At 47.6% G+C, this 144,179-nt stretch overlaps 1 protein-coding gene across 1 annotated transcript; it reads left to right on the top strand.

Moving 5' to 3' along the window:
- Window positions 1–9,556: 9,556 nt before the first annotated feature.
- LOC147960455 (uncharacterized) lies at window positions 9,557–82,171 on the top strand. The gene is made up of 8 exons (XM_087533359.1): window positions 9,557–9,684; window positions 79,492–80,086; window positions 80,389–80,586; window positions 80,666–80,784; window positions 80,852–81,167; window positions 81,265–81,370; window positions 81,445–81,666; window positions 81,735–82,171. Exons 1-8 carry the CDS (start codon window positions 9,557–9,559, stop codon window positions 82,169–82,171), a joined length of 2,121 nt encoding a protein of 706 aa, XP_087389485.1.
- Window positions 82,172–144,179: the final 62,008 nt, after the last annotated feature.

Below are 144,179 nucleotides of genomic sequence, written 5' to 3' on the forward strand. Positions count from 1 at the left end.
GGCTGGTCGACTACTCCACACCCATCAGCATAGCCAACGGCAACAAGCGCGTTGCCGTGAAGTATGTCCCGCTCATGCTCCAGGGCACAGCCCGGACATGGCTGAATAGTCTGAAGCCCCGCAGCATCAACAGTTGGGTTGACTTCACAGAAGCCTTCATCCGCAACTTCACCAGCACGTACAAGCGGCCGCCTAAGCCTCGCCAGCTCTCCTTGTGCGTGCAAGGCCCCAATGAGTCGACTCACGACTACCTCACGCGCTAGGCCGAGCTCCGCAACTCTTGCGAAGGCATGCATGAGGTGCAGGCTATCGAGTACTTCACCACTGGGTGCCGGGAGGGCACCCTCCTCTAGCACTGACTCCTCTGTGACGAGCCGGCGACCCTCGACGAGCTGTTCATCATAGCAGATAAATATACCACGGCCGACTCCTCCATGAAGGCAGAAATTCAAGTTGATGCGTCTGGCAAAGTAGCACCTCAGGCTCCTCGAACCCCGGCTGGAGACACCAGCCGGCGCCAGCAACAGAGTGACAACAAGCGCAAAGCCATACAACCAGCTTCCATAAGCCGACAGGTGGCAGCAGTCGAAGACCAGCAGCCGGATGGGCAGCCTTCGTCCAAACGCCCGAAGGGCGGCAAGTCCAATTGGATGGCAGCCTTCTCATATGAGCAGACTCTTGATGCACCCTGCAAATTCCACAGTGGTGCGAAGCCGTCCAACCATACCACTCGGAAGTGCCATTGGCTCACCAGGATCACCAAGGGAGACGACCTTCCGCCTCCTCTGCCTACTGGGTAGTAGACACCCCCTCCCCCTTAGCAGCCGGCGTTCGACCATTCAGAGCCATACAAGACGAGTACCCTGAAGAGCACGTAGCTTATGTCGTGTTCACTAGTGTGGCCGACGATAAGCACAACAGACGGCAACGACAGCAAGAGGTGAATGCAGTAACATCAGAGACCCTCAAGTTCATGCATTGGTCCGAGAAGCCCATCAACTGGAGCAGAGCCGACCACCCGGATGTGATGCCCAATACCGGTTCCTACGCCCTGGTTCTGGATGCCACCTTTGCCACTGATAAGCCAGCTCCTCGGTTTTCCCGTGTTCTGATAGATGGTGGTAGGAGCATCAATATTCTGTACAAAGATACCATGGAGAAGTTAGGAATCAGACAAAGGCAGCTTCAGCTCAGCCAAACTGTATTCCATGGCATAGTTCTTGGCCTTTCCTGCTCACCAATCGGCAAGATCCAAATAGACGTCCTCTTTGGGGATAAGGATCACTTCCGTCGAGAGCCCGTCTGGTTTGAAGTGGTGGACCTCAAGAGCCCATACCATGCGCTACTTGGCCGACCTGCACTGGCCAAGTTCATGGCGGTCCCCCATTACGCTTACCTCAAGATGAAGATGCCGAGTTCTAAGGGAATTCTGACCATAACCGGGGACTACAAGAAGTCGTCCGCTTGTGCGGCTGAAAGCAGTCGGCTGGCCGAGTCTCTCGTGATCGCAGCCGAGAGGCAGCTTCTTGACCGAGTTGTGGTGATGGCAGGCAAGCAGCTGGAGATGTCACCCCACCCCAAGGAGTCGGAAGCCGAGGGCTCGTTCAAGCCGGCCAAGGAGACAAAGAAGATTCCCTTGGACTCAGAGCACCCGGAGAGGTACGCTGTCGTAGGTGCAAACCTCAACAGCAAATAGGAAGGCGAGCTCAGCGATTTCCTCCGTGAGAATCGGGACATCTTTGCATGGTCACCAAAAGACATGCCGGGTGTTCCGACGGATTTCGCCGAGCACAAGTTACATGTCCGATCTGATGCCAAGCCGGTCAGGCATCCCTTGCGCCACCTGTCAGAAGAGAAGAGAAGAGTTGTCGGAGAAGAGATAACCCGGCTGCTAGCAGCCGGCTTCATCATGGAAGTACTCTTCCCAGAGTGGTTGGCCAACCCAGTCCTTGTGCTGAAGAAAAACAAGCAATGGCGCATGTGTATTGATTACACCAGCCTCAACAAAGCCTGCCCCAAAGACCCGTTGACTTTGCCAAGAATTGACCAAGTGACAGACTCCACAGCCGGATGCGAGCTGTTGAGTTTCTTGGATGCATACTCAGGGTATCACCAGATCAAGCTGAACCCGGCCGACTGACTAAAGACCGCCTTCATCATGCCATTTGGAGCCTTCTGCTACTTAAGCATGACATTCGGCTTGAGGAATGTCGGCGCCACGTTTCAACGTTGTATGCAAAAGTGTCTCCTCAAGAAACTCGGCAGAAACGCCCACGTTTACGTGGACGATGTCGTGGTGAAGACGGAGAAGCGCAGAACGCTGCTAGAAGACCTCAAGGAGACCTTTGAGAACCTGCGCCAATTTCAGATCAAGCTCAACCCGGAGAAATGCATCTTCGGAGTGCCTGCCGGCCAGCTCCTTGGCTTCCTGGTCTCGGAACGCGGCATAGAGTGCAACCCTATGAAGATCAAGGCTATCGAGAGGATGGAAGTGCCCACCCGACTGCTCGACGTACAAAAGTTCACTGGCTGCTTGGCATCCATCAGCCGTTTCATCAGTCGGCTAGGAGAGAAGTCTCTCCCCCTGCACCAGCTCATGAAGAAGACCACTTTTTTCGAGAGGAAGGACAAGGCGAATGAAGCATTTCTCCAGCTCAAGAAGACGTTGACCACTCCACCTGTCCTGGTGGCTCCGACTCCTAAGGAGCCCATGCTCCTCTACATCGCCGCCACCGGCCGGGTGGTCAACACAGTCATAGTGGTAGAACGCAAGGAGGAAGGCAAGGCACTACCAGTCCAGAGACCGGTGTACTACTTGAGTGAAGTACTGTCAACCTCCAAGCAAAACTACCCCCACTATCAGAAGATGTGCTACGGCGTGCATTTTGCCGCCAAAAAATTGAAGCCGTACTTTCAAGAGCACCCAATCACTGTTATCTGCACTGCCCCGCTCGCCGAGATCATTGGAAGCCGAGATGCCTCTGGCCGACTGGCCAAATGGGCCATAGATTTGGCCCCCTACACCATCTACTACCAGCCTCGCACCGCCATCAAGTCATAGGCGCTGGCCGACTTCCTCATCGACTAGTCCGAGACCCAGTACCTGCCACCGGCGCCAGACTCCACCCATTGGCGGATGCACTTTGATGGTTCCAAGATGCGCACCGGTTTGGGAGCCGGCACCGTCCTCACCTCTCCCAAAGGCGACAAGCTCAGATATGTGCTACGAATCCATTTTGCTGCTTCCGACAACGTTGCTGAATACGAGGCACTCATTCACGAGCTCTGGCTTGCCAAAGAGCTCGGCATTCGCCAGATCCTGTGCTACGGTGACTCCGACTTGGTGGTCCAGCAGTCGTCAGGCGACTGGGACGCCAAGGATGCAAACATGGCGAGCTATCGTTTCCTCGTACAGCAGCTCAGTGGGTATTTCGATGGGTGCGAGTTTCTCCATGTGCCAAGAAACGACAATGAGCAAGCAGACGCCTTGGCGTGAATCGGCTCCACCCGTCAAGCAATACCAACCGGCATCACCCTACAACGCCTCCTCAAGCCGCTTGTCAAGCCATCGCCAGAGTCGGATTCCATCTTCGTGCCGGCTCCTCCCAAAGTAGTCGGATCCGGCTCAAGAGCTCCAGTAGTCGGCACGGGAATTTTGGCAGGCGGCTCGGGGACTGTGGCAATTGCACCCGGCCCAGGGATTTCGGAGCCCGGCCCGGGGACTGCAGCGGCCAGCCCGGGGACTTCAGAGCCCGGCCCGGGGTCTGCAGCAGTCGGCCTGGAGACTTTATCGACCCAGCAAGCGGCGGCGGTGGCCGACTCCAACCCGCCGCCTCCCGGCCCAACCACCCTCGTCCCAGTTGCAGTCCTAACAGTTGAAGAAATCACAGCACCTTCATGGGCCCAGCCCATCCTCAACTTTATGGTAAACAAGGAGTTGTCGACTGATGAGATCTCAGCCAGGCAAGTGCAACGACGGGCGGCAGCATACACCATAGTCAACAGAGAGCTCGTGAGACGCAGTGTCACCGGTGTCTACCAGCGCTGCGTCGAGCTGGAGCAAGGCCAAGCAATCCTCAAAGACATCCATCAAGGCGAATGTGGCCACCATGTAGCTTCAAGAGCGCTTGTCGCCATGGTTTTTTCTGGCCAACTGCCCTGGAAGACACCAAGAGCTTGGTCCAGAAATGCAAAGGGTGCCAGAAGTTTCGTTCAAAGCCTCATCAGCCGGCTTCTGCACTCAAGACTATTCCCATAGCCTGGCCCTTTGCCGTCCGGGGCCTGGATATGGTGGGACCATTCAAGACGGCAAGAGGTGGCCTAACTCATCTGCTTGTCGCGGTGGACAAGTTCACAAAGTGGATAGAAGCAAAACCAATCAAGAATTTGAATGGTCCGACTGCTGTGACTTTCATCTCTGACATCACCGTCCGGTACGGCATACCACACAGCATCATCACCGACAACGGCACGAATTTCGCGAAGGGAGCCTTGGCCCGTTTCTGCGCGACGCAGGGCATCTGACTGGACCTAGCGTCCGTTGCTCATCCGCAGTCAAACGGCCAAGTGGAGCGAGCAAACGGCCTTATTTTGTCCGGCATCAAGCCCCGGCTGGTCGAGCCTTTGGAGCGGTCGGCCGGCTACTGGCTCGATGAGCTGCCGGCCGTCCTCTGAAGTCTGCGCACAGCTCCGAACAAGTCAACTGGCTTCACCCCTTTCTTCCTCGTCTACGGTGCCGAAGCTGTCATCCCAACGGACATAGAATTCGACTCCCCTCGAGTCACCATGTACACCGAAGAGGAGGCAGAAGAAGCACGTCAAGACAACGTCGATCTGCTGGAAGAGGGCCGGCTGCTGGCACTTAGCCAGTCCAGCATCTACCAGTAGAGCCTACGACGATACTACAACCGGAAGGTCAAGCCGAGATCTTTCCAAGAAGGAGACCTTGTGCTCCGGCTGATCCAGCGAACAGCCGGCCAGCACAAGATCTCGGCGCCTTGAGAAGGCCCCTTCATCATCAGCAAGGTGTTTGGCAATGACTCCTACTACCTGATCGACACTCAGAAGCCTCGAGCACGCAAGAGGGACGACTCCGGCAAGGATACAGAGCGGCCATGGAATGCAAATCTCCTTCGAAGATTTTACAGTTGATGCAGTATGTACCATGCTACCTTTTGTATTAAAGTACGAAGACTCCAGGCCCCCCGAGAAGAGCTCGAGGACTGCCCTCTTTTATCTATATGATAAGAATTATGCCTATAAGTATGTCATTTTCTTTATACCGATTGGCGCCGGGTCCGACTAGTCGGCCCGGGGACTTGCCATCTTGTACTATGAAGTGCTTCCTGCAGCCGGACAAGTAATGTGTTGGCACTTAAGCCGCCTCCTGCCAGAAGCCACAGCTCGCAGAGCGACTGTCTGGTGGGCAGGAGCAAGGCAGGAAGGGTGTCCACATGAAAAATGACTAAGGACACAAAGCACACTCATAGTTCGAGCCGGTTTCCCGCCTCCTATGACCGACTGTTGAGCAGCCGGCCTGCCGACTTCTACTTAACTTGCTAGAATGTTCTAAAACGGTTAAGTACTTTCCTTCCCAGAAGTAGCTAATTACTTGACCCAGCCACAATCCGCAGAGCGGCTGTCGGTTGGCAAGACGGCAACCAAGGGAAGGCGGCAAAGGAAAAATCCAAAGAGCAGCAAGCAAGAAAAGATAGAACTCGGAATAATATTTACATAACAAAGGCCCTTAGCCGATCTTCAAAACACAAGTTTAAGATACACCCCACGGGTGGAATTGTGCAAAATTAACAAGTTCATCGAGACTTGTAGACAGGTAAAACAAAGATAAACTAGTGGCCTAGGAAGTGGCAGAAGGGTTCGGTGGAGTGGAGGAATCGACGGTGCCGGTTGGTGGAGCGGCCGGTTGGTCAGTCTCTGCCTGGTCGCCCCTGGCGACAGTCGGCTCGGTTGGGCGCGGCTCGTTGCTTGAAGCACGAACGGGCTGGGGCTGGCCGCCCGCTCCGACCTCTGGCGCCTCTTCTTCGCCTTCCTCCTCTGACTCTCCCTCTTCCTCGCCGCTGGAATCAATCACCTCCGCCGAGTCCTCGCCGTCTTCCGGGTTCAGCCAGAACCATTCCGGCGGCGCCTTGGTGCCATCCTCAACCCGCTCCGGGACGAAGATGCTGGTGTCGGTGTACTCGGCGATCGACGCCACGCGCTTGATGAGTTCATCTTCCATACCTGCCAACTCCTCCTGAGCCTCCAGCCGGAACGTGGCTAGCTGGGCTAGACTCAGCCCAGGATACCACGCCTTGACAAACTCCAAGGCCCGGTGCGCTCCAGCCCGGGCCAAGGAGCCCTTCCAGGCCTCAAGACGGCCGGCCGCCACCTCCAGCCAGTCGGCAGTCTGACTGGGGGTGCACGGTGCCGGAATGTCGGGCCACAGGGCGGCGATCGCCTGGGCGCCGACACGCTTTGGCAGCGATCTACGCACCGTCCGCCCTCCGTCCTTCGCGATCAGCTTCGATGGCCTGGTTAGCGGCGTCCGAGTGGCCAGGGAAGAAGTCTACCAAAATAGAAAGCAGAAAGCCAAAGTTAAAAACAAGAAGCCGGCTCAACCAACAAGCCGACAGTTCAAAGAAGGAAAGAAAGGGAAACTCACCATCGACTATGTCCTCGATCGCGTGAAAGCCAGAAGTCAGCTCCATTTCCTTGTCAGTCCAGGCGGAGCGCTCGACCGCAAACTTAGCGAGGAGTCTGGTCTCCCCGGCCTCCGCCTCCTCCTGGGCTTTCTTGAGGAGCTCCTTCTGTTCCACCAGCTGCGTGACAAGATGGTCGCGCTCTTCAGCCAGCTTGCCGCAGTCCGCCTCCTTGGCTCGAAGCGCGGCGTTAGCTTCGCCCAGTTGTCATTGAAGAACAACGTTGACTTCTGCAAAAAAGTTAAAAGAGAAAGAAACGACAACAGTCAGCAAAGAAAGATGAAGTCGCCAGGAAGATCTGGCCCGACTGCTCAGCAGTCGGCCCAAATCTCGGGGACTACAGCCCACGGGTGCGCCAGCGTGCCCCCGCAGAGGAAGAAGGAGACTTACTCCGGCTCTCCGACAAGTCGGCAGCACGTTGATCCGACTCCAGGACCTTGGAGTTGAAGGCAGCCGCACGGAGGTTATGATAATCCTGCAAGCAAAGATATTTAGTAGCCGGAGCTTGCCAATTAGAGTTCTGAGCCGCCTGCTCAGCAGCCGGCCCGAAACTCAGGGACTACACCCAGTGGGTGCGCCAGCGCGCCCCCACTAAGGAGTAAAAGAATCAAAGCAAAGAAGCAACAAGTGTACCCGGATGGCCTGTCGCAACTCCAGGAAAGTCTTGTTGCAGAGCTTAAGAGCGTCGGCCTCGGCGTGGAGTTTTGCTTGTACATCCAGAATCACCTGGTTCAGAGGGCCCGTTCCGCCTCCCCGCACCCACCCAGCGGGCGCGGCGTTGGTCACCTCGGTGTCCGAAATCGAGGAGCTTGAGGTGCCGGCCTACAGCGGGCGCGGTGCCGATGCCGCCTTCGCGAGCCGACGGCGTAGGGGTGGGCGGACCCCAGGAGTCGGGCCCGTCACCATCTCGTTCCCGGCTGGTGGTGCTGGCGGGTCGACCGGCTGCTTGTCTCGAGCCTCCGTAGAAGGAGGTGGCGGGGGCACGATGACGTCCAGCATGGCAACGTCTCCACCGTCCCTTTCCATAGTAGGGTGCTCGCCGTCGGCTTCCCCAGTCTACGCCACGAACTCCGGCGGTGGCGGCACAGAGTTCAGAGGGACAACGAACACCATCGACTGGCGATGCGCGGCTTCTTCGACACGCTTCTTCGCCGCGCCGGCGGCCTCAGCCTCCGCCAGCTTCTTCAGGGCGGCGGCCTCCGCCTTGTCAGCTTCCGCCTTCTTCAGGAGGGCGGCTTCCCACTCGTCGCGCGCCTCCCGCACGTTCTGCTCCATCGCCTCCCGGAGGTGGGCGACCGGATCGATCCGCCGGGTGGTGGTGGAGGTCCCCGCCGACCTCACGATAGAGCTGGCGACTGACTTCTCGAGAGAGAGTGGAGCCCTAAAATCAAAAACGTAAAGCAAAAGAAGTTCAGAAATAGTCAATGAGAAGGAAAACACAAAGGAAAGAAACTTACGCTGACACCATAGGGGGCACCTTGGGGAGCTTCTGTTACTTGGCCGCCTTCGCCGCGGCCTCCTTCAGTTTGGTCGCGGTGCTCGGATTCTTGGGCTTCTTCGGCGCACTGCCGAACAAGGCGGCGCCTTTCTTACGCTTGCGCGCGCCGCCTCGGGCATTCGGCTCGCCGGAGGGGCCCGCGTCCACCTTGCCAGCACCTCGCGTGGGGCGCGGCTCTTCTTCGTCTTCATTGTCATCAGGCCAGGACTCGATGCCGACTTCTTCGGAGCCACCGGCTTCGTAGACACCGCCAGTCGCGGTGTCCTCCAAGGCGGCCACCCCCAAGTCGGGATCGTCCACATCGCTTACCGCCCGGTCCGACTGGTAGTCACCACCTGCCCCTACGAGGGCGGCCGTCGTGTCTGACATATAGATCTATTTCAGACAACAGAAGGCCAGCTGATCAAGATCAAAATCAAAACTAGGGCAAGTATCAGAGAGAGAGAGAGATAGAATCAGCAAACTTACCACAGGCGGCGGGTCGACGCGAGAATATGGCCGCTTGCCGAAACTCCAAGACCCCTCCAGCTTGAGGCTGGAGATCTCGTTCACCAAGTTTGCGACTTCAGCAGCCGGCATCTCCTTGGTGCTCAGCCGGCATGGATCGTGGTGCCTGCTCATCCGGCTAATCAGGTGCGGCCGGCGTTGGAGCGGAAGAATCCGGCGCTCGACGAAGGCGACCAGCAAGTCAGACGCCCTGAGGCCTTTGATGTCGATCAGCTCTCGGAGCCATTGGATGGCGGCGGCGCCATCTGCCGACACCGGTTTCGTCTTGTAGCCCCAGCTAGCCCGAGGCTCGGCAGGCGGGTCGGCTTCCTATGCCGGCAGGTTGAGGAAGTCGGCAGCTGGGTCTATGTTCTCCATGTAGAAGTAGGATTGCTACCACATCTTCACCGACTGCGGCAGCTTGATGGTGGGGAAGATGTTTTGCGGCGATGGCCGGCGGACCCCAACAAAAGCACCACACTGGGCAGCCACCTCCCGGACGAAGGTGCCCAGTTTGGTGTAAAATAAGTCTCTCCCCAGCTTGATGGTGGGGAGAACGCCGAGGTATCCTTCGCACATCGTGACGAAGGCGGCCAGGAGCATCACGGTGTTATGCGTGATGTGATGAGGCTGAAGGTGGTAGAACTTGAGGAACGAGCGGAGGAAGTCGCTCGCCGGCAGGCCGAAGCCCCGGATAAAGTGCGAGCGGAAGACGACCCGCTCGCCCTCACCCGGTGCAGGCGAGATCTCTCCCTCCGACTGCACGCACGCCTTCACCTGATCCGCGCCGGGGAGACGCCGCGTCTCGCGGAGGAAGGTGATATGATCCTCGTTGATGTTGGATCCGTCCCAGTCCCGTCCTCGCTCGCGCGCCATGGAGAGCTCGACAGAGAGAGGCGCGGCGAGGAAGCTGAGAGTGGGGCAGAGCAAGAAAGCTCGGGCGTACGGGCTCGACGGAGACGAACTGCAGCAGCACTCCGGCGTGGCTCGGGGGGCGCTGCGGTGAAAGGAAGAAGAAGGAAGCAGGGGCGAGGAAGAGGGGCGCGCGAGCTCTGCTCCTCCCTCTCCTCCCCTACTTATAGCCCGCGGGCTATGAAGCCGAGGGGGCGGGTGTGGGATCGTGGGATCAACTGTGCCCATGACCCCACGTCCCCACCTTTTAACACGCAAAGTTACTGCGCGCAGTAACTCCACGGGCGAGCGAAACCGCCCGCCTCGGCCGCAGCGGATCCGCTCGTGAGCCGAGGCCCGGTAATGGTGGGCCCGGCCTACCGAGGCGTCCCATCGCGCGCGTGGGCCTACAGGCTAGCCCGGCCGGCTGGCACCATGTGGCGTGCCCACGACCGTTGGCTAACTGAGAAGCTTAGTCAGCACGCCATCAGTTTCCCGCCGATGCCTTCAAAATTCCAGGAAGATCCGACTGGACGTGACCAACTCCCGCCAACCAGCTTCCCGGGAGTCGGACGAGGCTTCCTTGAGAGTACTCGGAGGAGGGAACTATTGAGGCTCCTTGACTCACCAACCGCGGCGCCTCACCAGCTTCGAGGACTACTATCGGAGTAATGGGCCATGGGTAGCCTAACCCAGGTCCCAGTACCTTTCAAGACATCGGGCCGGCTGCGCCCCTCAAGACACCGAGATAAAGCACCGCCTTCTGGTAGTCGGCTGGCTGGACGACCGACTGCTGGAAGGCGGCCATGCACAGGAAGACGGCCCCAAGATAGGTCGACTCCTGGCAGGCGGCCTCCAGAGAGGCCGGCTCCCAGCAATCGGCCCACGGTGCCCTCAAAGTCCGCACCCCCATTAAAGAAGACATGACGGGGTGAGGCAACAGTGTAGCCCACCCCCCCACGAATTCAGGGGCGGGCGTGGCCACAGTGCCTCATACCGGCGGAGATCTCCGCCCGGCGTGACACTGTTGCCACTTCGCCCCTGACGTCACTCCTGACATGCCAGATCCAGCTCCCACGACCGCCTGTCGGTACGGCCCAAGGACGGCGGGCCCTACCGGTCAGCGAGAGCCCGGAGGGTAGCGGAAGCCGCACCAGTCGGACCCGAGGGAGGCCGGCTCCCAGCAGCCGGTCCGATCCTTCCTCCGGGCCCCATGCACCATTAACCAGATAAGATGCAGAGTGGCTACAGTGATCTCCCACCAGGTGGCGGGACTGTAGCCACGCCTCCCCGACAGAGCACGCATAATTAGCAACACAACTACAATAATCCACAACTGGCAGGACCCGCGAGCGGCGGGGGTGGCCTGTCGGCTCCGTACCAGACCAGCCGACGGGGCCCACCTAGCTGTGGGCCCCAGCAGTCGGCGGAGAAGCCGACGACCAGAGAGACTGACAGTCGGGCCCTACGCCCGGCTTGATTACCATTGTACCCCCGGGGGGTAGGCCTATATAAACCCCCAGGGCACCCATGCAAAGGGTTCTCACCCGGATAGGACTAGATTCATACCTAGGGGAGGAGAGAGCAAGCCTTGCCTTCTCCCACCTCTAGCATACAGCTCGAGGAGCACCATTGGACACACTTGAGCCTTAGTGATCATGCGGAGACCCCGCAGAGCAGGACTAGGGGTGTTATCCCCTAAGAGAGCCCCGAACCTGGGTAAAGTTCGCCAGCGTACGTGTCTACGCCTCATCCTGCTTCCGCGCACCAGCGATGTTCTACTCGATCCCACCATGATAAGCCATCCATTGGCATATGTCGCACCCAACCCCCGACAGGCAGACTGAACCTTCTTGACCACCGCACTCATGATAGTGCGGTGCTCTTCGTCAATGGAAGCACCGCGAAGCGCTTCCAGCAAATTGTCCGATGCGCCTGGATGGACAGAGGCCATCGGCACAGACGGCTTGTCCCCCTTAGATTTGCTGCCCCCGGCATTAGAGCCCATGGGAGTCTTGCCCCTCGCGCGCCCAGCGTCCGGAATGTCGCCTTGGGGCGCTTCCGAAACTTTCTCCCCTTGGTCCAGTACCCTTTGAGACAACACCTCGACGTCGTCCATAGGGTGGGGGGAGGAGGCGGTCGGGAGTGAATCACTGTTCATCTCTGACGGGTGCAAAGACTCATCCGAAGAGGATGCGTTGATACAGGCTTTGGATGGGCTGCATGATCATGTTCGGCATCATAAGAAGTAATAAAATAAAACATACCAAGAACTATTATGGTATCCGGATACTTACGACTTCGCCAGGGGCTTGTCCCTGGGTAACCACTCCTCGTCGCTAAAAGCGGCCGCCGTGGAGCAGTCCGGAAGGAGAGTCCTTCCCTTCTTGGACCATTCGGCTTCCCCTGACGGGACGGACTTCCTTTTCTTGTCTCCTCCGGATGGGGGGGGGGGAGAACTTTCCTCTTCTTCCTCCTCATTTTCATGGGAGGAAGGCGCCTCGGTGTTATCGGACAATGAGTTCGATATGACCTTGCGCCGGAGACCTTTCCTGGTCCCAGTGGCCTTCTTCTTGGCCTTCTTCTCCGGCGCCTCATAGGGCACCGGAACCAGCATCTCCATTAAGAGAGCCCTTGCTGGATCCTCGGGTAGTGGGGCCGGACAATCGATCCGCTCCACTGTCGCGACCCATTCCTGTTAAATGGCATGGAGGCTTAGACCCCCCACATGATTATACTTGGGAAAGAAACGTCTTATGAGATATAAGGAGCTTACCAGATTGGCAGGGCACTTTGCGCTGAGTCCGCGATCCTCGGTAAGGGGAAGAGGTACCTTGGCGGACTTGAACAACACCCTCCAGATGTCCTGGTGTGTCATGTTGAAGAGCTCTCGCAGCATCTGGTGCTTAGCCGGGTCGAACTCCCACATATTGAATGCCCGTCTTTGACACGGGAGGATTCGGTGGACGAGCATGACCTGGACCATGTTGACAAGCTTGATTTTCTTGCTTATCATGTTTTTAACACAGTTCTGGAGTTCGGTTAGCTCCACCGATGAACTATGCCCTTTGCTTTCCAGGAGGTGAGCCGCGTGGGGATGCCAGATCGAAATTCGGGGGCTGCCACCCAGTTGGTGTCACGCGGCTCAGTGATGTAGAACCACCCCGATTGTCACCCCTTCACTATCTCCACATAGGAGCCTTCGAGCCAGGTGACGTTGGGCATTTTTCCCACCATGGCGCCTCCGCACTCCGCTTGCTGGCCGACCACCACCTTCGGTTTAATGTTGAAGGTCTGCAGCCACAGGCCGAAGTGGCGCTTGATGCGGAGGAAGGCCTCGCACATGACGATAAACGCTGAGATGTTGAGGATGAAATTGGGGGCCAGATCGTGGAAGTCCAGCCCGTAGTAGAACATGAGCCCGCGAATAAATGGGTGGAGGGAAAATCCCAGCCCATGGACAAAATGGGTAAGGAATACAACTCTTTTGTGGGGTTCGGGGGTAGGGATGATCTGCCCCACGTCTGGGAGCCGGTGCGCGATATCTGCGGCCAGGTATCCGGCTTCCCGGAGCTTCGTAATGTTCTCCTCCGTAACAGAGGAGACCATCCACTTGCCTCCCGCTCCAGACATGTTTGGAGTGGTTTTGCGGAGGAAATGCGAACTTTGGCGCTGGAGCTCGAGTGCGCGAGAATGGATGGGCAGGGAAGAAGAAGGCGTGGGTGAAAAGGAGGAGTCCTTGTCCCTTTATAAGGGCGGAAGAAACTATGCGCCTCCCCACCTACCTGGTAAACTCGCTTATTCCCCAAGCGCCGTGATTGATGGCGCGGTTGGGTTACCCACACCCGTATTGATGAGAATCTCGTGATAAGGGGACACGATCTCTGCTTCGACAAGACGTGCCAAGAAAACCGCCTTGCAATATGTGCAGTAGCTGGTTGAGAAAAACGGTTCGAATAATGACCGGGCCATGGCGTGATGTCACGTTATGAAAAGATGTCAGCAAATTAGATTTGTGGAAATATTATACTCTCTACGGTGCTATGTGGAATTTGTTTTGGAAAGCCGGACACTATCCTTGTGTTCGAAATCTTCTATGGAGTATTCGAAGGAAGAGCCCGCCTTGCAATGCCGAAGACAATCTGTGCGCCGGACTCATCGTCATTGAAGCCTGGTTCAAGGGCTACTGAGGGAGTCCTGGATTAGGGGGTCCTCAGACAGCCGGACTATATCCTCACTACAAAAAAAGACACATCCGTGACATTTTGGGCCGAACGAATTTTTTTCTATCATACATATGACACTTCTATGACGATAATTGTGACAAAACCCGGTATCATCATAGATGTGTGGGCTCCTACTTCTATGATAAAAAATCATGACAGAAAATGGGCTTTTCGTCCTGGGCGGGCCAGAGACGTAGCTGCATGACATTCTTTGCGCCGTCCATGACGGAAAAAACCGTGGTAGAAGCAAGGGGGAGGAAAATTTCGGGGAGTTCCCGGTTACGGTGGGAGGTCGGGGACCGAGCGATGCGCGTTTCTCTCATACACGTACGCGCGTGTGTGCGAGGCGTTGGCTCTAACTGAACCCGAGCGAGGCGTTGGGCTCTAACTGAACCCGAGCGATTGCACTGCAGGCTACGCGTTACTGAACCCGAGCGATCGATCGATGACTGTTAACTGAACCGATCGAGTGATTCCTTCGCTACTTCTGCTAACTGAAGCCGACCGATGCTACCTCTGGATGAACAGTGAGCGTTGCGGCGGGGGGGGGGGGGTTGGATGAACAGTTCCTGGTGGGGGTGGATGAACAGGACCCCGTGGTGTTGCCTCTGGATGAACAGGACCCCGATCGATCAAGCCGGTTGGGGCTGGATGAACAGGACCCCGTGGAGGGCTGGATGAACAGGACCACCCCGTGGAGGGCAGGATGAATAGTAAATGGTGGGTTGCAGGATGAACAATAGCCCGTGGAGGGGTGGTTGAACAAGAGCCCGTGGAGAGGGCTGGTTGAACAGTAGCCAGTGGAGTAGTGTGCGGTGGGGGCTGGATGAACAGGAGCCCGTGGATGAATAGTCGCAGGTGGAGGCTGGATGAGGTCGACGGTGGATGAACAGTAGCTCGTGGAGGCTGGAGGGGGTCGACGGTGGAGATGAATAGTATCCCGTGGATTCCTGTTTTGCGGTACGCCACACCCCTCCTGATGAACAGGACCCCCGTTTCGATCGTAGTGCTCCAACACAAGTCCGTTTCGTCCGTTTTGCGGTACGCCACACCCCTCCCGATCAACATGACCCCCGTTTCGACCGTAGGAGGTTCGTTTCCTCTGTTTTGCGGTACACCAGACCCCTCCCGATCGACAGGACCCTGTTCCGAATGTAGGAGGTCCGTTTCCTCCGTTGTGCGGTACGCCAGGCCTCGTTTCCATCGCCCGTTCCATCCAAGCCCTCCCGATGAACACGACGCATTCCGTTGCCTCCCCATGAACACGACGCATTCCGTTGCCTCCCCATGAACACGAGCCCTAGCCGTACGTATGCGTGAGTAGGCGTTCGAGACCCCGCCCGTATGTACACATATCTGGCCGAATTTTCTTTCTTGCACCCTGGCCGCTGTACGTACGTGTACATGCTACGTGCGCGCCTCTACTACGGCATGTGCGCGCCTCTACATCGACCAGTATATATGTACGTACACGTTCGCGACCAGAATGACAACGCTACGTACGCTTCGACTAGGTGGGTCCCGACTGTTAGACACTTCCTTGCGTGCGAAGATGTAGCTGGTGGGTCCCAGCAGTCAGGGGCAAATGTTTTTTTCGCGAAATACGGTGGCCCGTCCGGTGGGTCCCCACTGTCAGGTGGAGGAATAATTATTTTGCACGTAATAAGGAGGCACTTCCTTCCTGCGACCGTGGACCCAGCTGTCAGCGTCTCCACGCACAGTACTCTTCCGATGGAAGTCGTTCGTTGACCACATTGACCACGCCATGCCGAGAGCACCACGGCGGTGGATGACGGCGAGGCCTAGGAAGGGGACGACGCGGAGCCGGGGAAGATGCGGCAGTGGAAGCCCGCGCGGAGAGGAGTACGAGGGTTCACTGGTTCGGCTGCGGTGTGAGGCTGCCGTCGCCGCAGGGCCTGGCCAGCGGTGGGAATAGTAGGGGGCGGTGAGGCCTCCGCGGCAGCACAGCCGGCCACGGGAGGCAGGAGCATGCGGCACGACCGGTGCTGCTTTGAGCGGCTGGAGCAAGAAGACCAGAGGTTGAAGAAGCACTACGGCCGATGGATGGACATTGTTCGGTCACTGGAGCTAGAATCGTTCATATTGACTAAGTTGACAAGGCCCTTCATCCCCATCAACTTAGTAGGCCCACAAGTCAGCCTCCCACCAAGGTGGGTCCCAGCTAGGCGGGGGAGTATTCATTTTTTGTGCGTAATAAGGAGGCACTTCCGGTGGGTCCGAGCTGACAGCGGTGGGAACATTTTTTCGCGAAATACGGTGGCCCGTCCAGTGGGTCCCAGCAGTCAGGGGAAATGATTTTTTTCGCAAAATACTGGTGACCTGTCCGGTGGGTCCCTGCTGTCAGGTGGAGGAATAATTATTTTGCGCGTAATAAGGATGCACTTCCTTGCGGCTGCCGTGGACCTAGCTGTCAGCCTCTCCACGTAAAGTACTGTTCCAATGGAAGTCGATCGTTGACCACATTGACCACGCCACGCCGAGAGCACCACGGCGGTGGACGACGGCGAGGCATAGGAAGGGGACGACGCGGAGCCGGGGAGGACACGGCAGTGGATGCACACGCGGAGAGGAGTACGAGCGTTCACCGGTTCGGCTGCGGTGTGAGGCTGCCGTCGCCACAGAATAACAGGGGGTGTGGGTTAGTAGAGGGATGGCCTGGCCAGCGGTGGGAGTAGTAGGGGGCGCTGAGGCCTGCGCGGCAGCACAGCCAGCCACGGGAGGCGGGAGTAGGCGGTCCCGCCGATGCTGCTTTGGCGGCTGGAGCAAGAAGATCAGAGATTGAAGAAACACGACGGCCATTGGATTGACATCCAATGGTTACATCTGCTAGAATGGTTTGTTGACGTATATAATAACTAAAAAAAATCTTGCATACGCGTCAACTAAACAGGCCCACAAGTCGGACCACTCCCTCTTTTTTTAATAATTTATATATAGCTCATGGCAACTTCTTATGCAATTTATTGCAGTCGTTTTCTTGGTTGGCCCGGGCCAATTTCGCATATTTTTGTGGGTTCCAAACTATTTTTAATACCGAAATGTCCAGCCAGATTTAAAGTACTTTGAAGATATATTTAAATTAGGTTAATGCCCAGTGAAATAGGAATCTGAAAATGTAATAAAATTCAGAAATTATAAAGTAATTGCCAATTTGTCATCTGTTTTTATATTTGCAACCCATTTCATATTACTTTCAAGATTTGTAGGCGTCTTAAAAGAGTTGCAGCCCATCGGGGCGTAGAAAAATAAGTAGGCCTTGATTGGGTATTCTTCAGAAAAAATAAATTGGGCTCATTTTCAGAAAGAAAAAATAGCTCGGCGGGTCACATGGTGAACATAAAATATAAGCCTGGGCTAGACGGGCCACAGCCCAGTTCAAACCCTGCTCCGTCTCAACAATACCAAACAAAAAAAATACTGCTCAAGTAGCTACGTCCTAGGTGTCAGCCGATCTTGTGCTGTTCTCTTGTCTATTGACTATATACGCTGCCAATGTCGTGGGTCCCAGATGTCAGGAAAACACTAGGAGGAAGCATTTTATTTTTCCATACGCTGACATGGTGGGCCCCTATTGTCATCCTCTCCACATACTTCTGTCGATTCCTGTTGTTTGTTGACCATGTTGACAATGTGAGAGGGCGGCGCCGCGGCGAGCGCACCAAAGCGCGCGGAGGACGTCGGCGTTAACGATTTAGGAGACGGTGGGGCGGCCATGCGAGCGCTGAGGCGCAGCCAGCCGTGGGAGGCGGAAGCAGGCGGCCCCGTGGGCGCTGGTTTGGTTTTGGCGGCTGGAGGAAGATAGGACTGAAGAAACACGGCAGACTGTAGTACTTAACAACCTTAACTGAAACCAGCAGGGGCACTTAACAACCAAAGCTGAAAGCAGTATGAGTACTTATACAGGTTCAACCGTACAAAGCACGCCTCGAACAGTGCTACTTCACCTACAGTTAACCAAGGTTGAGGCCGCCAAGCCCCAGGACAAGGCCCAGGCCCCACCCCGCGCATCCACAACCTTCTGAAAGCGGCTTCATCTCGCAACGTGGTCAATAAACAGGATATTCGCTTTAGAGCCATGGAAAAGCATGAACATAATCTTCTGTCCTATTCTCCAAGATGGATGGGCCTTCATTATTTGAGACCACCCATGAAGAAGTATCTTTTCACCTCCAAGGGGAATTGAGTAGGTTGACATAAACATCATGCTGTGACCAAGCGCAAGTCTGACCCGACCATGGTCAGGCATCTGTATAGGAACAATAGAACTCGGCAGTTCCTGTTTCAAGAAGATCACAGCTGTAAAACTGTGTATAAGCAATAGTTTATGAACAACATATATAACAGAAAATAGCTCGTACCATAAGTTTCTCGACACAGTTGGACCTGTTCAACGAGTGCAGCAGTGGCACACATACCCACGTGGCCTTCCACCATTGAAACGCCCCACAAGGACCTCAAGGTGATCAATAAAGTGTAGGAACTTGTGGATGTCGATCCAGTCAACTTCAGTGCCATTAGTAACAGCCGAGTTATTACAGAGTAACAAATGAGCAGACTGCTTTACTCTGAAAAAACCTACACGTGTCACCAATATAAGAAAATATTAGTTAGAAGTAGCATCTTCGTGAGAGATTCGTTGCTACTTCTAAAGTTAAATTGTGATTAGTTAGACAAAATAGGTGGATTAAGAAGTAATCGAGGCAACAAGCAAGAACCAGATACAAAACTAACATGGATGAACAATTGGAACGACGTCGGGGTGGAAGATCGCAGTGAAGATGAGACCAGGTTCTGCTATTTCCATCAACATTCGTGCGCCAACTTTCAGTCCGTAACACTTGAGAAAGTTTATCCAAGTTTGGCCATAAAAAAGCAGCGATCTTCTTGGTTCATGAACCCAACTCGGAACTTATATCCATGGCTTGTCTTCACTATGAACATTAAACTAGTGTATTCAGTTAAGGCAAGGCCGAGCATCTTGAGTACATGTGTTCTGGCAGAGCAAATAATACACTACAGGAAAAATAATATGAGAACACAACATGTTCAAAAACCCCCACCCTCCCGGATATAAAAGAGGATTCTAGGAACATACTGTGCGCGTTTCAAAATGCTGTGTTAGGATGAGAAGGAACAAGTGTGGCGTCTCGCCGAGGGCGCAGAAACCTATAGGGTACTCGCACTTTGGGCATTGCAAATGAAACACACTAGATTCAGTAGGAAGAAAAATGCATCAACAGCGGCGGCTGCCATCCTAGGATTACCTGCGACCAAAGGACTTGGGTTTATCGGGGATGGATGAAGAATTCGTACCTGGTTCTCCATGAGAAAACCCTATGCAATCGCCGAGAGGGGTTTTTCTCTGAACAAGCAGACGAGGGAGAAAGGGATTCAGGCCGAGTGAAATTTGCCGCTTCGTCCGTCCAGCTTACTGCTAAAGCTGGAAAGGGGGGGCTTGTGATTTGACGGCTCATTGGGCATTACTGCGGCGCTACGACCGGGGTGTGTCTACCGTGAAGTTGTGCACTCTAATTTGTGCATATGGCACGTGGACCCCGTTGCCGGTTGCCCCACATATCAGTGAAAGGAAGTAGAAAGACAGGAGTAACTAGTTACACATAAATATTTTTTTGACAGAGAGATACTCCGTCTGTAAAGAAATATACAAATCTTTTATATCACAGGCTCACCTTGCCAAGAAAAATACTCCCTCTGCAACGCACGGGCATTATGGGGGTTCAGCTGAGAATATAATACTCAGATGTTTTTTTAGGGATAAAACCTGCTATATTGAAGATTAAAAGTCATAGGTATACAAATAATTTCGGGGGTTCCTGTGAGCCAAAGATGGCGTCCACAGGGCAAAGAAGTAGTAGCTTTTGCGAGCACATGCGCTTCAACATTACACTCATGTTTTTCATGTATGATCTCCATGGTTTGGAACATATTCTTCTTCATCTTGATCTCGTCCATAATAACTTTGCTGGGCCAAAAGTATGCCTCTCCGATATGCTTGACTGTTGCTGAACAATCGGTGCTAATCTGAACTTGTTGCAGGTTTAAGTCAAGAGCCAGAGATAGCCCCTCGCAACATGCCATTGCCTCTAGGATCTCTGGATCAGTAACACTTTCGCACACCAGTGCCAATGCTCCAAGGAAGAAGCCTGTATGATCCCGGCTCACAACTGCCAGGGCTCCCCTTTCACCATTGCGAGATAATGCAGCATCAACATTCATCTTCGCCCAACCCATAGCAGGAGGAGGACGCCACTTCTGCACTGAGCTAGTGCTTCTCGAAACCAGGTTTTGGACTTTGGGCTGCAGGCCGACCCTGCATGTTTGGGGGCCCATGTGTTCTACCTCAGCGCTTTTCATATTGCAAGCAATCGGTACGACGCTGGTTTTAGATGATGTCGCAAGGCGAATACACAAAATTGAATGAAGCACGGAAGCTGTTTGAATCAAATCGAACGACAGTTCCTAACCAGCAATCGGAGTTGCAATTCTATCAACGATATACCACGTCATAAATAATACTGTCGTACTACTTATACACACAGGACACTTGTTTCACCATGCCAGATTATTACATCAAAATCTCTCGGAGGATAGATCAGTTAGGCAGTTGCGTGCTGCTACTGAAGAATTTCAAAGTTGATTTGGACCACCTCTCCTTGCCAAGAAAGTTCGATTTTGACATCATCCCCTACCGGAAGATATGATTTAGATTTGAACCTTGACCATCCTTTAGCATCAATCATCATGTGACCATCCTTTGTACTTATGATATATTGAGCAGGTTGAGTCACACCAAGGCTGCGCATGGTAAGAGAAACTTGGCCGCGGTCGCCCGGATTGTTGAACGACTCCCTCGTTGCTCTAGGAATTCTCTGTTTGCAAACAAGAAGACATACCCAAACAGTTAGATCAACACAGTGAATGATGCGAAACAACATGGAAAGAAAAAAGAACGAAGCACTTGGGCGGTCAATGCTTACCAAGAAGGTGGACATGTCGGTTTTTGTAAGGACTTTGGTATATGAAGTGCGAACTGCAGCCCAGTCTGTTGCCGGTGCAACTGCACGGGCCGGAGCAGATGCAAGTGCAAGTGTTGGTGCAGGTGCCGAAGCCGCCGCCGCTGCTGCCGGAGATGGTGCTCCTTGTAGAGCTGGTGCCGGTGTCGGAGCAGGTGCCAGTGTCGATGCCTGATCCTCCGGTAGATCAGACTGATCCGCTGACGCGGTCGGTGCCCAATCCTCAGCTGGATCAGACTGAGCTACTGCCGCTGTCAGTGCTAGAGCAACTGTTGGTGCTCGATCTGTGCGAGACAACGGCGATCATGTCTGGTCTGCTATGATCAGCTTTTTAAGTTGACTAGGATCCATGACCGTGATCCAGTCTTTTTCTTCATTTCTTTTAAACGCGAGAAGGACTATTGTGGCATTTTTGTTAAACCAAACTGCAGTTCATCATAGGTATTCAGCTTGTACTCAGACAACAGACTAATCCAATTTTTTCCAGTAATATAAGTGATGGACAGTGCCTTCGTTACTGACACGACATAAGAAGTGAAACCTGCAAAAATAGCCATCGTAGAGCAAACCAAACGGTTTATTCTATGATGAATGTCACATGGCAAAACCTGCATCATAAAATTGCAGGAAAAGAAAGAAAACATGACATTAAATCAATAAGATTTAGACAGTAAATCAATAAGATTTACTTGATGTGACACGAGTGAATACTTACCAGGAAATCACTATGTTGAAGTACTAAACAGAAGATTGATCATGCAATACGCGTGGCATGCAGGGGCCCCGCCTACTCCCACAAGCAGGACAGTCCAAAGGTCGTGACAAATCGTATGGACCGAACATCCATGGGGTTGGAAATCCTAGTGGGTGCGATAAACCCTGCAATGCATACAGATATTGGAGTGTAACCATAATTGATAGACCGTCCTCACAAAAAATATGATATGGATACTTCAAAATATACAGACTGAATTGAGTGGACAGACATTAACATAGACCGTTCTCAGGACTGACCACACACCAAAAGTGGCAGTACTAATAAACAATACAGGGTTCACAAACACAAATCAAGTACTGAACAATAGTACTTACTACAGACAAGCAAAGTTGCACTAAGTAAACTCCGCAGACTATTTTTTGCCACCGACCTACGGGATGAACCCCGCATAACTGACTAGGCCATGGACTTCGTGTGAGATGTCTACATGCACCATCACCATCTTGTCAACCTTGGAGAACCTAACATAGTGGTCTTTCCACTCATAAACATGATGATGAAGACAGGCCGCATCAGATTTGTTGGGAAGCTTTACAAGAACCACACCCTTCGTAATCGAAGGCACAACCAAGAAATTGTTGTGGTCAAGTACAACCTCGAGAGCATGCCTGACAACAATGCTACAGGAAAACACTAGTTCAGGACACATGGCAACAAGGACACATCAGCTGGATAGTTCAACAGTAGAACTCATCATCAGGTCTTCCAGTTCACACGGCATGACTTTGAGAACTTCATCTCCACCGCGGACCTGGTTCTAATTCAAACAGAAACCATACTTTATTACTACATCCGTTCATAAATATAAGATGATTTTCAATATTATACTCCATATATGACTACATATACGCACAGAAATGAGTGAACAAAGACACTAGAACATGTCTTGAAAGGCATGAGAGCAGAGGGATTACATGCAATATCCATAACACAAGTTACTGAGGCAAATATACCCTCTTAAAAGGTAGCATTGATGTTCATAAACTACTCCCTCCGTCCCAAAATTCTTGTCTTAGATTTGTCTAGATACAGATGTATCAAGTCACATTTTAGTATTAAATACATCCGTATCTAGACAAATCTAAGACAAGAAATTTGGGATAGAGGGAGTAGTTGAAAGTAATCTATAAGAAATCTGTGTCAACCTCTCGCATGTTTTGGTCAAAAGAGGAATTTAGAACCGTCATTTGGCACACAAAAATCACATGCAAGATCACCCAGAAAGTTGTACTACTAGTACTAGTACTACGTGTTAGATGAAAAAACACGATCAAGATCGAGAAAAAGATCGTCAAGAAGAGATATTACCTGGACTTGCTTAATGAGGGATCCCGGAGAGGGGGGCTTGGACAGGGCGATGGCTTTGAGCTTGTCTGCGGTAGTCTCACCGGGGTGCTTGCGCTTCTTCATACCATGCGCCTCGACGGTTTTGGCCGGAGACATAGACATCACTTCGGCCGGTGCTCCAGCGTCCATCAAGAAACTGTCAAATAGAAATAAAAGAAAAGAAACCATAATCACAAATCCAAAAGAAGAAAAGAGAGGGAGTTATAGGATCAGTCTCGGGGTTGCAAGACCGGGCCTTGGCCAGAATCAACACCATTGATGTGCTCACCTTTCCTTCTTTGGGAGAGAAGAAAAATGGCAGAAGCAGGTCGGGGTTTTCTTGAAGAAATGAGGAAAAAGATGAGGCAGAAGCGAGGGTTGGGTAGAGACGAAGCTGAGAGAGAAGAGTGAAATGATGGTTGCTTCGTCCGTCCAACTTACTGCTGGAAAGGATGGGGTTTTGTGATTTGACGGCTCATTGGGCATTACTGCGGCGCTTTGATCAGGGTAGTCTACCGTCACTCTACTACGGAGTAATTTAGTGCATGGCTGGTGGATCCCGATGCTGGCTATCCCACACGTCGGCGAAAGTGAGTAATTTAGTGCATGGCTGGAGGAGGATCCGCATGGTAGAGCGTGTCCACTGTTTTTCAGAAGAAAAAAATGATTACAGCAAGCGTTTCCACTCTTACGACGGAGGAGTGCGAAACACGGCAGCCACTTGAACATACACAATGCTCCGACTACTAGGCATGTGCAGTGGTTCATACGTCAGTACTACACAATCTTGTTGCTAGTGTAGTAAGATATGACGATAACAAACGATGTTGTGCGCATGTCAACTACTCCTATATGTAACATAGTACCGCTTTTTTGACTGTCCAGTCGAGAATGGACGGTGAGATCAATGTTAACAGAACTAGGTCCATAGCGCACGGAGAGTACGGTGCTACAGTATCCACGAAACGTGAACCACATGAAGCACGAATAGTGTTAGGCAGGGTGTATGAAGGGTGCACGGGATGGGAGCAAAAGTTCCCTTCTCGACCCACTTTTGGGTGTTTGGCAGAGTGCATGAGGGGTGCATGAGTCCACACTAGTAGGTTGACAAAAATACATGAAGACGAAACAACTATATTGAGATGAGAATGCAACCAAACACACCCACACGCTTTGTGCTACAGTGACTGATCTGCACCGTCTGAGTTTGATCGAACGGTCATGTTGCGCCGAGACATGGACATGCCCATGCAGAGGGTTTAGCCTGACGGCCGGCATCGTCGCGCTGGCACGACGGTAGGCATCGCGTAGCCGCAACACGTGCGTGGCAACTTGGTTCACCAAGTGGCTGAGGTGATCCTGGACCTCGTCACGATCGGCCCGCTCGCGCTCCAGCCGGCTCCCCTGACGGCCTATCATATCTCCCGCTTTCTGCAGCAATGCCGCCGACGCCTCGAGCATCTTTGTGGTGGACGCCTGCCACTTTTGAAGCTCCGTGAACTCCCGCACATAACGGAGGGCATGGCACTCCTCTCCTCCTTGAGCTCACGGAGCTCCACGTCCTTGGCCCTGAGCTCCGCATCCTTGGCATGGAGCTTCTGTGTCAGGAGCCTCACCTCGGACTCCGTGATCTGCTGCGCCGCCATGGCACCAGGTAGAAGAAATGGGGAGAGGAAGCAAAGGGGGAAAAACGGTTGAAAGGCAATGCAATCTACAGGAAGGTGGAGGGAGCGGGGAATATTTTGGTTTTCACCACGGTAAAACACCAGTTGACGACTTCTCACATCAGGGAGCAGTGGGTATAGGCGGAGTCATCGTGACTAATTGCTACCGCGCCTGCTCCCGTCAATCAAAAAATTAAAAATCCTGCCGCGCCTGCTCCCGTCAATCAAAAAATTAAAAATCCTGCCGCACCCAAACACCAGAGCAACGCCGCGGTGGATATTTAAATTTACCTGCCGGCAAGTAGATAAAAAAAGGGGTGAAAAAACAAATGTGGCGGCGGCCTATCTAATCGGTCAAACTAGCCCAACTAGCTAGCCACCGTGCTTCACTAATGTACTCGGCGGGAAAGGTGGTCTTTCATGATTTGACGACTCATTTACTTGCTTTGGCGCTACGACCGAGGAGAACCCAGAAAACACGCAGTAGGGCGTCCCACGTCAGGAAGAATATATGCGTGCACCACCCGGGAGGACCCCGAAACCGCGCGGTAGGGTGTGCCACGTCTCGGCACGGAGGAAAAATGTGCGTGTAAAAATATACTGCATCAGACGTAGTAGAGTACCTATGGTTCGACCTCGGGACCCAGCCAGTCGGATGAAAACACCCACTAGCCACACAGCTTCATCATGAAAACGTGGCACGGAGGATAGATGTGGTTATCTCCGTCTCGACCAGCCACAACGTCTCTTGTTCTAGGCGATTCTTCTATTTTCCAAGTTTTTTTAGTTATAATAACACCACGGCAAGCTAGCGCCGCTCTTCGTGTGTGCCCGTGCAAATGTTAGACGATGGAGAGAAAATAGATTGAGATCGCAGACCTGGGACCCACCAGTAAGTGAGATAACGGTCATGCACGTGTTGACGAGGCACTCCCTCTACTCTACTCAACGCAAGTACTGTATAAAATCAAGTTATGGGACAAAGCCAACAACCGTTCATTTTTTCAGGCTATCGACTTACGCTTTGTAGTCCAGGTTGCCAGTTCGAATCTCATCTTTCAGATTTGTTAGTTTTAGGTCCAAATTTGATTAATGACAAGTGGGACCCCCATGTGTTGTTCCGATATTTCAGTGTAGGATGGTTTTTTTTGAGCAAACACTTTGCGCGTTAGACAAGTAACGACACGAGTTACACGTTTTTTGCAAGTTTACGAACAAAAATGACAGCAGCATAGATATCACATCCACCCCGCAGCTTAGATACTATGGTGATACGAGTTTTTACACCGTTGGAAGTGAGATACAATGGCTTGGGAGTAGTCTTTGTAATTATGTGCAATTTCCTAACTCTCCAAAGGTTTGTTTTGCAAATAAAACATTCAGGCCTCGTGTGTGCCGTTGCATCTTCGATCCAATGGCTCCCCAGTGCTCATATTAGGTGCTCCCCGTAGCTTAATTACCCGCTACGGTGATTGGAGTAGTTGTGGGTCGAATGCTACGAAAATATAATCTAAACCGACCGGAATAAATGCCTACACAAATTAATCCAAGGTTGGAGTGCCCCTCGCAATGTAAATAGATCCGGCTTTGTGAGGGATGGAGAGGTAGTAGCTTCAACACGTGGAAGATACGGTGTGAGAAAGCAAGGTCAATCGAGAGACATATAGATAGAGAGACAAAGTGAGTGTGGTCCGACATTCAATGAACAAATATATATGCTCTGGAGAGATATTGTCCGATCGAGCTTTTTGGCAAGGGTGAGGGCTGTAAGATAGAGCTTGAGAGATGATCCAGTCACAGACTTGTAGATATATTTTGTGCGTGAGAGGAAGCAAGGTTAACCGATCACATAGGGTCGCCGTGCGATCGAAAGAGTGAGACGGGTTGGAGAGAGTGACCTAGATAGACGATGTGCGTGAGAGAGTATACAATGTGAATAGGTCGAATTGGGCTCAACATGGTGATATATCGTTTTTGTCCGAGAAAGAGCGAGGTTAATCAAGACATACGGAGAGAGAGAGATTGAGTGAGCGTGGCCCACCATGAGGTCGAAAGAGTGGTGGCGGCTTGGATGGACTGACCTAGATAGACAATCTGCGTGAGAGAGTATAGAGTATGTCGATCGAGGCCCGAATAGGGAGATATATCATTTGTGTGTGAATGAAAACAAGGTTAAACGAGACTCAGATAAAGAGAGCGAGATTGAGCAAGTGTGGCCCGCCGTGTGGAAGAAAGAGTGAGACAGTCTCGAGGGAGTGACCTAGATATACAACGTGCGTGTGTGCGCATGCACGAGAGGTTGGGGGGCTAGATAGGCAATGCATGTATTTAGCGCGAGAGGGTGAGAGGGAGAGGGGAGAGAGAGAGAGAGCTCGGCATGGGGTGCAATGGCGGGTGTGTGAGGTAAATAAATTTGGTAACAGAGTGGAAAAAGGGGTTGATGTGTAGTTGAGAGACTAAGAGATCGAAACATGGAGAGAAAGAATGAACGTGTGTTGGAAACCGATAGCTTCCTAAGGTGGTTAGGAGAGGAAGATTGACCAATACAGGAAGTATGTAGGGTTTGTGCGCGGGGGGGGGGGGGGGGGCTAAAAACAACATTTGAATGTACATAGTACGAGACTTAATATCGATGTTTCAATTCGGTGTACATTGTAAGATTTGAACCGAGGACCAGGCATATGGGTAATTATTTCGAATTCGTGCCATACTAAGTTTCGAAAAGTTTACATTGACTCAGTTTGTTGTGCTATTTTGTAGGTCATATGTTTGAATCCATCCAAAAGTTTTCTCACTACCATGGTGTTCATCATATACATATGAATTTGTATTAAAAAAGTAGCATGGATACAGTGAAATGCGAAATCCATGTTAGAATTGGAGATCGCTACGTGACACACACTCTAATTCAAATAACTAACTACGTGACACACACTCTAATTCAAATAACTAATTATGTGACACACACTCTAATCCACGTTAGCGTGGGTACCGTTTCGATTTTTTTCAAATAACTCCTCATTAATTAATTTATAGTACTCCCTCTATTCACTTCTATAAGACTTTGAAGACATTTCAGACAATGTGCAAAACAGTTCATTTTAAGTTGTCTGAAACGACTTACAAAAGTGAACGGATGGAGTATCTCATTTCGAATGACTAATTATTGCAAGGAAAACACGGGCATGGTAATACATACAGATTCGTTTGCAAATGAAAGAAGATTCGTTTGCATTCTCAAATGTAGGCGCACCAGGCAAACCAGGGTCGTGTCTGGGTGGACGCTGCTTCGGTGCCTTAAAGGCAACTACCTTTGGGTCACTGACATGTGGGCCAGCCACCTGTTGGGCCCATATGTCATGGACACAAAGGCAGGTGCCTTAAGTTACCGAAGCATAGTCCTGTCGGGGTGGTCGCGTCTGTCGGACGGATGTGTTGCACCCAGCCACCCACCCCCCTCCCCCCCCAAAAAAGGACGACGACAATATAAGTTCACGCTTCCACGTTTCGGATTGAAATATCTGGCGGCCCCAATTCCAGCCCTGCAAAATCTCTCTTCTCCACCGTCCCCTTCCGCGCCCATATTGCTCAAATCCCTAATTCGCCGCCAACCCTCGAACCGTCCCTCGTCTCCTCTCTTTCCCCACCGTTCCCCACCTCTGTGCCGGACGATGATGACGAAGACGATGGTCGCGCTTCACCACCGCATCGGAGCTACCTCATCTACGCCCTCGTCCACCACACCGGGTGGTCCACCAACAACATCGGCCGCCGCAACCGACGTGCCTCACAGGAGCATGTAAAATGTTTGCATCAAATCCTTCATTAGCAGTCTGTTCATTAGACACTTCAGGCTCAAGAACAACATGAGCTTGTATGTTTGCACTGGAAACTTGATTAGATACATCAGATTCAGTCAGTTCAGTATTGATTGGGGGAGTTATAAAATAAGTAGAAATTGGTTTCATTTTCTCATAGATTCCCTACATACAAGCAGTTTTACAACACCGTCAGGTTTAACTATTGCCCAGAAATTGAAGAGTTGAATTAGATATAATCAGGGATGTGATGTACCTGCTTGTTGCGCATGCTACTCTTGCAAGCTGCGACTGTCCGTTTGTGCAAGCTCGATGCCATGCCCGTGCTGCTGCCGCTGCCTCCCACGCAGGCTACACCCAGGGTTGGATCTTCATCTTCTTGTCCTTCCGTTCGCTTGAAGCCCGGCGACCGCTCTCCAACGAGGGCGCGAGGAAGTGCTGTGTCGGTCTGTCTAGCGGCGGCTAGGTTAGGAGCGAACCAGACTGGAGGTTGGAGCGAATGAATTGGGATTTTTCCTGCTGTCGATCGACATGGGAGGTGCTCGTTTGGGCCGCGAGCCTGCTATAGGGCCTGCCTTGCACTTATGTTATTGGCCCATCCAAATTGAAACATTTTTCTTCATTTTTACATTGCCTGCTCGCGCGCTGGGACGAACAAAACTAGCATGGGCCAACCTGGACGACTCAAACTAGGTGCACACTTTCCAGCCACCTGAGGAGGCCGCCCATACCAGCCCCTATGGAGGCGTCGCCCCTTTTTGCGTGTATGATTGGATAGTGAAAAATATTCCAGTGGCGCTTTTGATTTACCCACAGAATGGTTGAATTGCTTGTTTCAATGAACTGAGTTCGCCAATAATGTGAAGGATGCCAGTCTTTTCATCCTATTGTAGATTGCTTAGATCTCGATATGCCAAAAGTAATCGCATGAAATATACAGTAAAAGCCAATGTGATGTGTTTGGCTACAACTAGTCTGACTACACGTCCTCATATAACATATCAAGGACGCACCATCTTACCAGATTAACCATTCGACTTGCCCATGCACTGTGGGAAGAAAGAAGTATTGTGACTACGTATCCAAGCAATTGATGCCATGGACTCCTTCGTACAACCTTGTAAGCAAAAAGGAAGTTGCAGTGTGCCTGTACAAAGAACTAGCGTAATTTTAGTTACCTGCTTCTCGGAATTTTAGTTAGCCACTTATTGCAAAATTGTTCAATTACGTTGCTTGGCTTAATCATATTGGCACAGCCTGTTAATCATATTGTAGACTGCGACTATCTATGTGTTTGATACTTACTGTTAAGAATTACCTGTTTGCCTTAACTTAAATATCTACTTGTTTGTTTAACTGCTTTGCTGCTGCAACAGCGGGTTACAATGATGTTAATAACTACTTTTCAGCATCCAATTGAAACTCTTTAATTCCTTGTTTGTTTAACTGGTTTGCTGTTATAACTCCCAGTTGAGATGTTTTGCTAACTTCAACTTTTCTGAATCCAATCGGAACTTTAATGGCAAAACAGGTTAGCCCAAGATCAAAGAGCGAGGTCCCCATGGACATTGCATCATCCCACAACAGTGGCACCAGCCCAATCGTGCGTTATGAATTGCCAATTGATGATGCTCTAGAGGCTAAACTAGTGGAAGAAAGAGATTCTGCTTCTGCACTTAGAGATGAAGTTGACATGTTGAGGAAGCAAACATCACAATCACAAGCAGTACTCACTACAAACATTAAATATTTGGTGGATTTCAAAACGAAGCAAGCTGAGATTGACCAGATTGTTAAGGTCCTGAAGGAAAAAAGGAAATTAAATTCCTACTTGGTAAATCATAGGTGAAATGTTCTTTCCATAGTTGAATAACCTTTGTGTTGTCTGTTCATGTAATCAATCAAACCATTTGTTTTAGAGATCATGTAATAATTGTTTTTTTGTTTTTTTGTTTGTAATTTTATTTGAGCACAAGTCTGTATTAATTGATAAGACTCGGAGACATTTCATTTGGATTGCTGTGCCAGACCTACAAATATGCCAATCGGGCTGAATGTGCATTCAGCAATAGTAGTATAGATGGACCATAAGTGGCATGCATCGGAAAGGGCCAAGATGCTGGCTAAAAAAGGATGCTGTTGTAGCCAAAAAAAAGTACAGCGGCCTGGCTTATGTATGTTAGTTGATATTATTGATCCATATACTCTATAAGTGTTTATATGTCTGTTAGTTCCGTACATTCTTGGTTGATTGGCTCGGTATTTGAATCTTGATACATCGCTTGTGTACATATCTAAATGGGAGTACACATTATGCTGCATGTGACATTTGATTTGGACATGAAGTGTTCCAATTATTCGAATTCACCTTAAACTGGATTCTAGTTTCTGAATTTGAGTATCTGCATTTGTAAACCATATTCATATATGACAGTGGAATACATCTTTGTTTTCCTTTTGAAGATATATAAAAACACATAGAATGATTTATAAAGATTCATATAGGAATACAAAATGGATTCGAATTTAGTTGCCAGGGTAAACGTGGATGCTTATTGTCCCAAAATTTGAAAGAAACAGCAAAATTTCCACTCCCACATCGGCTGCCCGAAGCCAAATGTTTGGGAGATGGAAATTACTATCTACCCATTACACGGACAATCCATCGGCCCGATTTCCACTGCTCTAAATAGGGGTAGGTTAGTAACTTCAATTAGACGTGACACAACCGCCTCTGAGCCCATTCCGATACGGTGGGCGTCAAACATGGGCGGCAAAACTCATTTGATTCAAGCTCGTCTGATAGACCTCTGTTTCTCCCTCCATTCCCCATTCATACACGGTTGGCGGCAAAACACCCTCTCCTCATCCGAAATAGATGTAGGCTAATATTTTAAATAGGGGCAGATGTGTAACTTCCATCAGACGTGACACAACCGCCCTACCTGTCAGCCCCGTTCATACACCGTGGGCGCCAACCGTGGGCGGCAAAACACCCTCTCCTCGCCCGAAATAGTTACCGGCAAATATTTGGGAGATGCGAGATTACCGTCCTATCCCCAACCGACGAGATGTCCAAATTTGAAACAGGGGATAAGTTCGTAACTTTCCCATATTTCAGACAGGCGCGTCCCAAAAAAATGGTTCCCCGTACCTCTCCCTCCATTTTCCCATTCATACACCGTCCGCGCTAGAACACCCCATTCCCACACCAGCCTCCGTCCGCCACCCCATCCAGCGCCGCCGTCCTCCACCACATCCATCTCCACCGTCCTCCACCATGCCGGAGCGCCTACCAAGACTGCGTCGTCCACTGCTAGAGATGGATGTTTCTCATCCACGGCGACGGACCAATAGCCTTGCATCGCGTCCTCTCGCTTCATCGGCACCGTCGTCCTCTTTGCCGGGGCCGCTCACACGACCTTCTCTTTCACCGCAACGAGACTTATCCCCCGATGCACCCGTCTACCATCGTAGATCTGCTTCAACGCCACCGACAGCCATCGCACCCCCGATGCCTACACGATGCCGCAAGAGAGGTGGTACTTCATATCTCCTCAACTTTTTGATCTCAACCAGAAAATAGATCTTAACTTGGTTACTCTACTTTCTTTTCAGCTCGTAGAATTTAGTTCTTAGTTCGAAGCAAACAATGGATGCTAAATATCATTTCTCTAGTTTGCAGCTTCAAATCTGCCATGGCATAGCCATAATACGGTTTAATTGATCATGCTTAGGGTTTAATTGATCATGTTGGTTCCGTGGCGGTTTCTTCAATAGAAATCAGAGGGGAAACCCTCTTTTTCTAAAAAATATATGCTTAGAGTTTCCCCCTTTTATGATCACTATACGATCAGAATACATGCTTCTTGTCATAATAACACTGCTCCACCCATCAAGCTAAACAAGCTTAGTTGTTCAAATATGAATCTGATATTATTAAAACAGAGTTGTTTAATTGGTCAGCTAAATGTTCCTAAATCAGTTTTGAAAATGCATGTTCGCCGCTCGGGTGTGTATCTCTGTGTGTGGTCTGGTCAGCACGGTTGGGGAGGTGAACTTTGCATATGCAGGGGTTTATAGGGAGACACTCTTCGAGTTGAAACCGCAATGCATTCCATAGATAATCTGACTACTTTTTATGTTTTCATGAATCTCAGATTCTGAACAACATCATAATGATTTTGAGCTTGCGCGCATGAAAAGAATAAAGCAGAACAATGCCATGGCTGTCAAACTTGGCATTAAGGGACTGAAATCAAGTCTGGATGCAATGCAATGCAAACACTCTCCACCCACAGATTCATGCTCAGAATATGATCCTAACAGTGATTCTGAGCTAGAGGAAGACCTAAGTCAATGTAGCACCCTAGTGGAGGAGTCAGAGGAAGATGCCCTATCTTATTCACCCATCAAGGTACTTGCTCTAACTTTGCAAGGTTACATTGCTCGCACATATCTTGCAACTGATGCTTTGCATTGCTTCTACTTTGTTGAACTGCCATTAGCTTAGTTTACACATCGTGTATGTGAATACGCCCTGCCTATCCATTTTCAGTACATATTCCATCTGTCATCATACCAAATTTATCCATTCAAATGCTGTTCTTGTGTATCAGACGTTCAAAAGGAAGAGGGCGATTGCTGATCGTGGAGGAGCACAAGCAAAGTATTTGGAAAAGGTAGTGGCACCTGATAAATCAAATAGCCCATTAGGTGTAGTTGCAATATCACCTGACCCACAAAATACCCCAACTCTAGCAGACTCTAGCCCTACTACACTGGTCATTTCTGATGCCCCAACTCAGCAGACCCCAACTACAGCAAATAGTATGATTATGCCACTTGACATAGCACCAGCTGTATGACGCAAAACCCCCATTCCAGCAAAGTGTACACCAAATCCAGTTGCCAAATCCCTTTTTGAACCAGAGAGAGCCCCATTGCAGCAAATAGGACCCCTGTTCCATTTCTTCCCAGTTTAGAAGACGAAGCTTATGTTGTTGTCAGGAACTTTGTGCGCATCTTTCCTTCATGGAAAGATTATACCCCAGACACAGAACAATTTCCAGTATTCCTTCGCAACTTACGCGTAAGTAATGTACTAATGTTATTCATGGTCATTATTGCATATGTTTCTGCTGACAGAAGACACAAGATTTCATTCTTTTAAATAGGTGAGGCGCAAACTGGATTGTGATGACGAGCAAGGGTTAGTTGCGCTTTTCAAGCACTCATTGATGAAGTATCGTTCCTACCTGAGGCAAGCGCACTTCGATGGCAAGCCTCTGAATGAAATTTCTGTAAAGTCTCCGGTGCTACATTTATCCGACGGTGACTGGAATAATCTTGTTACACATTGGTCTCGGCTACAGTGTAAGGTATTGTCTATGATATCACATCACAATTTGAACTACATTTCTGCATTTGCCTTAATGTCTCACTTGTATGAAAACTGTTAGCAGAAGAACATTCGTTCTCAAGGGACCACATAATCTCGCAACTATACTACACACTGCATTGCTCTTGTGAGTACCTCTTGCCCTGTATGACCATACTTACTTTCATAGCTATTTGATTATGTAGCATCACTGCACATGTTAGCCTCGTAATCGTCCATTTGGTGGACATTATAAGATCCTATGGACTCTTACATAAATTTAGAATCAACCCAATGCTTTTGAAGAGGTTTAGCTCTGCAGTCCTCTTGTAAGGACTGAACGTGGTCTATCACTATACTTACATTAACAGCTACTCCCTCCATCCCATAATATAAGAACGTTTTGTACAGTACACCAGTGTTCAAAACACTCTTGTATTATGGGAAGAGGGATTGGTTCATTTTGTAGCATTCCGCATCTTATCTCCCTCGCCCACCATTTACTAAAAAAGATCACTATATTTAATCTTACCAACAAGTAGAATACACAGACAATGCCAGTGCAGAAGTGTAGCCCATTGCTCTTGTCAGTACATTTTGTCCTGTAACGCTTGTACTTCCAACGATTGGTAGTTGATTATGTAGCATCAATCTGCATCTTATCTTCATTATCCTCTATCCCTTCCAGTATTATCATATCTATAATTACTCTCTACAAAATGTAGAGTACAGGCAATGCTTATGGAGAAGATTCTGTGCTAAAATTCTTGAGTTATCCTTCCCTTGCCATGGAGAAGGGCATTATAAAGCCAGTGTTAACTGTTAATGTAATTCAGTCCTTCTAAAGCTCCTGAACTACTGTTTAATTTGCTCATACTCCCTATCGTTTACTGCTGTTTAGTTTGCTGTTTCTACCAAAATGCATGTTCGTAAGAACCGTAAGTTCTAAGTTTTACTTGTAAAACCAAATTCCTTATTCATACCATGCACATTACTTAATACTCCCTATATGTATGCTTGTTTTTGTGGATCTATAATCCAGTGTGTGGTGAAGCAGCCCACGTTTGCAACTTGTCATCTCCTGTTTTATCTTGCTGATGTGGCTGATGATATGAACAACATGCCATGCACATTATCCAAAATAGATACAATGATTTTCTTTGCCCTTCATCTATGCTTGTTATGTTGACATGGTAATCCAGTAGTGTGGTGAAGCTCCTTGCATTATGAACAATGCCAAATTATGCTATTGATATTTTGAACATAATCTTTATTTTCTAATTTGAAATTGGATAGAATTGACAGAACAGTTATGATCTTTGTTTATACACATGCAGAACCTGTCATCTCTCTGCTTTGTTTCAGGGTGATATGCCTGATGGCATGCACAAGTCTGCTGAAGGCTGTGAGACAAACCCAACATATATTGCAGCAAAGAAGGCAAAACATCTTGAAGATAGCGAGACAACCCCAAAGTCTTGTCTTGATGCAGTGTTCAAGTTACTTGATACTAACAGTCAGACAAGCTCACAGAATTCGTTGTCTGAATCAGTTCGAATTCTTCAGTCCCAAGTTCTAGCAGAAAGGCATTCTGCAACTCAACTTCGACTTGAAGTCCTATCTCTAAGAAAGATTGCGGAGAACACCAATGAGAACCTCATCGCTAAACAACTACACCTGGAAGCTATGACCGACATGCTAGGCCGGTCTCACAGCCTTGCTCAATAGCTTGTGCAGCAGTTCCCCCGCAAGGCTAACCTTTCTTGAACTTTCTTGGAAGTGGTCTCGGTTCAGTATTATTTTGTTACGCTGCAATGGTGCCCAGTTTTTGTAATCTCCTTCTTTGTTGCGCTTTATGATCACTAGTGGCAAACTTTGATGCCCAATGGATGTAATATACCTTAAATCCTTTATTGTGTAGTGTAGGTTTATTCTTAGTTACTATGTCGTAATTTCTTTATTGTATAGAGTAGGTTTGTTCTTAATTCCTACTAGTTACACAGCAACCTGAAATGAACCCCGGCCCATGATTGTGCGAATCAAATCACGGGCTTTTAACAGGCCAAAATTGTCTTGGTCCTTGTTTGGCCCAATCAGATATCGGCTGCGAGCGGGTCGGATGCAAATCGGGCCGTAGTTAGGCCCAACTATATGACAGGCTTTTAACAGGCCGAATTTAGTATAGGGCCGAAATGTTAAACGGGCCCTTAACAGGCCAAAACTAATATCAGTCCGAATTACTAAGTGGGCCTTTAGCAAGTGGGCCCAAAAGCATAGTGTCCAGTTGACGGGCCGAATCTGATATGGGCCATAATTGAGCCCAAAGCCTCTTAAAGGGCCGGACCTGATCTGGGCCGTAATTTGGCCCAGAACGTGGTAGGCTTTTAATGGGCCGGATCTCATATGGGCCACTATTAGGCCCGGAGCGTGGCAGGCCATTAATGGACCGGATCAAATATGGGCCGGCATTTGGCCCAAAACATGGAAGCCAGTTAATGGGACGACCTACTAGGGTCCTCAAAATCTTGTGAGCCTACAGCTGGGCCGGCCCATTAATGTCGGCGAAATCTCATGGGCCTTTAGCTGGGCCAGCCCATTATGACCCACAAGAATTTTATGGGCATTTACCTGGCCCGTCCCATTATGGCACAAAAAAATCTCGTGGCCTTTACCTGGGCCGGCCCATTATGGCCCGCAAAATCTTGTGGGCCTTTAGCTGGGCCAGCCCATTATGACCCACAAGAATTTTATGGGCATTTACCTGGCCCGTCCCATTATGGCACAAAAAAATCTCGTGGCCTTTACCTGGGCCGGCCCATTATGGCCCGCAAAATCTTGTGGGCCTTTAGCTGGGCCAGCCCATTATGGTCCGCAAAATTTCGTGGGCCTTTAGCTGGGCCGGCCCATTATGGTACGCAAAATCTTGTGGGCCTCTAGTTGGGCCGGCGCATTTAAACTTGTTGGGCCGTGCCACGTGTCGACGTATCATAGGCGCCTTCTGTCCAGTGTGTGGATGACATCTGTCCCGACGATGAGCCGACACGTGTTTCCTCTAGCCAATGATGATTTTACACGTGGAAAATCCCCATTGGTCGGGGCTGTTAACGGGTTATCGGATCCAAAACCCGACCCGATAGCTTAACGGCGTTCCATTATGGTGGATGCCATGTGTCGGTCACCCTTGACTAAAGCACTTCTGTGACGCGCGATTTATCATCATGGAAGTGGACACTTTCGTGATGATAATTTTGGTAATGTCATGGAACACTTCTATGACAGCACTGGTATGACTATCTTGATTCTGTCATAAATTTGTCATGGATGTACATGCATGACAAAAAAGTGACCTACTGTGACAAACACGTATCATCACAGAAGTGTATTTTTTTGTAGTGCCTTCCACCGGACTGTTGGATTATGAAGATACAAGATTGAAGACTTTGTCCCGTGTCTGGGTGGGACTCTCCTTTGCGTGGAAGGCAAGCTTGGCAATTCAGATATGTAGATCTCCTCCCTTGTAACCGACTTTGTGTAACCCTAGCCCCCTCCCGTGTCTATATAAACCGGAGGGTTTAGTCCGTAGGACAACAACAGTCATAATCATAGGCTAGCTTCTAGGGTTTAGCCTCTACGATCTCGTGGTAGATCAACTCTTGTAATACTCATATCATCAAGATCAATCAAGCAGGAAGTAGGGTATTACCTCCATCGAGAGGTCCCGAACCTTTGTAAACATTGTATCCCCCGCCTCCTGTTACCATCCGCCTTAGACGCACAGTTCGGGACCCCCTACCCGAGATCCGCCGGTTTTGACACCGACAGCAGGGACTTGGCGCGGGCTCGACGGTGTCCTTGCAGAGGCATCTCCTCAGCGCTGCAGGCTGGGCACAGAGCAGGCAAGGCGGCAATGAGGTTCAGCGAAGGGCGCAGCACAGGCGATGCTCCAGGCGACGGTCGGCGAATCTGGTCACATACGGAGATGAGGCAGCCGGGTCTTGCGGTTGGCGGTGTTGAACTTCATCGGGCGGCCATGGATGGGACCTGCGAAGCGCCATGGCTGCGGGGTGAGGGAGAGGGACGAGGGGAATTGAAAGAAAACGCGGAAGGGAGAGGAACGAGGTCACCAACGACGAGGTTTCGAGCCAAGGCTGGAGAAGGAGGGTCGGGGAGGTCCTGGTGCTCGTTGGAGATCAAATCAACAGGGACGAGCTGCTCGTGATCCCCTCGGGATCGAGCATAGGAAGTGGCCTCGGCGCCTGTGCGCACAGGGACGAGGAGGCGGGCACACGCAGGAGGAGGAGGACGGGAACATTGTCGAGCTCGGGAGGCTGGTGCTGGGTTCACCGGCGGCGACGGCGCCACGGAGGGAGGAACAAACAGGAGGAGCTCCCTCTCGATCCCAGATCGAGCGAGCAGGGAGACTCTCGGGCACGGGCACGCTGGAGCGAGGGGTGCAGGGTTGCGGTTGCTGGTTGGATCGGTGGGACAAAGGGATTGGGGGATGGATCCCGAGAGATTTTGTGTGGGTGGCGGCGGCTGATCCGAGGAGGGGGGAGGTTGTAGGTGGCGGCGGCTAGAGAGGACAAACCTCCTAGAATTTAGGGTTTGGTCTATAAATAGACAAGGAGGTCCATATATAGCAAAACAGATCATTTTAGGGCGGTTAGGTCCCTCCTATCGTAATCGCATGGTTCGAGAAAAATAGGTTAGGAGACTCCAACGAGAAAATGATGATACTTTATAGATGTTTGGGGATGATCCAGACCCAACAGTGACGACTGTCCGGGTTGGGTTCAGGGAAGCGTTGCACGCGCGAGAGTGGTCTATGTACTGCGCAAAGATGGGTTTCGGGGCCTGGCGGTTGGTAGCAGACTATGTAGAAGGTCCAGGGAGGAAAGAGAGGGAAAGCCCAGCAACAATTTTCGGAGACCGAAAACATCCGACGATTTGGCCGACTATAATGTCGCTATAGTTATCCGTTGGGGCATCAAACGGACTCCAAATGCGATGAAACTTGGCAGGCGGCCTACCTACAACATAAAAACACCGCATGCCAACTTTCAACCCATTCGGAGAACATTTTTCGGCCACTTATAAAATAATATTTCGGACGTGCCGCGGGCGCGTGCAAGTGTGTCTGGGCTCAGAACGGACAACGGAAATAACGGGGAGACCGGGACGGATGCAAGTTTTAAAAAACATGATGATGCAATGCACATGATGACATGGTAAGATGCAACATGCAAGCGAAAGACAAGGCGACAACAGCAAATAACTGGAAGACACCTGGCGCAACAGTCTCGGGGCATCACAACACTCCACCACTACAAGAGGATCTCGTCCTGAGATCTAGGATGGCACCGGAGAGAAACGAAAGAGGAAGAGAAGAGGTAAAACTAAGTTGCTTCTTTGACAAATAAGTGAAACCAAAGAACCTTGCGAGGTTGAACAAAATGTAAGACAGAATACAATGAACATGAACAAAGTTGAAAACACTCTGTTAGAAAAGAGGAACAAGGAACATCACTAGAACCTTGTAGGTTGACAGACATAAGAAAAGGGGTGCAATGGATAAGAAGTACATGCAAGCACTCCGGTAGAAACGAGATGTACAAGGAACGAGAAGGATCAATTACGACACCACTCCGGTTGGAAATGGAAGGCATAGAATATGAACTTGGCAAAATGAAAGCACTTGGATGAGAGTCTGGTTAGAAGAGGAATGATAGTCACAACACTCCGGTTAAAACAAGATAGAGAAGGAAAAAGAATGATATAATTTGGAAAACACTCCGACTGTGAATGAAAGGAATTGAACATGAATTTGACAAGATGAGAGGATACTTGATGAGATCAACAACACACTGCCTCCAGAACTATTGAAAGAATGGCACAATGGGTAAGAAAGATTTCAAACAGCACTCCGGTTGAGAAGGGAGGTAAAACTTGACAAAATGGGAAGAATTTGAAGAGAGGGCACGACACTCCAGCTGAATGGATAAGCCCGAAAAGGACATGGTCCTCACAATCCGAGATGATGAGTGAAAAGAGCAACATCACAATGCCTCTGGAAGAAATAATAGAAGATAGATCATTCGAAAGAAAGAAAGTAGAAGAAAATGATAACTTCTACCACCAATGAATTTGAAAGCATCCTTAGAAAGAAGGATTGAAATGGAGTTGTTGGAGAACTTCTCAAGATTGAGGCAAAATTCTGCCACTAATGGAAAAAATAGATTGGATTGATATCAACAAGGAGACGAGAAACTTATTTCACCAGGAGGATAAATGAAGAACTTGGGTCATTTATAAGTACCATAATTAGCAACAATCCTTAGGGAAAGCTTTAGGTGAAATATAACCCAAGATAATTCCAATGAAGAGATTGATGGGTTGCAAAGGATCTCATGAACGAATTGAAAATGATGGGTTTAAAATATATAATTCCGGACAACTTGTGGATCATGAACCATGAAGTGAAATTGTCAAGAATGACATAACACCACCTCAAAAGATAAGGTAGAAAGAATTGCACTTCGGTTGCAAATTGAAGAATGTTTAAACTTCTCAAAACAATACATGTGTTGAGCACCATGTTTACTTTAGACTATGGCTTGGCAGATCTTAAATTCGATAGAGATCTTGAAGAACAATTGAAGAATGAAAATAATCCTTGACGAACCACCATAAAGAAACTCTCGAAGAACTCCAGATAGATAAAAAAGGTCACAAGGAAAAGAAGCTTGAAAAGAATAAGATGAATCCTTGCATTGATTTGATGGAGCTTCATGATGGTATAGCCGAGAAAACATGGAACTCCGAAAAGAAGGATGAACAAATGAGATCAAGAATTTTGATGAACCTCCGGAATAAGGAATTGAATTCACTCGATGAAACAAGAATAAGAGTTACATTATGCTTATCCTTCACCAATTTAGATTGATGACAAGCAACGGATTTGGTGTAGTACTTATTCTCATAGAATGGATTAAAATAGATATGTCGCAAACTTGGGAAGGTCTTGATGGATCCCCCGGTGGGGTTTGGAAACAACGAATGAATTAATATGATAACGAAGGAAAAGTAGTCTTGTATGAACCACCGTAAGAATTCAAAATGAAAGAAGCAAAGGTAACGATTCACCAGTAAGGATTAGAAAATGAACGAAGGTACTTTAGGGAATTCAGATATGAGAGAACACAGAGATCACGAGCTGATTAGATAATACTTGAATGATGCACCAGTATGATTTGGAGAACAAGAGCTGAAAGCTGAGAATGAATAATTCTGAGATGATGGCTCCGGAGAATCAAGCTGAAAAGACTCCTGAAATGCTCCGGATGGGTGAAAAGAATTCTCACAATTCGAAAACAATTATGAGAGGATGGCATCAAGATAGAACCATGAATTCTCAAGAGAACGGATATGATTTGGAGGAAACTCGTCCTTGGTCTTCAAAATCCGAGAATGACGATGAGAAACACCACCATGAATTGTTGAGACACTCCGTAATGAATAATAGAAATGTTGAACCAACGGCGGAAATAATTTGAAAAAATATCTTGGAGAAGTCATTTGACTGATGAAAATTCATTCTTACGTCAAACTTTGCAATAAATTTGAGAATAACTCTGGAAAGAATTAGAAGAGGCAGGTAAGATCCTGGAAAAAAGACCTGTGGGTTAGGGCGCACTCAAAAGAAACACCGTTGAAATGATTTAAAAGAGAGATTGCACTGGTTGAATTAAATGGCTTGTATGAGATAACAACCTCGAAATAACTTGAACGGATTGAGAATGGAAACGTGAATCTTCTGAGATATCTTCGGCACTCCGGAACAATTGAACAACGAGAAATGGATGATTAAGAGGTGCACCGACATGAGAAAACATTTGAAACAAGGAAAAGAATATGATCAACAACGCTTGACTTGAATCGACCGGAGAAGAAAAGAATGAAGAATAATACACTTGAAGCTCCGTTAGTATCTTCCCGAGAATCACTGGATAAGAACATTGATGGAAAAGAATGGTGAGGCTTCCCATCAATAAAAGGATACCTGATTAAGAAATCTGAATCCTTGAAGAAAAAGGGTGGGTGAGCGGGAAAACAAAGACAACTTGGAGACGGATGAAACAAACACCGTTGACAAAAACTGAGATTGGATCTTGCGAATGGGAAAAATGATAGGATCATCTTGAAGAGAAACACACTGGTTGGAAATAGAATTAAGATGACAATCTCGATAAATAAGAAGAGTTAGTATTCACATAGGAATATGAGAACACCTCTTAGGAAAGGTATGGAATCAACACTTGACATTGAAGCAACTCAAATACCACAAACCAAAACAAAACAAAGGATTGGCTTGCAGAATAAGCCGAAAACAAACATATGATAGATCCCATATCATATCATGTATCTGTTGGAAAGAATTCCTACGTGATACTTGAATTCCCACTTATAAACTCCCGAAACTTTCTGGTTATGCAATCAGGTGTTGGGGATACAGGGGAAGCATAATATCTCACCCAAACTAACAATACCTACATCCAGCTGTATCCATCCTTCAACACATAACCAAGAAACCTTCAGAAATCGTGTACCTCAACCTTCGAAAAACATCTGTTATACGAGTTATGGCAATACTCCCGAACTCCCGCCCCAGTACTGGGTGGTGTTGAGGTTATCTCACCAACAACTGCATAAAAGAGATTTTTGATGTCGGTGAACTCAGGTATTCCAGAACTGCAACGATAAAATTGTGATGACAACACCTCAGAGCTCAACTCCCCGGGACACTACCACAACCCCTAAATGTCAGGAGACACCAAGAACAATGTTCTCGTCAGAAAACCATCGGAACGATTCCAAGATACCCGCGTGATCCTAAAAAAATTCATGAAATTTGAGGAGAGAAAAGTCAAAACTTCTACTTCAGGAGGCCTCACCAGTGGGATGAAGGGACTGAGGAGTAAAAATAATCCTACTCTCCGATATATATAATCCTAAGACTCAAAACATTTTGTTCTAGACTCAACAACGTCAGCGATTTGATCAAGCAGGGGCTCCTAAGTCGGGGATGGCCCTGATACCAACTTGGAACACCCATAATGCGGCTATATCTCCCACGTGCCGGGGGATGACTTAGAGGCATAGCCACATGGTAGGCTTGTCGCAAGAGGGGTAATCTTCACACATCCCATGTACTGAATAAGAAAGGGATAAAGACTTGGCTTACAATAGCCACTTCACACAATACATAAATAATCTATACAACATTCAAGTTACAATCAAAGGTCCGACTAAGGAACCAAAATAAAAGAAGACAACCCCAAATGCTAGATCCCCATCGTCCCAACTGGGCTCCACTACTGATCAACAGGAAACGAAACAACGATCAAGATCTTCATCGAGCTCCCACTTGAGGTAGGTTGCGTCACCTACATTGGTATCATCGGCACCTGCAACTGTTTGGAAGTATCTGTGAGCCACGAGGACTCAGCAATCTCACACCTGCCAGATCAAGACTATTTAAGCTTATGGGTAGGATAGGGTAATGAGGTGGAGCTGCATCAAGCACTAAGCATATATGGTGGCTAACATACGCAAATGAGAGCGAGAAGAGAAGCAACACACGGACGAGAAGCTAGAAGTGATCAAGAAGTGATCCTGAAACTACTTACGTTCAAGCATAACACAAGACCGTGTACACTTCTCGGACTCTGCCGAAAAGAGACCATCACGGCTACACACGCGGTTGATTCATTTTAATTAAGTTAAGAGTCAAGTTCTCTACAACCGGATATTAACAAATTCCCATCTACCCATAACCGCGGGCACGACTTTCGAAAGTTCAAAACCCTGCATGGGTGTCCCAACTTATCCCATCACAAGCCCTCACGGTCAACGAAGGATATTCCTTCTCCCGGGAAGACCCGATCAGTTTCGGAATCCCAGTTACAAGACATTTGGACAATGGTAAAACAAGACCAGCAAGACCACCCGGATGTGCTGACAAATTCCGATAGGAGCTGCACATATCTCGTTCTCAGGGAACACCGGATAAGCTAAGCGTACGGGTAACAACATAACCCAAGTTGCCAAGGGACGATCCCGCATGATGCTCTAGTTCGGACTAACACTTAGAGAAGCACTGGCCCGGGGGGGGGGGTTAAAATAAGATGACCCTCGGGCTCCGGAAACCCAAGGGAAAAATTCTTAGGTTGTTAGGCAAATGTAAAACCAAGGTTGGGCCTTGCTGGAGGAGTTTTATTCAAGGCGAACTGTCAAGGGGTTCCCATAACACCCAACCGTGTAAGGAACGCAAAATCAAGGAACATAACACCAGTATGACAGAAACTAGGGCGGCAAGAGTGGAACAACACACCAGGCATAAGGCCAAGCCTTCCACCCTTTACCAAGTATATAGATGCATTAAGTTAAATAAGAGATATTGCTATATCCCAACATATCCATGTTCCAACAAGGAACAAACTTCATCTTCACCTGCAACTAGCAACGCTATTAGAGGGGCTGAGCAAAAGCGGTAACATAGCCAAACAACGGTTTGCTAGGAAAGGTGGGTTAGAGGCTTGGCATGGCAATATGGGAGGCATGATATAGCATGTGGTCGGTAGTGTGACATAATGATCGAGTGAACAACTAGAAAGCAAAGATAGAAGTGATTTCGAGGGTATGGTCATCTTGCCTGAGATCCTACAAGGAAGAAGCATGATTCCAAGAAGAAGACAAACGGACGTAGACGAACGAATCCTCACAACTCCGGAACGAAACCAAAGCTAACGCGAGAAGCAACCCGGAAAGAAGCAAACAACATAGTAAACAACCATCACATAATCATGGCATGATGCACAAACAAGTATGATGCATGTCCGGTTTAAAGAGGCATGGCATGGCAAAGTGCACAAGCAAAACTACAAGTTAAGTGGAGCTCAATATGCATCGAGTTGCATATTGACGAAATACCACATGACTTATTTAGTTCTCTCTCGGTTAGGTACTCAACAATATTAAATGTTGTTAAACATGGCAAGAGGTGAGGCATAATAAAACTACCTATGTAGGCAAGTTTAAATGAGGCCGGAACAACAAGCAACAAGTCTAGAAAAATCCTCATGAGCATATATTAGTTTTGGTACTGTTCTGCCCTAAACACAATTTTAGAGTTTTTAAACATGCAAAGTAAGTACACCATGTTAAACTAGGCATTTTTCTACCCCATTTACATATAAAGTTTATTATAAATGGAGCTACGGTTATTTAGTTATGCAATAAAACATTTTAACATGGGATTATGCAAAGTAAACACAACCAACATTTTAAACATGATTGAAAGTTGGGTATTATTAATCTAGATGAAGTTCTAACCAGTTTTCATATATAAATCATTTTAAACTGATGCACCATTTGTGATTTATGTTATGCATGAACTAGGAGGACTTTTCTGTAAAACTGCAGTTTCTGGATAATTAGACAAATTCGTCCAGGGAAAAAAATATGTACTGGGCCGAAACTAGCTAGCCCAACATGAAAAAAAGGTGGGGCGCTGGGGGTGGGCTCACCCAGTGGGCCTTGGCCCAGCCGGCACAGCAGGGGAGGAGAAGGGCCGACCCAGGCACTACAAAAAAAGACACATCCGTGACATTTTGGGACGAACGAAATTTTTTTCTGTCATACATATGACACTTCTATGACGATAATTGTGACAAAACCCGGTATCATCATAGATGTGGTGGGCTCCTACTTCTATGACAAAAAATCATGACAGAAAATGGGCTTTTCGTCCTGGGCGGGTCGGAGACGTAGCTGCATGACATTCTTTGGGCCGTCCATGATGGAAAAAACCGTGGTAGAAGCGAGGGGGAGGAAAATTTCGTGGAGTTCCCGGTTACGGTGGGAGGTCAGGGGCCGAGCGATGCGCGTTTCTCTCGTACACGTACGCGCGTGTGTGCGAGGCATTGGCTCTAACTGAACCCGAGCGAGGCGTTGGGCTCTAACTGAACCCGAGCGATTGCACTGCAGGCTACGCGTCACTGGACCCGAGCGATCGATCGATGGTTGTTAACTGAACCTGATCGAGCGATTCCTTCGCTACTGCTGCTAACTAAAGCCGATCGATGCTGCCTCTGGATGAACAGTGAGCGTTGCGGGGGGGGGGGGGGGGGGGGGGTTGGATGAACAGTTCCGGTGGGGGTGGATGAACAAGACCCTGTGGTATTGCCTCTGGATGAACAGGACCCCGATCGATCGAGCCGGTTGGGGCTGGATGAACAGGACCCCCGTGGAGGGCTGGATGAACAGGACCACCCCGTGGAGGGCAGGATGAACAGTAGACGGTGGAAGGCAGGATGAACAGTAGCCCGTGGAGGGGTGGTTGACTAGGAGCCCGTGGAGAGGGCTGGTTGAATAGTAGCCGGTGGAGTAGCGCACGGTGGAGGCTGGATGAACAGGAGCCCGTGGATGAACAGTCACAGGTGGAGGCTGGAGGAGGTCGACGGTGGATGAACAGTAGCTCGTGGAGGCTGGAGGGGGTCGATGGTGGAGATGAACAGTATCCCGTGGAGTCCCATTTTGCGGTACGCCACACCCCTCCCGATGAACAGGACCCCCGTTTCGACCGTAGCGCTCCAACACAAGTCCGTTTCCTCCGTTTTGCGGTACGCCACACCCCTCCCGATGAACAGGACCCCCGTTTCGATCGTAGGAGGTCCGTTTCCTCCGTTTTGCGGTACGCCAGACCCCTCCCGATCAACAGGACCCCGTTCCGAATGTAGGAGGTCCGTTTCCTCCGTTGTGCGGTACGCCAGCCCTCATTTCCATCGCCTGTTCTGTCCAAGCCCTCCCGATGAACACGACCACGCATTCCGTTCCGACCCAGCCGGTTGGCTCCCACGCGTTCTGTTGCCTCCTGATGAACACGACGCATTCCGTTGCCTCCCCATGAACACGACGCATTCCGTTGCCTCCCCATGAACATGACGCATTTCGTTGCATCCCCATGAACACGACGACGACGCTGTTTCTCCGTTCTGACCCAGCCGTGTACACGAGCCCTCGCCGTATGTATGCGCGAGTAGGCGTTCAAGACCCCGCTCGTATGTACACATATGTGGCCTTATTTTCTTTCTTGCACCCTGGCCGCTGTACGTACGTGTACATGCTACGTGCGCGCCTCTACTACGACACATGCGCACCTCTACATCGTCCAGTATGTACGTACACGTTCGCGACCATAATGACAACGCTACGTACGCTTCGACCAGGTGGGTCCCGACTGTGAGGCACTTCCTTGCCTGCGAAGATGTAGCTGGTGGGTCCCAGCAGTCAGGGGGCGAATTGTTTTTTTTGCCCGGACGCACTTCCTTGCATGCGAAGATGTAGCTGGTGGGTCCCAGCAGTCAGGGGGAAACATTTTTTCACGAAATACAGTGGTCCGTCCGGTGGGTCCCAGCTGTCAGGTGGAGGAATCATTATTTTCCGCGTAATAAGGAGGCACTTCATTGCTGCGGCCGTGGACCCAGCTGTCAGCCTCTCCACGTACAGTCCACGTCCGATGGAAGTCGTTCCTTGACCACATTGACCACGCCGCACCGAGAGCACCAGGGCGGTGGACGACGGCGAGGCCTAGGAAGGGGACGACACGGAGGCAGGGAAGACTCGAAAGTTGTTTTCCATGCGGAGGGGAGTACGACTGTACGAGGGTTTACTGGTTTGTCTGCCGTCGCCGGAGAATAACAGTAGGTGTGGGTGAGTAGAGGAATTTCTAGGCCAGCGATGGGAGTACGGTCGGGCGGTGAGGCCTGCGCGGCAGCACAGCCGACCGCGAGGAGGGAGCAGGCAGTTCCGCCGGCGCATGTTTGAGCGGCTAGAGCAGGAAGAGCAGAGATTGAAGAAGCACGACGGCCGTTGGATGGACATCCAACAGTCAGTGCTTGTGCGTCAACCTTTTTTTAGGAAAGCATCAAATCTGTGGAAAACAGCATACAGCCCATCTGCCATTATTTCTAACAATTACAGCCCATATTGTGGCAACGGTTAAAAAATTATACGAAATTTTGCATATTTCGGTGTGGTCCGAACTGTTTTTAATCCCGAAATTTTGACTCACATTCAAACTGATTTTAAAAATAAATGTATATCAATATAAAATCCAACAAATTCTCCATGCATAAAAATTAATGTAATTTAGAATCTTGAAATGACAAAAAAGATATTTGAAACTAATTGCCGGTTTGATGTGTTTTAAAAATGTACAACCCATTTCTCATTACTGATGGGCCATTTTCTCAACCAGCCGAATGAAATCTCTCCTCGTCTTGAAAGATTTGCAGCCCAACAGGCCTGAAAAGCGACTTACTTGGCAAATCACAAAAAACCTGGGCTGTGCCCGTGGACCCAGCTGTCAGCCTCTCCATATACAGTACTCTTCCGATGGAAGTCATTCCTTGCCCATGTTGACCACACTGTGCGGAGAGCACCACGGCGGTGGACGACGACGAGGCCTAGGAAGGGGACACCGCGGCAGTGGAAACCCGCACGGAGAGGACTACGAGGGTTCACTGGTTCGGCTGCGGTGTGAGGCTGCCGTCGCCGCAGGGCCTGGCCAGCAGTGGGAATAGTAGGGGTGGTGAGGCCTCTGCGGCAGCACAGCCGGCCACGGGAGGCAGGAGCATGCGGCACGACCAGCGCTGCTTTGGGCGGCTGGAGCAAGAAGACCAGAGGTTGAAGAAGCACTACGGCCGTTGGATGGACATCGTACGGTCACTGGAGCTAGAATCATTCATATTGACTAAGTTGACAAAGCCCTTCGTCCCCGTCAACTTAGTATGCTCACAAGTCAGCCTCCCAGCAAGGTGGGTCCCAGCTAGCCGGGGGAGTATTCATTTTTTTGTGCATAATAAGGAGGCACTTCCGGTGGGTTCGAGCTGACAGCGGGGGGGGGGATCTTTTTTTTGCAAAATACGGTGGCCCGTCCGGTGGGTCCTAGCAGTCAGGGGGAAAAGAATTTTTTCGCAAAATACTGGTGGCCCGTCCGGTGGGTCCCCGCTGTCAGGTGGAGGAATAATTATTTTGCACGTAATAAGGAGGCACTTCCTTGCTGCGGCCGTGGACCCAGCTGTCAGCCTCTCCACATACAGTCCACGTCCGTTGGAAGCCGTTCCTTGACCACGTTGACCACGCCGCGCTGAGAGCACCAGGGCAGTGGACGACGGCGAGGCCTAGGAAGGGGACAACGCAGAGCCGGGGAAGACGCGTCAGTGGATGCCCAGCGTAGAGGAGTACGAGGGTTCACTGGTTCACTGCGGTGTGAGGCTGCCGTCGCCGCAGAATAACAGGGGGTGTGGGTGAGTAGAGGGATGGCCTGGCCAGCGATGGGAGTAGTAGGGGGCGGTAAGGCCTCCGCCGCATCGCAGCCGGCCATGGGAGGCAGGAGCATGAGGCACGACCAACGCTGGTTTGGGCGGCTGGAGTAAGAAGACCAGAGGTTGAAGAAGCACTACGGCCGTTGGATGGACATCGTACGGTCACTGGAGCTAGAATCGTGCATATTGACTAAGTTGACAAAGCCCTCCGTCCCCGTCAACTTAGTAGGCCCACAAGTCAGCTTGCCACTAAGGTGGGTCCCAGCTAGCAGGGGGGTATTCATTTTTTGTGCGTAATAAGGAGGCAGTTCCGGTGGGTCCGAGCTGACAGCAGGGGGAACGTTTTTTCACAAAATACGGTGGCCCGTCGGGTGGGTCCCAGCAGTCAGGGGCAAACGTTTTTTTCGTGATATACTAGTGGGCGTCCGGTGGGTCCCTGCTGTGAGGTGGAGGAATAATTATTTTCCGCGTAATAAGGAGGCACTTCCTTGCAGCTGCCGTGGACCCAGCTATCAGCCTCTCCACATACAGTATTCTTCCGATGGAATTCGGTCGTTGACCACATTGACCACGCCGCGCCGACAGCACCATGGCGGTGGACGACGACGAGGCCTAGGAAGGGGACAACGCAGAGCCGGGGAAGACTTGGCAGTGGATGCCCACGCGGAGAGGAGTACGAGGGTTCACTGGTTCGGCTGCGCTGCCGTCACCGCAGAATAACAGGGGGTGTGGGTGAGTGGAGTGGAGGGATGGCCTGGCCAGCGGTGGGAGTAGTATGGGGGCGGTGAGGCCTCCGCGGCAGCACAGCTGGCCACGGGAGGCAGGAGCAGGCGACACGACCGGCGCTGCTTTGGGCGGCTGGAGCAAGAAGACCAGAGGTTGAAGAAGCACTACGGCCGTTGGATGGAAATCGTACGGCCAGTCGAGCTAGAATCATGCATATTGACTAAGTTGACAAAGCCCTTCGTCCCCATCAACTTAGTAGGCCCACTATACTGGGTCCCAGCTGGCAGGGGGACTATTCATTTTTTTGTGCGTAATAAGGAGGCACTTCCTTGCATGCGAAGATATAGCTGGTGGGTCCGAGCTGTCAGCGGCGGTAACGTTTTTTTCGCGAAATACAGAGGCCGTTTTGGTGGGTCCCAGATGTCAGGTGGAGGAAATCATTATTTTGCGCATAATAAGGAGGCATTTCCTTGCGTGCGGCCGTGGACCCAGCTGTCAGCCTCTCCACGTAGAGTCCACTTTAGATGCATGTCGGTCATTGACCACGCTGACCACACCACACCGAGAGCACCAGGGCGGTGGATGACGGCGAGGCCTAGGAAGGGAACGACACGGAGGCAGGAAAGACTCGACCGTTGTTTTTGTTTCCCACGCGGAGGGGAGTACGGCTGTACGAGGGTTTACTGGTTCGTCTGCTGTCGCCGGAGAATAACAGCAGGTGTGGGTGAGTAGAGGGATGGCTAGGCCGGCGATGGGAGTACGGTGGGGCGGTGAGGCCTGCGCGGCAGCACAGCCGACCGCGGGGAGGAGGGAGCAGGCAGTCCTGCCGGCGCTTGTTTGAGCGGCTGGAGCAGGAAGAGCAGAGATTGAAGAAGCACGACGGCCGTTGGATGGACATCCAACAGTATACAGGCCATCTGTGGAAAGCCTCAAATCTGCGGAAAACAACATACAGCCCATATGCCATTATTTCAAATAATTTATAGCCCATTTGCTAATTCTTACGGGTTTTTTTGGAGCCCATATTCTTTATGTTAGCATTACAGCCCATATTGTGGCCACAGTTAAAAAATTATACGAAATTTTGCATATGTCAGTGCGGTCTGAACTATTTTTAATCCCGAAATTTCGAGTCACATTCAGACTGATTTTAAAAATAAATGTATATAAATATAAAATCCAATAAATTGTCCACGCATAAAAATCAATGCAATTTAAAATCTTGAAATGAAAAAAAGATATTTGAAAATAATTGCAGGTTTGATGTGTTTTAAAAATGTACAACCCATTTCTCATTACTGATAGGCCATTTTCTCGGCCAGCCGAATGAAGCTCTCCTCGTCTTGAAAGATTTGCAGCCCAGCAGGCCTGATAAAGCGACTTACTTGACAAATCACAAAAGAACTGGGCTAGGCATTTTCAGACAGAAAAAAAACTACTAGGCTGGTCTGTGGTAAACATAAAAGAAAAGGCTGTCTAGACAGGCTAGCGTGTCCCGCACAGCCCAGTTGACACCCTGCTTCCGTCTCAAAAACAAATTAGATAAATGCTACTCCAATTATGGCGATTCATAAAAATGCCACTGCAATTTCCAAACTTTGAAAAATGCCACTGCAATTTTTGCAAACTTTGAAAAACGCCACTGCAATTTGCAAACTTTGAAAAACGCCACTCCAGTCTTTGAAAAATGCCACTAGAAATGGCATGAAATGGCATTTTTCAATGTTTGGAAATTGCAGTGGCATTTCTTGGATACACCAGATTTGGAGTGGCATTTATCAAATTAACCCAAAACCAAAATAACTGGGCAAGCTGCTGGGTCCCTGGTGTCAGCCGCTCGTTGTGCAATTCTCTCATTTATTGACTACGTTGACAATGGCATGGGACCCAGATGTCAGAAATCCACTAGGAGGAGCCATTTTTTATTGGCTTGAAATAAGGAGGCACTTGCTTGCGTACTGCCATGACCTTGGCGGGTCCCTGCTGTCATCCTCTCCACGTACAGTACCAGTTAGTCGTGCTTCAAAACTGATCGGCACACCATTAAAAAAATAAAGGTCGATAACTAATGCGGCACCTCGGGCCAACGCGGCCAGATCGAATTTTGCACGAGAAATTACACACCATGTTTCATTGACATTTGGTCCTGATCCAACATATCAGTGAGACGACGGCAAGTAGTAGGAGTATTTCCGAACAGACGTGTGGGCCGGGGCGCCTCTTCGTGAACCGTGGCAAACTAGCAACCGTCCACCGACTCTTTGCCTTTCCCTCTCGATTTGGAACTGCTGTCGCACGCTCTTCCTCTCCCTCCTCCATTTTCCTTCATCCCTTCACCCTTTCTTCTGCCATTGTTCGATCGTCTTCTCCATGGAGGGAACAGGCCGGAAACGACCCCGTTATTCTTGCCCCGATCTGAAAAATGACGTGGTGGAGGAACTCATTGATCGGTGCGACGTCATCACCTCGGCTAGCATGGCAGGTTCGTTCAAGCCCATTCTCGACTCAACTAATAACATCATTACAAAGAACCCAAGAATCAAGGAGCGGTTTGATCTCCCCTATCTTCTTTGCTGCGACCCTGATGACTGGCGCCGGCACAACGGAGGCCTCGCCCTGTGCCAGTTGATGCCGCTTGATAATGATACGTATGATGTTAAGATGCCATCGCTCGAGGGCAAGGCTTGGGCGGGCGCAAATGGAGATTGGGTTGTTTACATTAGGTCCAACTGCGAGTGGGAACTTGTGAATGTGTACACTCGTCACCGGGTTCCACTTCCAAAAATCTGAGCACACTGCCCAGAGGTTGAGCACACCGGTAATGTACGCACGTTCAAATACGATCATGGTGATTGTCTTCTATGGAAGATAGCAATTTGTTGAGTTCCCAACCTCTCTTGGAATTAAAACAACTATCAAGTTGTTGCTATCTTCGACAAGCTTGTTGCCGTCCTTCGTGGTTTGACTTGATGGATATTGCTCAAAAATCAATTTCTGTACAAGGATGAGTACTGTGATGCAATTCAATACGAGGGCCTTGTGTTTGCTGCCACCACTCATGGCACTGTTTTTGCATGGCATCCTAGTAGTTTCGGTACGTTTGTCTTCCACCGTAATTATAATTGTTTCATCCACATGCATGCGGGTTAGCAAGTTTCCCTTTACTAATTAACCTTCTTCTTGTGTTTCCAAGGTCCTGTGAACATCCCACCACCTATACATGAAATTTTTTATAACCAAGGGGGAGATGACGATGGTGATGATGACGAGCATGATGACGAGCATCGCCGATATACTCTGTGGCGCCTGGCAACTAATTCCGATGGATCACCTCTTCTTGTGTGTATACAGCCCACTGATGATGTTACTGCTAAGGAAGCAGGTGTCTCCCATGGTCGCACTCTCCGGACCTATTCCAACACCCATTGCATGGTATTCGGGATGGATACTAGTGTGCTAGCGCCAACTCCTTCTCCCTGGCACAGAATTGATAGTCTTGGAGAAAACTCGCTCTTCCTTGGACAAAACTATCTGATGATGGTGAAAGGCGATCCAACTACTGTTGACACATTTATGAGAAGCAACTGTGTCTATACCTCGGACATTTGGGTGGTTCCCTACCCTCGTACTAATATAGTAGGCCGCTTCAGCCTGGATGATCGGTCCTATGATGGTCTCCAGATCGACAACAGATGGCCCGTCCCAGAGAATCACTTGTGGTTCAAAGCAAGCGTTTCCAACCCCGCGAAATGGTTGAGTTGAAGTTCATTTCATGGCTTGTTATTTGTTGTGTGGTGAAAACTTTAGTATTTATAATGTATCCTCGTTGTCGATGTGGGTTGATGACCTGTTGTATGTAATAAAATGATATGCCTGTGATAAACTTACTAAATTTATGAATGGCTTTCGGGTCGCTTCTCTAAATTTGTACTAGCTTGACATGCTTTGCACGTCGGGCGGGTGTTTTTACTGTAGCCATATGTTAATGTGTTCGTTGTACGTAACCAGCACCTCGAATCCTTGATACTAGTATACTATATACTAGTAGGAGTAAGTAGTAGGAATAGTAGGGTGGCATGGGCCAGAACAAGCATTCACGTCCAGGAGTACGGCACACGCCACCACCACGACATCCATCTGACACCATATTTTTTCTTGGAGTCCGTGCTAGAGCAATCTCTTCAACCTCGTCGTTTCTCTAACTTCGGCCATCGCGCGGTGGGTGAGGTGGGGGTTTGCCGATAGTTGGTTTCCTTAACTGCGGTCCCACTTGTAAGGCCAACTCCAACGCACGACCCCAAATGGACCTCCGTTTTGCACGAACTCTAACGATAATTTTGACTAGAAAAGCAATACCAAAGAAAACAAGAACCACAAGAATACATTTTACTACTCCTGTAAGTTGGATTAGTGCCTTCTCGATGCATTCATTGTTGATCTGCGGAGGCTCGATCTTGCGTGCTTCTTTCTTCTTCGAGTGTAAAGAAGTAGACGTTGCTTCCTCGCATCTAGTCTCATGTCTAGCCTCTATTCTAGTAGGAGTATCAACAAGTGCACTAATCTCATCCGGTAGCAGAACTGAAGATTTGGTCGGGTTCTTCCTCCTTTTGCCGACACGTGGGACATCCAGCATCCAGGTCGTGTCATGAAAGAAAATAGAGTGGTAGTTGAAGCCACGAGATGTGCATCTCGGGTTAAACTGTAAATAAAATCTTACTACTCTTGAGTAACTCCAAAAGCGGCCACCGAAGATCTTTATTGAATTTGTTTTTCCTCACCAGCACATCGAGGTGAAAGATGTGCAGGTTTAGTGGGTCCTCTTGCGTTTTCACTGACAGGTGGGGCCGCATGTGAGCAAACAGACGATGGGCTCCGTGTGTCCACTGGCTGGCTGAGAAGAGAGATAGAGGAGGGCTGAGCATAGATTGCAGGAAATTTTTTCTACGTACCTCGATATGGCCCTGTTTGGATCATGGGGTTAGAGCTAATTTGGGTTAGTTGAAGGCTCAAATAACCCAAAAGTATCCAAACAGGGAGGGTTAGAGTGGGTTAGTTTCATCTAACCCAACTATCCTGGTGGAGAGGTGCTTATTTGGGTTAGAGTGGGTTAGAAAATAACTCTAACTCTAACTGTGTTAGAGTATCCAAACAGGGTCATAGGCTCGATATAGTGGGGTGGCATGGGCCATAACTCAGTAGCATTCACGTCTAGCAGTACGGCACACGCCACCCACACGAGTCCCATCCGACACCAATTTTCTTGGAGTCCGTGCTATAGCCATCTCTTCTCCCTCCTGTTTTCTCAGCCATCCGACAAGATAATTACTACAGTATCATATACTACTACATGGATTTGACGAAAAGATAAAAATACATACGGATCCATCAACGTTCAACGACATCCTCACACCCTAGTGCGCCGGGTCACCAACCGACGTGTGAGGAGCAGCGGCGTTGGCGGTGAGCTCAACGTCCATCTGAACAGTGCCGTCCAAGGTTGCCCTGCGCTCCAAGAAGGCCAGCGTCCTATCGTCCTCCTCTTGCATGTAGTAGTCCTTGTGGACGATTTGCGCGTAGACGTGGGTGATTATGTCGATGGTGTCTTGCTGCGCCAAGCGCTGCGCGGCGAGCGCGACCTCGATGTGGACATTCTCCGGTGCAACGGCGGGCATTCGCAGGGTCACCAGTGCGTCGAAGAGGTTGTTACCATAGTGGCCGTTGAGGGTGGCGGGCATCGCAGAGCCTGGGTGCGTCGGCTGGAGGCTTACGTCAAAGTCGTTTGCAAGCTTCTTGACGACGGTGAACTTGTCGAGGAAACCGACGAGGACCTCGTCGAACAAGGAGACGAAGCTGTCGTCCAAGCGGCCCCTCGCCCTGGTGGCCTCAAGCAATACTACCTGGAGACGTTCCTCGGTGCCGGTGGACGTGGTAGTACTCCTAAATCCAGACGGTGGTGCTACTAGTACTAGTAGTAGTACTACCAATGTAGTAGCAGGAGTACTAGCACTGTACTACCCGTTGGTCAAATTATTACGTGCTGCTTCTCACAGTGAAGTGACAAGACCCTACGCTGGAGATGACACCTGAGTATAGGCGCCGTGTTCGGCATACCATAGTCAGCCTCACCGTCTGCAGTCACTATCATCATGGCTGTAGAGCTAGCCTACTTACTACTAGCCCTGTTCGACATAATTTCCCATGCGTAGATGCCCGTGCATTGCACGGAACACCAAGATTGGGGGTGGACGGCTCCGGCAGCGGCCATCGCGCCAGATTTTTCCACAGCCTTCTACTCCTAGATTGTGAGAGACAAGGAGTTGTTTGTAAATAGGGAACAAGTGCGGGCACCTTTTTGCAAAAATGGAGAAGCTTGGTTTGTATGCGTTAGATCTAGATCCGGCGGCAATTGGTGAAAGATGGGAGGCACAACATCATCACCAACTCAGGACCTGTTTGATTCACAAGATTTTGAAAACGCAGGAATAGGACACGGCAATATTAGAAGTTTCAAACTGATATTACAAATGTTAGGAGTAATGCTGCACCTACGAAGAGGGAATTACTAGGAAGTTTATGTAAGAAATTTTGCTACTTTAGGTGGATGCAGCATTATCGTACAAACTAAAATCCACCGCCCTGACAAGTCACTAATGGGCAAATAAGTTTTCGAGTCTCTGTCCACTTGATGTTTCAAAAACAAATTCAGCTTCTGTGGAGAAATGAGCTCCACCGTATACCCGCGCGGGTGTGGCTGGGCACGAAGCGTGAGTACATGCACGGTGCACATATTCTCTTCTTGTATACGTACACCACCTACGCGGGGTTGTGTGAGAGAGATACAAACCTAGAGAGATATAGTGTGTGGGTTCTTGAGAGTTTTTTTTGTGTGTGTGGGGGGGGGGTCAATCAAAAAATTTAACATATGCAATGTGTGTGTGAAATAGAGTCCTGGATATAACATATATATAGAGGGGGCGATCCACGAGAAGAGAGTGGAGGTATCATCGGCTTGAGGTGTCCATAGAATCGAAGAGAGGGATGATGTGTGTGTGTGCGCACACGTGTCGATAAAGAGTGCCATCGAATTTGTGTGTGCCCACGTCAAAGATATAAAGTGGCTGGCCTACTGGAACGTGAGATGGGACATGTGCATTTTGTCTGTGTGGCATGGATACCTACCTGCAGCGCTCGACTACCGGTGTGTGGTGGGGGAAGAGGGAGGCCCAATTAACTATAGAGGTACAATGGCTGGTATATGTGTGGAGGAGGAGAGAGGCCTACCTCATGTATTAAGGAGATCGATCTGCCTCATGTATTAAGGGAGATCGATCGGCATCCATGCATATGTGCAGGAGATGAATAAGATTGGGAGAGAGACAGAGCTAGAGTGTTGGAGGGGGTGGTAGTGGAGTTTCTTCTAACAAATGGTGGGATAGGCTTGCTAGACAAATGGAGGGCACACCCGCAATATCAATAAGGGAGGAGATGGCTGCTTGTTGTCTGTGCACGTGCGTGTGAGAGACGGGTCAGGAGGCATGCACGAATGATGAGGGGGGACAATGTGGCTGTGGTAAGCAGACGTAACTACATAGGAAGATCAATCGCCCTTTGTAAGAGAAAGGAGAGACATAACTTGTGACATACGTCGATCGATGGGGGGGTAGTTAAAGTCGATCTAGGGATATGTTGGGAGATCGATCGGTATACATGCATGTGTTTGTTAGAAGCAAATGAGGCACGAGGAGAAGGATAGAGAGAGAGAGGGATGCATGTAGGAGGTGGTACGAGGGGCATACTATATCGAGGGGGAGGAGTGTGCGAGTACGAGAACGATGAAAAGAGTGGTGGGAGTGAGGCATGGACGGTGACAAGAGAAGAGGGGAAGCTTGTGTTTGTGCTAGGCACACCTGGCTAGAGAGGCATATCGATCGATGTGTGCCGTAAAGAAGGAGCTGGGGGCCTACACACACCGTGGGTGAACGACCTAAAGTGAAAAGACGAATTTGCGCGATGGAACTAGAGAATGCCGAGGGAGGTGAGAGGGATGCAGGCGTGTGCATGCACAAGAGAAAGTTAGCGCTAGCTACAAAGATAAGAGGGTTGTGTGGGTGTAAAAGACGAATAGAGATCATATATACTTCATTATAAAAAGAAAATTCGGATATTTGAAGAATTTATCATAGTGTTTCAAACCGACGGATGTGTGAATATATATAACGGTGATACACATGGTGTGGTTATGAACATGGTATACTACATTTAATATGTTTTATCTCTACTCTTATAAAAACGGAGTTGTTGATGATGGTGTGCCTGCCATCCTGCATTATAGGCTGTCAGATTTATATCTGGCGGATAGCAAGGAAACTATGATGGTTGAAGTTGGCAACAATCATGATTGTAGATTCTTACTGAAATAGAGAAACGAATTCAAATTTAGATCGAATTGCAGCAGTAGTATAGACATTTGGAATGCACTAAAATGTTGGTATGAGTAGGTTACATGCATTATACAGCAAGCAAAATAATTTAATCGGACATAACATGGATTCATACTCCCTCCTTCCATCTATATAGGGCGTAATGAGATTTTTAAGACCGCCTTTGACTATTGACAAGATTAATAGTACATGACATGCACAATGTGAACATTATATCATTGAAAGAACCTTTCACAGACGAATTTAACGGTGTGCTTTGTGTAAGTTGCATGTCATATATCATTGCTCTAATATTTGGTCAAAGTTAGCATCGAAAAACGCATTAGGCCCTATATAGATGGAAGGAGGGAGTAGCTTTGAATAGCATTTGTATAGTAAAACGGGGCAAGACTCTCTCTTTGTGTGGTGTGAATAGTTTTATTTTTTCGTTTTCTTTTTGGTTGAGGGAAGTGCGAATTGATTTGGTATGTACAAGTACAATATTACTACACGTTAGGCTTGTCCCTAAAATTCAACCCGCGTCTTGTTATATCCCAAAAATTCAGATATCGTGCTCCCAAAACTGGCGCCTTCACAACCCGCGCCTTGCTATCTTGAAATTACAATGCGCGTGAAAACTCCCTCCAGCTGCCAAATCCCGACACACGAAATCCCCCTTCTAACCCTGAGCCAAAAGGGCCGCTAGTTCAAATCGGTGGGGGATACTTTTGTAACACACCCTACATTTTGGACAAGCCCGTTCCTAAGTCATGCTTCACCCCCTCCCATCGCCCCTTTTCGCCATTCGAAATCCCAGGCCGCCATAACCTCTCCGCTCCAGCGGCGAAACCCCACCCTCCTCTGTCCGCCACATCACCGCTGTCCAGCCGGAGCCTCTTCCCCGACGACGTCGTCCAGCGCAACAGCTCGACGTCCCTTGTCCACGTCCGCGGATGAGGATCCGTCGTCCATCTTGCCGTCCCGCCGGTTCAGCCGCCCCGTCCTCCACCTCCAAGGAGCTGCTTTGACGATCGCCTCATCTATCGCGGCTGCTCCATCCCCACAGCGCCACCTTAACCTGCTCCACCTGAACCACATCATCCTCACCGACTCCTCGGACGAAGCCGAGGCCTACTCGGCGCCACCAAAGAGGTTGTACACTCATCGCATCACACCTTCTCCTTAACTCGACCTCCCGGCGCCGACAGTGCTCCACCCCGCACCCCCATGGAGCGGCTACCTTGAAGCCGGCGCCGCGGGCGACATCTCCACGGCAGCTCTCCCCCAGTGCGAGGCCCCTTTGGCCGCGTCGTCCATACCAGCCGGATCTACTGCTACTGCTCTGGCTCTCGCTCGATCGCTCGCTCTCCCAGCTACTGATGCTGCTCTCCCCCTCGCTCGTGCTGCTGCTCTGCTCCGATTGAGCCACACTTTAGTCGACTGAATTGACTTTTGGGTCAGTCAATTTTCAGGAGTTGGGGGGGCTCACCGGAGTTAAGGAAGAACCACCCGCAGCGGGGACGGGGGCTCACCGGAGAGGTACCCCACTATCTATCTTAGGGTTTAGGGTGGGGGGCGGGGGGCCTAGAGGGCTTGCCGGGGCGGCGGTGGCGAGTTGTTTCGGGGCGGCGAGGCGGCGCTGGGGCCGGCGGTTCGGCCGGTGGTGACTGGTGGCTCAGGGGGGTGCAGGTTGAAGATGAACTGCAGGCCCTCCCTAAATTACATGTTAAGTGCCTCTCTGCTACCATTGCATTCAGTTTCGACAGTAGCATTCAGATTCCACAGTAAATTTCAGTTTCAACAGTTAAGTTCAGAATCAACAGTTTTTACCTCATCTGTTGTAGTCAGGTGGTTTTTGGTGATGTTAATTTTACATCCATTTTACATCATTTATTGGAGATGTTATTAGAATCCCACTTGAGATTGACGATGTCTGTCTTGTGCTGCTTCAGCCTTGACGTCTTACGGCTCACCGGAGCTGCTCCAACGACAGAACGATCCGTCACAACAGAGCAGTGCCCTAGACGCCGTCTACAGATTCCTCAGACTTCCTCCACACCTCCGACAACCACCTCTGCCTCAACCGCTTCAGCGACCAACCCAATGATGCTGAGGTCGACACGGCTACGGCAAAGAGGTTGTACACTTGTTGCATCACTTATTACTATACATTCACGTCGATCCATTAGGGCTATTTTGGTTCAACGGAAAAACATTGATCCACTGGTTGTTACCATCACTCTAAATTTCTGCATGCTCTCCTTACATAATCTCACCATATTTTTTTCGTATGCATGTCAGATATTGTACACAGTCATGCTGAACATGTAGAGAAAAAGAGAAGAGTTTTGCGCGGCAATACAATGTCATGCAGACATCGCTCCATGGTGGGTTCAATGGAAAACCCTCCCCACCCCTCTCCAGATTGTAATCCAGAGGAAGATATCTGTTCTGAGGCGGATTCGGACGCCGCTGACCACTCCTATTTACCCCCCAAGGTGTTTGCTATACCTTGGCATGATGATGTTAGTCATATCATGCATATGTTGCCTTGCAGTGCCTACTTTTGACATCATATATGTCATCTGCTTAGTTTAGACATGTTCTATAATGCCACCTATTTAGTTTCTATATCATATATGGGGATTATGCAGTCTCATGTCTTTTAGCCAGCCATAATATATGTGAAATGTGCAATGCCATCCTGTTTAACCAGGCATCATATATTTGAATGATATCTTGCCCATCCTTTTCTTCATTACATTTCCATTTGTCGACAATGTTTGTACATTAAACTACTCTTCCTGTGAATCAGCCATTTGGGTGGGAGATGGAAAAATCTGGAGTGAAAACAAGGCCTTCAGAGCAGACAGTGCTACCTATTGAAGCAGATCTCTTGTTGGGTCCCGATAGCTCCTCAGAGATGGATTCAGAGACAGATGACCAGTCCTATTCCCCCACTGAGGTGTATGCTCTAACTTGGCACGGTTATACTGCTCATATCATGCATACGGTGTCTTGCATTGCATAGTTTAGACATCATATACACAATATTCAACACCATGTTCTTAGTTCAGACATCATATCGAATGCCCTCTGTTTAGCGTATAAATCACATATGTGAATTAAATGATGCGATCCTAATTACTTAGATAACATGTAGGTGAATTATGTCATGCGATCCTGTTTAGTTATTCATCATATCTTTGAGTTATGTTATGCTATGCTATCCAGTTTAGATAGACATCATATATGTGAAATTATGTCATGCTATCCGTTTTAGTTAAACAATATACATGTCAACTATTTCATGCCCTCTTTTTTCCACACTATCTATTGCATCTGTCTCTCATACAATGTCTGTACATTCAACTATGTTTCCTGTTTATCAGCCATTTGAATTGGAGCGGGTGATGCCAGTATCTAGCGGACTAAAAACACGGTCTTCAAATAAAACAATGCTACCTCTTGGTGGAGATAGCACCCCGATTGTACATGCACAAGAACCAGCCCTACCACACATAACCCAAAGTCTCGCAGATTGTACCCCTACTACGATGGACAGTGAACCAGCTTCACCCAATCTAACCCCAACCCCAGCCGATAGTAACCCAGTTCCTGTTGACACAACACCATCTCCACCACAGAGCTCCCAAACAAGAGCAGTTAGTAAGGCAGCTCCAGTGCCCAAAGGGCCAGTACTATCACGGCGAATCCCAACTCCACCAGTTAGTACGCTTATTCCTTTGGAGGAAGCACAACCAGCTAGTCGTAGTTTAGCATCTATCGCATTTGATGTTGTTAAATCGTATTTGCGTATCTTCCCGTCTTGGAAATATTATACTGAAGATGAAGGAAAATGCCAGTTGCAGGTGTTTGTCCAGGAGTTATGTGTAAGTAATGTTATTCATGGCAATTACTTTGCTTCGTCCCATACATCCTACCTCCATGATGGTTATAATACAGCAAATTTTCCCATTTTTCTCTATAGAGAAGGACCGATTTGGAAACTCAGGATGAGGTAACCTGTGCTAATACCTCTGCTATCTTCAAGAATGCTTGGTAGCAGTATCGGAATTACCTGAAGAAAACGTACTTCACCGGCAAAGAAACTCATCAAATTCCCTTACGTTCTCCTGAGACACATTTACTGGACGATGACTGGGAATGCCTTGTTCTGTACTGGTCCCGAACCAAGAATGTGGTAAGGTCTATGAGCTCATTTTCTATTTTTAAGTATTATATTCTTGCGTCTTACTGTACTCTGTTCATGTAGAACAAGTGCCTAAACCCGAAGAACAACTGTTCTAATTTAAGATTCCATTGCTACCATAGTACATAGATATATGTTTGTTTGATGCTTTTATTATGTACTAGTACTTGGCAATATAAGACTTGGTAGTTTAATCATGTCCACCTTACTAATGAACTGGTTCACCGAAATGAGTTTCATATACTAGTACATGCTAAACTTGTTATGTGTCTGCTTGTTTCTTCTTTTAGAATGCTGACAAAATATTGGGGAAGAGTGCCTTATTAAGAAACGGTAAAGGAACTAATGCAGATAAGGTTCAGGATAGTGACACATCCTGTCTTGATTTAGTGTTGGAGTTACTGGCCACTACCGCTTGCACAAGCTATTCAAACTCACTGTCTAAATCAGTTCAGTTTCTTGAGTCTCAACTACAAGCTGAAAGACATCGATCAGCTGTGCTGCGACAAGAAGCGGAAGGACTGCGGAAGTCCCTAGAGCATTCAGATGCATACTTTCTGGTGCAACAGCAAGCGTTGGAGGATTTTAGCGCCAAACAGGACAAAGCTAATCATCTTGCTAAGCTTATTGCCAGCACGGTGGATACCCAGGATAACGTTTCTTGAGCTCTTCTGAAGTTGTTTCAGTTATGCTCTTGTTTTGCTGCCGCGTTTATTTGCACTGGTGGCCAATTTTGACGGCCAGTGTATATGATATGCTGCTTTGTTCCCTATATTTGCATTGGTGGCGAACTTTGATGCCCAGTGGATGTAATATGTGTAATAGCCGTGATAGCCTAGCGTTAGTTGCTTGCTTATTTATTTCCTTGTTGTCTTCTTTATTTGTTTGCTTGTAGTCATTGCAGTTCTTTTTCCGCGGTTAACTAGTGGCTGCAATAACCTATTTTTTAAAACTAGGCCACAATAACCATGGGCTAATATTTACTGTAGTGACACTGGGCCTCCTACGGGCCGTAGAAACAGTGGGCCTTCTATGGGACATAGAAACAGTAGGCCTTCTACGGGCCGTAGAAACAATGGGCCTTCTACGGGCCGTATCATCAATGGGCCTTATACGGGCCGTATGATCGATTGGCCAAACATGGTCCAATAACAAGCCGCATTATGGACGTAAACGGGCTAGAGTTGGAATCATCCGTTCATGGGCCGACCGTAACGGGCCATTGTTAATAGGCCGTATTTGATGACGCTATGAAAATGTCCCAACGTATTAACAGACCACAAACGGGCCGACTGTAACCACGGGCTGAATTTGGCCCACAAGCAGAAAATGACAGTAACGGGCCGTAAGTAAATGAATGCTAGAAATGAGCCCAAGAATAAATGGGCTCTGAGAAGGCCGAAAGATAACATGGGCTGGAAACGGGCCAACGGAATAACGGGTCGTTAATGGGTATAAAGTGATACACTGTTCATTACGGGCTGTTAATGGGTGTAAAGTGATACACAGTTCATTACGGGCCAGTTTCACCACGGGCCGTTAATAGGCCAAGAGTTAGATAGGGCCTCATATGGGCCGAAAGACGTCATGGGCCATACATGGGCCAGAAGTGAAAACGAGCTGGAATCATATTGGATGGCCTAGATGACGCTATTGGGCCTAATTCGGATAGGGCGTAATGGGCCTTGGGTTAGCGGGCTGTAAATGGGCTATATGCGAACATGCCGTTAACAGGCTTTCCATGGGCCGGCCCGCCACCTTTTGACCAAGTCAAACGGGCCGACCTTTTCACAGGAATGGGCCTCTGTTGGGCCGTGCCATGTGTCGACGTATCATAGGCGCCTATCTGACCCACTAACGAGCTGACACGTGTTTCGTCCGGCTAATAAGAATTTTACACGTGGAAATTTCCCATTGGTCGGGGCTGTTAACGGGTTATTGGATCCAAAACCCGACCCAATAGCTTAACAACGTTCCATTACGGTGGATGCCACGTGTCGGTCACCCTTGACGAAAGCACTTCTGTGACGCGCGATTTATCATCATGGAAGTGGACACTTCTGTGATGATAATTTTGGTAATATCATGGAACACTTCTACGACAGCACATGTATGACTATCTTGATTCTGTCATAAATTTTTCATGGATGTACATGCATGATAAAAAAGCGACCTACTGTGACAAACACGTATCATCACGGAAGTGTATTTTTTTTGTAGTGAGGGGAGGGAGGAGCTGCTGGGCCTCGCTGGAGAGGTCAACGCACGGCGCGAGCGTTTGTCATCTCGGTTCGAACTCCTCTGTACGATGCAGAGCGAGCAGAGGCCGGCGGCGAGGCATGGAGGTCGACGGCGAGGGGGAACCACGGCGGCGCAGCGGTTCCCGGCGGAAGGCAAGGATCTCCGGCGAGGCAGGGACTTGGCGCGGGCTCGACAGGGTCCTTGTAGAGGCATCTCCTCAGCGCTGCAGGCTGGGCACAGAGCAGGCAAGGCGGCGGCGAGGTTAAACAAGGGGCGCAGCACATGCGAGGCTCCAGGCGATGGTCGGCGAATCTGGTCACAGACGGAGTTGAGGCAGCCAGGTCCTGCGGTTGGCGGTGCTGAACTCCATCGGGCGGCCATGGATGGGACCTGCGAAGCGCCATCGCTGTGGGGTGCAGGAGAGGAACGAGGGGAATTGAAAGAAAACGGGGAAGGGAGAGGAACGAGGTCACCAGCGGCGAGGTTTCGGGCCAAGGCAGGAGAATGAGGGCCGGGGAGGTCCTGGTGCTCTCAGGAGATCGAAGCAACGGGGACGAGCTGCTCGCGATCCCCTCGGGATCGAGCAGAGGAAGTGGCCTCGGCGGCTGCGGGCATAGGGAAGAGGAGGCGGGCACATGCAGGAGGAGGAGGAGGAGGACGGGAACGTTGTCGAGCGCGGGAGGTTGGCGCTGGGTTCACCGGCGGTGACGGTGCCATGGAGGGAGGAACAAACAGGAGGAGCTCCCTTTCGATCCCAGATCGAGCGAGCAAGGAGGCTCTCGGGCATGGGCACGCTGGAGCGAGGGGTGCAGGGTTGCGGTTGCTGGTTGGATCGGTGGACAAAGGGATTGGGGGATGGATCCTGAGAGATTTTGAGTGGGTGGCGGCGGCTGATCCGAGGAGGGGGGAGGCTGTAGGTGGCGTTGGCAAGAGGAGACAAACCTCCTAGAATTTAGGGTTTGGTCTATAAATAGACAAGGAGGTCTATATATAGCAAAACAGATCATTTTAGGGCGGTTAGGTCCCTCCGATCGTAATCGGACGGTCCGAGAAAAATAGGTTAGGAGACTCCAATGAGAAAACGACGATACTTTATTGATGTTTGGGGATGATCCGGACTCAACAGTGACGACTGTCCGGGTTGGGTTCGAGGAAGCTTCGGAGGCGCGAGAGGGCTCTATGTACTGCGCAACGAGGGGTTTCGGGGCCTGGCAGTTGGTAGCGGACTGTGTAGAAGGTCTAGGGAGGAAAGAGAGGGAAAGCCCGGCAACAATTTTCGGAGACCGAAAAACGTCCGACGATTTGGCCGACTATAATGTCGCTATAGTTATCCGTTGGGGCATCAAACGGACTCCAAATGCGATGAAACTTGGCAGGTGGCCTACCTATAACATAACAACACCGCATGCCAACTTTCAACCCATTCCGAGAACATTTTTTGGCCACTTATAAAATAATATTTCGGACGTGCCACGGGCGCGTGCAGGTGTGTCTGGGCTCAGAATGGACAACGGAAAGAACGGGGAGACCGGGACGGATGCAACTTTTGAAAAACATGATGATGCAATGCACATGATGACATGGTAAGACGCAACATGCAAGCAAAAAACAAGGCAACAACAGCGAATAACTGGAAGACACCTGGCACAACGGTCTCGGGGCGTCACAACCGCCTTACGGGGGCCCACGAGGGTCAGGGGCGTGCCCAGGGGGGTGGGGCGCGCCCCTGCCTTGTGGCTCCCTCGGGCACCGTCTAACGTTGATTTTCTTCCCATATTTCACATATATTCCAAAAATAATCTCCGTCTGTTTTTATCCCATTTGGACTCCGTTTGATATGGATTTTCTGAGAAACAAAAAAACATGCAACAAACATGAACTGGCACTGGGCACTGGATCAATATGTTAGTCCCCCAAAATAGTATAAAAAGTTGTCAAAAGTATATGGAAGTTGTAGAATATTGGCATGGAACAATCAAAAATTATAGATACAACGGAGACGTATCAAGCTCTTCATGACCCAAACGGAACAAGTATGGTTTTGGACGAAATGTCATCGGTAGTTCCAACTTCTCCACCATCTCGATGCTTGCGGCATTAATCAAAGTCATGTGGTCGATTATCATAGCACATGATCTCTCTTGTACCACAACACGAGTATGAAAAAGTCCATCCCATCGGCCTTCCTCCTCCAACTGAAATCCATAGCTTAGCTTCCATGACAATCCAGTCATCTTCTACACAGTGTCGTGAACAACCTTGCTCTGAATACCACCTGATGTAGACAGACCTCGATTGCGAGATTCGATCTGTTGTTATGGTCCGATCTTTCACGACACTCATGAAGGAAATATGTCCTAGAGGCAATAAAGTTGTTATTTTATATTTCGTTATTCATGATAAACGTTTATTATTCATGCTAGAATTGTATTGATCAGAAACCCAAATACACGTGTGAATACATAGACAAACACTGTGTCTCTAGTGAGCCTCTACTTGACTAGTTCGTCGATCAAAGATGGTTAAGGTTTCCTAACCATGGACATGCGTTATCATTTGATAAAGGGATCACATCATTAGGAGAATGATGTGATGGATAAGACCCATCCGTTAAATTAGCATAATGATCGTTCAGTGTTATTTCTATTGCTTTCTTCATGTCAAATACATATTCCTTCGACTATGAGATTATTCAACTCCCGAACACTGGAGGAATACCTTGTGTCACAACATAACTAGGTGATTATAAAGATGCTCTACAGGTATCTCCGAAGGTGTTTGTTGGGTTGGAATAGATCGAGATTAGGATTTGTCATTCCGAGTATCAGAGAGGTATCTCTGGGCCCTCTCGGTAATACATATCATAGGAAGCCTTGCAAGCAAAGTGACTAATGAGTTAGTTGCAGGATGATGTACTACAAAACGAGTAAAGAGAATTGTCGGTAACGAGATTGAACTAGGTATGTGGATACCGACGATCGAATCTCGGGCAAGTAACATACCGATGACAAAGGGAATAATGTATGTTGTCATAACGGTTCGAGCGATAAACATCTTCATAGAATATGTAGGAGCCAATATGAGCATCCAGGTTCCGCTATTGGTTATTGACCGGAGAGGTCTCTCAATCATGTCTACATAGTTCCCAAACCCATAGGGTTCGCACGCTTAACGTTCGATGACGATTTAGTATTATATGAGTTATATGATTTGGTGACTGAATATTGTTCGGAGTCCCGGATGAGATCACGGACATGACGAGTAGTCTCGAAATGGTCGAGAGGTAAAGATTGATATATAGGATGATAGTGTTGGGGAACGCAGTAATTTCAAAAAATTCCTACACACACGCAAGATCTATCTAGGTGATGCATAACAATGAGAGGGGAGAGTGTTGTCTACGTACCCTTGTAGACCGTAAGCAGAAGCGTTATGACAATGCGGTTGATGTAGTCGTACGTCTTCACGATCCGACCGATCCTAGTACCGAAAGTACGACACCTCTGCGATCTGCACACGTTCAGCTCGTTGACGTCCCACGAACTCTCGATCAAGCTGAGTGTCGAGGGAGAGCTTCGTCAGCACGACGGCGTGATGACGGTGATGATGAAGCTACCAGCGCAGGGCTTCGCCTAAGCACTATGATGATATAACCAAGGTGGATTATGTTTGAGGGGGGCACCGCACACGGCTAAGACAATGATCAACTTGTGTGTACTAGGGTGCCCCTGCCCCCGTATATAAAGGAGAAAGGGGAGGGGGCCGGAGGCCTCATAGGGTGCGCCCCAAGGGGGGAATCCTACTCCTATTAGGAGTAGGTTCCCCCTTTCCTAGTCCAACGAGGAGGGGAAGGAAAGAGGAGGAGGGGAGAAGGAAAGAGGGGGCCGGCCCCCCAAGCCCTAAAACAATTCGGTTTGGTCCTAGGGGGCGGCCCCCACAGCTCCCTTGCTGCTCTCTATTTCCACTAAGGCCCATTGACCCCCTCCCCCCCCCGGGGGGGGGGGAGGGTTCCGGTAACTCCCCAGTACTCCGGTATTTATCCGATGATCCCCGAAACCTTTCCAGTGTCCGAATATAACCTTCCAATATATCAATCTTTATGTCTCGACCATTTCGAGACTCCTCGTCATGTCTATGATCTCATCCGGGACTCCTAACAACCTTAGGTACATGAAAACACATAAACTCATAATACCGATCGTCACCGAACGAGCGTGCGGACCCTATGGGTTCGAGAACTATGTAGACATGACCGAGACTCATATCCGGTCAATAACCAATAGCGGAACCTGGATGCTCATATTGGCTCCTACATATTCTACGAAGATCTTTATCGCTCAAACCGCATAACAACATACGTTGTTCCATTTGTCATCAGTATGTTACTTGCCCGAGATTCGATCGTCGGTATCTCAATACCTAGTTCAAGCTCATTACCGGCAAGTCCCTTTACTCGTTCCGTAATGCAACATCCCATAACTAACTCATTAGTCACATTGCTTGCAAGGCTTATAGTGATGTGCATTACCGAGAGGGCCCAGAGATACCTCTCCGATACACGGAGTAACAAATCCTAATCTCGATCTATGCCGACTCAACAAACACCATTAGAGACACCTGTAGAGAATCTTTATAGTCACCCAGTTACGTTGTGACGTTTGATAGCACACTAAGTGTTCTTCTGGTATTAGGGAGTTTCATAATCTCATAGTCATAGGAACATGTATAAGTTATGAAAAAGCAATAGCAACAAACTAAAAAATCATCGTGCTAAGCTAACGGATGGGTCAAGTCAATCACATCATTCTCTAATGATGTGATCCCGTTAATCAAATGACAACTCTTTGTCCATGGCTAGGAAACTTAACCATCTTTGATTAACGAGCTAGTCAAGTAGAGGCATACTTGTGACACTCAGTTTGTCTTTGTATTCACACATGTACTAAGTTTTCGGTTAATACAATTCAAGCATGAATAATAAACATTTATCATGATATAAGGAAATATAAATAACAACTTTATTAGTGCCCCTAGGGCATATTTCCTTCAGTCTCCCACTTGCACTAGAGTCAATAATCTAGTTCACGTCGTCATGATTTCACACCAATAGTTCACATCTTTATGTGATTATTTCACATCTTCATGTGACTAATACCCAAAGGGTTTACTAGAGTCAATAATCTAGTTCACACTGCTGTGATTAATACCCAAAGAGTGATCATGTTTTGCTTGTGAGAGAAGTTTAGTCTACGGGTCTGCAACATTCAGATCCATATGTATTCCGCAAATTTCTATGTCTACAATACTTTGCACGGAGCTACTCTAGCTAATTGCTCCCACTTTCAATATGTATCCAGATCGAGACTTAGAGTCATCTAGATTGATGTAGAAAGCTTGCATCGACGTAACTCTTTATGACGAACTCTTTTATCACCTCCGTAACCGAGAAATATTTCCTTAGTCCTCTAAGGATAATTTTGACCACTGTCAAGTGATCTACTCCTAGATCACTATTGTACTCCCTTGCCAGAATCATGCTAAGGTATACAATAGGACTGATACATAGTATAGCATACTTTATAGAACCTATGACTGAGGCATAGGGAATGACTTTTCATTCTCTTTCTATTTTTTTCTCTGGTCCGGTTTTGAATCTTTACTCAACTTCACACCTTGCAACACAGGCAAGAACTCCTTCTTTGACTATTCCATTTTGAACTACTTCAAAATCTTGTCAAGGTATGTACTCATTGGAAAAACTTATCAAGCGTCTTGATCTATCTCTATAGATCTTGATGCTCAATGTGTAAGCAGCTTCACCAAGGTCTTTCTTTGAAAAATTCTTATTCAAGTATCGTTTTATCATTTCCGATCAACAATATGTCATCCACATATAATATCAAAAATGCTATAGAGCTCGCACTCACTTTCTTGTAAATACAGGCTTCTCCAAAAGTCTGTATAAAACTATATGCTTTGATCACTTTATCAAAGCATATATTCCAACTCCGAGATGCTTGCACCAGTCCATAGATGGATCGCTGGAGTTTGCACACTTTGTTAGCAACTTTAGGATTGACAAAACCTTCTTGTTGCATCATATACAAATCTTCTTTAAGAAATCCATTAAGGAATGCAGTTTTGACATCCATTTGCCAGATTTCATAAAATGTGGCAATTGCTAACATGATTTAGACAGACTTAAGCATCACTACGAGTGAGAAAATCTCATCGTAGTCAACACCTTGAACTTGTCGAAAACCTTTTGCGACAATTCGTGCTTTGTAGATAGTAATACTACTGTTAGCGTCCATCTTCCTCTTGAAGATCCATTTATTCTGAATGGCTCACAGATCAATGGGAAAGTCAATCAAAGTCCATAATTTGTTCTCATACATGAATCCCATCTCATATTTCATGGCCTCAAGCCATTTCGTGGAATTTGGGCTCATCATTGCTTCCTCATAGTTCGTAGGTTCGTCATGGTCTAGTAACATGACTTCTAGAAAGGATTACCGTACCACTCTGGTGCAGACCATACTCTGGTTAACATACGGGGTTCGGTAGTAACTTGATCTGAAGTTTCATGATCATCATCATTAGCTTCCTCACTAATTGGCGTAGGAATCATCAGAACTGATTTTTGTGATGAACTACTTTCCAATTCGGGAGAAGTTACAATTACCTCATCAAGTTCTACTTTCCTCCCACTCACTTCTTTCGAGAGGAACTTCTTCTCTAGAAAGGATTCATTCTTAGCAACAAATATCTTGCCTTCGGATCTGTGATAGAAGGTGTACCCAACAGTTTCCTTTGGGTATCCTATGAAGACGCATTTCTCTGTTTTGGGTTTGAGCTTATCAGGTTGAAACTTTTTCACATAAGCATCATAGCCCCAAACTTTAAGAAATGACAGCTTAGGTTTCCTGCTAAACCACAGTTCATATGGTGTTGTCTCAACGAATTTAGATGGTGCCCTATTTAACGTGAATGCAGCAGTCTCTAATGCATAACCCCAAAACGATAGTGATAAATCGGTAATAGACATCATAGATCGCACCATATCTAATAAAGTACGGTTATGACATTCAGACACACCATTACGCTATGGTGTTCCAGGTGGCGTGAGTTGCGAAACTACTCCACGTCGTTTCGAATGAAGACCAAACTCATAACTCAAATATTCGTCTCCATGATCAGATCATAGAAACTTTATTTTCTTGTTACGATGATTTTCCACTTCACTATGAAATTCTTTGAACTTTTCAAATGTTTCAGACTTATGTTTCATCAAGTAGATATACCCATATCTGCTCAAATCATCTGTGAAGGTCAGAAAATAATGATATGCACCGCGAGCATCAACACTCATCGGACCGCATACATCAGTATGTATTATTTCCAATAAGTCAGTTGCTCGCTCCATTGTTCCGGAGAACGGAGTCTTAGTCATCTTGCCCATGAGGCATGGTTCACAAGCATCAAGTGATTCCAAAAGCCCATCAGCATGGAGTTTCTTCATGCGCTTTACACCAATATGACCTAAACGACAGTGCCATAAACAAGTTGCACTATCATTATTAACTTTGCATCTTTTGGCTTCAATATTATGAATATGTGTATCACTATGATCGAGATTCAATAAACCTTTTATATTGAGTGTATGACCATAGAAGGTTTTATTCATGTAAATAGAACAACAAATATTCTTTGACTTAAATGAATAACAGTATTGCAATAAACTTGATCCAATCATATTCATGCTCAACGCAAACACCAAATAACATTTATTTTAGGTTCAACACTAATCCCGAAGGTAAAGGGAGTGTGCGATGGTGATCTTATCAACCTTGGAATCACTTCCAACACACATCATCACCTCACCCTTAACTAGTCTCTGTTTATTTTGCAACTCCCGTTTCGAGTTACTACTCTTAGCAACTGAACCAGTATCAAATACCGAGGGGTTGCTATAAACACTAGTAAAGTACACATCAATAACATGTATATCCAATATACCTTTGTTCAGTATGCCATCCTTCTTATCCGCCAAGTATCTAGGGCAGCTCCACTTCCAGCGACCATTTCCTTTGCAGTAGAAGCACTCAGTTTTAGGCTTGGGTCTAGCTTTGGGCTTCTTCATGGGAGTGGCAACTTTCTTGTCATTCTTCTTGAAGTTACCTTTCTTTCCCTTGCCCTTTTACTTGAAACTAGTGGTCTTGTCAACCATCAACACTTGATTCTTTTCTTGATTTCTACCTTCGCTGATTTCAACATCGCGAAGAGCTTGGGAATTACTTTTGTCATCCCTTGCATATTATAGTTCATCACGAAGTTCTAGTTACTTGGTGATAGTGACTAGAGAACTCTGGCAATCACTATTTTATATGGAAGATTAACTCCCACTTGATTCAAGCAATTGTAGTACTCAGGCAATTTGAGCACATGCTCACTGGTTGAGCTACTCTCCTCCATCTTGTAGGCTAAGTACTATCATAGGTCTCATACCTCTCGACACGGGCATGAGCATGAAATACCAATTTCAACTCTTGGAACATCTCATATGCTCCATGTTGTTCAAAACATTTTTGAAGTCCCGGTTCTAAGGCGTAAAGCATGGTGCACTAAACTATCAAGTAGTCATCATACCGAGCTTGTCAAACGTTCTTAACGTCTGCATCTGTTCCTGCAACAGTTCCGTCACCTACTGGTGCATCAAGGACATAATACTTCTGTGTAGCATTGAGGATAATCCTTAGATCACGGAGCTAGTCTGCATCATTGCTACTAACATCTTTCAACTTATTTTTCTCTAGGAAAATATAAAAAATAAACGGGGAGCTACAGCGCGAGCTATTGATCTACAACATAGTTATGCAAATACTATCAGGACTAAGTTCATGATAAATTAAAGTTCAATTAATCATATTACTTAAGAACTCCCACCTATATAGACACCCCTTTAATCATCTAAGTGATCACGTGATCCATATCAACTAAACCATGTCCGATCATCACGTGAGATGGAGTAGTTTTCAATGGTGAACATCACTATGTTGATCATATCTACTATATGGTTCACGCTCGACCTTTCGGTCTCAGTGTTCCGAGGCCATATCTGCATACGCTAGGCTCGTCAAGTTTAACCCGAGTATTCTGCGTGTGCAAAACTGGCTTGCACCCGTTATATGTGAACGTAGAGCTTATCACACCCAATCATCACGTGGTGTCTCGGCACAACGAACTGTAGCAACTGTGCATACTCAGGGAGAACACTTATACCTTGAAATCTAGTGAGAGATCATATTATAATGCTACGGTCGAACTAAGCAAAATAAAATGCATAAAATATAAACATCATATGCAATTAAAATATGTGACATGATATGTCCATTATCATCTTGTGCCTTTGATCTCCATCTCCAAAGTACCGTCATGATCTCCATCATCACCGGCATGACACCATTATCTCCATCATCTTGATATCCATCAATGTGTCGTCACATGGTCGTCTCGCCAACTATTGCTTTTGCAAATATTGCTATCACATATCGATAAAGTAAAGCAATTATATGGCGCTTGCATCTTATGCAATAAAGAGACAACCATAAGGCTTCTGCCAGTTGCCGATAACTTGAACAAAATACGATCATCTCATACAACAATTTATATCTCATCATGTTTTGACCATATCACATCACAACATGCCCTGCAAAAACAAGATTGACGTTCTCTACTTTGTTGTTGCAAGTTTTACATGGCTGCTATGGGCTGAGCAAGAACCGTTCTTACCTACACATCAAAAACCACAACGCGGTATAGTGATTACTTTTTGATCTTCAGAAAGAACCCTGTTCATTGAATCCGATTCAACAAAAGTTGTAGAAACTGACACCCACTAGCCACCTATGTGCGAAGCACGTCGGTAGAACCAGTCTCGCGTAAGCGTACGCGTAATGTCGGTCTGAGCCGCTTCATCCAACAATACCGCTGAATCAAGAATCAACTAGTGATGGCAAGCAATATGAATATACCCACGCCCACAACTCCTTTGTGTTCTACTCGTGCATATAACATCTACACATAGACCTGGCTTTGATAACACTGTTGGGGAACGCAGTAATTTCAAAAATTTCTTACGCACACGTAGGATCTATCTATGTGATGCATAGCAACGAGAGGGGAGAGTGTTGTCTACGTACCCTTGTGGACCGTAAGCAGAAGCATTATGACAACGCGGTTGATGTAGTCGTACGTCTGCACATTCCGACCGATCCTAGTACCGAAAGTACGACACCTCCGCGATCTGCACACGTTTAGCTTGGTGACATCCCACGAACTCTCGATCCAGCCGACTGTCGAGGGAGAGCTTCATCAGCACGACGGCGTGATGAAGCTACTGGCGCAGGGCTTCGCCTAAGCACTATGACGATATAACCGAGGTGGATTATGGTGGAGGGAGCCACCGCACATGGCTATGACAATGATCAACTTGTGTGTTCTAGGGTGCCCCCTGCCCCCGTATATAAAGGAGCAAGGGAAGGGGGCCGGTGGCCTCATAGGGTGCACCCCAAGGGGGGAATCCTACTCCTACTAGGAGTAGTTCCCCCTTTCCTAGTCCAACTAGGAGGGGAAGGAAAGAGGAGGAGGGGAGAAGGAAAGAGGGGGCCAGCCCCCCAAGCCCTAAACCAATTCGGGTTGGGCCTAGGGGCGCGCCCCATAGCTCCCTTGCTGCCCTCTATTTCCACTAAGGCCCATGAAGTCCCATTGACCCCCCCGGGGAGCGGGGGTTTCCGGTAACTCCTCGGTACTCCAGTATTTATCCGATGACCCCCGTAACCTTTCCAGTGTCTGAATATAACCTTCCAATATATCAATATTTATGTCTCGACCATTTCTAGATTCCTCATCATGTCCGTGATCTCATCCGAGACTCCGAACAACCTTCGGTACATCAAAACACATAAACTCATAATACCGATCGTCATCGAACGTTAAGCGTGCGGACCCTATGGGTTCGAGAACTATGTAGACGAACTATGTAGACGAACTATGTAGACCCGAGACTCATCTCCGGTCAATAACCAATTGCGGAACCTGGATGCTCGTATTGGCTCCTACATATTCAACGAAGATATTTATCGGTCAAACCGCATAACAACATACGTTGTTCCCTTTGTCATCGGCATGTTACTTGCCCGAGATTCGATCGTCGGTATCTCAATACCTAGTTCAATCTCGTTACCGGCAAGTCTCTTTACTCGTTCCGTAGTGAAACATCCCATAACTAACTCATTAGTCACATTGCTTGCAAGTCTTATAGTGATGTGCATTACCGAGAGGGCCCAGAGATACCTCTCCGATACACGGAGTGAAAAATCCTAATCTCGATCTATGCCAACTCAACAAACACCATCGAAGACACCTATAGAGCATCTTTATAGTCACCCAGTTATGTTGTGACGTTTGATAGCACACTAAGTGTTCCTCCGGTATTCGGGAGTTGCATAATCTCATAGTCATAGGAAATTGTATAAGTTATGGAGAGAGCAATAGCAACAAACTAAACGATCATCGTGCTAAGCTAACAGATGGGTCAAGTCAATCACATCATTCTCTAATTATGTGATCCCATTAATCAAATGACAACTCTTTGTCCATGGCTAGGAAACTTAACCATCTTTGATTAACGAGCTAGTCAAGTAGAGGCATACTAGTGACACTCAGTTTGTCTATGAATTCACACATGTACTAATTTTCCGGTTAATACAATTCTAGCATGAATAATAAACATTTATCATGATATAAGGGAATATAAATAACAACTTTATTATTGCTACTAGGGCATATTTCCTTCAGATAGTATTCAGACACCGGAAGTGTTCCGGATAGTATCGAGTATTTATCAGAGTACCGGGGGGGGGGGGGGGTTACCGGAACCACTGGGGAAAGATATGTGCCATAAGAGGGGAGCACACCAGCCCACAAGGGGTGGTGTGCCCCCTTAGGCAGGAGGCCGAATTTGAGAAGGAAGAGGGGTTTGGCCCCCTTTCCTTCCTCCCTTCCCTCTTCCCTTTTCCCTCCTCCCAAAATAAGGAAGGGGGAGGCCGAATTGGGAGAGGACCCCAAGTAGGATTCCTCTTACTTGGGGTGCTCCATGGCTGCTCCTCCCCCTCCCACCTATATATACGTGGGGAGGGGCGCCTAGAACACACAACTACAATCATTAGCCGTGTGTGGCGCCCCCCTCCGTAGTTTACACCGTCAGTCATAGTTTTGCGGTGCTTACGCGAAGCCCTGTGAAAATCACTTCACCATAACTGTCACCACGCCGTCGTGCTGACGGAACTCATCTACTTACTCGACACCTTGCTAGATCAAGAAGGCGAGGGATGTCATCGCATTGAACTTGTGCAGAATTCGGAGGTGTCGTACGTTCGGTGCTTGATCGGTCGGAGCTAGAAGAAGTTTGACTACATCAACCGCGTTGCCAAACGCTTCCGCTTTCGGTCTATGAGTGCATGTGGACACACTCCCCCCTCTCGTTGCTATGCATCTCCTAGATAGATCTTGCATGAGCATAGGATTTTTTTTGAAATTGCATGCGACGTTTCCCAACAGTGGCATCTGAGCCAGGTCTATACGTAGATGATATTGCACGAGTAGAACATAAAGAGTTATGGGCGGTGATCATCATACTGCGTACCACCAATGTCTTATTTTGATTCGGCGGTATTGTTGGATGAAGCGGCCCAGACCAACCTTACATGACCACGTTCATGAGACTGGTTCCACTGACAGACATGCAACTAGTTTTGCACAAAGGTGGCTGGCGGGTGTCTGTTTCTCCTACTTTTGTTGAATCGAATTTGACTGCGTCCGGTCCTTGAAGAAGGTTAAAACAACAAACTTGACAAAACAATGTTGTGGTTTTATGCGTAGGTAAAAACGGTTCTTGCTAGAAGCCCGTAGTAGCCATGTAAAACTTGCAACAACAAAGTAGAGGACGTCTAACTTGTTTTGCAGGGCATGCTGTGATGTGATATGGTCAAGACATGATGTGATAAACGCTATTGTATGAGATGATCATGGTTTGTAAGATATGTGACAATCGGCAGGAGCCTTATGGTTGTCTCTTTATTGTATGAAATGCAAACGCCATGTAATTGATTTACTTTATCACTATGCATTAGCGATAGTTGTAGAAGCAATTGTTGGGGAACATAGTAGTTTCAAAAAAATTTCCTGTGCACACGCAAGATCATGGTGATGCATAGCAACGAGAGAGGAGAGTATCGTCCACGTACCCTCATAGACCTTAAGCGGAAGCGTTATGAGAACACGGTTGATGTAGTCATACGTCTTTACGATCCGACCGATCCAAGTACCGAACGTACAGCACCTCCGAGTTCAGCACATGTTCAGCTCGATGACGTCCCACGAACTCCGATCCAGCAGCGCTTCACAGGAGAGTTCCGTCATCACGACAGCGTGATGACGGTGATGATGTTGCTACCGATGCAGGGCTTCGCCTAAGCACCGCTACGATATGATCGAGGTGGATTATGGTGGAGGGGGGCACCGCACACGGCTTGGAACAATCAACTTGTGTGTCCTAGGGTGCCCCTGCCCCCGTATATAAATGAGCAAGGGGGAGGCCGGCCAGCCCTTGCAGGGCGCGCCAGGAAGAGGAGTCCTCCTAGTAGGAGTAGGACTCCCCTTTCCTACTCCTACTAGGAGGAGGAAAGGAAGGAGGAGAGGGAGAAGGAAACGGGGGCGCTGTCGGTGTCAAAACCGGCGAATCTCGGGTAGGGGGTCCCGAACTGTGCGTCTAGGATCGATGGTAACAGGAGGCGGGGACACGATGTTTACCTAGGTTCGGGCCCTCTCTATGGAGGTAATACCCTACTTCCTGCTTGATTGATCTTGATGAATATGGGTGTTACAAGAGTTGATCTACCACGAGATCGTAATGGCTCAACCCTAGAAGTCTAGCCTATGAGTATATGGTAATGAATCTGTCCTATCCGGACTATGCTCTCCGATTTATATAGACACCGGAGAGATCTAGGGTTACACGAGGTCGGTTACATAAGAGGGAATCTTTCATAATCGGTCGCCTATCTTGCCTTCCACGCCAAGTAGAGTCTAATCTGGAAACGGGTATAGTCTTCGGTCTTCATGTCTTCATAGCCCATCAGTCTGGCCCAACAGATAACAGGCCGGACGCCCGAGGACCCCTTAGTCTAGGACTCCCTCAGTAGCCCCTGAACCAGGCTTCAATGACGAGGTGTTCGGCGCTCGGATTGTCTTGGGCATTGCGAGGCGGGTTCCCTTCTCCAAGTAATATATTCGGCTGTTGACTCAATATTGTTCGCCTCGGCTTCTGCGCGCTAATAACTTAGTCTTCCACGTGTCGAGTGAATGCGGAAAGTCAGGGTACTTTTGCAAATAACACCCCTCCCACACAAGGCAGAACGCCTATTTAATGAAATTGGATCTTAGATCCAGGTGATACCATGCTAAGAAAATCCCCAGAAACTGCCAGGAGAAGCCATTCCAACATGGCTAGCATTCCCAGTTCTTCCTCCCGCTCAAGCCCAAAGAGAAGTGAGTGGGAGAAGTGTTTTGTGACTAATAGTCAGTTAGCAAAGCTGCAAACGCGGGGATTTCTTCCCCCCGCAGATCTGGTCCTGTCCGAGCAGGGTCGGTCTCCTTCAATGGCGTGACTCAGTCGGAGGACTTCCCCAACCCATCTGGAAGGGAGCGAGTGTGCTTCGTCCCCTATCTGCTGAGGGGCGTCGGATTTCCCGTCCATCCGTTCCTCCAAGGGCTTTTGGAATATTACGACCTCCAACTGCACAATTTCACTCCTGCCTCTATCCTGCACATCGCCGGTTATGTTGCTTTATGCGAGCTGTTCCTGGATGTTGAAGCCCATTTTGAACCGTGGAGAAAGTTGTTCTGTCTTGTCCCGCGTAACCATGAGGGGTCAATATTTGAAGTGGGCGGAGCCGAAGTGTGGCGCATCGCTGATACCGGATACCCGTCTGGCACACCAAGGAGGGCCTCTGAAGAATGGCATTCCGAGTGGTTCTACCTCGAGGACGTTGCGCTTCCCGACCCAGTTCGAAAGGGTCTTCCTGAATTTGCAAGCGTTCCACTAAAGAAACGCCACAGTTGGCGCCCCCGGAGCCTTGAGGAGGATGACAGTGCGGAGGTTCGTCAGCTCTTGGGCGAGATAAAGACGCTCGCCCAGTCCGGATTAACAATGGTTGAGGTAATGGCGAGCTCCATCACGTGAGGGGTTCAGTCGCTTCAATACAGAGGGCTCCCAATGTGGCACTACAACGGGGAGGACGACGCCTCCCGCTATGGTCGAAAAGGTTCGGGCACCCCCGCCGCTCTGGCCAAAATACTGGCCGAGCTATTCAAAGGGGAAGCGGAGGAATTTCTTTGAATCAATCACAGAGAGGGATATTCTATGTATAATCCTCCCAGTTGGGTAAGTCCCAATCCTTCTGCTTTACTCATTTTTCTTCCCGGATTACCTTTGAAAAATTTCTAATCCGTTTATAACAGCATTGGCGAAGAATCACCGAGGGTTTTTACAGCCCCGCCCCACAGCCCGAGGACCACAACCGGGAGCTGGATCCCGGGTATGAAGAAGATCCGGATATATCCGTGGTACTCGCGGAAGGGGTGTTCTACCAGGCAAGCTACGATGGCACGGAAGTGGCCATTATCGCTGATTACCCTGGTCTTCTTCTAGCTTCCCACGTAAGTCGTTGAGAAAAAACCTCTCTCGAAAGTGCTTCCTCGCACTGCCTCACCCATCGCACTATCTCGTGCTCCACAGGGGAGGCGTTCGGCGCGTCACAGTACTCCAGGGGTGGCTCCAAAGAGAGCGGCTCCGGCGCCTAGTAAGGCCTCTAAAATGAAGGTCGGTGAAGTCATGACCTGTCCTTCGTCAAAGAGGTAAGGATTTAAAGGTATACTTCAACAATCACATCCAACTGTAACTTGTATGCTTGTTTGACACTAGGAAAAAGGTTCACCGGACTGAATCCGAGGGTCCGGCCAGCCGTACTCCCCACGCCTGGGGTTTAGACCCTGTCGGAAAGGCGGGAGCCAACATAGGAACAGTGCCAGACTGTCCTTCGGCCGAGGGTTCGAAGAATATGTCTGTTACCAACTCGGAAGTGGAGAGCGCCATGAATCATCGGTGCTGCAGGGCTGTTTTACGAGAGCCTGAGTTTTCGGAAGAGGCATTCAATGCCTTCAGCTCCGCCGATGCGTATATCCGAACTGATCGAAACGGGCTTAGTAGAGCCACGAAGCAGTATTTAACAGATGTGCGGGTAAGCTTTCTTTGTCCGAATAAGATAACCAGATGCCAGTAGCCCCCGGGACTGAAAGCAGTTGGTACAACTGACTTAAGGACCGTTGTATTGCCAGGTTCTTACAGAGAAGAACAACCTGCTAGCCCAAGAGCTGGAACAGTGTGGGGCACAGTTAAATGCTGCTACCACCGAACTGGAAAATTTGAAGAAGTTGTCTACTGGTAACGTTCCCCTCTAGTGAGGAATAGTGAATGTATACCAACTGTGCTTAATACTGCCACTGATCACATAATAGGGTCACCTGATCAATTTAAGAAGGAGTTGAAGATCGCCCAAGAGGGAGAAAAAGAGGCGAAGAGGCAACATGCCGTAGGCGAGCGTGTGCTGACCCGCGTCAGGGATGAGAAAAACAAGCTGCAGGATTCCAACACTAAGTTGGGTGAAGAACTGAAGGATGTGCGGGCCCAGCTATCCGACTCCGTAAAGGAGAACAAGAAACTGCGGGGCGGCATGTTCAGTATGTTTCCGATTTGTTCATTTTTAGTGGTTCGGAGAGAAATGAAACTGATATAGCTATGCTTGCAGGTATATTGATGGGCCGTCCTGAAGAGGAAGTGTCCGGATCATCGAGTGATCTGCTGCTTAAGCTGTCACAGGTGCACGAACAGGCGAGGCTGGCGATGCAGAGTGTTGCCAAGGCTCTATGGCCCTCCGCCTCCCCTCCAGGAAGTATGGAGGAGCTTGTAGAGCGGTTCAAAGGAGCGCGGCGGCGTATCCGGCTATGGAAGATATCAGCCTGCCGAGAGGGTGCGCGAGAAGCCTGGGCCATGGTGAAGACTCGGTATACCAAGCTTGATCCTAATCACATGGCGCGTGTCGGACCGGTACGGCCAAATGGGGAAGAAATTCCCGTTAGTTTATTATATGACCAAGTAGAGGTGGCCGCCAAATATTCCCAACAGGACTGTAAGTTAGATCGCATGTTGGACGGTATAGAGGAGGAAGTGTTTGAGTCCAAGTGACTATGTACTTTCCTCACCGTGTGGAATTCTAGCTGAATTGTATATCATTTGTCATGGCAGACCTTTTCGCTTCAACCTCTGGACTCAAGGGTACGAAGTGTTTTCGGATACCCTCACAGCCGAATAGGCCGAGGCATGCCTGGAAAACTAGGCGTAGGGGTCTAATTGCTTGAACAGACAAGTTGTATTCTGCTAGTTATGTTATATTACATTTGATTCGTAAGAAACATCTTCCAGAGAGAATAGTTCCGTTAAGGGTTCCTTTCCCTAGGTGTGCATGCATTAGTAGACATGTCCGAATTGTGATGTGAAAATCACAGTATGTATAGCTTCTGGGGGTTCACAATAGAGTGAGTGCAAAATATACTTTTCTTCCACTGACCGAATATTCCCTTAAGAACGCAAGCTTTCAGCTTCACCCAGTCCGAGGTACACATCCGGATGACCCGGCAGTAACAATCATAGAGGTGCTCCCTTTACCACCTAGCCGAACAATCGAGAACGTAGGGGTAAGCACAGGAGGCAGGCAACCCAGCTTGGCCAAAACTTAAGTCATATCGATGCATATAATGGCGAGGAAAAGACATGCGGGAAAACACGCATGTGTGATGAGCTTGATGCTTGGAGAATAATATTAACAAGCTTATGTTAGAGAAGCCCCCAGGTATAATGGGCGTACATATGTAAAAGATATGTACGTCAGCAGTGTTCAGTCAAACCGAATGAGTGCTTTAAAGTGAAAAAAATTGTGTAAAAGGGAGAAACAGTAATGGAAACTATAGGGGAGAAGGAGACTAACAAAGAGTTCAGCGCTAGGCATAGAACCTTCAAAGTCAGGCCGCGTTCCAGGGGTTCGGCTCGGCGCGATTTTCTGAGGCGTCACGAAGACGGTATGCTCCTCCGGTGAGAACTTCGTCGATTATGAAGGGACCCTCCCATTTGGGCTTGAGCTTGTCCTTTTTCTTCTCCGGTAAGCATAGAACGAGTTCGCCAATATTGTAGGTCTTGGCCCGTACCTCTCTGTTGTGATATCTTCGAGCCTACTGTTGATAAAATGCTGAACGGGCTTTGGCGACGTCACGCTCTTCCTCCAGGGCATCTAGGCTGTCCTTCCGATCCAACTTGGCCTCTTTCTCCTCGTACATACGCACTCGAGGTGAGTCGTGTATAATATCGCAGGGCAACACGGCCTCTACACCGTACACCATGAAAAAAGGTGTGTATCCGATAGTACGGTTGGGCGTGGTCCGCAGCCTCCAGAGTACGGAGTCGAGCTCCTCGACCCAATGTTTGTCTAATTCTTTTAAAGAACGCACTAGTCTGGGTTTGATGCCACTCATAATAAGACCATTGGCTCGCTCGACTTGACCGTTTGTTTGTGGGTGGTAGATAGAGGCATAATCGAGCTTAATGCCCAGATTAGCACACCAGGTTTTCACCTCATCGGCTATGAAATTCGAGTCGTTATTAGTGATGATGCTGTTACGGTGTACCACATCGGATATAAATGCAATCACCAGTCCGGACTCGACCGTTTTAACTGGTCTAGCCTCTATCCACTTGGTGAATTTGTCCATCATGACCAACAAATATTTTTTCTTATGGCTTCCCCCTTTAAGGGGTCCGACCATGTCCAGGCCCCAGACCGCAAAGGGCCATGTAATGGGGATTGTTTGTAGAGCGGTTGGGGGCATATGGCTTTGGTTGGCGGAGAGTTGGCATCCGACACAGCGTTGGACGAGGTCCTGTGCGTCTGCCCGGGCCGTGGGCCAGTAAAATACTGTACGGAAGGCCTTGCTGACAAGTGCTCGGGCTGCAGCGTGATGTCCGCCGAGATCGGCGTGAATTTGTGCCAAAAGTTGCCGCCCCTCCTCCTCGGAGATACACCTTTGAAGGACTCCGGTAGTGCTTTTCTTGTAGAGCTCTCCTTCATGAACTTTATAGGCTTTCGAACACCGGACTATGCGGCGAGCCTCGTTCTGATCTTCTGGGAGCTCCTTCCTATTAAGGTAGGCCAAGAATGGTTCGGTCCATGGGGCTATTACTTCCATGATGAGGTGGGCCGATGGTGTTACTTTGGTGGTTGAGCCTCCGATGATATCGGTGTGTTCGTTATCTGTGTTTGTGTTCGGAATGGGACTATCATTGCTATCTCCCCCTTGCCATACCATGGATGGATTAAAGAGCCTTTCGAGGAAGATGTTAGGTGGGACGGGGTCGCGCTTAGCGCCGATGCGAGCAAGGACGTCTGCCGCCTAGTTACTTTCGCGGGCGATGTGATGAAATTCGAGCCCCTCGAACCGAGCCGACATCTTTAAAATGGCATCAAAGTCTCCATTGATTTGGGATATTGCGAGGTTTGAATCCCCGCACACCTCCAGGCGTTGTATGCCCATTTATATGGCCATCTAGATGCCATGTAATAAGGCCTCTTATTCGACTGTGTTGTTGGAGTCCGTGTATAATATTTGGAGTATGTACTGGACGATGTCTCCTATGGGGGACGTTAATACGACACCCGCCCCTAGCCCTGCCAACATCTTGGAGCCGTCAAAATGCATCACCCAGTTCGGCTTCTGTCCATTCGGCGATAAAGTCGGCCAGTACCTGTGATTTGATGGCTCTAGGTGGTTTGTACGTGATGTCGAATGGCAGGAGCTCGATGGCCCATTTAGCAATCTGGCCCATTGCATCCCGGTTGTTAATTATATCATTGAGGGGCACTTTGGAGGCCACCGTGATAGAGCACTCCTGAAAGTAGTGTCGCAATTTTTGGGATGCCATGAAGACTGCATATGCTATTTTTTGATAATGAGGGTACCGGGATTTGCATGGTGTGAGGACGGTGGATACGTAGTATACCGGCTTCTGGAGCGGGAATTTGTGTCCGTCCTATTCTCGTTCAACGACGAGTACGGCGCTCACCACCTCATGTGTTGCTGATATGTTAAGAGCATTGGCTCGCTGGTGTTTGGCGCGTCCAGGATTGGGTTGCTTGCCAGAAGGGCTTTTATTTCTTCTAGTCCGGCCGTCACCGCATCTGTCCACTCGAAGTTGTCGGTGCGCCGTAGAAGGCGATAGAGCGACATTGCCTTTTCTCCCAACCTGGAGATGAAGCGGCTTAAAGCTGCCACGCATCCAGCGAGTTTTTGGACGTGCTTGATTTCGCTTGGCGTGGTCAGTTGTGACAAAGCTCAGATTTTGGCTGGATTTGCTTCAATTCCTCTATTGGAAACGATGAAGCCCAATAGTTTACCGACGGGGACGCCGAAGACGCACTTTTCCGGGTTAAGCTTGATGTCGTATGTGCGGAGGTGGTCGAATGTGAGACGCAAGTCGTCTAGTAGTGTTTCGACGTGTCTGGTATTGATGACGACGTCGTCCATGTAGGCCTCCACAGTTTTGTCGATCTGTTTCTCGAGGAATGTTTGGGTCATGCATTGGTAGGTGGCGCCGGCGTTCTTGAGCCCGAAAGGCATGGTGTTGAAGCAAAACGGCCCGTATGGTGTAATGAATGCTGTTGCAGCTTGATCGGACTCCTTCATTTTGATTTGATGGTATCCGGAATATGCATCAAGGAAGTATAGCGAGTCGTGACCTGCGGTGGCGTCAATGATTTGATCAATGTGGGGTAGAGGGAAGGGACCCTTAGGGCAGGCTTTGTTAAGGTCTTTGAAATCGACGCATAGGCGCCAGGATTTATCCTTCTTTGGTACCATTACCAAGTTTGCCAGCCAATCCGGATGTTTAATGTCTTTGATGAATCCGGCCTCGATGATTTTGGCTAGCTCCTCCCCCAAAGCTTGTTGTTTGGGTTTGGAAAAGCGCCGCAGAGCTTGCTTGACCGGCTTATATCCCTTTACTATGTTGAGGCTATGTTCGGCCAACTCACGCAGGATTCCTGGCATAACGGAAGGATGCCAAGCGAATATATCCCAGTTTTCGCGCAGGAAGTCTCGTAGTGCGGTGTTGATACGTCTCTGTCGTATCTACTTTTCCAAACACTTTTGCCCTTGTTTTGGACTCTAACTTGCACAATTTTAATGGAACTAACTCAGACTAACGCTGTTTTCAGCAGAATTACCATGGTGTTATTTATGTGCAGAAACAAACGTTCTCGGAATGACCTGAAACTTCACGGAGCAACTTTTTAGAAAATATAAAAAATACCTACAAAAGATGAAGGCCAGGGTGCCCACCACCTGTCCACGAGGGTGGGGGGCACGCCTGCCCCCCTAGGGCGCGCCTCCTACCTCGTGCCCCCCTGGTGCCTCTCCGACTCCAACTCCAACTCTATATATTGTGTTTCGGGGAGAAAAAAATCAGGGAGAAGGATTCATCGCATTTTACGATACGGAGCCGCCGTTAAGCCCTAAAACCTCTCGGGAGGGCAGATTTGGAGTCCGTTCGGTGCTCCAGAGAGGGGAATCCGTCGCCATCGTCATCATCAACCATCCTCCATCACCAATTTCATGATGCTCACCGCCGTGCGTGAGTAATTCCATCGTAGGCTTGCTGGACGGTGATGGGTTGGATGGGATCTATCATGTAATCGAGTTAGTTTTGTTAGGGTTTGATCCCTAGTATCCACTATGTTCTGAGATTGATGTTGCTATGACTTTGCTATGCTTAATGCTTGTCACTAGGGCCTGAGTGCCATGATTTCAGATCTGAACCTATTATGTTTTCATCAATATATGAGTGTTCTTGATCCTATCTTGCAAGTCTATAGTCACCTATTATGTGTTATGATCCGTTAACCCTGAAGTGACAATAATCGGGATACTTACCGGTGATGATCGTAGTTTGAGGAGTTCATGTATTCACTATGTGTTAATGCTTTGTTCCGGTACTCTATTAAAAGGAGGCCTTAATATCCCTTAGTTTCCATAAGGACCCCGCTGCCACGAGAGGGTAGGACAAAAGATGTCATGCAAGTTCTTTTCCATAAGCACGTATGACTATATTCGGAATACATGCCTACATTACATTGATGAACTGGAGCTAGTTCTGTGTCACCCTAGGTTATGACTGTTACATGATGAACCGCATCCGGCATAATTCTCCATCACCGATCCATTGCCTACGAGCTTTCCATATATTGTTCTTCGCTTATTTACTTTTCTGTTGCTATTGGTATCATCACTACAAAATACCAAAAACATTACTTTTACTACTGTTACCTTTTGCTACCGTTACCACTACTATCATATTATTTTGCTACTCAACACTTTGCTGCAGATATTAAGTTTCCAGGTGTGGTTGAATTGACAACTCAGCTGCTAATACTTGAGAATATTCTTTGGCTCCCCTTGTGTCGAATCAATAAATTTGGGTTGAATACTTTACCCTCGAAAACTGTTGCGATCCCCTATACTTGTGGGTTATCAAGACTATTTTCTGGCGCCGTTGCCGGGGAGCATAGCTCTATTCTTTGAGTCACTTGGGATTTATATCTGCTTATCATTATGAAGAACTTGAGAGATCCAAAAAGCAAGATTTATCCCTCAACTACGAGGGGAGGTAAGGAACTGCCATCTAGCTCTGCACTTGATTCACCTTCTGTTTTGAGTAAGCTTGCGACACCTAAAACTGCTTCTGCTATTCGTTCTGATATGTCACATGTTATTGATGGTGCTACTTCTGCTATACATGATACTTATGATGAAACTAATTCTATGCTTGATACTACTGTGCCACTTGGTGAATTTCTTGATGAACAACTTGTGAAAATATTGAATCTGATAATACTGATGAAAGTGATGATGAAGAATCACTTGTTATTCATGAGGGTTATGTTTTTGATCAAGAAGATTTTTTTAGCTATTTTAGCTTGCAAAGATAGATACGAACTTAAGAGGTTATTAGATAAATGGAACAAGCAATCTCTAACTACTAGAATGAAACCTGACCCTGCTTTTGCTACTTCACCTATCTGTGTTACCGATAAGGATTATGAATTCTCTATTGATCCTGATATAATTACTTTGGTTGAATCTGATCCTTTTCATGGCTATGAATCTGAAACTGTTGTGGCACATCTTACTAAATTGAATGATATAGCCACCCTGTTCACGACTGATGTGAGAACTCATTACTTTTATATCCTTAAAATATTTCCGTTCTCATTAAAGGGTGATGCTAAGATATGGTTTAATTCTCTTGATCCTGGTTGTGTGCGTAGTCCCCAGGATATGATTTATTACTTCTCTGCTAAATATTTCCCTGCTCATAAGAAACAAGCTGCTTTAAGGATATATATAATTTTGTGCAAATTGAAGAAGAGAGTCTCCCACAAGTTTGGGGGAGGCTTCTCCAATTACTTAATGTTTGCCTGATCATCCTCTTAAGAAAAATGAAATACTTGATATCTTTTATAATGGACTAACCGATCCCTCCAGAGATTACCGGGATAGTTGTGCTGGTTCTGTTTTCAGGGAAAGAACACCAGATGAAGCTGAAATTCTATTGAATAATATGTTGAAAAATGAAAATAATTGGACACCTCCGGAGCCAATTCCTGAGCCTATTCCTAAACCAACTCCGAAGAAGAGGGGTATTCTATTTGTCAGTCCTGAAGATATGCAAGAGGCAAAGAAATCAATTAAATAAAAAGGTATTAAAGTGGAATATGTTAAGAATTTACCTCCTATTAAAGAAATACATGGTCTTAATTTACCGCCTGTTGAAGAAACATATGATCTTAATCCTTTACCTATTGAAGAAACTCATGGTCTTGATAACCCGACACAGGTAGTAAAGGTAAATTCTCTCTATAGATATGATAAAGTTGAAATCCCATTTACTAAATTTGCTATCCCATGCTTAGATGTGTTTGATAAATTTATGGCTAAGCAAGAAGATTTTAATGCTTATTTTGGTAGACAATTGAAATACAATTCAAATATGCTTGAACACTTGGGTGATTATATGGCTAATGTCAAAGGTGAACTTAAACTTATTAGTAAACATGCTTCTATGGTTACCACTCAAGTAGAACAAGTACTTAAAGCTCAAAATGATTTGCTCAATGAATTGAATAGTAAATATAATCTTAATGCTATTAGAGTTATAACTAGAGGTGGTAAAATGACTCAGGAACCTTTGTATCCTGAAGGCCACCCTAAGAGAATTGAGCAAGATTCTTAGAGAAATAATATAGATGCACCTAGTCCTTCTAAAAAGAAGAAAAAGAAAAATGATAGGACTTTGCATGCTTCTAGTGAACCTATTACTGAAACACCTGAGAATACAAATGATATTTCTATTTCTGATGCTGAAACACAATCTGGTAATGAACCTGAAACTAGTGATAATGTTAATGATAATGTTCATGTTGATGCTCAACCTAGCAATGATAATGATATAGAAATTGAACCTGCTGTTGATCTTGATAACCCACAATCAAAGAATCAACGTTATGATAAGAAAGACTTTGTTGCTAGGAAACATGGTAAAGAAAGAGAACCATGGGTTCAGAAACCCATGCCTATTCCTCCCAAACCATCCAAGAAAAAGGATGATGAGGATTTTGAGCACTTTGCTGAAATGATTAGACCTATCCTTTTGCGTATGCGATTAACTGATATGCTCAAAATGAATCCTTATGCTAAGTGCATGAAAGAAATTGTTACAAATAAAAGAAAGATACCGGAAGCTGAAATTTCCACCATGCTTGCTAATTATACTTTTAAAGGTGGAATACCTAAGAAACTTGGAGATCCCGGTGTACCAACTATACCATGCTCCATTAAAAGAAACTATGTTAAAACTACTTTATGGGATCTTGGAGCCGGTGTTAGTGTTATGCCTCTATCTTTATATCATAGACTTGATTTAAATAAGTTGACACCTACTGAAATATCTTTGGAAATGGCTGATAAATCAACTGCAATACCTATCGGTATTTGTGAGGATGTGCCTGTTGTAGTTGCAAACGTTACTATTTTAACGGACTTTGTTATTCTTGATATTCCCGAGGATGATAGTATGTCTATTATTTTTGGAAGACCCTTTTTGAATACTGCAGGGGCTGTTATGGATTGCACTAAAGGCAATGCCACTTTTCATGTTAATGGTAATGAGCATACGGTACACTTTTCGAGGAAACAACCTCAAGTTCATAGTATCAAATCTATTGGAAAAATTCCATCGACCATATTTGGAGGTTTTGAATTTCCTCTTCCTAATGTCAAGAAGAAATATGATATTCTTATTATCGGGGATGTGCATATCCCTGTTGAGGTAACATAGTGTTATTCGAAATTTCTCCGGTTCCATGTTATTCAGAATGAGTTCGTTAACAAGACTTGATCAACCTTGTTAGTGGATTCGTTTTGATGATCATGAGATGGATGAAACTAGAAGGCACAACCTTTTGTACCCCACCTTTACTTTCTGTTATTTATATTAAATAAAATAAAAATAAGTATTTTCTGTCTGTTATCCGATTATCCGTGCAATATAAAAATACCCCGAAAATAAAAGTTCTCCAAATGCCCTGAAATTTAAATTCGATTTTTCTGGAATATTTGAGAATATTTGGCACTGAGAACACAACAGGCGGGTCAACCACCTGCCCACGAGGCGCGCCCCCCTGCCTCGTGGGCCAACGATGGCCCCCCTCCACTTATTCCTGCACCCACACACTTCTTCCTCCCACAAACACGAATATCCAGCTCAAGCACGAGTTCTAGCTCATCTTGCTGCCATTTTCAATCTCCTAGCTCAAAGCACCTCTCACAAAACTGCTTGGGGAGATGTTCCTTGGTATGTGACTCCTCCATTGGTCCAATTAGTTTTGTTCTAGTGCTTTATTCATTGCAAATTTTTGCTGCTTAGGTGACCCAGTTCTTGAGCTTGCATGTCAAATTTATATGGTCAAGAGTAGTTTTGATGCATGATATAGGCCCTAGGCACTTGTAGGAGTAGTTGTAACACCCTCGATGCGACTATAGCTCCCACATGTCGAGGCACGACTTAGAGACATAATCGCATTGAAGGCATATGTCGCAAGTTAGGCAATCTTCACAACATCCCATGTAATATATAGATAATAAAAGGGGAGATAACATAGTTGGCTTACACTCGCCACGTCAATCAAGTACATAAATAACATTACATCATCCAAACACTCATGGCCCGACTACGGCGCCAAAATAAAAGATAACCCAACATGCGACACGGTCCCGATCACCCCCAACTGGGCACAACTACTGATCATCAGGAAAGGAAACATAGTAACGTTGAGAGTCCTCGTCGAACTCCCACTTGAGCTCGAGCGCGTCACCTGGAGTGGAATCATCAGGCCCTGCATCTGGTTTGGAAGTAATCTGTGAGCCACAGGGACTCAACAATCTCGCACCCTCGCGATCAAGACTATTTAAGCTTATAGGTATGGCAAGGTAAATATGTGGAGCTGCAGCAAGCGACTAGCAAATATGGTGGCTATCCTGTTCGCAAAAGAGAGCGAGAAGAGGAGGCAAAGCGCGAGCGAGAAACTAGAGAACAACCTGCGCAAGCATTACTCCAACACCGTGTCCACTTCCCGGACTCCGCCGAGAAGAGGCCATCACAGTAACACACTCAGTTGATTTATTTTAATTAAGTTAAGGTTCAAGTTATCTACAACCGGACATTAACAAATTCCCATCTGCCCATAACCGCGGGCACGGCTTTCGAAAGTTCAAATCCCTGCAGGGGAGTCCCAACTTAGCCCATGACAAGCTCTCACGGTCAACGAAGGAATAGACCTCCTCCCGAGACGTTCCGATCAGACTCGGTTCTCGGTTCTACAAGCACTTCGATAGGTTAAAACTAATCCAGCAACACCGCCCAAATGTGCCGACAAATCCCCATAGGAGCTGCACATATCTCTTTCTCTGGGCACACTCAGATTGTCCTAGGTACGGGTAGGCCAGCCCAGAGTTGCCCCTGGTGGCCACCGGCAGCTGACAGGTGGACCAACACTCAGAGGAGCACTGGCCCGGGGGGGTTTAAAATAAGATGACCCTCGGGCTCCGGAAACCCAAGGGAAAAAGAGGCCAGGCGGCAAATGGTAAAACCAAGGTTGGGCATTGCTGGAAAAGCTTTAATCAAGGCGAACTATCAAGGGGTTCCCATTATAACCCAACCGCGTAAGAAACGCAAAAATCCGGGAACACAACACCGATATGACGGAAACTAGGGCGGCAAGAGTGGAACAAAACACTAGGCGAGAGGCCGAGCCTTCCACCCTTTACCAAGTATATAGATGCATTAAGATAACATGGCAATATAATGATATCCCAACAAGTAAATAAATGTTCCAACAAGGAATGGCCTCCAATCTTCACCTACAACTAGCAACGCTATAAGAGGGGCTGAGCAAAGCGGTAACATAGCCAATCAATGGTTTGCTAGGACATGGTGGGTTAGAGGTTTGACATGGCAATTTGGGAGGCTTGAAAGCAAGTGGTAGGCATCGTAGCATTGGCATAGCAAAAGAGCGAGCATCTAGCAAAGCAAAGATAGTAGTGATTTCGAGGGTATGATCATCTTGCCTGCAAAGTGGTCAGAGTTGACTGGATCCTCGAAAGCAAACTCAACGGGCTCCTCGTTAGCGAACTCGTCTCCCGGCTCTACCCAAACAAGACAAACAAGCAAACGGAACACAATCAACCACGGGCAAAGCTCAAACAATATGATGCAAAGATGGTATGCTATGCGGGATGCGATGCGGGATGCATATGCAAGATTTGACAAGGGATGCATGAACCTGGCCTCAACATGGGAATCCAAGTTTGCCACTGGAAATATGAGATGAAATCGCTGAAAACGATATAAAGAACGCCGGAATCGGAGTTACGGTTTGGAAAAGGCAAGCAATTCAAATATGGCCACGTTCTGCGATTTACAGCAAGTAGCCATCTAAATGTAACAAGATGAACAAGCTACATCACCCAAACATGACAACAAAATACATGGCAGGGATGCATTCATGATGCTTAACAAAAGTCTAGCACTGATCTACGGCCAATTCATCCACTAACAGGTTCAAACAAGCATGGCAAAAATGCATATGGCAAACAGATTTCAGATAGTGAAATTAACACTTGTCTGGAATTTCAGATCAGGTAGCACACTTCGGAGCAACAAATCTACATGCTACAGGACCTGAAAATGGCAAAGTAAAGCATGGCATGGAGCTACTCAAAGAGCTTAACAAAAGTCCCTTAGTAACCTTGAGCCAAAAGGGATCAGAAAATACAATTGCAAGCATGTGAACATGGCAAAATCATAATCAGTTCTCAGACTTTGTGAAAACTGGAGCATGCTGAAAACAGATATCAAGTAGGCATGTTTACGAGCTCGATGCACTCACTACGGAGCAAGTCATGATAATCTAAGCATACACCCATCAAGAATACACAAAATGCAAGCTAGACATGGCAATAACCATAGCATAGCATGCATGGATCAACTACAACATCATCGGCAAAATCGCTAACGAGTAGACAATCTGCCCAGATTCACAAAGTAGCAAAAGTAGAGCTCGATTGGATCAAGCTAGGGTGCTCCATAATTGCAAACAAAGACATGGATGGATATATCACTACAAGATTAACAAAACATCCTTACTGATCATCCTCAAAAGAGGCACGTATCACTAGGAAACAACATGAACATATGGCATCATGAGATAAACAGCTCAAGGACTTAGTGGAAATGCTAAGTCCCTGAAATCAGCATTACCAAGTGCCTCACTTGGCAAGCTTGTTCTAGTCACCACACACATCACAAAAATACATGGGTTGCACCTCTGTAAAGATGGCAAAACCCTTAACAAAATATATGTAGAGCTCATGGGCATATCATGCACACAATAATCATGGCAAAAATGACAAAAATCTAAATGGAGTAGCAGATCTGACAAATATCTCAAGTAGCACTCTTCTAACAGCATTTCGGGCATCAAGATGAACTCAAATGAAAATGATGCAATGGAATGAAATGATGTACTCTCTGAGATGAACATTTTGATATGCTATATGCCCAAAACGGAGCTATGGGTGCGGAGTTTCGGCATGATGAACATGAGCAAAATATTTAGGGACTTGGAGAAAAAGACAACCCCTAGGGTTTCTAGATCCAGATCTGGGGCGTGGGAACCGAGGACCGCCGGGGTCGGCGCCAGAGTTAGACGGGGAGGCCGCCGGGGAAGGACCGGCCAGGTCTTGGGGAGGCGGAGGCGGCAGAGGGCGTCGCCGGCGTCGGCGCGGCCGGGCGCGGTCGCCGGAGCCGGGAGCTCCTCTCACTGGCACGGGCGCCGGCGAGGTGAGCCGCGGCGGCGGTCGGCGTTGAGGGCGGCGGCGAGCGAAGAGGCGGCGGGGCGCGGATGCGCGGCGAGGAGGTGGCGGCGGACGGCGTGCGGGCCTCGGGGGCCGGCGATGGGCCTGCCCGGGCCGGCGGTGCGGAGGCGGTGAGGCGCCACGTGGCGGCCTAGGATTGGCGCGGAGGCAGCGGCGGACGCGTCCGGCGCCGTCTGGACGTGTCCGGTGGCGGCGGAGACGAATTTTTAGGGTTTGGACGGGGGGAGATCCGGATTTTCGGAGGAGGACCTATTTATAGGCATAGAGGGAGCTAGGAGTGTCCAAATGAGGTGCGGTTTTCGGCCACGCGATCGTGATCGAACGCTCTAGATGATGGAGAGGGTTTTGGTGGGTGTTGGGCCAACTTGGAGGGGTGTTGGGCTTCAACACACACGAGGCCTTTTCGGTCCCTCGGTTAACCGTTGGAGTATCAAACGAAGTCCAAATGGTACGAAACTTGACAGGCGGTCTACCGGTAGTAAACCAAGGCCGCTTGGAAAGTCTCGGTCCAATCCAGAAATGTTTAATCCCCACACATGAAAGAAAGGTAGTAATGACCACCGGAGGAGAACGAAGCGCCGGAATGCAAAACGGACAACGGGGAAAATGCTCGAATGCATGAGATGAACACGTATGCAAATGCAATGCACATGATGACATGATATGATATGCATGACAATGACAACAACACACGGAGACAAAGACCCGAACCCGAGAAAATAAAATAACTTAAAGCCAGAAATGGCAAGAGTTGGAATACATATTGGGAAAGTCATATCCGGGGTGTTACAGTAGTTGCTATCAATATTACTGAGTTTGGTTTACTTTTATTTTGAAGTTACTAAAAATTTCAGAATTTTTCATAAGATGATGAAGAGACTTTTGAGGGGCTCATCGAGCCGAAGCTCGAAGTTAAAGGCACCAAAGCCTAAGTATAATCTGCCTCGGACTACAGAGGTTCGGGTGTGTGAATGGCCTTCTGATGATTTCCTGAGAGCAGTCGGGATTTATGAAGATTTTTATGAATTGGCTAAGAATGCAGGCCTCACCGCTCGTCCCTGTTATTTTGAAGGTTATAATCGGCTTCCCCGATAACTTCCGTAGCGAACATTTAACCTTCAACATCGCTCCGTTCCAAAGCGGCTATCAAGCACTATTTGGACGTGAAGCTTTTTCTCGCTTTAATGCACTACCACATTACGCTTACCTGACGTTCAAGATGCCCGGTCCACGTGGCATCATTACAGTGAATGGAAGTATCAAGCGATCTTTGCGCGCCGAAGAGAATGCGACTGCCTTGGCAGCCGCACACTAAAAACGGCCTCACCAACCAAAGCATTTGATAGGTCGTCAAGACCACGGACGCGGTTAGACGAGTCCGGCGCTGCTATATGTAATTTGTACCGGATGGATGGCCACACCCCTATTACAAACACAAGGGGCTCAACACGCACAGACAAGCGGCAATTTCTACTCATTTTTACTTATACATGGTTTCTTTAAAAACTATCCTTTTGCACAACAACTTTTTCACCTAAGTTCCTCTCTTTTACAGATAATCATCGTGCTACACCCGTCCAGGATACGGCACAACGGAGACACATGCGCAGACGTGCAGTAGGGACCCGTTCCAAGGATTCTTTTTAGATTAAGACCCTGCGTAAACCTTTTTTACTGTCTCTTGTTGATACACATACACCGAATTCTCAGCACAATTGGGAAGGATGTTGATGTCTTGGCATGTGGCCACGTCAGAATAATGCACGTACCTGGACACAAGGGGCTTCTCACAAAGGGCACTATTTAGGCCCGGTTTATACCATAAAGACCGAATACCTTAGGGAGTGTTCGGTGTCGCGAGTTTGGCCTTATATGCATCAGCTCTGAATCATTGTCTTTGGTCAAATGTTGGGTTTGCCCGGCTCCTGTGTTTTGGTGCCTTACGTTCTGCTTTATCGGCTAAGGTAGCACCAGTAGAACTACTGCGATTGTGCCCTGGTTCATCCGGACGAGCACCTCAGTAGAGAAAGCCGAAAACTGACTGTCATGATATAGCGTGAGACTGGTCAACCACTCGATGACCTATCGGAATGTTAGAATTCCTCTGCCTTAACGAAGGACCGTTTCCCAGCCAGGCATGTACGCACCCCGCGATCGAGATAGTGCACAGCCACCAGGGGCTATCTAGTAGCCCCACTGTCAAACTCCTATGGCTAAGTGAAAGTGTTAAAGCATTGTAGTCCGGTTGCCTCATTCGCTACGCTATCACCTCCTTAATAGGACCAAGACGTTGGGTTAAGTGTGAAAACATGTTTTTCGCGAGCACATCCGCATTATATGCATGGGGGTTGAAGCCGACGGCTGCAATCTTTCAGGTTATACACATGTATACATAAACGGCCGCACAGGAGGCATCATACTACTTTTAGGCAAAAGTATAAACATAGCCTTATAAAATTTCATAAAAACATTGTGTTTATAATGAGAATACATATCACTCAAACATAATATTCTTCGAGCACTGGGCCTCTATCAAACGAGCACCCTCGAGAACCTCCTCGAAATAGTGCTCAGCAGCCACTCGGCCTATGGCGGAACCCTGCGCCGCAACAGTGGTAGCGTCCATCTCCGCCCAGTATGCTTTAACACGGGCAAGGGCCATCCGCGAGCCTTCTATGCACGCCGACCTCTTCATCGCATTAATGCGCGGCACCGCACCAAGGAACTGCTGCACTAAGCTGAAATAGCTGTTCGGCTTTGGCTTTTCCGGCCATAGCTGATCCACAACAGACCTCATGGCGAGTCCGGACAACCTATTCATTTCGTCCCATTCGGCTAGCTAGTCAGTCAATGAAAGCGGATGCTCTGGAACGTCGAATTGCGACCAGAACAGCTTGTGCACTTCATGATCTGTCTGACCTTGGAAGTACTTGGCCGCATCGACAGTGCTCGCCGGAAAATCCATATATGCATCTGCCGAACTCCACAGCCGATCCAGAGGGGCATACCGTGGATCTCCGAACTTCCTCCATAACATGAAGGGTTTCCCAGCCGCAATATCCCCGGCTTCCCGCAGCTCCTCCTTCTTCGCTCTCATAGAAGAACGGGTGTCTCTGTCCGCCATCGTGGCCTTCTCAATGTCCGTTGCCTTCGCTCGGTTTTCTTTTTCAAAGACCCGACAACAGTCGGTAGTGTCTTTTAATTCTACGGCCATCTTGGGCATCTTCTCTTGGCTCTCGCAATGCGTGGCCTTCTCGGCTTTCAACTCGCCGGCCGCCTTCAAAGAAGCCGCATTACTAATCCTCGCTTGTTCCTTGGCTCGGGCGAGTTCTTCCCGAAGGGTCTCCATGGTGGCAGCTCCGTCTGCAGTCACAACATATTCAAGATACTGGCATCATGCTGCTCTTATTGTGTGACATTCACCAGAAAACATTACTTACCCTGTGATTCGTCAAGCCGCTTGTTAACAAGCTCGATGTCGGCATCTACCGCATCCATTTGCCGTTTTAATTTGGCAAACTCACTAGTCCGGCTAGCCGTTGGAGCTTCCACCACCTACACATAGGGGCAGTCTGGTTATTGCCTGGGAATATGATCCTCTGTTCGCCGCCGTTCTCGACGACAACCAGAGTCTCAGGGGCTACTATCTACACAGGCCACACATAACGTGTGCAGTACTATCACATATTATCTCACGTACCTCAAAGCCTGTCAGTAGACTCATAAAGGCTTCATGTAATCCGCTTTCGGCGGACGGAATTCTCTCCATCATCGTACCCATCAGTGTACGGTGTTCTTCTAAGATAGCCGCTCGCCCCACCAGCTCCCTCAGAACGTCCGACCGCATACCAGACGGTGCCGGACTCTTTTGTCTGCTCTCTTCAGGAGCCGGACACTGGGGACTTCGAGGGTCTATGGGATTATCTTCTGGCCTCACCGGATCCGCAGAGGCCCTCCGTGATGACACCTCGGGGTCGCCAGCTTCTTGAGCGCAGGAGTCCGGGGGAGGCGTTTCGCTCTCCATCATCTCTGGAAGAAGGTCCCCCGAAGACGAGCTCAGCTGAGAGGGGCTAAGGCTCGAACTGCAAGATATATGCGGTGGTTATTTTCTCAGAAAAAAGATAGCATACCTTTGCTATTAAAGTATTTTGGATCACTTACGACTCGTTGGAGGGCTGATCCCCCTGCGGACTTTGTGCGGCAGAAGCACCCCCCGAGGCAGGACCCTCTGTGGGAGACTTCTTCTCCCGTTTGGAGGTTTCGGCTTCCGGATCCTCAGAAGCAGTCCTTTTCCTCCCCTGGTTATCCTCCTTCATGGAGACGCTCATTCCCTCGGTTGGAGTTGGCAGCAACGGGGGCCCGCGTCCGCCTGTATTATCCCCCCCGTATCTTCCTTCGAGGGCTCTGGGCAAGGTGCGACCTCGAGCATCTTTTACAATACCGGATTTTCCAAACCCTCAGGGAGGGGGGCCAAACACCGAATCATCTTCACCTTTGTTAGCCAGTCCTAGTCAAAAAGAGAACTCTCAGAAATAACTTCGTGACAAATAAAAGAAGGTGTGTTCGTCCAGAGGATTTCTTACTTGTTCGGCGGCGCGGTTACTGTTCAGGCCCACGTCCTCGGTAATATCCGGACACTCTACTTGAGGTCCGAAGAATGACTTGTACATCTCCTCGTGCGTCAGGCCGAGGAAACTTTGAATGGCATGCGGTCCCTCTGGGTTGTACTCCCACAAGCGAAGGGTTCGGCGTTTGCAAGGCTGGACTTGACGAACCAGCATAACTTGTATTACCGCAACCAAATTAAAATCTCCCTCGAAGAGATCTCGGATGCGGCTTTGCAGTATAGGCACGTCCTTGGCTGGACCCCAGCTCAGGCCTCTGCTAATCCATGACATCAGTTGTAGTGGGGGGACCAAGCGGAAAGCAGGGGCAGCCGCCCACTTGGCACTTCTGGGAGCTGTGACATAAAACCACTCCCGCTGCCATAATTCGGACACCTCTGGAAAGGAACCTTTTGGCCATGGAGCTCCTGCCATCTTGCCTATTGATGCACCTCCGCACGCATGTTGCCCCTCGATCATCTTCGGCTTCACTTCAAACGTCTTGAGCCACAAGATGAAGTGAGGGGTAATGCGGAGGAAGGCCTCACACACGACAATAAATGTCGAGATGTGGAGAAAGGAGTCTGGAGCTAGATCATGGAAATCTAGCCCGTAATAGAACATCAAACCCCTGACGAAGGGATCCAGAGTGAGGCCTAGACCTCGGAGGAAGTGGGAGACGAACACGACGTTCTCGTTGGGTTCGGGAGTAGGGACGACCTGCCCTCGAGCAGGAAGCCGATGCGAAACCTCGGCGGTCAGGTATCTGGCCTCCATCAACTTCTTAATGTCCTCTTCCATAACGGAGGAGGGCACCATTGGCCTTGAAGGCTGGATCCGGACATGATTGAAGATCCGGAGCACCTAACCTGGGCTTTGGGTGTTAAAACTCGAGGCGAGGGAAGGGTTCGATTGAGCACGAGATGGAAAAAGCGAAAACCTTGTCCCTTTATAAAGAGGGTGAATATCAAGCGTCCTCTCTGTAGCCGTTTAGGACTTGCCTATAATCTAGGAGTCCTAGACACGGTTGGGTTACCCACGACCGCATTAATGAGAATCCCGTAATTGGGGGAACACGATCTCCGCTTCGACAAGATGTGTTAAGAAACCGCCTCGCATTATGTGTGGAGCTGGTTGAAGAAAAACAGTTCGAATAATCGCCGGGCCATGACACAGCGTCATGCTACCAAAACGAGTCGGCAAATTGGATTTGCGAAAATATTATTCTCTCTACGGTGGTATGTGGAACTTATTTTGCAGGGTCGGACACTATCCTCGTATTCAAATTCCTCTGTGATGTATTCGGAGAAGGAACCCGCCTTGCAATGCCGAAGACAATACTGCGCGCCGGACTCATTGTCATTGAAGCCTGGTTCAGGGGCTACTGAGGGAGTCCTGGATTAGGGGGTCTCCGGACAGCCTGACTATCTCCATTGGCCGGACTGTTAGACTATGAAGATACAAGATTGAAGACTTCGTCTCATGTCCGGATGGGACTCTACTTGGCGTGGAAGGCAAGCTAGGCAATATGGATATGGATATCTCCTCCTTTGTAACTGACCTTGTGTAACCCTAACCCTCTCCGGTGTCTATATAAACCGAAGGGTTTTAGTCCGTAGGACAACAACCACAACATACAATCATACCATAGGCTAGCTTCTAGGGTTTAGCCTCTCTGATCTCGTGGTAGATCTACTCTTGTACTACCCATATCATCAATATTAATCCAGCAGGAGGTAGGGTTTTACCTCCATCAAGAGGGCCCGAACCTGGGTAAAACATCATGTCCCCTGCCTCCTGTTACCATCCGGCCTAGACTCACAGTTCGGGACCCCCTACCCGAGATCCGCCGGTTTTGACACCGACAGAGAGGGTGGTGTTTATACCCCACTTCCTCCGCGGACTAGGGTTTCCCCTCCACCCTTTCGTCCATGGCCTCATGTTCTATTATGGGCTAGATTTCCATGATCTAGCCCCAAATTCCTTCCTCCACATTTCGGCGTTCATCGTCGTGTGTGAGGCACTCCTCCGCATTCCTCCCCACTTCGGCCTATGGCTTAAGGTCTTCAATGTGAAGCCGAAATTGGTCGATGGGCAACATGCGGACTGCGGCGGCGCCATGGTGAGCAAGCTCCCGAACATCACCTGGCCCAAGGGGGCCTTTGTGGAGACTGTGAAGGGATGGCAACAGGAGTGGTTCTACATCACTAAACCTCGCGACACCACATGGGCCGCCATTCCTGAGTTTAAAATCCGGACCTCCAATGCGGCTTCCATCATGGATTAATAAGGGCCTGGATTGGGCATCGTCCGATGAGGTGATGATGTTGCAAAAGCGCATAAAAATATGATGGAGAAGAACACCAGTCTCGCTGATGTGATCCAGGTGATGCTTTTTTGCCGGATTCTCCCCTGCCAATGCCGGCATCTCCACATGTGGGAGTTCAATCCGTCTGGCCCTTGGACCTTGTAGCGATTCTTTGGCATGACGCACAAAGAGATCTGGAAGCTGCTTTTCAAGGCCTAGAAGTCGTGGCCGGAGACGACTGAAGACATCGGCCTCGACTGCGCTCATCCGGCCACCCCAGTAAGTATTCTGATTTCCGAACATAACTTCAACTTGTAAATCAAAGGGTATGCCGAGCCTTTCATTCTTCCATCAGGGCTGGACAAAGAAGGCGGAGCAGATCCAGTGTCCGGCTCTGCTACCCGAAGACCCATCCATTCCTCTTCTAACTAGGATGCTAGTCTCGGCGTCGTACCAGGCGCCGGAGAAGAAGGCCAAGAAGAAGGAAAAGGAGGCCAAAATTGGTCTCCGCCGTTAAGGTACTTCGGACGCTACGTCCGGAGATACCGAAGATCCCTCCTCCCACGAGGGAGATGAAGACAAAGAGGAGGAGGAGGAGGAGGAGAGAAATTCTCCCCTTAAGGCGGGGGGGGGAGAAGAAAAGGGCGGCCTCCATGGACCTAGAGGCGGAGGCGTCCAAGAAGGGGAAGATTTCCCTTTAAGACGACCCAGACTCGGACGCCGAAGCCATCCCCGAGTGGTACCCCAGGTCGAAGCCCCTGGTTGCATTGTAAGTGTCCAAGGATACCGCAGACATATCCGGTTTTTATGATTGCAGTTTTAACACATTTAAATTTTGTGCTGCAGTCCGAACCGCCATCTCCCCCAACTATCATCATCTTCTGGGAATTTGCTGGGGCCGGAGATGGTGGAGAGCGAGACGCCTCCGCAACCCTCCCTGTCAACTTCCACGGACAAACCGAAGTGTTGTCCCGAAGAGCCTCTCCGGGCCATGGAGAGGTGCGGGAGGCCGCCTAGACGGCGCTAGAGGGTAACACCTCGGCTGCCGAGAACATGGGGGAACCGACCCCCATGGAGACCGATGAAGGGAGCCATGACCAATCTGGCCCCCAGTCAAATATTGTTCCGGAGACCCATACGGCTCCGAAATCGAGCAAGTAACCTCCTTTGAAAGAGGGGGGAGCAATGACTCCACTGGTGACCTCTGTTAATCCAGAGGCGCCGGACACTCTGATGGCAGCACTTCGACACGCTTCCATTGTGGAGGAGCACCGTACCCTTACAGGTACGGTCGTTGAGAAGGTTCAGTCCGCCAAAAGCGGGTTGAATGAAGCCTTTACCAGCCTATTAACAGGCTTTGAGGTATGTGATGTAATACTCTTAGCTGCTTTAAATATGCAAAAAATATGCCTGTGCATAGGCAGTAGCCCCTGATACGTCTCCAACGTATCTATAATTTTTGATTGTTCCATGCTATTATATTATCTGTTTTGGATGTTTAATGGGCTTTATTATGCACTTTTATATTATTTTTGGGACTAACCTATTAACCGAAGGCCCAGTGCAAATTCCTGTTTTTTTGCCCATTTCAGTGTTTCGTAGAAAAGGAATATCAAACAGAATCCAAACGGAATGAAACCTTCGCAAGAATATTTTTTGGAACACACGCAATCCAGGAGACTTGGAGTGGAGATCAAGGAAGCAACGAGGGGGCCACGAGGTAGGGCAGCGCGCCCAGGGGGGCAGGCGCGCCCCCACCCTCGTTGGCCCCTCGTGGCTCCACCGACCTACTTCTTTCGCATATATATAATCTTATACCCTAAAAACAACCAGGGGAGCCATGAAACCACTTTTCCACCGCCGCAACATTCTGCACCCATGAGATCCCATCTGGGGACCTTTTTTGGCAATCTGCTGAAGGGGAATTCGATCACGAAGGGCTTCTACATCAACACCATAGCCTCTCCGATGATGTGTGAGTAGTTTACCACAGACCTTCGGGTCCATAGTTATTAGCTAGATGGCTTCTTCTCTCTCTTCAGATCTCAATACAAAGTTCTCCTTGATGTTCTTGGAGATCTATTCGATGTAATTCCTTTTGCGGTGTGTTTGCCGAGATCCGATGAATTGTGGGTTTATGATTAAGATTATCTATGAACAATATTTGATTCTTCTCTGAATTCTTATACGCATGATTTGATATCTTTGCAAGCCTCTTTGAATTATCAGTTTGGTTTGGCGTACTAGACTGATCTTTCTTGCAATGGTAGAAGTTCTTAGCTTTGGGTTCAATCTTGCGGTGCTCGATCCTAGTGACAGAAAGGGAACCGACACATATTGTATTGTTGCCATCGAGGATAAGAATATGGGGTTTATATCATATTGCTTGAGTTTATCCCTCTACACCATGTCATCTTGCCTAATGCATTACTCTGTTCTTATGAACTTAATACTCTAGATGCATGCTGGATAGCGGTCAATGTGTGGAGTAATAGTAGTTGATGCAGAATCGTTTTGGTTTACTTGACACGGACGTGATGCTGATGTTCATGATCATGCCTAGATATGATCATTACTATGCGCCTTTCTATCAATTGCTTGGCAGTAATTTGTTCACCCACCGTAATATATGCTATCTTGAGAGAAGCCACTAGTGAAACCTATGGCCCCTAGTCTACTTTACATCATATTATTTTACCGTCAACTAGCTATTTCTGTCGCCGTTTATTTTGCAATCTTTAGTTTTCAAACTATACAAAAAATACCAAACATATTTATCTTATTATCTCTATTAGATCTCACTTTCATAAGTGACTGTGAAGGGATTGACAACCCCTTCATCGCGTTGGTTGCGAGGTTCTTGTTTGTTTGTGCAGGTACTAGGAGACTTGCATGTAGTCTCCTAATGGATTGATACCTTGGTTCTCAAAAACCGAGGGAAATACTTACGCTACTTTGCTGCATCACCCTTTCCTCTTCAAGGGAAAACCAACACATGCTCAAGAGGTAGCAAGAAGGATTTCTGGCTCCGTTTCCAGGGAGATCTACGCCAAGTCAAGACATACGAAGTACCCATGACAAACTCTTATCCCTCGCATTACATTATTTGCCATTTTCCCCTTGTTTTCCTCTCCCCCACTTCACCCTTGCCGTTTTATTCGCCTCTTTTCTGTTCGCCCTTTTTTCCGTTCTCCTTCTTTCGCTTGCCTCTTGTGTCACTGTTTGTTGGATTGATTGTTTGTCACGATGGCTCAAGATAATACTAAATTATGTGACTTTTCCAATACCAACAATAATGATTTTATTAGCACTCCGATTGCTCCTCTTACCGATGTTGAATCTTGTGAAATTAATACTTCTTTGCTGAATCTTGTCATGAAAGATCAATTTGCTGGCCTTCCTAGTTATTTTGATATTGTTAAATTGAAGCTATTCCCGTTTTCGCTAAAACTTGGTTCTCTTCCTTGCCTGAAAATAGTATTGATTCATGTAATAAGTGCAAAGATGCTTTTATCTCCAAGTATTTTTCTCCCGCTAAGATCATCTCTCTTAGAAATGATATTATGAATTTTAAGCAACTTGATCATGAGCATGTTTCACAAGCGTGGGAGAGGATGAAGTTAATGATACACAATTGCCCTACACATGGTTTGAATTTATGGATGATTATACAAATTTTTTATGCTGGATTGAATTTTGCTTTTAGAAATCTTTTTGATTCGGCCACGGGAGGCACTTTTACGGAGATCACTTTAGGATAAGCTACTAAACTCCTAGATAATATTATGGTTAATTATTCTTAATGGCACACCAAAAGATCTACTAATAAAAAAGTTCATGCGATTGAAGAGATTAATGTTTTGAGTGGAAAGATGGATGAACTTATGAAATTGTTTGCTAATAAGAGTGCTTCTTATGATCCTAATAATATGCCTTTGTCCACTTTGATTGAGAATAATAATGAATCTATGGATGTGAATTTTGTTGGTAGGAACAATTTTGGTAACAACGCGTATAGAGGAAATTTTAATTCTAGGTCGTTTCCTAGTAATTCCTCTAATAATTATGGTAATTCCTACAACAACTCTTATGGAAATTTTAATAAGATGCCCTCTGATTTTGAGACTAGTGTTAAAGAATTTATGAATTCGCAAAAGAATTTCAATGCTTTGCTTGAAGAAAAATTGCATAAGATTGATGAGTTGGCTAGGAACGTGGATAGAATTTCTCTTGATGTTGATTCTTTGAAACTTAGATCTATTCCACCTAAGCATGATAGCAATGAGCCTCTCAAAGCCATGAGAATTTCCATTGATGAGTGCAAAGAAAGAACCTCTAGGATGCGTGCTAAAAAGGATTGCTTTGTGAAGGCGTGTTCTTCTACTTTTCATGATAATAATGATGAAGATCTGAAAGTGATTGGTGTGTCTCCTATTAAATCTTTGTTTGCCAACATGAATCTTAATAAAGATGGGTCTGGAGATGAGTCAACTTTAGTTAGAAGGCGTCCCAATGATTCGAAGGTTTTAGATCTTGCTGCAAAAATTGGTAAAAGTGGGATTGAAGAGGTGAAAACTTTACATAGGAATGAGCCCACTATTTTGGATTTCAAGGAATTTAATTATGATAATTGCTCTCTGATAGATTGTATTTCCTTGTTGCAATCCGTGCTAAATTCTCCCCATGCTTATGATCAAAATAAAGCTTTTACTAAACATATCGTTGATGCTTTAATGCAACCCATAAAGAAAAGCTTGAACTAGAAGTCTCTATCCCTAGAAAACTTTACGATGAGTGGGAACCTACTATTAAAATTAAAATTAAAGATTATGAATGCTATGCTTTATGTGATTTGGGTGCTAGTGTTTCCACGATTCCAAAAACTTTGTGTGATGTGTTAGGTTTCCGTTAATTTGATGATTGTTCTTTAAATTTGCATCTTGCGGATTCCACCATTAAGAAACCTATGGGAAGGATTAATGGTGTTCTTATTGTTGAAAATAGGAATTATGTGCTCGTGTATTTCATTGTTCTTGATATAGATTGCAATCCTGCATGTCCTATTATTCTTGGTAGACCTTTCCTTAGAACGATTGGTGCAATTATTGACATGAAAGAAGGAAATATTAGATTCCAATTTCCGTTAAGGAAAGGCATGCAACACTTTCCTAGAAAGAAAATTAAATCACCTTATGAATCTATTATGAGATCGACATATGGATTGCATACCAAAGAGAACAATACCTAGATCTATTCTTGTTTTCATGCCTAGCTAGGGGCGTTAAACGATAGCGCTTGTTAGGAGGCAACCCAATTTTATATTTGTTCCTTGTTTTTTGTTCCTTCTTAGTAATAAATAAATCATCTATCCTCTGTTATGATTGTGTTTTTATGTTTTAATTAGTGTTTGTGCCAATTTAAGCCTTTAGGATCTTTTTGGATGATTGTTGTTTGATCTTGCTGTAAAAAAACAGAAAGTATGCGCTCACGAGAATAATTTTCATTTTTTTACCAGAGAGCGATAAAATACTGATTCCAACTGTAGTAGGTCAATATAAAAATTATTTAGGACATCCTAATTTCTCAGGATTTTTGGAGTTACATAAGTATTCGAAACCTACAGATTACTACAGACTATTATGTTTTTGACAGATTCTGTTTTTCATGTTTTTTTTGCTTATTTTGATGAATCTATGGCTAGTATTAGGGGGTATGAACCATACAGAAGTTGGATTACAGTAGGTTTAACACGAATATAAATAAAGAATGTGTTTATTACAGTACCTTAAGGTGGTGATTTGTTTTCTTATAGTAACGGAGTCATGAGATTTCTGTCGAGTTTTGTGTTGTGAAGTTTTCAAGTTTTTGGGTAAAGATTTGATGGATTTTGGAACAATGAGTGGCAAGAGCCTAAGCTTGGGGATGCCCAATGCACCCCAAGGTAAAATCCAAGGACAACCAAAATCCTAAGCTTGGGGATGCCCCGGAAGGCATCCCCTCTTTCGTATTCATCTATCGGTAACTTTACTTGAGGCTATATTTTTATTCACCACATGATATGTGTTTTGCTTGGAGCGTCTTGTATGATTTGAGTCTTTTCTTTTTAGTTTACCACATTCATCCTTACTGTACACGCCTTTTGGAGAGACACACATGAATCGGAATTTATTAGAATACTCTATGTGCTTCACTTATATCTTTTGAGCTAGATAATTTTGCTCTAGTGCTTCACTTATATGTTTTTAGAGCACGGTGGTTGTTTTATTTTATAGAAATTATTGATCTCTCATGCTTCACTTATATTACTTTGAGAGTCTTTTAGAACAGCATGGTAATTTGCCTTGGTTATGAAATTAGTCCTAATATGATAGGCATCCAAGATGGGTATAATAAAAACTTTCATATAGAGTGCATTAAAGACTATTAGAAGTTTGATTCTTGATATTTGTTTTGAGATATAAAGGTGGTAATTCTAGAGTTGTGCTAGTTGAGTAATTGTGGAATTGATAAATACTTGTGTTGAAGTTGGCAAGTCCCGTAGCATGCACGTATGGTAAACATTGTGTGACAAATTTGAAGCATGGGGTGTTCTTTGATTGCTTTCCTTATGAGTGGCGGTCGGGGACGAGCGATGGTATTTTCCTACCAATCTATCCCCTAGGAGCATGCACGCAGTGCTTGGTTTTGATGACTTGTAGATTTTTGCAATAAGTATGTGAGTTCTTTATGACTAATGTTGAGTCCATGGATTATACGCACTCTCACCCTTCCATCGTTGCTAGCCTCTTCAGTACCGTGCATTGCCCTTTCTCACGTCGAGAGTTGGTCCAAACTTCGCCGGTGCATCCAGACCCCGTGATATGATACGCTCTATCACACATAAGCCTCCTTATATCTTCCTCAAAACATCCACCATACCTACCTATTATGGCATTTCCATAGCCATTCCGAGATATATTGCCATGCAACTTTCCACCGTTCCGTTCATTATGACACGCTCCATCATTTTCATATTGTTTTGCATGATCATGTAGTTGACATTGTATTTGTGGCAAAGCCACCTTCATAGTTCTTTCATACATGCCACTCTTGATTCATTGCATATCCCGGTACACCGCCGGAGGCATTCACATAGAGTCATATTTTGTTCTAATTATCGAGTTGTAATTCTTGAGATGTAAGTAAATAAAAGTGTGATGATTTTCATTATTAGAGCAATGTCCCATGTGAGGAAAGGATGATGGAGACTATGATTCCCCCAAAAGTCGGGATGAGATTCCGGACGAAAAAAAGAGGCCATAAAAAAGAGAAAAAAAGGCCCAAAGAAAAAAAATTAGAGAAAAAGAGAGAAGGGGCAATGTTACTATCCTTTTTCCACACTTGTGCTTCAAAGTAGCACCATGATCTTCACGATACAGAGTCTCCTATTTTGTCACTTTCATATACTAGTGGGAATTTTTCATTATAGAACTTGGCTTGTATATTCCAATGATGGGCTTTCTCAAAAATGCCCTAGGTCTTCGTGAGCAGGCAAGTTGGATGCACACCCACTTAGTTTCTTTTATTGAGCTTTCATATATTTATAGCTCTAGTGCATTCGTTGCATGGAAATCCCTACTCCTTGCATTGACATCAATTGATGGGCATCTCCATAGCCCGTTGATTAGCCACGTCAATGTGAGACTTTCTCCCTTTTTTGTCTTCTCACACAACCTCCATCATCATATTCTATTCCATCCATAGTGCTATGTCCATGGCTCGCACTCATATATTGCGTGAAAGTTGAAAGAGTTGGAAAAGGCTAAGTATGAAACAATTGCTTGGCTTGTTATCAGTGTTGTGCATGATGGGAGCATTTTGTGTGATGAAAATGAAGCATGACCAAAATATATGATTTTGTAGGGATAATCTTTCTTTGGCTATGTTATTTTGATAAGACATAATTTCTTGGTTACCATGCTTGAAGTATTATTATTTTTATATTAATATTAAACTTCTATCTAGAATCTTTTGGATCTGAACATTCATGCCACAATAAAGAAAATTACATTGAAAATTATGTTGGGTAGCATTCCACATCAAAAATCCTGTTTTTATCATTTACCTACTCGAGGACGAGTAGGAATTAAGCTTGGGGATGCTTGATACGTCTCCAATGTATCTATAATTTTTGATTGTTCCATGCTATTATATTATCTGTTTTGGATGTTTAATGGGCTTTATATGCACTTTTATATTATTTCTGGGACTAACCTATTAACCGAAGGCCCAGTGCAAATTGCTGTTTTTTTGCCTATTTCAGTGTTTCGTAGAAAAGGAATATCAAACGGAATCCAAACGGAATGAAACCTTCGTGAGGATCTTTTTTGGAACAAACACAATCCAGGAGACTTGGAGTGGAGGTCAAGGAAGCAATGAGGCAGCCACGAGGTAGGGCGGTGCGCCCAGGGGGGAAGGCGCGCCCCCACCCTCGTGGGCCCCTCATGGCTCCACCGACCTACTTCTTTCACCTATATATACTATTATACCCTGAAAACAACCAGGGGAGCCACGAAACCACTTTTCCAGTGCCGCAACCTTCTGTACCCATGAGATCCCATCCGGGGAGCTTTTCCGGCGATCTGCCAGAGGGGGATTCGATCACGGAGGGCTTCTACATCAACACCATAGCCTCTCCAATGATGTGTGAGTAGTTTACCACAGACCTTCGGGTACATAGTTATTAGCTAGATGGCTTCTTCTCTCTCTTTGAATCTCAATAGAAAGTTCTCCTCGATGTTCTTAGAGATCTATTCGATGTAATTCTTTTTGCGGTGTGTTTGCCGAAATCTAATGAATTGTGCGTTTATGATTAAGATTATCTATGAACAATATTTGATTCTTCTCCGAATTCTTATATGCATGATTTGATATCTTTGCAAGTCTCTTCGAATTATCAGTTTGGTTTGGCCTACTAGATTGATCTTTTTTGCAATGGGAGAAGTGCTTAGCTTTGGGTTCAATCTTGCGGTGCTCGATCCTAGTGACAGAAAGGGAACCGACACGTATTGTATTGTTGCCATCGAGGATAAAAAGATGGGGTTTAAATAATATTGCTTGAGTTTATCCCTCTACATCATGTCATCTTGCCTAATGCGTTACTCTGTTTTTATGAACTTAATACTCTAGATGCATGCTGGATAGCGGTCGATGTGTGGAGTAATAGTAGTAGATGCATAATCGTTTCGGTCTACTTGACATGGACGTGATGCTTATGTTCATGATCATGCCTAGATGTCATCATAACTATGCGCTTTTCTATCAATTGCTCGGCAGTAATTTGTTCACGCACCGTAATACATGCTATCTTGAGAGAAGCCACTAGTGAAACCTATGGCCCCCGGGTCTACTTTATGTCATATTATTTTCCTGTCAACTAGCTATTTATGTCGCTGTTTATTTTGCAATCTTTACTTTTCAATCTATACAACAAAAATACCAAAAATATTTATCTTATTATCTCTATCAGGTCTCACTTTTGTAAGTGACCGTGAAGGGATTGACAACCCTTTTATCGCGTTGGTTGTGAGGTTCTTGTTTGTTTATGCAGGTACTAGGCTACTTGCGTGTAGTCTCCTACTGGATTGATACCTTGTTCTCAAAAACTGAGGGAGATACTTATACTACTTTGCCGCATCACCCTTTACTCTTCAAGGGAAAACCAATGCACGCTCAAGAGGTAGCAGCCCCTCAGACTCTGTTTGGCTTCTGCAAAGAAGTGCCGAACAGAGGATCAAGTAGTACTCGCAGGAGATAATATACTTGTCTATTTTGACAAATATGCTTCATTGTTAGTGGCGACCGCCCAGGCCGCCGAAGTGTCTGAACACAAGCGGAAGCTGGAGTGGGCCGATGAGGACCTCGTCCGCATCAACAAGCGGTTTGATGAGGCGCAAGGTATGTTTTGAAAAAATTGTTTACGTACCTAAAGTAATATGTCAATGCGAGGTCTAATCTCCTGTGTTATCCTGATCATATTTGCAGGTAGTGTGACCGAGGTCGAGGCCCTGAAGAGTGCCCTTGGCCAGGCCAAGGAGCAGGCGCGGGAGAGCCAAACGGCCGCTGACAAAGCGACTGGAGATTTAGAGGCCGAGAAGGTCACCCACCGCAAGTATGAGGAGCGGGTGAAAGAAGTGGAGCAGGAGCTCCAAGATGCCACCAACAAGTGTGAGACCTTGGAGGAGAAGAATAAGGCCCAAGTAGACGATCTCACCAAGGCTCTTCAGTAGGCCAAGGAGGCGCGGACCGAGTCCCGTGTGGCTCGCGAGGAGATCAAGCAAGCCGGACAGATAGCGACTGGTAAGCCCTTTCCTTTACAAAGTATATTTGGCGGTCGGAGATATGCCTTGCTTAATCGACTATCACTACTAGGGAAAACCCTAGCAGTAGCGCCGGTTTTGTGCTCACTAGTAGCGCAGGGGGGTGCGCTACTAATAAGGCGCTACAACTATTGCTTAGCAGTAACGCGTGCCCGCACGCGCTACTGCTAGGACAAATAGCTGCATCGTTTGTTCGCTCCCACGCTACTGCTAATGTAACTTGTGGCAGTGTGTTTTCTCTCCATCGCTACTAGTATTCTTTTTTTAGTGTATTTATGCGCCATCGTACAATACCAGTTATGAGGTTTACATCATTATGTCCATAACAGTGTGTCAAATGAAGGTGGATTAGGTTCAAGTGGAGGCAATATGTGGTGCATGTCAAAAGTCCAAACTTGATATAGTTTGGACTAGTAGTACTTTCGATGTGCACCACATGTTGCCTCCGCTTGAATCTAATCTGCCAGCACAAGCTAATTAATCATCATCATAGTCATTACCACCAACAGTATTTATTTAATCACCACTAACAGTATCTAATAATAATCATCATAGTCATTACCACCAACACTAGCTATTTTATCATCATAGTAATAGTGTAGCACATCATCATCCTCAAAACTTATTTCTAGCTAGCTAATCACTCCTGCTGCTCTCTCTTAGGTAAAATAACATAAAACATGTGTAGCTCTCCTCCTTGATCAAGTTGGAGCATGTAGATGAACCTGTCTCCTAGTCGTGGGTGGCGCATCTGTTTGCTGCCCCCTAGTACTTCTCCGCGCTTCCCCATCACATATTTGGTCTAGTCTTGCACTATTAAGCATCCGTTGCTAATCTTGAATGCACTAAAGTAATCTGTAGGATATCTTGGCCGTAAGCTAATAATACTCATGGTACCTTTAGTCTCGATCCCATAAGGCACAACATTCATCGGGAGTCCCTGTTGAAGAACATCGTATGATAACATACTTAGCAATGAAGTTTAGCTTCAAAAATAATGTATGGAAAAGATGCACTGAGGACAAATAGTAAAAATCTTACCATCCTTCCTAAATAGATGTGACCATAGTTCATTACGAACACTATTGGTCGCACGTTTTTAGTACTAACATTTCTAAATGCAGGAAGAAAATTTGTCTTGACAGTATCAAGATCCGCAAGCCATGAAACATAATGACTGAGCTCCTTGCAGTTTAGTTCAGCCCCGGTACAGTAGTAGGTCCTGTCTACCAAGCACTGGGCATGTTTGCTTGCACCAAAATAAGCTGACAATACAAATTAGTTTTCAACTATTTTTTAATAAATAATATCAAAGACATAAATTTGGTTGAGAAACTTACATAATGGTATAACTGGAGGCGTCTGCACATTGACCCAGATGTCGGTATTACCTTCAATATCATCTTCCGGACGAATATCAAAGGTGATAACCATATCAGGCTCAAATGCATAAGTCTTGCATAGTGCTCGCCATGTTTTGCATCCAAAATAGGTGTAGTCGTCTGAATTGTATAATTTTGTGTGGAAAATATAACCATGCTCGGTCTTCAAGTAAACTTTCTTTACCTCCATAGTATGACTGAAACCTATCTTATCCAATACAAAAACTCTTGCATGGCAGGGGATACGCTAGTAGAATAGTAAAAAAAATTATAAGTTGAAGCAAATGAAGAAGATGTCATGCTTAATTATGAAAAAAGACATGTCGTTGTGACTTACTGTATCCACTTCGAAGTTCTCATCCAGCTTGATGCTGAAGCGCCTATCATCATCTAGGAAGATTCCATCGCACAGGCCGTGCTCGTCTTCGCAGTATTTGCAAATACTGAAATCCTTTTCGTCGTCAGACATTTCCTATGTTCATAGTTAAAACATTAATTGAAAATTGATCGAAGACAGCTACCAGGATACTCACCACACAAATCCGGGGCACTCGATATTTCCTACATATTCTGGCACAAGTCATGCCAAAATTCACGGAAAAATCTGGCATGACCTTTGCTAAAATAGGACATATCGAGCGCCTGAAATTTGCTGGAACGGAAATGAATCAACACTCCAGCAAAACATAGACCACTCGGAGGTGTAACCTGCAAACATGACCGGCCACTTGGGCAAGCACATATCCTATTTGAGCAACACAAGATATACATTTCAAAATATCTTATAGGACTCAAATTAGCATGCATTCAATAAGCAAAAGTAAATCATCTCATGCGTCCGTACATCGTTGAATATTATCACTAATACATCCCGAATAGTGTCATACATATAACATCACTAATACAACTAAAACCCGAGCACACGACGGGTATCGGCGCGGGCGGTGGACACTGTGACGCCCGGATAATTAGGCTACAGTAATCCCACGTTAACGATGCCACGTCACTTTGATTACTGTTAGTAATCTCGCGTTAGTTCGAAACCGATTCAAATTCAAAATCAAAATCAAGCAAACAATAAAAGTTTTCAAATATTAAAACTAAAATGTTCAATAAATAGTAGATAAATCAGAGGCTATGATAAAATTGTAAACAACATTATTAAAATTTGATAAGTGACTTAAACAACCTCAAACAATGGCTGAAAACATTATTTACTAACCTTTTTATTAATAAAAAATAAATATGAAATGATAATTACACCAAACTAGTTTTCGGTGGTAGGATATATTGTGTTCTGAATTGTGGGCCAACTCTCATATTTTACAAAACTCATTTGGTGCCCAAACAATTAGCTAAAACAGAAAAGAAATACAAAAACAGAAAACAAACAAAAAAAATATAAAAGAACCCCCCCCCCACTGGGCCAGCTGGCCCAGCTGTTAGCCAGGCCGGCTCACCTGGCCCAGCCGGCCGACCCGCCCCTACCTTATCCCCAGGAGGGGGAAAACCCTAGCCGTAACCCCCCACTCCCCCATCCCCCCCCTCTCGCTCTCTCCTCCCAGATCGGGATCGACCCCGAACCCTTCGCCCCCGACGCCCCGCGACCTCAACGACGGCGCCCGTTGCCGGCGCCGCCCTGCTGCCGTCGCCTCGCCTCCCTCCGCAAGCCTCTACCTTTCCCCTCCCCTGCGCCCCCGATTGGATCGGGAGGGGGAACAAACCGCGCCGACGCCGTTGCCGATCCCCGTTGCCCGGAGCTGCGTCGCTGCCCTCCGCCTCGCCGGACCTCCCCACCGGCCTGCTACCCCTACGCATGTCGTCTCCGTCTCCTCCTCGCCCCCCGTTGCCATGTTCCCTACAACCGCGGTGAGGACCCGACCGCCCCTCTCCCTCACCCCGCGGTCACCGCGCTCCGCCCGCGGCCAGTGCCCCTTTTGCCTCGTCCGCGTGCACGCGCCTCGCCCGAACGCCGCTGTCCCTGTCCCCGCTTTGCTGCGACGCTTGCCGAGCGCCGTCACCGCGCCCGCCGTCCACCCCGCGCGCGCTCGCCCCGCTGCTACCTCCTGCCTCGTGCGGCGCAGCCACTGCAGCACCGCGCTCGCCCGCTCGTGCGTGGCCTCGCCCGCGCCCTTGCCCGCCGGCTGGCCGCGCCCGCTCACGGAGCGCTCCCGTGTCCCTGCCGCCCTGCCCTGCTCCGCTCCCTTCTGCGCCGCTCCTCGCCTTGCCGCTCCAGCCGCGCGACCCCGCAGCGGCCCGCAGCGCCGCCGCCCCCTGCGCTCGCCTCCGCCTGCCGCGGCTGGCCAGCGAGCCTCGCCGAGGCCACGGCCTCGCCCCGCCACACTAGGCTACGGCCTCCGCCGACGCCCCCTGTTGCCCCGTTCGGGTGCACGGGCGCCCACGGCCGTTAGCGCCCGCTAACCACGCCTGTTAAGCCCCCCCAGGGGCCTAAGACAAAGGGGCCCCACCCCCTAGAACGTTAAAAAAAAGAAAGAAGAGAGAATTAAAATAAATAAAAAAATAAAATAAAATAATAAACTTAATTAATTAATTAATTAAGTTAATTAATCCTAGTTAATTAATCTAACTAATCTGTTAGTTAATTAAACAGTAGTTTGTTTAGCCTAATCTCTAATTAACCTAAACAGTGTATGACAGGTGGGTCCCACTGGACCCACTAGTCAGGTTGACCAAGTCAACTCTGTTGACTGCTGATGTCAGCATGACATCATGCTGATGTCATTAATCTATTTTTCGAATTAATTTAAATAATTAAATAAATTCTAGAAATTAATAAAAGCTTTAGAAAATCATATCTTTTAATCCGTAACTCAGATTAAAATATTTTCAACATGAAAGTTGCTCAGAATGAAGAGACGAATTCGGATACGCAGCCCGTTCGTCCGCCACGCATCCCTAGAATAGTGAACACGCAACTTTCCCCCTCCGTTTCATCTGTCCGAAAACGCGAAACACCGCGGGTACTTTCCCGAATGTTTCCCCCCTTCACCGGTATCACCTAATACCGCGTTAGGGCAACCCTAGCACCGTTACTTGCCTTGTCATGCGTCGTTATGCATCTGTTTGCATTATATTTATTGTTTCTTTCCCCATCTTCTTCCGCTAGACACCGAGACCGACGCCACTACTACCCAGTACGACTATAGTGTTGACGACCCCTCTCTCTTGCCAGAGCAACCAGGCAAGCCCCCCCCCCCCCTTGATCACCAGATATCGCCTACTCTCCTCTATACTGCTTGCATTAGAGTAGTGTAGCATGTTACTGCTTTCCGTTATTCCTATCCTGATGCATAGCCTGTCCTTGCTACTACTGTTGTTACCATTACCTGCTATCCTACTGCTTAGTATAGGATGCTAGTGTTCCATCAGTGGCCCTACACTCTTGTCCGTCTGCCATGCTACACTACTGGGCCGTGATCACTTCGGGAGGTGATCACGGGCATATACGATATACTTTACACAATTACATTACCTGTGATACTGTTCGGAGATGGGGGCTGAAGGGGCAGGTGGCTCCATCCCGGTAGAGGTGGGCCTGGGTTCCCGACGGCCCCCGACTGTTACTTTGAGGCGGAGCGACAGGGAAGGTTGAGACCACCTAGGAGAGAGGTGGGCCTGGCCCTGGTCGGTGTTCGCAGATACTTAACACGTTTAACGAGATCTTGGTATTTGATCTGAGTCTGGCTAATGGCCTATACGCACTAACCATCTACGTGGGGACAGTTATGGGCACTCGACGTCGTGGTATCAGCCGAAGCCTTCATGACGTCAGCAACGGAGTGGCGCGCGCCGGATTGGACTGGAACGCCAGTAGGCTAGGTCTGCTTCCGGCCGCCCACGCAACGTGCAGGTGTGCTAAGGGCGATGGGCCCAGACCCCTGGGCGCTTAGGTTTAGACCGGCGTGCTGACCTCTCTGTTGGTCTAGGTGGGGCTGCGACATGTTGATCTTCCGAGGCCGGGCATGACCCAGGAAAGTGTGTCCGGCCAAATGGGATCGAGCGTGTTGGGTTATGTGGTGCACCCCTGCAGGGAAGTTAATCTATTCGAATAGCCGTGATCTTCGGTAACAGGACGACTTGGAGTTGTACCTTGACGACTTGGAGTTGTACCTTGACCTTATGACAATTAGAACCGGATACTAAATAAAACCAGATACAACCGGTGATCGCTCTCTCACAGGGCGACGAGGGGAGGATCATCGGTTAGGGTTATGCTATGCGATGCTACGTGGAGGTCTTCAGTCTACTCTCTTCTACATGTTGCAAGACGGAGGCTGCCAGAAGCGTAGTCTTCGAAAGGATTAGTTATCCCCCTCTTATTCTGGCATTCTGCAGTTCAGTCCACATATGATACCCTTACTCCATTTGATACCCATGCATATGTAGTGTAGCTCCTTGCTTGCGAGTACTTTGGATGAGTACTCACGGTTGCTTTCTCCCCCCTTTTCCCCCTTTTCTTTTCATTCTGGTTGTCGCAACCAGATGCTGGGCTCCAGGAGCCAGACGCCACCGTCGACGACGACCCCTACTACACCGGAGGTGCCTACTACTACATGATGCCCGCTGACGACGACCAGGAGTAGTTAGGAGGATCCCAGGCAGGAGGCCTGCGCCTCTTTCAATCTGTATCCCAGTTTGTGCTAGCCTTCTTAAGGCAAACTTGTTTAACTTATGTCTGTACTCAGATATTGTTGCTTCCGCTGGCTTGTCTATGATCGAGCTCTTGTATTCGAGCCTTCGAGGCCCCTGGCTTGTAATATGATGCTTGTATGACTTATTTTATTTGTAGAGTTGTGTTGTGATATCTTTCCGTGAGTCCCTGATCTTGATCGTACGCGTTTGCGTGTATGATTAGTGTACGATTAAATCGGGGGCGTCACAAGTTGGTATCAGAGCCGACTGCCTGTAGGAATCCCCCTTTCCAATTCCTTGGCTGAAGTTGAGTCTAGTCATTGAAAAACTTTTACTAACATGGCTGTGCGGCTTACGGGCCCACGTCGCCATCTGGGTGGTATTAGGATCTTTTACTCCTCGATCCTTACTCTGGGAATCTGAACTCTCTTCTATTCGGGTTAAATGAATTTTGCTAAATCTAACATTAGGATCTCGTTATCACTTTCACCCGGAGAGCCCCTTATTACTAATGATCATCTACTGCACGTGAAGACCCTGAAGATACTCACCGCTGTTAACCCGAGAATTTGTGTTCATCGCGTGTACAATTCCCCTTCCACCGTCAACCCTTATGGATAAATACTTGCAGTTGTTATGCTTACATACATCCCTAGTCGGTCTTGTTATTACAAGATACCCCGAAATACTCGTCGTATTTTCGAGAATCCTTTGAGCTTACTGCCTTGCTGTTCTTTGTCACCTGAATACCCCTACGGATAATTCTCGCACTTATCGAGTATCCGCTCATTCCCAGTTGTCCAGGTGTTTCGCCAAAGACTTCAAATTATCATTCGATCTTCCGAAAATCCCGAGCAGCCTATTGCTCTTGAAATTCTCGCTTGCTTGCATTATGGTTAATCCCATAAGTTTCGTAATCTTATTGGCCTCCCTTGTCTTTATCATTTTAAGTCTGTTGATTCAATATGTTGAGGATGCTCGCATTCCTCAGTCGAATCCTAGGATTCATCCTTCCGGCTCAGACGTCATTTGGATATGAGCTGGTTCTTGACCAATCAATGCCTTGATCGTTTGTGCTTCCAAGTCTGTTGAACTTATTCATTTTCGATCAGAACAATTGCTTATGATCCCTTGATTTGGAGATCATAAAGTTTCTTTGCATTAAGCTTTGAATTAGTTAGTTGTTTCTATAACCCGATGCCATGGCATTCCTTCTTCCTTTGATTGAGTACCGATACTCACATCAGCCCCGTTATGAATCGCCATACCCATTGCCGGGTTATTATCCGACAATGTCCTTCAAAACCAAAATTATTGTGAGTTCTTTACCTGTTACATAATGCCCTTGGTAAATGGTATCATCTGCTTGGCCAACCATGCTCTGCTTTTGAGCTGGTCGTATTTACTATTGAAGCTTGTGTTATATGTTTCCACGATACCCTGACGGGTTGAACCTATGCCTTCCTTTATATGTGTGAACTCGGAAGTTTTCACGAGTCATACTCATCTGGTATTTCACCAAGATAAAACTATCAACACTAATGCCTTTATCAAAGCGAATAGTGAATGGAAGGTTATATATTGAAGAAGTGGGAGTCGACCTTGAACTTTGTGTTCATGCCCATGGACACGATGTAGATCTAATCATTAAAGCTTTTCTTAAATTAATTATTCCCTTGGTATAAGTTCATCTTATCTCTGGGATCTGGCCTTTTGCAATCGTGGTTCTGACCATGTTCTCCTTTAAATAACATTTCTCATGCAAGTTTAAGCATTTGTCTTCTGCAGAGCAATACCCTAGTCCAATCTCTACTTTGATCTGTCGTCGAGCATTACCCCCTGGTATCTCAAGATTATCATGGAACTGCATAACCTCTTATGAGTTCTTCATCAGGTATTATATTCTCACGGACTCCAATTTTTCACGGGCCTTGAGTTATGAAACACTCAAGGACACCGATAACGGAATCGAGTCTGCACTGCGATTCAACGAGGATTAGAGATCTTCATCGCTTACAAGTTTACTACTCCATGTCTGCCCTAGCCTGAACGGATACATCATTATCGTGCTAATTTTAATCATCAGCATTCTAGCTCTTCAAGGGTATCTACTGAATTCATGATGAGAAATACCATCCTTGCCCCCGATGATTTGTGTTATCATCGGCCACTTTATTGCCTTCCCTCCAACACAAACTTGTTCATGTTTTGTGTTATACCTTGAGTTCCTTGCTATCCAGCATTTGTCCTTCTTTACCTTGGAATATTACCACCTTTTGTGTCAAGAATGGCGTGGTAATTTTACCACCTCTTGAGAATTCTTGGTATAGTAATATCTCTCGCCATTTGCGTTCATTTCTTGGTCTCCGTGTTGTTTCTAACCGGAATACCGACAAATGGTCTGTGATGTGTAAATTCTAAACTTCTAGCAACCCTATTGCTTTGAATTTATTGGTGTACAATTTCATTAGAATTATATTGCTTGTTGAATCATCATTCAAACATTGATCGTGCTACCTAGTCCAGATTCCTGGGTGCACCCTTCTATCATTGCTCACTTAAGCATGTTTCCCTCGACCATACATCATTATATCATTGATCCGACAAATGATATTTCCTTGTTCACATAATTGTGGAAATCCATCTTTTGGAAATCTCGATGAATTGTCGCTGAGTTCATCAGCCACCTCATTCTATCCTTGATTTAATAATGAACTCATGATTCGGAACTTGCTTCCACAGTTCAATTCCCGAGAGTCTTACAATGTCATCTTGACAATTTGTGTCGCACCTTTTCTCCTCGGGCCTCCTGAGTCTGAGTTAACCTGACACCAATCAGATCTGAATCTCGGTCAGATATGATGGTTGGAACATATTTCCAAGAGTTATAACATTGGTCTTATGTGACCCGGTAAGGTGGTGTCGTGCCTAGCACACCTGGCCGGTTGGCCATATTGTTATAGATTCCTTTTCAGCAAGGTTATCCATTCTTCCATGAGGAAATTGTAAGACTTATTCTACAAGTTATTCCTGATGGATCCTTTGTGTTTCCAAAGTCTGATCTTCACCTGATGACCATGTCAATGCTTTCTCGGAGCATGCCTATGGTACTTCAATTTTCAACAAGACCATTTGAAGCCCAATGCTAAATGTTTCCTGCTCAATTATCCAAACACTGATGTACGGGTAATGTCATGAAATTTCTCTCCCCTACCTAAGGAGTTTTCTACATTATATACTGTCTTGGATATCATGCTCTGCTTGTCCTTGGGAAGGGTATATCCCTGAAATATGTGTTTAAACACATTTTCCTTTCCATTGTTCTGTTTAAATCTGATGATCACCTTTTCCTTTCCATTGATTTGTTTAACCTTATTGGTGATATATATGATCTAAGCAGTAATATTCTCCTGCTTATGTAAACACCATGGTGTACAACTCAGTCAGTAAGACCCTGTTACTATTGTTGATGATATTCCGGTAACCACCGATGGGCGAGAACTTTGCCTATTGGTCCGCCTCGTTTCGACGAGCAGGAAAATGGTTCTCTTCGTCCCTCGCCCTTGGTACCGACATTGTTGCCGACTTAACTGATAGGCTATCCTCTGACATGCCTTGCTTGCATGATTGTGCAAGACGTCATCGCTTTTCCTACTTTTAACCCACATTTTGGGCCCATAACCCACAGTTCCACAGGATCGAAACCTGACTCTCCTATACACCCTGTTGTCGAAGTTATTCCTCGCGCTTGGCTTCGTATTTAATTCACGGGCCACCTTCCTAATGCTCTATTCTGGTATCAGACACAATACTTACCCTCGCTGCTCTGAAACCCTTTCTCACTCTGGTTCAGACTTCGAGCAACTATCTATCCACTTGGAACCTCTTATTGTACCTTCGTACCTTACTCTTGATGTATTCGATATGTTCAACTCGAGAGATAATCTTATGCTCATTCATGGGTTAACCCCCAGATTGTTTCCCTCATAAGCATGCTGTCGTAGCCGAGCTGCCCCTTACCTATTCGTAAGTACGTTGGAGTTCCCGAGAAAAGAACGACATCACAATGATAACCTGAAGCAGACAAATGAAGACTTCAATGTAATGGATTGACCTCTTCGAGAAGAGCAACCAACACTGAGAAGACCCGTTAGAATTTCGTAACCAAACCCCTTTCCCCTTACTCCCGCTCCTAAATCTCGGGACGAGATTTCTTGTAGTGGAGGAGAATTGTGACGCCCGGATAATTAGGCTACAGTAATCCCACGTTAACGATGCCACGTCACTTTGATTACTGTTAGTAATCTCGCGTTCATTCGAAACCGATTCAAATTCAAAATCAAAATCAAGCAAACAATAAAAGTTTTTCAAATATTAAAACTAAAATGTTCAATAAATAGTAGATAAATCAGAGGCTATGATAAAATTGTAAACAACATTATTAAAATTTGATAAGTGACTTAAACAACCTCAAACAATGGCTGAAAACATTATTTACTAACCTTTTTATTAATAAAAAATAAATATGAAATGATAATTACCCCAAACTAGTTTTTGGTGGTAGGATATATTGTGTTGTGAATTGTGGGCCAACTCTCATATTTTACAAAACTCATTTGGTGCCCAAACAATTAGCTAAAACAGAAAAGAAATACAAAAACAGAAAACAAACAAAAAAATATAAAAGAACCCCCCCCCACTGGGCCAGCTGGCCCAGCTGTTAGCCAGGCCGGCCCACCTAGCCCAGCCGGCCGACCCGCCCCTACCTTATCCCCAGGAGGGGGGAAAACCCTAGCTGTAACCCCCCACTCCCCCATCCCCCCCTCTCGCTCTCTCCTCCCAGATCGGGATCGACCCCGAACCCTTCGCCCCCGATGCCCCGCGACCTCGACGACGGCGCCCGTCGCCGGCGCCGTCCTGCTGCCGTCGCCTCGCCTCCCTCCGCAAGCCTCCCCCTTTCCCCTCCCCTGCGCCCCCGATTGGATCGGGAGGGGGAACAAACCGCGCCGACGCCGTTGCCAATCCCCGTTGCCCGGAGCTGCGTCGCCGCCCTCCACCTCGCCGGACCTCCCCACCAGCCTGCTACCCCTACGCACGTCGTCTCCGTCTCCTCCTCGCCCCCCGTTGCCATGTTCCCTACAACCGCGGTGAGGACCCGACCGCCCCTCTCCCTCACCCCGCGGTCACCGCGCTCCGCCCGCGGCCAGTGCCCCTTTTGCCTCGTCCGCGTGCACGCGCCTCGCCCGAACGCCGCCGTCCCTGTCCCCGCTTCGCCGCGACGCTTGCCGAGCGCCGTCACCGCGCCCGCCGTCCACCCCGCGCGCGCTCGCCCCGCTGCTACCTCCTGCCTCGTGCGGCCCAGCCACTGCAGCACTGCGCTCGCCCGCTCGTGGGTGGCCTCGCCCGCGCCCTTGCCCACCGGCTGGCCGCGCCCGCTCACGGAGCGCTCCCGTGTCCCTGCCGCCCTGCCCTGCTCCGCTCCCTCCTGCGCCGCTCCTCGCCTTGCCGCTCCAGCCGCGCGACCCCGCAGCGGCCCGCAGCGCCGCCGCCCCCTGCGCTCGCCTTCGCCTGCCGCGGCTGGCCGGCGAGCCTCGCCGAGGCCACGGCCTCGCCCCGCCGCACTAGGCTACGGCCTCCGCCGGCGCCCCCTGTTGCCCCGTTCGGGTGCACGGGCGCCCGCGGCCGTTAGTGCCCGCTAACCACGCCTGTTAAGGCCCCCCAGGGGCCTAAGACAAAGGGGCCCCACCCCCTAGAACGTTAAACAAAAAGAAAGAAGAGAGAACTAAAATAAATAAAAAAATAAAATAAAATAATAAACTTAATTAATTAATTAATTAATTAAGTTAATTAATCCTAGTTAATTAATCTAACTAATCTGTTAGTTAATTAAACAGTAGTTTGTTTAGCCTAATCTCTAATTAACCTAAACGGTGTATGACAGGTGGGTCCCACTGGACCCACTAGTCAGGTTGACCAAGTCAACTCTGTTGACTGCTGATGTCAGCATGACATCATGCTGATGTCATTAATCTATTTTTTGAATTAATTTAAATAATTAAATAAATTCCAGAAATTAATAAAATCTTTAGAAAATCATATCTTTTAATCCGTAACTCGGATTAAAATATTTTCAACATGAAAGTTGCTCAGAACGAAGAGACGAATTCGGATACGCAGCCCGTTCGTCCGCCACGCATCCCTAGAATAGTGAACACGCAACTTTCCCCCTCCGTTTCATCTGTCCGAAAACGCGAAACACCGGGGATACTTTCCCGAATGTTTCCCCCCTTCACCGGTATCACCTAATACCGCGTTAGGGCAACCCTAGCACCGTTACTTGCCTTGTCATGCGTCGTTATGCATCTGTTTGCATTATATTTATTGTTTCTTTCCCCATCTTCTTCCGCTAGACACCGAGACCGACGCCCCTACTACCCAGTACGACTATAGTGTTGACGACCCCTCTCTCTTGCCAGAGCAACCAGGCAAGCCCCCCCCCTTGATCACCAGATATCGCCTACTCTCCTCTATACTGCTTGCATTAGAGTAGTGTAGCATGTTACTGCTTTCCGTTATTCCTATCCTGATGCATAGCCTGTCCTTGCTACTACTGTTGTTACCATTACCTGCTATCCTACTGCTTAGTATAGGATGCTAGTGTTCCATCAGTGGCCCTACACTCTTGTCCGTCTGCCATGCTACACTACTGGGCCGTGATCACTTCGGGAGGTGATCACGGGCATATACGATATACTTTACATAGTTACATTACCTGTGATACTGTTCGGAGATGGGGGCTGAAGGGGCAGGTGGCTCCATCCCGGTAGAGGTGGGCCTGGGTTCCCGACGGCCCCCGACTGTTACTTTGAGGCGGAGCGACAGGGCAGGTTGAGACCACCTAGGAGAGAGGTGGGCCTGGCCCTGGTCGGTGTTCGCAGATACTTAACACGTTTAACGAGATCTTGGTATTTGATCTGAGTCTGGCTACTGGCCTATACGCACTAACCATCTACGCGGGGACAGTTATGGGCACTCGACGTCGTGGTATCAGCCGAAGCCTTCATGACGTCAGCAACGGAGCGGCGCGCACCGGATTGGACTGGAACGCCACTAGGCTAGGTCTGCTTCCGGCCGCCCATGCAACATGCAGGTGTGCTAAGGGCGATGGGCCCAGACCCCTGGGCGCTTAGGTTTAGACCGGCGTGCTGACCTCTCTGTTGGTCTAGGTGGGGCTGCGACGTGTTGATCTTCCGAGGCCGGGCATGACCCAGGAAAGTGTGTCCGGCCAAATGGGATCGAGCGTGTTGGGTTATGTGGTGCACCCCTGCAGGGAAGTTAATCTATTCGAATAGCCGTGATCTTCGGTAACAGGACGACTTGGAGTTGTACCTTGACCTTATGACAATTAGAACCGGATACTAAATAAAACACACCCTTCCAAGTGCCAGATACAACCGGTGATCGCTCTCTCACAGGGAGACGAGGGGAGGATCATCGGTTAGGGTCATGCTATGCGATGCTACGTGGAGGTCTTCAGTCTACTCTCTTCTACATGTTGCAAGACGGAGGCTGCCAGAAGCGTAGTCTTCGAAAGGATTAGTTATCCCCCTCTTATTCTGGCATTCTGCAGTTCAGTCCACATATGATACCCTTACTCCATTTTACACCCATGCATATGTAGTGTAGCTCCTTGCTTGCGAGTACTTTGGATGAGTACTCACGGTTGCTTTCTCCCCCCTTTTCCCCCTTTTCTTTTCATTCTGGTTGTCGCAACCAGATGCTGGGGTCCAGGAGCCAGACGCCACCGTCGACGACGACCCCTACTACACCGGAGGTGCCTACTACTACATGATGCCCGCTGAAGACGACCAGGAGTAGTTAGGAGGATCCCAGGCAGGAGGCCTGCGCCTCTTTCGATCTGTATCCCAGTTTGTGCTAGCCTTCTTAAGGCAAACTTGTTTAACTTATGTCTGTACTCAGATATTGTTGCTTCCGCTGGCTTGTCTATGATCGAGCTCTTGTATTCGAGCCTTCGAGGCCCCTGGCTTGTAATATGATGCTTGTATGACTTATTTTATTTGTAGAGTTGTGTTGTGATATCTTTCTATGAGTCCCTGATCTTGATCGTACGCGTTTGCGTGTATGATTAGTGTACGATTAAATCGGGGGCGTCACAGACACCCACAGAGAAGGAACCATCACGGGATCATAGCTCCAGTGAGATCCCTGGAGAACCTGCCAGGTATTGGAGAACATGTGCTCCAACTCAAACAAGTAGCGACGGACGTGCGCGCCCTCCTCACTGACACGGTGACGCACCACCTCCGCGGGGTCCTCGAGCCTCTGGACCGTCACTGGCCCACGCGACCGCCACCAAAGAAGGTTCGGGTCAATGACAGGTTGGCTCCTCACCAACCTGCGCCCCCTGGTAGGTAGCGCCTCCCAGTACCACCCCGGTGGAGCCCAGTCCCGGACATGGCCCATCTGGTCAAGCAGGTGTCGTCCTCCACCGACTCGACGACGAGGATGCGGGATAGGCATCGTCCTCATCGATGCGGGAAAAATTGCTTTAACTAAAAAAATAGCAACAACTTCTTACTAACCAGTTCTATTAATTCAACTAGTTCTTACTAAAAATAAACTTACTATAAATAAAAATAAACTAGTACCTAATTAGTACCTAGTTCTTACTAACTAATTAGTACCTAGGAACTACTGCCCTAATTACCATCTAATTTGATGAAGCTAGGGGTGGAAAGTGGTAGCGGATATTCCAATTATCCAACTATAAAGTGAAATAAGTGGTCAAATTTTAATCGTTTTATGATTCATCTTAGAAATTTGATTCGTTTCCACCCTTACATGACCCCCTAACTCATTTGAGCCGCATCCGCATCCGATTCGTTTCCACCCTTACATGAACCCTAACTAATTTGATGCAACTAAAATATAAAGAAACCCTAGGCAGAGGTAGGGGTGAGGGAGGAGCAGGCGTGCTCACCTCGGGTGCCTGCGGCGAGGGAGGGGCAGGCGGCGTCGAGGTGGGGTTCGGGGCTCGGGCGCGCGGCAGATGGCAGCGTCGATGTCGGGGTCAGGGGCGGCATCCGGGGCGGCGTTGAGGTTGGGGGCGGGGGCGGCGTTGAATCTGGGGTCGGGGGCGGCGTAGAGGGTGTGCGGCGAGCGCGCGGCGGCGAGAGTGGAGAGCTGGATTTGGGGGAAGTGGCCGTGGGGAAGGACGAACCCCGTGGTTAAGTCAGAAGTAGCAGTAGCGCGTTCCAGAAAGCGCGCTACTGCTATGTTAGCTACAACGCGTTCTGGGATACACGCTACTGCTACTCATTTCTCTTTTTCCCCTTTTTCATTTAGTTTTCTTCACATTTTATTTTTTTCCTTTCAACTTAATCTATATCTTTCATTTTCAATTACCTTTCTATTTGCTTTCCATTTAATTTTATATCCTTTAGTAGTAGCGAGTTTAGATTAAAACGCGCTGCTACAAAGAAAGTAGCGGTAGCGCGGTTCGATATAGGTCGCTACTGCTATGTGTAGCCTATCGGCTAAGCCGTGGGAATTTTAGTAGTAACGTGTTTAGAACAAGACGTGCTACTGCTAGAACTTTATCTGCAGCGCGGTTTGCACAGGCGCGCTACTGCTACTTAGCACCAGCGTGCTTTTTTACCCGCGCTACTGCTAAAGTTCTGTGTATAAGGTTTTCCCTAGTAGTGTATGGAGTTCTCCAGACGCCTTTGCTGATCTCCCAAGGAGTGCGGCTGACGCCGCGCAATTCTTCCGGTCCCAGGAGGGAAACACCACAGAGAAGCTCTTCTAGTCCTAGTACCTAGCGCCAGAAAGGCCAGCACTGCTAAACAACCAGATGATGCAGTTGGCTGAGCTGCATAGGATGTCTGGTTTGTCCATGAAGGACATCATAGTCCGGTTATGGACCGCCAGACCTGTTCCGAGCAGCTACTTCGGCTTGGTCAAGCGACTCGGCGACGCCCATCCCCGAGTTGAAGCTATGAAGCGCTCGACATGCATAGAGGGTGCGTGGATGGTCTTTGCCTGTGTCAAGATGCACTGGGCGAAGACGAAGGCTGTCGCCTTGGCCGTTGAGGGTCCACCTGAGGGAAAGGACTACCGCAAGCTAGAGCGGTACTTTGAGGACGTAGTGGAGGGTGCCCGTTTAATAAAGGGTCAATGCTCGAAGGATATTACGTTTGAATGAATGTATCCGAGCTGCTCGAACTTTGTGCTATGAAAGAAGGCCTTTGTGTAATATGCTTGTTTGTTTATCTCAAATTATTTTCCTCCCATGCGGCCATTTTTATATCTGAAAGCTTGCCAGTCGTCGGCTTCAGCCCCCACGTAGATACTACAGGGGTATTCAGAATAGCACTTGACCACTCTTGACCCAACGTCTTGGTCCGTAAAGGAGACGATCATGCGGCGAACTAGGCAACCAGACTATGCGGCTTTATCGCTCTCACTTAGCCATAGGAGTTTGACAAAGGGACTATGAGCTAGCCCCTGGTGCGCGTGTGGCTTTCCGAACTTGGATGCTCTAGGCGCGTGACCAGGTGATGCCGGTCCTTCATATAATACAGGAAAAATAGCAAAAGATTTAGTAAGTCACCAAACCGCTGACCAGTTCTCGCTATATCATGACAGTCAATTTTCGTCTTTCTCTACTGAGGTGTTTGACCGGACGAACCAGAAACCCAGTCGCAGTAGTTTTCCCTTTACTACCTTAGCCGAACAAACGGAACGTAAGGTGGTAACAATAGGAGCCGGGCAACCCAACTATAGACCAAAGACATGATTCGGAGCCGATGCATATAATGCGGTATTCGGGACGCCGAAATGTACTGTAAAAGTGTTTGGACTTTTTGTTTTTTGAAAACTGTATGTGGCCGAATAGAGCCCCTGGCAATTTCATGCCGAGGTGTGTATGTCAATCTGTCGTGAAGACGGAATACAGATTATGAAATAAGTCAATACTGAATAAGGTTGGACAAAACTGTTTCCGCTATAGTCTGATTGATACGTCAAACGTGATCTTATAGAGAATGCCATAATCATTAAGGTTATTTTACATGCCCAGAATTTGAGAACAAGGGAAAGCTGTATACAGGTCCTAAAAAAGAAAGGTTGGTTTTGAAGATCCTTTGGACACCCTGCCGCACGTCTGCGCCGCTTTTCACCTTGGTGTAGGACCCTTTGAGAGGATCAACGATTGAGTATACATAAGGGGCCTGGAAAAGGGCCCTTGGTACCATCGAAAAGTGACTTGGGTTTTGAAGAACCAGAAAAATAAAAAGGAAAGGAGGAAAGAAAAAGGAAGAACATGAAGGTCCGAATAGGGTCGAGCCGCATTGTGGACTTTGTCCTTGGTGTGCCTCCGCCCTTGCCCATGGTATTTTTAGTGCATAGTTATGTATGCGCAGTACGTATGCCGCGATTAAGTGGGGGTATTGGCAGAGGCCGAATTGCTAATCTAGTTCTGGACGAACTGGACTGTCATTCTGCAGGGTAGACCGGACTCTTTTGACAGTGTCCGGGGGCTTGATGGCTGATGAAGTATTCAGCTTGATGAGGCCACCCTGCACCTTGGCTGCGAGGGCCGCGGTATGCTCCTTAGTACAGAGGGAGCGCTCCATGTTTCCATTGAATGTTATAACACCGCGTGGTCCGAGCATCTTGAGATTTAGATAGGCATAGTGCGGGACTGCATTGAAGCAGGCGAAAGCGGTTCATCCGAGCAGTGCATGATAACCACTGCGGAACGTGACGATGTCGAAGATTAAATCTTCGCTTCAGAAGTTATCCGGTGAGCTGAAGACTACCTCCAGCATTATTGACCCTGTGTAGCAGGCCTCTACGCCAGGTATTAATCCTTTAAAGGTGGTTTTAGTGGGCTTGATTCTTGACGGATCAATGCCCATTTTGCGGACAATGTCCTGATAAAGTAGGTTAAGACTGCCGCAGCCATCCATGAGGACTCGCGTCAGATGGAATCCGTCAATGATTGGATCGAGGACCAATGTTGCCGAACCTCCATGACGGATACTGGTTAGATGGTCTCTGTGGTCAAAAGTGATCGGACAGGCCGACCATGGGTTGAATTTTGGGGTGACTAGCTCTATGGCATAAATGTCCCTTAGTGCACACTTGCGCTCCTGCTTGGTGATATGAGTGACGTAGATCATATTCACAGTTTTTACCTCGGGGGGAAAATTTCTTTTGCCCCCTGTGTTCGTTGGGCGAGGCTCATCGTCATCCTCGCTAGGGGAGGACTTTTCCCCTTATGTTTGGTGTTTATCTTACCGACCTATTTAAAGACCCAACAATTTCTGTTGGTATGATTAGCAGGCTTGTCAGGGGTGCCATGAATCTGGCAAGGCCGATCTAGTATTCTGTCCAAACTGGATGGACCATCTTTGTTTCCTTTGAATGGCTTCTTCCGCTGGCCGGGTTTAAAGCCACTGAATCTGGTGTTGACCGCCGTGTCTTCAGTATCTTCATTGTTGCTTCGACGTTTGTGTTTGTTGCGTCGTGGCCTGTCGTTGCCATCTTTGGCTTCGGAGGTGCCTGGGTCGCTGGTGCTGTTGCTTCTATGAGGTAGCCAACTATCTTCTCCCATGCAAAAGCGGTTCATGAGTGCAGTGAGAGCTGCCATGTACTTCGGCTTTTCTTGGCCGAGGTGTCGGGTGAGCCACTCGTCATGAACGCTGTGCTTAAAGGCTGTGAGGGCTTCAGTGTCCGGATAATTCACGATTTGGTTCTTTATAATTAAGAACCTAGTCCAGAGTTTGCGGGCTGACTTTCCAGGTTACTGGACTATGTGATTAAGGTCATCTGCGTCAGGAGGCCAGACATAGGTACCTTGGAAGTTGTTTCTAAAGGCATCCTCCCAATCTTCCTAGCTACCAGTAGAGTTCCCTGGAAGGCTATTTAGCTAGTGCCGTGCTGGTCCTTTCAGTTTTAAGGGAAGGTATTTGATGGCGTGGAGATCATCACCGCATGCCATATGGATATGGAGAAGGAAATCTTCAATCCATACCATGGGATCTGTCGTGCCGTTGTATGATTCAATGTTTACGGGTTTAAACCCTTCTGGGAACTGCTGCTGCATTACCTTGTCGGTAAAGCATAAGGGGTGTGCTGCGCCTCTGTATCGGGCAATGTCACGACTGAGTTCGGATGACATCTGTATGTGGTTTTCGGCCCTGGTGAGATTATGCCTGTCACGCCAAGCTTGACAGTCATCTTCTCACGTTGGGGCGTGCCTCCTTGATCCATAGATTGATCTTGTTTGGCCTGCTCTATTGCTCAAGTCTTGTCGTAAGTTGTAGGTGTATCCTGGAGCCATTGTCTCTCTGCCCTTACGACGAGGTGGTGCGGGTTGGTGTTTAGTGTAGGTGGCCGCTTTATCTCGCCCATGTGGTGGCCACTCTGGTTCATCAGCATGGTCACGTTTCGAAGGGATTTGCTCGAAGGCCTCGTCGTCGAATTGTGGCAGTAGCCGACTCTTTGGATAACTCTTTGTTGGGCGATGTAAGCCATGTTCTTCGGCAGCTAGGACCTGGGTCCATCTATCGTGGAGTGTATCATGTTCGGCTTGGATCCGTTGCTGCTGCTTTTTAAGGCTTCTTGCAGTGGCGATTAGTTGGCGCTTAAAGCGCTCCTACTCGAGGGGTTCCTCTGGCACGATGAAATCTTCGTTACCGAGGCTGACATCATCCTCAAAGAGCAGTAGATAGTTACTATCTTCCGAATCCTCATTCCCGACCGGATCGTCGGGGTTAACTTGCCCCTCCTCCACATCATCCTGTTCAGATGTGGGATCGATGGGGGCTTCGGGGTCTTCAGCGTTTTCTGGAGTGTTATTGTCTCCGGTGCCAGTATTACTGTCTTTGCCACGACGCGATTTTGAGCGGCGTCGCTGGTGTCGACGCTTCAGCGGTGCCTCATCAGCTTTGTCCTCCACCAGATCCTTGCTGTCTGCACCGTCATCCTCTTTGGGTGTATCCACCATATACATGTCATATGTGGAGGTGGCCGTCCAAAGTTCGGTAAACAGCGGGTCTCGGCCTTGTGCTTCTCCGGCATCGTCGTCCATGCTATCGATGTCTTCGGAGGTGTAATCCAGCATGTCGGTTAAGTCCTCGACGGTGGCTGAAGTGGTGGTGGGTGGGACGTAAGATTCCCTGTTCTCAGCCCCTAGTCCGGGCTGGGCATAGTTCAGAGGCGATTCCTCTGTAATGGAGAGGGACCGCATGAAGTCTAGAGCCTCGTTTAAGAGCGAGGGTTGGACGGGGAAACGAGAGTCCGTGGGGATGGCCAGGGCAAAGGCTTCTTGGCCACGCTTACTGGGTGTGGGCTTAGAGAGTTCAGAGCTAGAGTCTGGGGGCGAGTCCGGCCTTTCCAGGATAGGCGAACCCAACCTGACTCCAGGCTGGCCGAAGACAAAATCGCCTCCGGATCCCCGATTGTGAGTTTCGTAGCTGAGAGTCCAGCGGGCTTCAAACTCCCATCTTTGGACCTGGCAGTTTGCTTAGGATCTAAGGCCAGAGCGGTGGTCGGGGCCACGAACCCTTCGAAGATCAAATATCCTCGGATATCAGCAACATAATTTAGGTTCCTGAAACTGATCTGATGACCAGGGACGTAGCTATCAATCTTTTCGAGGAGGCCAATCGAGTTGGCATGCAGAACAAAGCCACCGAACACAAAAATCTAGCCGGGGAGGAAAGTGTAACGCCCCGTATGTAACTTGCCATATTTGTATTACAACTCTTACCATTCTCGGCAGTAAGTTATGATATTTCCCTTGTGGTTGGCTTTTGTATTCGTTTTGCATTTTGTTCATGTAATGCATCTCATATCATGTCATCATGTGCATCGCATTTGCATACATGTTCGTCTCATGCATCCGAGCATTTTCCCCGTTGTCCTTTTTGCCATCCGGCACTCCTATGCCCTCCAGCGCCCCCCTTTTGCCTCTTTTTGTGTGCGGATGTTAAACATTCTTGGAGTGGACCGAGATTTGCCAGCCGGCCTTGGTTCACTACCGGTAGACCGCCTGTCAAGTTTCGTGCCATTTAGAGTTTGTTTGATACTCCAACGGTTAACCAAGGAACCGTAAAGGCCTCGTGTGTGTTGCAGGCCAACACCCTTCCATAGTGGCCCAAAACCCATCCAAACCCCCTCCATCCTCTCGGTCGTTCCATCATGATCACGTGGCCGAAAACCGCACTCGATTTGGACTCTCCTAGCTCCCTCTACCTATAAATATGTGCTCCTCGTCCAAATCCGGGTCCAGAAAACCCTAATTTCATCCCCGCCGCCACCGGATGCGTCCACCGCCACCGGACAAAGCCGCGCCGCCGCCTGCGGCCAATCAGAGGGCGCCACCTATCCCCGCGCCACTCCCACCGTCGCTGGCCCGCCGAGCCCAAAGCGGGCCCGCGAGGCCCATCGCCTCCGCGCCTCCGCCCGCGTCCTCCCGTGCCTCGCGCCGCCCAGGCCCTTGCTGCGCCGCCGCCTCGCTCTCTCGCCGCCAGCCATCGCCGCCGCCGGGCGCCTTCGCCGCCCTGCGCCTCCGCAGGCCGCTTCGCTCCGCGCCACCGCACGGGCACGCCGCCCCGCCATCGCCGCGTCTCCCCGGCCTCGACGCTGGCCGGATCCGGTCGGGCTGGACCGGATCTCACCGCCCCGACCACCGGCGTCCTCTCTGGCGTCCTTTTCCGGTGAGAGTCTGGCTTCCTCGAAGTCCGCGCCACCCAGATCTGGATCGGTGTAACCCTAGGGTCGACTCTCGTTTTTCTGTAAGTCCCCAGTTTCTAATATTTTCTAGGCATGTTCATCACAGCATATCTCATCATCCGTAGCTCCGTTTTGCGTGGGTGATATATGAAATTGTTTGTTAGGATGCCCTGTTCATTTCATTCCATTGCACCATGCTTGTTTGAGTCCATCTTGATGCCTAAAATGCTGTTGCAATAGTGCTATAAAATGTTAGTTTCTGTTTCTTATCAGATTATGAGCATTTGTCATTTTGGCCATGATTATTGTGTGCCTCCTATGAACTTGAGCCCTACATGTGTTTTGGGCTATGCCAAGCCATCTTTACAAGGGTGTATGCCATGTATTTTTGTGATCAACGTGGTGACTAGCACAAGCATGCAAAGTATCTCTCGTGATGTTGCTGATTTCAGGGACTTAGAATTCTTCTAAGTCATTTCCCTAACGTTATTTTTATGCCTTGTATTCATGTTGCTACAGAGTGATCCATGCCTCTTTTGAGCATGTTCTGTAAGGATAATTTTGAGATATTGTTATGTTCTATCCATCCATGTCTTTGTTTGCAATTATGGAGTACCCTAGCCTGACTCAATCTTGCTCTACTTTTGCTATAAAATGTTCCTGGCAGATTGTTTTTGTGTTAATCAATTTTGCCAAGGTTGTTGTATTTGATCCATGCATGCTATGAGGTTGTCTTGCCATGGTTAGCTTCTTGATCATGTCTTTTTGCTGGGTGTATGCTTAGTTTGTCATGCAATGCCTTGTGTTGAGTGCATCAAGCTCGCAAACATGCCTATGTAACTCTGTTTTTGCCATGTCCAGTTTTCTGCAAAGTCTGAATCTGTTAACGAAACCTGCTATGTTTACATGGGTGCCATCATATCTTCTGATCCTTTTTGGCTTATGGTCAGTAAGGGACTTTTGTTATATGCTTTGAGTAGATTCATGCCATGCCTTGCTTTGCTATGATATGTTCCTGTAGCATGTTGTTATCTTGCTCTAAACATTGCTTCCTGATGTTAATTCGTGACAACTTGTTAATTTTCACTAAGTGTGTGATGCTGATATCTTTTGCACTTTTGCCATGCTTGTTTGAACATGCTATTGTGTGCTTTAGCCGTAGCTCTGTTCATATTTTGTCAAGCATCTTGAGTAGATCCCAGCCATGTGCTTTGTTGCTATGTTAGAGTGCAGTAGCTTATTTTCTTGTTGCATTTTAGATGGCATCGTGCTGTTAATCGCAGAATAGTGCCATTATTGTTTTGCTTGCCATTTGCAAACCGTGCATCCGAATCCGGTGATCTTTATATCGATTTCGACCGAAATCAACTCATCTTTCTAGCGGCGCTCTTGGTTTGCCAATTTGAGGCCTGGTTCAATCTTTTCTGTTTGGAGCACGCATATGCATTGCATATTACATCTCGCATATCATGCCATGTTTTGCATCATGTTGCTTGTGCATTGCACCGTGGTTGATTGTGTTACCCTTGCTTGTGTTCTTGCCTTGGGTAGAGCCGGGAGACGAGTACATGATCGAGGAACCCGTTGAGTACGCTTACGAGGATCAAGCTTACGTCAACTCGGAGAACTTGGCAGGCAAGATGACCATACCCTCGAAATCACTTCTATCTTTGCTTGCTAGTTGCTCACTCTATTGCTATGCCTATGCCTCGATACCTAATACATGCTTTATCATGCCTCCCATATTTCCATGTCAAACCTCTAACCCACCTTGTCCTAGCAAACCGTTGTTTGGCTATGTTACCACTTTGCTCAGCCCCTCTTATAGCGTTGCTAGTTGCAGGTGAAGATTGGAGTTTGTTAATTGTTGGAACATGTTTATTGTTGGGATATCATTATTATATCTTGTTTACTTTAATGCACCTATATACTTGGTAAAGTGTGGAAGACTCGGCCTTATGCCTGTTGTTTTGTTCCACTATTGCCGCCCTAGTTTCCGTCAAACCGGTGTTATGTTACTTGATTTTGCGTTCCTTACGCGGGTGGGTTATAATGGGAACCCCTTGAAAATTTGCCTTGAATAAAACTCCTCCAGCAAGGCCCAACCTTGGTTTTTACCATTTGCCACCTAAGCCTTTTTCCCTTGGGTTTCGCGGACTCAAGGGTCATCTTTATTTTAAACCCCCGGGCCAGTGCTCCTTTGAGTGTTGGTCCAAACTAGAGTCCTTTGTAGCGCCCCCTTGGGGAAACTCAAGGTTTGGTTTTAGTTGTACGGAGCGCTCATCCGGTGTGCCCTGAGAACGAGATATGTGTAGCTCCTATCGGGATTTCTCGGCACATTCGGGCCGCTTTGCTGGTCTTGTTTTACCATTGTCGAGATGTCTTGTAACCGGGATTCCAAGTCTGATCGGGTCGTCCTGGGAGAAGGAATATCCTTCGTTGCCCGTGAGAGCTTGTGACGGGCTAAGTTGGGACACCCCTGCAGGGGTTTGAACTTTCGAAAGCCGTGCCCGTGATTATGGGCAGATGGGAATTTGTTAATATCTAGTTGTAGAAAACCTGACACTTAACTTAATTAAAATGAATCAACAGCGTGTGTAGCCGTGATGGTCTCTTTTCGGCGGAGTCCAGGAAGAGAAAATGGTCTCGTGTTATGCTTGAACGTAAGTAGTTCTAGGATCACTTCTTGATCATAGATTCTCGACCGTGCTTTGGCCTTCTCTTCTCGCTCTCTTTTGCGTATGTTGGCCACCATATATGCTAGTGCTTGCTGCAGCTCCACCTCACTACCTTTCCCTACCTATTAAGCTTAAATAGTCTTGATCGCGAGGGTGTGAGATTGCTGAGTCCCCGTGACTCACAGATTACTTCCAAAACCAGACGTAGGTGCCGAAGATACCATTCCAGGGGATGCGACTGAACTCAAGTGGGAGTTCGATGAGGACTCAGGACGTTACTACGTTTCCTTTCCAGGCAATCAGCAGTGGAGCCCAGTTGGGGAGATCGGGGATCTTATGCATTTGGGGTTGTCTTTATTTTGGTTCCGTAGTCGGACCTTGATTGTATCTGGATGATGTAATGCTATATTTATGTATTGTGTGAAGTGGCGATTGTAAGCCAACTCTGTACCTCTTTCTTATTCAGTACATGGGATGTGTAAAGATTACCCCTCTTGCGACATGCCTACAATGCGGTTATGCCTCTAAGTCGTGCTCCGACACGTGGGAGATATAGCCGCATCATGGGTGTGACAAGTTGGTAATTAGAGCCTTCCCCGACTTAGGAGCCCCCTACTTGATCGAATCACTGGCGTTGTTGAGTCCAGAAAAAATGTTTTGAGTCTTATAGGATTATATATATCGGAGAGTAGGATTCTTTTTACTCCTCAGTCCATTCGTCGCTCTGGTGAGGCATCCTGACGTAGAGATTTGACTCTTCTCTTCTCAAATTTCACGAATTTTTTTAGGATCACGCGGGTATCTTCGAATCTTTTCGATGGTTTTGTGACGAGAACATTGTTCTTGGTGCCTCCTGACATTTAGCGGTTGTGGCAGTGTCCCGGAGAGTTGAGCTCCAAGGTGTTGTCGTCACAATTTTATCGTTGCAGTTCTGGAATACCTGAGTTTCGCCGACATCGAAAATCTCTTTTATGCAGTTGTTGGTGAGATAACCTTGACGCCACCCAGTACTGGGGCGGGAGTTTGGGAGTATTGCCATAACTCATATAACGGGTGCTTTTCGAAGGTTGAGGTAAATGATTTCCGAAGGTTTCTTGGTTATGTGTTGAAGGATGGATACAGCTGGATGTAGGATTTGCTAGTTTTGGGTGAGATATTATGCTTCCCCTGTATCACCAACACCTGATTGCATAACCGGAAAGTTTCGGGAGTTTCATAGGTGGGAATTCATGTAGCTCTAGTATTTCTTCCGCAGATATTTGGTTTGTGATTGGGTAATCCTTACCAATTATTTGTTCATATCCGTACCTTGTTGTTTTATTCATCTACCCTCTATCTAAGTGGCTTCTCAATTTATGGAAGTGTGATCATTTAATTTGGAATTCATTCATTCATCTTTGTTCGAATGTTAAGGCTATATGTTGCAATTTTGATCCATTGATCCAGCTTGAATATATGTCTGTCAAGATGCTAACGGATGTCACCCTCTTCAGGATGGCTCCTCCAACGCGTCAGAATCCGGAACCACCCCACCACCTCCACCTCCGGAGGCATGGAAAGCTGTGATGGCCGCTACCAACGCCAACACGCAGTTGATTATGCAACTCTTGCAAGAGTGCAACCAAGGAAATCAAGGCCATGGCAACAATCAAACTCAGTTTGCTACCCTCAACCAGTTCCTCGCAAACCAGCCGAAGTCTTTCAGTAACTATGTCGAGGCCACAGACGCTGACGATTGGCTCGTGGATATCTGCAAACATTTTGAGTGTAGCAACGTCAGGGATGCAACTCCTTCTTTTTCTTCAACTCAAGTGGCAGCTAAGCAGCAAAAGTACTGGTTGCCTCCTCCTCCTCCGTTCCGTCAGCCTTATCAGCAGAGGAGCAAAGGTGGCAATGGATCTTCCCACCCACCCAACCCAGGCTTTCAGAAAAAACCTTCATCTCATGCTCCAAGGTCAAGTGCTCCGTATCACCGGCCGCTCTCAGAGGTTACGTGCAACAAGTGTCAGCAGAAGGGTCACTATGCAAACAAATGCTTCAACCAGAGGCATCTTCCGCCTCCTCCTCCTGTGAGATCTGCCATCAATGCAGTGGTCAAGTATAATCCCAAGCATGTCAAGGTTAACATGATGAACGCAGCTCAGGCAGAGGACTCGTCAGAAGTGATCATGGGTAACCTTCCAGTTAACTCTATTCCGGCAAAAGTTCTTTTTGATACTGGTGCATCGCATTATGTCATTTCTAAACCTTTTGCATCAAAGTATGACTGTGATTATCAACATTTGCCAAGAACTTTATCAATTGTGTCCCCGGGCAAGCAAATGTCAGCTAATATCTGCGTCCCGGATGTTTCTATCGAGATGGGCGACTACAAATTTCTAGCTTCTCCTATTGTTCTTGGTGACTCATATATTGATCTTGTTCTCGGCATGGACTGGCTTTCTAAGCACAAGGCTCAACTTGATTGTGCTGCCAGGCAGATTCAATTGACACACTCGTCTAAGGATGTGATCGTCTTTGCCGCTCATGATGATACCATTCGACTGTTTTCTCTTAATGAGAAGGGCGAGTTGGATGCCATCTCTCAGATTCCAGTTGTTTGTGAATATCAAGACGTCTTTCCAGAAGAGCTTCTAGGAAAGCCTCCTCACTGGCCAGTTGAATTTGTCATTGATCTTGAGCCTGGCACGGAACCTGTTTGCAAATATCCTTACAAGCTTGGACAAGAAGAGTTGAAGGAGCTTAAGAAACAACTCGATATACAAGAGCGTATGGGTCTGATCCGACCGAGTTCTTCTCCTTGGGGTTGTGGTGTTCTTTTCGTCAAGAAGAAGGATGGAACGGACCGACTTTGTGTCGACTACCATCAATTGAACAAGAAGACCATAAAGAACAAGTACCCACTTCCCAACATCAATGAGCTTTTCGAACAACTCGAAGGTGCTCAAGTATTCTCCAAGCTTGACCTTCGTATGGGCTATCATCAGATTCACATTCGTGAACAAGACATCCCCAAGACAGCATTCAGAACAAGCTATGGTTCCTATGAATACACTATCATGTCTTTTGGCCTTGTCAATGCTCCTCCAACGTTCTCTCGCATGATGAACTTCATCTTCAACCCCTACACAAATGACTTCGTCTTGGTCTATCTCGATGACATTTTGGTCTTTTCCAAGAACAAGGAGGATCATGCCAAACATTTGAGATTGGTGCTGGACAAACTGAGAGAACATCAGTTCTATGCGAAGTTTTGAAAGTGCAAGATTTGGCTCGATGAGGTTCTCTACCTTGGGAATATCATCTCCGCCAAGGGCATAGCTGTGAATCCTGAGAAGGTGTCTGCAATTGTGAATTGGGAACCACCTCAGAATGTGAAGCAACTCTGCAGCTTCCTTGGGCTTGTGAGCTATTGTCGAAGGTTCGTTGAGAATTTCTCTAAGATCGCGAAGCTTTTTTCCAACCTCCTCCAGAAGCATGTGAAGTATGTCTGGACACCTGAATGTGACGTGGCTTTCAACACCCTCAAAGAGAAGTTAGTCACAGCTCCAGTTTTGACTCCTCCTGATGAATCCAAACCATTTGAGGTTTTTTGTGATGCTTCCCTTCAAGGTCTAGGTGCTGTGTTAATGCAAGAGAAGAAAGTTGTGGCCTATACCTCTCGCCAGTTGAAGCCCAACGAAAAGAACTACCCCACTCATTACCTCGAGTTAGCGGCAGTTGTCCATGCTCTTTTAACATGGAGACATCTCTTGTTGGGAAGAAAAGTGGACATCTTCACTGATCAAAAGAGTCTCAAGTACATCTTCACTCAGCCCAACCTCAACCTCAGGCAGACTCGTTGGGTCGAGATGATTCAAGAGTATAATCCGAGTATTGAATATACCCTAGGCAAGGCCAATGTCATTGCTGACACTTTGAGCAGGAAGGCTTACTGCAACAGTTTGATTCTCAAGCCTTTCCAACCGGATCTTTGTGAAGCTTTCCGCAAACTTAATCTTCAAGTTGTTCCTCAAGGATTCCTTGCCAACCTACAAGTCTCTCCTAATTTGGAAGATCAGATTCGTGAGGCTCAACTTCTTGATGCAATGGTGAAGAAGGTGAAGATTGGGATTGCCAAGAGCCAACCCAAGTACAAGTGCTATCGCCTTGATGACAAAGATACTCTATTCTTCGAGGATCGCATTGTTGTTCCTAAGGGTGACCTTCGTAAAGTCATTATGAACGAGGCTCACAATTCACTCCTTTCAATTCATCCTAGAAGTACACAGATGTACCATGACCTCAAGTAGTCGTATTGGTGGACTCGAATGAAGCACGAGATTGCTTAGTTCGTGAATGAATGTGATGTCTGTAGAAGAGTGAAAGCAGAACACCAACGGCCAGCTGGTCTCCTCCAACCTCTTGCCATTCCAGAATGGAAGTTTGACCATATTGAGATGGACATCATGACTGGATTCCCAAGTCCAAGCGTGGCAATGATGCTATCTTCGTCGTCATCGACAAGCTCACTAAAGTGGCTCATTTTCTTCCTATCAAAGAATCTATCACAGCAGCTCAGTTGGCAGAGCTATATACCTCCAAGATTGTCTCTCTGCATGGCATTCTGCAATTGATATCTTTAGATCGTGGAAGCATCTTTACCTCTAAGTTCTGGGATTCTTTTCAGAAGGCTATGGGCACCAACATTCATTTCAGCACAGCCTTTCATCCTCAAACCAGTGGACAAGTCGAGCGAGTAAATCAAATTATTGAAGATATGATCAGGGCTTGTGTCATTTCTTTCGGTATGAAGTCAGAAGATTGTCTTCCATATGCCGAGTTCTCCTACAACAATAGCTTCCAAGCGAGTTCGGGCAAGGCCCCATTCGAGATTCTCTATGGCAGAAAGTGCCATACTCCTCTTAACTGGTCAGAGACAGGTGAACGCCAACTTCTTGGCAATGACTTAATCACAGAGGCTGAAGAAATGTGCAAAGTCATTCGTGAAAATCTCAAAGCTGCGCAAACGCACCAGAAGAGTTACTATGATAGCAAGCATCGTGACTTGGCTTTCGAGATCGGAGACCATGTCTACCTCCGCGTCTCTCCAATGAAAGGTACTCGTCGCTTCGGTATCAAAGGGAAGCTTGCCCCTAGATACGTGGGTCCTTTCAAGATCATTGGAAAAAGAGGCGATCTCGCCTTTCAACTTGAGCTTCCATCCAACTTTGCAAATGTGCATGACGTGTTTCACGTGTCTCAGCTTCGCAAGTGTTTCAAGACTCCTTACTGCACCATCAACTTCGAAGAGATTGATCTCCAAGAAGACCTATCTTATCATGAGCATCCCGTTGCTATTCTTGAAGAAACTGAGCGCAAGACTCGCAACAAGTCTATCAAATTCCTGAAAGTGAAGTGGTCACATCATTCCGACTGTGAAGCCACCTGGGAATGCGAGGACCACCTCCATTCTGAATATCCAGAGTTTTTCAAGTCCTAGATCTCGGGACGAGATCCTTTCATAGTGGTGGAGTGTTGTAACGCCCCGTATGTAACTTGCCATATTTGTATTCCAACTCTTGCCATTTTCGGCACTAAGTTATGATATTTCCCTCGTGGTTGGGTTTTGTCTTCGTTTTGCATTTTGTTCATGTCATGCATCTCATATCATGTCATCATGTGCATCGCATTTGCATACGTGTTCGTCTCATGCATCCGAGCATTTTCCCCGTTGTCCGTGTTGCGATCCGGCACTCCTATGCCCTCTGGCGCCCCCTTTTGCCTCTTTTCATGTGCGGGTGTTAAACATCCTCTAAATGGACCGAGATTTGCTAGGCGGCCTGGGTTCACTACCAGTAGACCGCCTGTCAAGTTTCATGCCATTTCGAGTTCGTTTGATACTCCAATGGTTAACCGAGGAACCGTAAAGGCCTCATGTGTGTTGCAGCCCAACACTGTTCCATAGTGGCCCAAAACCCATCCAAACCCCCTCCATCCTCTCGGCCGTTCGATCACGATCGCGTGGCCGAAAACCGCACTCCATTTGGACTCTCCTAGCTCCCTCTACCTATAAATATGTGCTCCTCGTCCAAATCCGGGTCCAGAAAACCCTAATTTCATCCCCGCTGCCACCGGACGCGTCCACCGCCATCGGACAAAGCCGCGCCGCTGCCTGCAGCCAATTAGAGGGCGCCACCTGTCCCCGCACTGCTCCCACTGCCGCCGGCCCGCCGGGCTCGAAGCGGGCCCGCGAGGCCCATCGCCTCCGCGCCGCCGCCCGCGTCCTCCCGCGCCTCGCGTCGCCCAAGCCCTCGCCGCGCCGCTGCCTCGCTCTCTCGCCACCACCCATTGCCGCCGCCATGCGCCTTCGCCGCCCCGCCGTCGCCGCGTCTCCCCGGCCTCGACGCCGCCCGGATCCGGTCGGGCCGGACCGGATCTCACCGCCCTGACCACCGGCGTCCTCTCCGGTGTCCTTTTCCGGTGAGAGTCCGGCTGCCTCAAACTCCGCGCCGCCCAGATCTGGATCGGTGTGACCCTAGGGTTGACTCTCGTTTTTCTCTAAGTCCCTAGTTTCTAATATTTTCTAGGCATGTTCATTGCACCATATCTCATCATCCGTAGCTCCGTTTTGCGCGTGTGATATATCAAATTGTTCGTTAGGATGCCCTATTCATTTAATTCCATTGCACCATGCTTGTTTGAGTGCATCTTGATGCCTAAAATGCTATTGCAAGAGTGCTATAAAATGTTAGTTTCTGTTTCTTATCAGATTATGAGCACTTGTCATTTTTTCCATGATTATTGTGTGCCTCCTATGACCTTGAGCCCTACATGTGTTTTGGGCTATGCCATGCCATCTTTACAGGGGTGTATGCCATGTATTTTTGTGATCAATGTGGTGACTAGAACAAGCATGCAAAGTAGCTCTCGTGATGGTGTTGATTTTAGGGAGAATTCTTCTAAGTCATTTCCCTAATGTTATTTTTATGCCTTGTATTCATGTTGCTATAGGGTGACCCATCCATGTCTTTGTTTGAAATTATGGAGTACCCTAGCATGACTCAATCTTGCTCTACTTTTGCTTTAAAATGTTCCTGGCAGATTGTTTACGTGTTAATCAATTTTGCCAAGGTTGTTGTAGTTGATCCATGCATGCTATGAGGTTGTTCTTGCCATGGTTAGCTTGTTGACCATGTCTTCTTGCTGGGTGTATGCTTAGTTTGTCATGCAATGCCTTGTGTTGAGTGCATCGAGCTCGCAAACATGCCTATGTAACTCTATTTTTGCCATGTCCAGTTTTCTGCAAAGTCTGAATCTGTTAACGGAACTTGCTATGTTTACATGGGTGCCATCATATCTTCTGATCCTTTTTGGCTTATGGTCAGTAAGGGACTTTTGTTATATGCTTTGAGCCGATTCCTGCCATGCCTTGCTTTGCAATGATATGTTCCTGTAGCATGTTGTTATCTTGCTCTAAACATTGCTTCCTGATGTTAATTCCCGACATGTTGCTGATATCTTTTGCACTTTGCCATGCTTGTTTGAACCTGCTATTGTGTGCTTTAGTCGTAGCTCAGTGTTCATATTTTGTCAAGCATCTTGGGTAGATCCTAGACATGTGCTTTGTTGCTATGTTAGAGTGCAGTAGCTTATTTTCTTGTTGCATTTTAGATGGCATCATGCTGTTTTAATCGCAGAATAGTGCCATTATTGTTTTGCTTGCCATTTGCAAACCGTGCATCTGATTCCGGTGATCTTTATATCGATTTCTACCGAAATCAACTCATATTTCTAGCGGCGCTCTTGGTTTGCCTAGTTGAGGCCTGGTTCAACCTTTTCCTTCCGGAGCACGCATATGCATTGCATATTACATCCCGCATATCATGCCATGTTTTCCATCATGTTGCTTGTGCATTGCACCGTGATTG

The sequence above is a fragment of the Triticum urartu genome, chromosome 7A (genome assembly GCF_056163025.1).
Source record: "Triticum urartu cultivar PI428250 chromosome 7A, HENAU_Tu73, whole genome shotgun sequence".
In the NCBI taxonomy this organism is placed as follows: domain Eukaryota; kingdom Viridiplantae; phylum Streptophyta; class Magnoliopsida; order Poales; family Poaceae; genus Triticum; species Triticum urartu.

What these genes read in the sequence shown, in the direction of transcription:
- LOC147960455 (XM_087533359.1), top strand. Translation starts at nt 9,557, where the DNA reads ATGGAGAGCTCGACAGAGAGAGGCGCGGCGAGGAAGCTGAGAGTGGGG. An exon ending in CCGGATTAACAATGGTTGAG is followed by an intron (nt 80,087 to 80,388) that starts GTAATGGCGAGC and finishes CGTTTATAACAG; the next exon opens with CATTGGCGAAGAATCACCGA. An exon ending in GTCTTCTTCTAGCTTCCCAC is followed by an intron (nt 80,587 to 80,665) that starts GTAAGTCGTTGA and finishes CGTGCTCCACAG; the next exon opens with GGGAGGCGTTCGGCGCGTCA.